The 140245-nt window shown below is 35.7% G+C and overlaps 1 protein-coding gene across 2 annotated transcripts; it reads left to right on the forward strand.

Annotated features, from left to right (window-relative positions):
* The first annotated feature begins 13223 nt into the window (after window positions 1-13223).
* On the forward strand, window positions 13224-62090 carry Itgb1 (integrin subunit beta 1). 2 transcript variants are annotated; one of them, XM_047520592.1, is made up of 17 exons: window positions 13224-13381; window positions 33468-33534; window positions 35851-35936; window positions 37445-37667; window positions 39835-40005; window positions 41343-41581; window positions 43726-43881; window positions 44846-44941; window positions 45345-45434; window positions 47241-47381; window positions 47543-47742; window positions 48819-49057; window positions 49266-49488; window positions 51181-51413; window positions 54977-55143; window positions 56240-56320; window positions 60787-62090. In XM_047520592.1, exons 2-16 carry the CDS (start codon window positions 33468-33470, stop codon window positions 56312-56314), a joined length of 2406 nt encoding a protein of 801 aa, XP_047376548.1. In that variant the 5' UTR covers window positions 13224-13381; the 3' UTR covers window positions 56315-56320; window positions 60787-62090. The 2 variants fall into 2 exon arrangements, with proteins under 2 accessions (XP_047376548.1, XP_047376549.1); XM_047520593.1 differs by lacking the exon at window positions 56240-56320 and having other exon boundaries at window positions 13226-13381; window positions 60787-62088.
* Window positions 62091-140245: the final 78155 nt, after the last annotated feature.

The raw sequence follows: 140245 nt of genomic DNA on the forward strand, positions 1-140245 counted from the left end.
GTCAGAAAATCTCTTGAAGAAAAAAAATTAAAACCTAGACTAATAGTTGATGATTGTATTTTCCAAGTGAACACACATTACATCCACAAATTAAGAATAAAATTTAAAACTTAACAATTTTTCTTAACTAAAAATGCTATGCACTAATAAACTGAAAGTTTAAAATTCCACAGGAATGTTTAGTAGGAAAATACTACCCCACAATAAAGGATTTTATAAGAGAATTTGAGTTGAAATTTCTCTTAATATAAGAGTTGAGGGTATACTCAGTGGCCCTAGATTCTGTCTCCCCATTCCAAAAAAATGAATTTCTTTTTCTTGTAATTCTACACTAGAATGTAGTAAGCTCAAAACCAAACTACAGATATATTTGAAATAGTGGCAATGTTGTCCTGTTTTGTAAGTAACATTAAGATATAGATTTACAGAAAATAAAAGAGATGTGAATTTATTTTCAATGTATTACAAAAATTTCAAAACATAAGAGCAGGTATTCAATCAAACACTGCTGATGTCAAAATCTAATCAAAATGGAATAGCTGTAAAAGCTATTTCCTTCCCACCTATTTTTGCATAACATCCTGATTGACCAGCTGCAAGACTTTTAATATGCTTGAGATGGTAACACTAATTTACATGGCAGGCCTGTTTTGGATTCGTCATTCTATTAAAAAAAAAAAAAAGTGATCTCAAATGTAGGTAATCTTTTGTGCCAACAATTTCATCAAGTATTTTTTGTAATATCTGACACAAACTGACTTCTGCTTTTCCATCCTAGGGCCGGCCAAAATATTCCTCTTTAATAAACCAAGGAAAAGAGCATTCTGCAAATCAAAAGGTCTAAGAAGGGATAAGAAATCACTTTTGTTCTCCCACCCTAAAGTTTGAAATACCAAAGAATTTATTTGTAAATAAAAATAGAACCTGTTCACAAAAACCTCCAGAGATGAGTGCTCTGCAACTTCAGTGACTAATTCCTACTTAACAGTTATTTTCTTCAACCTGAATCCAAGGGATGAGTTTATTCTAATTTCTGTCACTGCGAAGCAGAAGAGCTGGACCCCACCTTTGCCATCACTGTGGTTGACTTGACACTCACAGGGCATACCTCCTGAGTTGATCTGGATGCTCCAATGCTGCTAAAGCATTTTATTCTTCTAGAATGTCAGGTACCTTCTTTGTATAGACACAAAATCATCACCTCTTCAATCATCCCTACAGCTGTAGCTCTTGCCTGCACCCTCACCTGTCTTGCTTCCCTGAAGAACTCCCTCCCCTCATGCACTCTAACAGTTTTACATTCTGATATTTAATATATAGAGAACTTTCATTTTATATCTCAGAGCTATCACCTTTGAGATCTCTTCATTCTCATTACAGGCAAAATTCCCTAGAGGTAGGAGATTTTTCACATGAAATACCACTGTTGTTGTGATTGTTGTTGTTGTTTTCTTTTTTCCTTTTATTCCAGTTACTGTTTTCAAGGGAAAAAGGGAGAACACTCAGGCCCTGCTGATCTGTGGTTGCTGACAGTAACTCAGTCCTGAACACTGTAGGAAACCCACTCATGCCTTAGCCAAGGGTACCAATTACTTGGTGTTCACTCCAGTTGCTTAATGTTGAGAATGGTACATGTTCACCTGTGAATACCAGCCAGTGGCTTTGAGCTCTTCTGAAATCAAATTCCCCTCACAACTTAGGCTGGCTCCAAACAGCAGAGATTACTCTTAGCACCTTGATTTAATGTGCTCTTCTTTTTCTCTCCTTTCTCCTATTTTAAGCCTCTTGGTTCATTGTAGTATAATTTCTTTTAAAGTCCTGCCCCTCCCATGCCAATTTTGGTCAGTAGGGTGTGGGTCCCCAGGTGCACCAGGGCATATTTAACATTTGTCAGAGTTCCAGAGAGAAAACACTTGGTTGGTTGAGTGGCTCTGCTTTACATAATAGCAGCATTTGGAGGCTGTGATCAGTAACCAGCCCTGGTTCCTCCTGGCTCAGCAATCACTTTTACTCTGCTGTCCTTTGATCTCTGAAGGTCTTTGAATCCCCACCAAGTTAAACCCTCCCACAGCTTTGAAGAGATTAGCACTATATGCAGCATTCTTAAAAGGCTCTAACCAGTCGACTCACATAATCACATAACAGAGAAAAATAAAAACCTCTTGAGTGTGAAGGGTACTGGGCAAGACCCCAGGGGAGTTGTCACTGCCCTGCTGGGCCATTGAAACTGGTCGAGCTTGTGGCATGATGTTCAGTTCTATCATTTTTATTATACGTAGCGTTTCAGTAAATTCTTATATCACACATATTGTCTCATTCAATTCACTATCCATAAGAACCCTGAGAAAGAGGTCAATACTATCTCCCTTTAACAAATGAAAAAGATAAGGTTCACAGAGGGGGCGTGAAGAAGCAGAATAAGGAGCTGCCACTGCCAGGCATGCTGGAGGCCCTGGGTCTGATCCCTAGCACGGAAGACAAAAAAAAAAAAAAAAAAAAAAAAGAAGAAAGAAAGAAAGAAAGAGGGAGAGAGAAAATCAATCAGAAGAGTATTCCAGGATTCCAGGTTGATCTGACTTCAGAGTATGAATTTTTACACTAAATCAAACTGTTTTGCAAAATATGGGAAACAAAAAGAAGCAACCCATAGCAGGCTTTGGGGCTTTGGGGTCCTAGGCAAGTGATCAAAATGGCATATTAAGCCTTAAAATTTTGAAGAAACCAGCAAAACCAGCAACTTCTTCTTCTTTTTTTTTTTTTTAACCTCTCTTCTCAGTTTAATACTGCTTGGGAAGGTGAGAGGGGTGGATGAAAATGTAAAAAAAAGTGGAGTGGAAATTGATATGTTATCAATATAATGTAGAATTGTTTTCTAAAATCAACTTTGGGATGCATGAATGAGATTTCTTGGTGAAAGCTGAATTGATTGTAATTTACTTGTGTGTTTTAGGATTTAAGAACATTCTATTATAGAAAGCTGGGCTGCAATTTCTACATTAATGGAGTCTACAGGCATTCCTTTTTCAGACTGAACACTTGTCAGTGGCTCTATGCTGTCTTTGTTCACCCATCTCTGTGAAAGCTACAGACAAAAGGTTGGTCTTAGGCCTGCCTAAGTCATCCTAGGTTAATACCATCACTTGTTGTTTCTGGGATTTTCGTTCATTTTTTTAAAGTTTTCCTGACCCACTTCCAATCCTCTGACATGGTTTTGATAATTCTGTTTTCCACAATATTATCTATCCACACAGATTACCTGTAAATTACAGGTTTTTCAGTACTGCATAGAACTGACTCTTGTAATACATTTATATCTTTCTGTTGACTCAGTACCACTCACTCATTAAAGAAAGAAATTCAACATTTATGCATAATAATTTTCTAGTAAGTTGCAAAAATGAATCAAAAGTCTATATACACACTCTTCTTTTTTTGAAAAGATATATTTTATAAAGATGTAATTATAATTTGCACTCTATTTAATGTCCATAAGAGTGCATTGGTACTGCTCTAGATTTGCCTTCTACCAAAAGTCAAAGAATTTGAGAGAAGAAATCTTTTCCCTTAAAACTCAGAAATCACTACATAGGAGAATAATAAATTGGCATTTAAACTCCTAATAATAATGTTGGGGTTTACTTACTTGAAAGGGTAGGTTTAATTTGAAGTAGGTGCTTTTTTCAGATATAACTTCCAATTTTTTTCCAGTGTTCATGTTTTGGGCAAAAAAAGTTAAAGTGATAAATTTATATGTCTTTTTTAAAAATATTTTTTAGTTGCAGATGGACACAATATCTTTATTTATTTATTTTTATGTGGTACTGAGGATGGAACCCGGTGCCTCACACGTACTAGGCAAGTGCTCTACCACTGAGCCACCACCCCAGGTCAATGAATTTATATTTCAAAAATATGTAATTTTAACAACTAAATATAAAACAAAGTTAGAGTGAGATTAGAAAGAAAGCCAGGAATATGGAGGTATATTTTTATTGAAATAGTGACATTGTGCAGTATGTTTTGATTCTATGCATTTTATAATGCAGTATGCCAATACATAATAACTGTAACTCTATATTTAAAACATTTATACACACACACACACACACACACACACACACACACACATTGCCTCATACAATGAACCATGACGTACCCATCATCCAGGTTTAACAATTATTCCTCCAACTCTTCTATTTCCTATTAACTTAAAGGAAGATCTAAATGCTTGATTTGATTTTGTGTTAGATAGCTTTTGGTTCCTGTGAAAAAAATACCTAGTAAGAACAACTTAGAGGAGGAAAGTTTATATTATTTTGGTTCCTGTTTTCAGAGGTTTAGTCCGCATTGGACCGACTCCATTGCTCTGGGCCCACGATAAGGTAGGACATCAAAGCAGAGGGCCTGGTAAAGAAAGGAGCACTACTCCATTCATGGCAGCAGGAAGCAGAGAGGGTGGGAGAATGGACTATTCAGGAGGTAAACTTTTCCAAGGCAGCTCCACCTCCTCCAGTCATGCCCCACTTGACTATGGCTAACACCCAATTAATCCATTCGTATTAGGATGGACTGGTTAAGTTATAACTCTCACAATCCAGTCATTTCACCTCTGAATATTCCTGCACTAACACAGGACCTTTTGGGGGACACTTCATGATTGAACCATTACAGATTTTAATTCAATTTCTTTTTGCATAAATATTTCACAGGAGTGGTTTGAATATCATAATGCATCACATTAAGGAGCACAGCTTTGCTGATAGACTTCTAGTGATGCTAAGATTGATCTTTGAGTGCAGGTGGAAGGAGCCCAAGACTTCTATTGTGAACTTCCAGTAAATTCTACCCTGATGATTTTTAGAAGAGCCAATTATGTCAATAGCAATTTTGCACTTTTATCATTTTTTCTACATTTGTTAGTGGTTTTTTTTGTTTGTTTTTTTTTTTGTTTGTTTGTTTGTTTTTTGGGTTTTTTTTTTTTTTTTTGGTACCAGGGATTAAACCCAAGGGCACTTTACCACTGAGTCACATCCCCAGCCTTTTTTATTTTTTATTTTGAGATGGGTCTGGCTAAGTTGCTTAGGACCTTACTATAGATGAGGCTGGCCTGGAACTTGTGATCCTGCCTCAGCCTCCAGAGCCACTGACATTGCTGGGACCACCAAGCCAGGTTTATTAGTTTAATTCTTATGTAAAGAAGAGTTTTGCTTAGTCAAATACTGTTACTTGAATATTTGCTAAACAATTTGTACAGAGGATGAAGAATAAATATTTTAATTGCATAATTCTTTCCCTCTAATTGCCAGGTTCCAGAGCATGAAGTTAGTCTTCTGGTTGCTTTCATAGTGACGAAGGTTTTCGTTTTTAATTGTTTCTTCATTTGGGTTTTTTTTTTATCTCTTCTATATATTTTTTCCTTTAAAAAAAAACTCAATTTTTAAAAATTCAATATGTTTGAATAAATTGTGGTCATTTTTCCTTTATGATGTGCAAATTGTCCCAGCACAGACAGTGGAAGTTTTTTCAAGTGACTCCTATGTCCTTTATATGTAAACAAATTAATCTAGTTTCCCTTGTTTTCTGGTGTGTGTGCAACACACACACACACACACACACACACACACCAATCTGTCAATCCTATATCAGGTTGGAATCAGTCATTTTTCAATCATCTTATTGATGGAGGTTGATATTTCCAATGGACCACAATTTCAACACTGCCAGTCATTGCTTTGGGGTTTTCAGTATTTCTGATTCTCTTCAGTATTCTAAACCCAGGAAATGTGTAATTTTTAAAAATGTGATTAAATATACATAATATTTATCATCTTAACCAATCTCTGGAATGCTTTTCATCTTGTAAAACTGAAGCTTTGTATCCCAGTAAATAACTATTCCTTCCCTGAGGCCCTCAGCCCATGACAACCATACTTATTATTTTCTGTTTCTATGAGTTTTCCTCTCCAGGTAACTCACAAAGGGAATTGTATAGTATTTGTCTTTAGGGGGACTATTTCACTTAGGATAATATCCTCGGATTCATCCATGTTATAGTATGAATCATAATTTTATTCTCTTTTAAGATTGAATACTATTCCAATTCTATTTTGTTTATCCATTCATCCATCGGTGCTTTCACTATGTGGTGTTGCATGTAATGCTGCTATGAACATGAGTGAAAAAATATCTCTTGGAGATCTTGCTTCAAATTCTTTTAGGCATGTACTTAAAGTGAAAATGCTGGATCATATATTAGTTCTATTTTCTATTTTCAGCTATTTGAGGAAACTCCACATTGTTTTCTGTAGCAGGTTACAACTAGGGAAGTAATACCTTTATAGGAAAATATGAATATTCCTTAGATTGTTTGTTGAAAATTTGTACGAAAACACATATACACATACATATAATAACACATGGCAACATATAATGAAATTAATGAGAATGATCATTTTTGCATGTTTATGAAAGAACATACAATGTATTTTACACCCCTACCAAGTGCACAAGAGTTCCAATTTCTCTGCATCCTCGTCAATACTTGTTATATTATAGGGGGTTCTGTTATAAAAGCAGGCATCTTACTGGGTAGTAGTTTAAGATAGGATCAAAAAGGAAGCGAGGTGGTGATTTTACTTTTAACGTAAAGAGAAGCAGTATCACCATATATATATAATATTGTGTCAGTTATTAAAAACACCTAAGATATGGTCAATTTGATTGAAGAATTTTAGTTATGCCCACATACCTGGTATATAACAATTATAATCCGATGTCATCCTTTGTATGTATATAGATGTATAAGATTGTTTAGGGTAAAGAGGTAGTACTCTCATGTCCACCCACCCAATTGTGTCAATTAAGAAGACAAAGAGTAACATACAGATGAAAATGTCAATTACTTTCATAAATGCTGGAAAACATGATTTACAGATTACTTCTTTTTCTTGAACACCAGAGTTAGACTGGTCTGCCATAGTGGAGCTCAATCAGAGCAGACACTGTCTTTGCCAGCTGCCCTCGATTCATGCAGCCTTGGTTTCAATCTGTGTTCTGTGACTTAATGCAGCATGCAGTTACTATTGCATATAGTTATCCAGGTTAGCGGCTCCTGTCCTAGTTTTCTTTCCTACAAAATGTGGATAATACTGTACTACTTCACATCAGGGATTATAGCCCAACATGTTCTGCATCTTGTTCAACTCATCTAAATTATTTTTATGTAAATTTTTTTATTTGAATCCATGGATATATTCAAATTTATTCAACCAATTACAGACAAATTTCTTAAATGTAAGAATTCAGTACCCTATATTCCATGTACTAGGTATTGCACATTAGCAACATTTATGCATTTATATGTAAAAGAAAAAAATATATATATATATCTTTTCCCCATGCTGGGGATTGAACACAGGGCCTTGCACATGCTAGGCAATCACTTTACCACTGAACTACATCCTCCAGTCCTCTTTTATCTTGAGATAGGGTCTCTTTAAATTTCCCAGGCTGTCCTTGACTTTCTATCTTCCTATGTCAGCCTCCCAACTAACTAGGATTATAGGCATGTTCCACCATACCCACTACTGATGAAATTTTGATTGAAGTGTTTCATTTCCAAGGTCAATATTCTGATGTCAGAAAAACAAACAAACAAACAAACATATAGTTGACATTTTAGGCATATGGAAGCTATTGGAAAATTTATGACTAAGCAGGATTTATTTTATAATAAAAAGGAAATGGTAGTTTAGGACTCTGGTATAAACTTAGATAAATGAAGGAGAGTCAGGCTAACAAATATATTAAAGAGATAACCATCAAAATCTTTCAGACTAAGATTATTTCATTCTAATTACAATAGAATAACACAATAAGCAAAATTCTTTCAGTTTAAAACATTACCCAGCTGGCAGCCACAAGCAATTCTAAATAGGGAATTCTTGTCATCCTAGAGGGAAAAACCTATGACATCAGCCAACAACCATGCAGAAATCTTAAAGCAGTGTCATTAGGCTTGTTCTTCCAAATGCTACAAGAATATTGTTAGAATATATAATTAAAGTTTATTTGGAATTCTCAATTTAATTAAATATTTACAACTTACAGCTTAAATTTACAATTTACAGCTTTAAATAAAGGTGATTTTTAGATATAATTTGAAGATATTTAAGTCTCAGTGTATAAATTAGAAATTAATTTATGTTAATTTTTTGGGGGGGATTGAACCCAGGGCCTTGAAAATGTTAAGCATGCACTCTACCACTGAGCTAAATCCCCAGACCCTAAATTGGAAATTGGAAATGAAAAAAAAATTCTAGTTTCTTTTTGAAATTTACTTTATTTTGTAAAGTAAACAAAAACAACAATCTGTAGTTGTATGGTTTGGTTACTTTTCCTGTTCTACCTCCTGCAGGTTCAATAACATGCTGTGAAAATCTTGTTGTAACAAAATATTTGGAAGTACTAACTGATGTTTTGAAAGTTGTTTTGAGTAAGACTAGTCAATATATGACTCAAAATTTCAGGATAGCAACAAAGACAAATTTGTTTAGGCATTTAGTCTAAAAAATGACTGATCATGTATGTGCTTAAAACAATGATTCTTAATGTTCTGGGGTTAAAATTCCATTAAAACTATCTATCTATCTATCTATCTATCTATCTATCTATCTATCTATCTTTCTATCTATCTATCGATAAATGAAATTTTGTTTACAAATTTTGTTTACATTTATAAGCATGAAATGAGATCTCTGTGGGGCAAGAACTCTGCCTTGGATAATATACTATGAGGATTAAATTGAATTGGGGGGTGAGTGCAAAGAAGATATTCTTACTTACCTATGCTTCCTACTCTCTAATGAATCTGTCCTTAATCAAGCTGTTCCCAATTCAAAATGCCACTGCTAATTTTTCTCCAGATACTAAAAAGTAGTTAAATGAGAAAAGAAACATTTCATAGTCACTAGCCATAACCCGTTGGTACTCATTTCCTGTACTGAATGACCCTGGTTCCCAAAAATAACTGCAGTGCTATTCAACTGCTTATATTTGGCATATTCTTTATTCTTATTTGGGAAGGCACATTCCCTTCTACAGCTGAAGAAACCCAGTGTTTGAAAAGAGCTGCACCAAAACACTGTTCCCTCCAGGCTCTTAAAAATGTTCAGCATCTGAATGCTGGCAAGGAATGCTCACACCCAGTGGAGCTGTGTGGACTGAGCAAGAGAAAAAATGGGACACTATATATGGGAAACAGGAAGCTGAGCCAGTGGAAGCAGCCTTACTCCTTAGTGACCCACATTCAAAGCCATAATCCAGCCACTGTTAACTATCTAGAAAAGGAAAAGACTTTATAGCTAGCCTAAACTATAACGGACGCATTACGAATCTGGTCAGAATGTTCTGCCATTTTCCACCTTACTTTTAAATAAGTTGAGAAATGAAGCACTAGTTAAGCCCTGTACTTCACAGGCTAGTCAAGTTCACTGACATACTATACATACTCAGTTGGTGGCTGCCTTGTGGCAAACATAACTTTCCATGGTTTCTCTGGCAGAGTACTGAGGGGTGGCACTGAAGGGAAGCCCTGAAACACAAAAGAAAAAGTTGCAAAATAAATAAGCTTCCAGTTTCTCTGTATATGACTTTTTGAACATTATCTCTGCATTTGGACACAGAAAAAGGAGGAACTTCAAGGACTGTCAACCTTTCTTGGTATTTTAAAAGGTCAATAATTTCCAGGGCTGTTTGTTTACCAAGGTTTTACACATTTATGTTTTAAAAGCAGAGTTTTAGTGTCTTAGGCAATGGAATGGAGATATGATTCTGAAGAACTTTTACATTAGTATTATAGGATGTTATCAGAACCATCTATCCCTGCCCCTTTATCTCCTCCTCCTCCTTTTTTTTTTTTTTTTTTTTGTGGTGCTGGGGATCGAACCCAGGGCCTTGTACATGCAAGGCAAGCACTCTACCAACTGAGCTATATCCCCAGCCGTCCTTCTTTTTTAATGTTTAAAAAGTTATATTCTTAAGAAGCTGAAGCGACCCATGAGAAAATGTATCTAGGTCACTGCAGAAATGGTTCTTGGAAGACTCACCTAGTCACCATCAGTCAATTTGCTCCAACCACCATCATATTCGTTTATAATGGTATTTAAAATCCAAGTCTTTTTTGTTTAACTAAGCTACTTTCAAGATTTTTTCCCCTTAATTAAATCCACTAGCAGGGCCTCTTCATCCATAGGAATTGCCAAATTCTGCACACTCACCCCCACGCACTTTTTACTTTTACTATTATCATTGTTGTAATTGGTCTTTATCTATAAACCTAGAACCTAATTTGTAATGTGTCTGTGTGAATTATCCTGAATTTCTAGTTACTCCTTACTCTTCATAGTCTGGATATCCTTATTTATAGGGTGACCATATATTTTATCATTCATACTAGGACATAACTTTGAGAATGAAAAGAGGAACTATTAATAATTATGCTTCAGTAACAAACTGGTACTATCTTGGGATACCATAGCACAAAGTTACTCTGATTATTTAAAAATGATCTTGTGTTATGCCAGTCAATGGAAAAATTTGTTCTTGAGTATGCATCTATTCTCTCCAGGTAGGTATTCATACTTTGTTCTAACCTTGGTGGGCGGAGTTCTCACCTTCTGAATGTTATTGTGCTTGAAAAATGATTTATAAATGAATGTGCACTAAACTTTTGGTCAATAAATGTTTATACTGTTTTAGTTTCCATTTTCAAAGATGGAAAAGTTTTCAGGCTACCATGGGATGATTTGTGGCATACTGGAAGGACTAATATTTGAGAATCTAAATCCCAAGAGTGCTCAACCCGCAAGAGACAGATAGCTATCCATTCCTGAAGACAACATTGACACACTCACACTTTGAATCTAGCGCTGCATAATCATGTGACTAAATTCAACTTACAAGATTTAAAGTTCAGTAATCAACTGTGATCCCACTGTTGCAAGTAGCAAATCAGGTTTCCAGAGAAGCCTTTAGCCTCTTTTGTGTCTTAATATTAAAGGTTCTTTTCATTTATGGAAGTCTTTTTATAATTTTGTGTAGAAATAGGAATAAAAGGCTAATTGAAACAAACCTGGGCATCACAATATTTTTGTTGGTGAACAATTTTGAAACAATTTTGGAAAATAGTAGGCTTGAAGAACCTTTTATATTTTGAAGAGCAAGAAGTATGATGCCAAAACTAAAGGAAAGGACAATTCTAATTATTTGACATAATGATGACACATGAGATGGCAGAAAACAATCATGACAATTGGGAAATTTTGTGAGTAAGGTATGAATTTATCTTGAATTTCATGGTCTATCATGATACTTAGCAATGTGATCAGCACAATACCTACTTATAGGATTTCCCCTTGAGCATGATAAGGCTGACCAACTCTTGCTTGGAGTCTTCATAAATTCTACAGTTAACTATAAACCTATCAATATTTGTATGAGATCACAAGTAGTCATACTCCTGACCAACTACTGTTTTTCTTAAATAACAAGTTTCTTTAATTTCATGTTTCCTCATAACTCATGAATTCTGCATGAAAATTGCTACTCACAATTCACTTTATGCAAGTGCTCTAGACTGATCCCTGGAGAGCAAGAGAATCTATTTGTTCATTTATCAAATATTAGCTGAACCCCTATTGTGTGTCTTGGAACAGTGCTTGGTACTTTGTGGAACTTATTTAGAGTTGTGTAAACATGAACCTCATTAAGGTTTTTGTAGCAAAAATTGTTAGTAACTCTCCAAATCACATATAGGGAAGAAAGTTCTGGGAAATGTAGATCCTTGCAAGTCAAATACAGATAAACTGTGCTTTACCTTTTAAACTATACAATTTCCTGTGCTAAGACTGGGCCGACTTTTTGATTAATTTTGAACAGTAGTAAAACCAGTATCTTTAAATTCAAGAATGTTGAATTCTAAAGGGGTTATTAATATACAAACATCATTTAACCTCTTAAGCTTGCCAAACATTAGGCAGGAGAAATAATGCTCATTTCTTAGAGGTTTTCAGAGACTGGCTAAACAACAGATTTGATTTTGCTGGTAAGCAATGTGCAGATTTTCCAAGGATGGGATCACTTCATCTTCTCTTGTATTTAAGATTGGCAGCCAAATGAGCATCCGTCTCTAATCTCTAACAACAGAAACATGACTTCGTAGGGTCATAAATCTGGTAATTTGAGCTCTCTTCCCAACTGGGTACTGCAGTTCCCCAGGTGGCAACCCACATTTTCTGCTAACCTGATGGCAGCTTGCCATATTCTGCATTACCGGGTTTCAGTATGATGTTGGTTGGTATAGATTTCTATCCTCTATAATCAAAATGTGCTCAATCTCATAATGAGTGTTTTCCTTTTCTTTTAAATGTTCTTTTCCAGCCCCCACGCCACCTGATTAAAAAAAAAAAAAAAAAAAGAGGAGAAAGAGAAGATGAACTCCTAAGGATGAAAGATGAGAATTTTCCTCCACACATGGACTTCCAGATAAATCTATCAAAAGCAGCTTCTCAACTCATCCGTTTTTCTCTAAAAGTTCCTCCTCCCCCCACCTTCCCCTTCTCAGTTCTTTTCTAAGTCAAGTTTCTCATAGACAAGTCAGGCACAGTATCACGCCAGAAGGTTGCTTTTAGTTAATTCCCTTCTGAGAGGGCAGCGTCGTTTTTGGTCCCCAAGAGGCCCCGCAGGGTGGGTGACTAGCACTCTCCTTTTCCCCGGGGGACTCCCGGGACGCAAGACCTTCAGGGATCAAAACCGGGAGGTGCGGCTTTGAGGAAGCAGAACTCTATACGGGCCTAACAGAAGAGTGAGTCCTGACTCAAGGAGCCCGCTACAGCTCTCCAAGCCCCGCGGGGCGCCGGAGCACAGCTCCCTCCCTTGGCAGAAGAGGAAACTGAGGCACGGCCAAGGTCTCAGCCGGGTCCCTCCCCCGCCCCCGCCGCCTCCCCAGGCCCACTCCCGTCCAGGCCGGCTTCTTGGTTTTGGCCCGGATTTTCCTGCCTCCTTCTCCTCCTCCTCCTCCTCCTCGCCTCAGGCTCGGCTGACGCGGACCAGGAGGAATGCGTTTCCGGAGGGAGAGGGCGGCGGCGGCCGACTCAGGAGCGGGAGCCGCTGCGCGGAGGAGGCGGTGCCGTAGGGGTCGCTTCCTGCCGGGAGGCGGCCCGGGACGCTGAGTCTCCTCCTCCCGCCCCTGAGAAGGAGGAGCTGCCGCCGCCCGCCGCGCCCGAGACCAGGAGGCCGTGCCAGCCCGCGGAGAGGCCGAGCGCGAGCGGCGGAGCAGCAGGCCCGAGCCGAGCGTGCCGGGGCCCGACGCCGCCCGGAGAAGGTAAGGGCCGCGGCCTACGGGAGGGCACGCGACCTCCCGGCTGCCGGCCGGGTCGGGCCGGGCGAGGTCCCGACCTCCGTGCGGGGCCCGGCAGGGCCGGGCAGGGCAGGGCCGCGGGGCGGAGGGGGTAGGGCGGAATTCCAGCCTTCGGGCACCAGAGGAAGTCGGAGCTGGCGCCCGCCGCCCGCCTCACTCCCGGCCCTTCCTGCCTTTCCTGGCCCAGTTCCGCCGCCTCTTCCTTACTCAGGCGGACTCTGGGCTCGGAGCGGGCCCCAGCCCGGGTCCGAGTGGGAGGGTCGCGGACTTGAACGCTGTCACGTCGTGGGGCGGTGGTAGCGGAGGACCGGGTCTCTCCATTGGCGATTCTCACACCTGCCCTTTCTAGCGACCCTTGCGGGGGTCTTGTGGCCTTGAGCCCCACGGTTAACGTGTTCGAAACCCCGCACCACACGGGGACTGGAATCGCCAGCTTTGGTGACAGCGGGTCGAGGCTTCCGAGGACTCGTCTCGGAATGGTTCTTGACGCTTTGTACCCCTTTGTCTCTGTTTCTATCGCTGGCTGCTTTTCCTCCGAGCTACGTGGAGCGGGTATCCCACTTGCCTCTAGGATCAGAATTGCTCCCGCTTCCAACTTGCAGAAGTGGAGCGGCCGCTTGGAGCGCCCGCGGCGTGGGAGGGTGTGGGCTAGGCCCGGGCCGAAGTTGGCATCCGCAGCCGCTAGGGAAGGAAGGCGCAGTGCCGGCATATGTTCTTCTCCTCAGCGTTTATAAGTACAAAGGACCCAAGCCCCACCGCGGGGCGGACCAGGACCAGACCAGGACACCGGGCCGAGGCCGACCCGCCTGGCAGGCGTCCACTTCTCCGCGAGACCTAAAACCCGACCTGTTCCTCCTATGGGTTCACTGCGTGTCCTTTCTTATGCTTCAGAACAAGTTGGATTTCTGAGAATTCTAATATTTAACACCTAAAGTCTTTAGTTCATCAGCTTTGTACTTTGGATTGGAAAACTAGCACCAATTACATTGTTTCCGTTTCCTCATCTGTTAAATAGAAACAAGAACTATAATTATTGTAATGACATTGAGGACCATGCTTAGCCCTAGGCATTTTGCACGTATTATTTCATTGCATTGTAGAACTGATTTGTTGAGACTTAGGTACTGTTCTTATCCCTGTTTTACAAATGAAGAAACCGAGATATGGAAAATATAAGCAAATTACCTGTGGTCATTCAGGAGACCCTGGAGAACCCATGGGATCAAGCTCCAGAGCCCATGTTTGAACCCATGGGATCTAACTCCAGGGCCGAAGTTTGAATCATATGTAACCTTAACTGCCATATGGTTGTGAAAATCAAATATAAAATACCTAGCTAAAAGTAGATGCTCAATAAATATTGACTCCTCTTCATTCCTTCTTGTTTGTAAAAATATCTCAGAATTGTTATTGATGTAATGGTTACTAATGTTTCCATTAGTGAGGTTTCTTTGGGTCTGCATTCCACATGTTTAGGTGAGTAGAATTACTAGGTAGTTATTTTTTTATTGTCGTTTTGGTGGTACAAAAGTAAATACTAGATGAATTTTTACTAGACTTTTTTCTTATATGACACACACCCTTTACAGTAGGTCATACATTAGATCACTTTAATAAAATGTTCAGAAATATTAGTTGAAAGTTATCTGTTCCACATTTGTGGACATCAGAGACTTAAGAGTCATCAAGGACTAAGGAGACATCAACACCTTAAGATTCTCATGGTGATGGTGATGTTTTTAGATTATTTTGGTTTATTGAACAATATTAAATAAACAACTGAAGATGATGAAGTGAGAAATAGAAAGCAGATCAGTATTTTGCAGAGAGTAGATGATGTTACTAGAAAGACTTATGTAACCAGAAAGCATATAAATTCCAGTTTAACTCATTCGTGTTGACTTCCCAGACCAATAATTATAATTAATAATTATAAGTATTTGGTATATTTTCTTTTTTAAAGACTGAAATTCTACACTAAGAATATTTAATCCTCTCAATATTCAGTGTGTGATGAGGATGAAATCAACAATTTTGAAAAATCATTGTATTTAGTAATTTCAGTATTCAGGCAGCTTTCTTCTTAATTTTCTGGTAGTATACTTTAAATTTGTCCCCAGTTATCATCACTGAATGAAAATGTAGTTCTCCCTTGATACTTCTAAATGCCTAACTCCAGGAGGGATGCTGGGGACCTCTCTTCACTTTATCATAATGAAAATGAATCATTTTTGATCATTGCTATTTTTCTTGAGAATGCTTGTAAGATCTTTATCATTTGACTTCTGGATAAATAAATTGTGACTAGTGGGCATGGGAGTGGGGTGTGTAGTATTCAATCTGAAGAAAGAATTTTTGTCACTAATATTCTGTAAGTGCACTAGTTCCTAACTATTCTGCAAGTCTGATGAGATAAACAGCTTGTAATTGGTAAAAGTTTCAGAGAACTTTTGAGTTCTGAGATTTTATATTTAAAATTCTGGGTGTGTAACAAGCTGAATTAATCTAAGTGGATTTGAATGGACTGTTATTAATTTTCGATTTCCCCACTTCCCACGGAAGTTAGACTCTGCAAAGTTGTGGATGGAATCCTAGAGAATTAAATTGTATAAATATGCAAAAATTTGTATTATAATATTAGCAGTGTTTATTCTGATCCTGATTATATGTTTCACTTGAGATTTTCATTTGTCCTTTTATATTGTTACTGCAGAGGTGGAAATCACAGGGAAGGGGGAGGGTAAGAGTAGGAAAGAAGGAGTATCTTAGTCTTCTGGATTCTGAAATAGTAGCAGTATCTATAGCTGTAACATGCATAATGTACTGAAGTTAAAGAAGGTACAAGGCATAAAACTCATAATATTGGCAGCCTTAGCATATTTCAAAAGAGGTGGAAAATGTACTCTTTTCAGGAGCTACATGCAAAAGGAGCCAAGCTGTGCTTTGTAAATTTCTTATTGTTTCAAAAATGGTTATAAGATTTTTTAGGGACTGATGTTTTGCTTATAGAATAATGTGGGTTTTAAAGGTTTAAAGCTTTAAACTTTAATTTTGGTTTGTGACTTTAAAAGATAATGCTGACTCTGTTTAACAGTATATAAGCATGTGTATATCCATGAAATGTGTGAGAGAGAAAAGAAACTGCTTCAAATATACGTACATTCATATATAAACACATGCACACACATATATTTCCTTACACAACCAGTCTCATTATACAAGTCTCCGAAGTACAGTTTTCTGATCTCCAGGGATGTATAAAATGACTCACAATAGTGTTAGGAAGAAAATTGTGGGCTTATTATTATGTATGTTTTAAAATTTTATCATTTTGAAACTCAGAAATTCATTATGATTTATAATATCTTACAGTGTGGCTATAAATATGTATTTTATATGCATATTGCAAATTTTTTTAGTGATGAAGGTGAGTTATCAAAAGATTTGGCCATCCTGTGGGAGCACAAGAACTACTATGTTTAGGAGGCAGAATTGATAAGATTTGGTGTTTGAGGTTAGAGAAGTGATGCAGCCTGGTGTGACACAGGGTTCTGGTTCTGTGGTGCCATTCACCAAGGTAGGATTTGTGACCACGAGCTGGTAGTCCTGGTTGACTGGAGGAGGGGAAATGATGATGAATTTATAATGTTGAGGTTTTTGGTTTTTTTTTTGTTTGTTTGTTTGTTTGTTTTAAGGTGACCACAGGTTATAGGTAGAGATGTTTAGAGTATAGTTGAACACACAGATCAGAAAACAAAAAAGAAGTCTGGTTGGGAGATTTAGATTTGTGAATTCTTAGCCTGTTAGTGCTAATAGCTGTAGGCTAGGGTGAAAATACCAAAGGAGTGAAAAGGGCCAGAGAGAACCTGCGCAACATTTATCAGTGGAGGAATCTAGAAAAGTATTTCCCCTCCCCACTTTCTTCCCTGAACTTCTGGTTCCTTTAAGTGACATTTTAGTGACTGGGATTTGTGGGGTTTTCCTAGTGATTAACGTGTTTAATGTAAAGACAAAGAAACGTAATAGTTTTTGTCCCTCTGTGGCAGTTTATTTTTAGATACATTATAGAAGCAGTTGACTAACTGAACAGAGGGTAGGAAACCCGGGTTTCAGTGCAGACTGTGCCACTGAATTTCTTTGTGACCTTTGTCAGAATAGTCCACCTTCTGGGTTTTTGTTTCTTGCTATGTTTCGCATTCTGTCATTCTGTGAGTTGAATAGTAACTGCCTGACCTGAGTACTGTAGAGTGCAGTTTTGTTTCTTTCCATGAGCAACCATTTTCTTGTATCATCAGAGAGCATAGGTGTTGTGCCAAATTACCACTCTAATATGTGCCAGTGCTGACAGATCAAATTGTTGCTATCAGCTCTTTGTTGGGGTTTAGCTCAGTTGTACATTATGTTAGAGTGTATCAGTATATTATCACCTAGAAACAAAAATGTTGTGCCCAGTGAGTATAGATCAAGAAGTTGGTGTGTTTTTTTTTTTTTTTTTTTTTTTATTGTAAACAAATGGGATACATTTTGATTCTCTGTACATGGAGTGAAGCATACCATTTGTGTAATCATAAATTTACACAGGGCAATGTTGTTTTATTCATTCTGCCATTTTTCCCCCTTCCCCCTTCTCCCCTTCTCACCCACCCCTCTTTCCTTCCTTCCTCCATTCTTGCCCACCTCCCTAAACCTAACCCTAACCCTAATGCTAACCCCTCCCACCCCCCATTATATGTCATCATCCGCTTATCAGCGAGATCATTCGTCCTTTGGTTTTTTGAGATTGGCTTATCTCACTTAGCATGATATTCTCCAATTTCAACCATGTGCCTGCAAATGCCATAATTTTATCATTCTTTATGGTGGAGTAATATTCCATTGTATATATATATGCCACAGTTTCATTATCCATTCATCAATTGAAGGACATCTAGGTTGGTTCCACAATCTGGCTATGGTGAATTGAGCAGCAATGAACATTGATGTGGCTGTATCTCTGTAGTATGCTGATTTTAAGTCCTTTGGGTATAGGCCAAGGAGTGGGATAGCTGGGTCAAATGGTGGTTCCATTCCAGTCTTTCTTAGGAATCTCCATACTGCTTTCCAGAGTGGCTGCACTAATTTGCAACCCCACCGGCAATGTATCAGTGTACCTTTTTCCCCACATCCTCGCCAACACCTATTGTTTCTTGTGTTCTTGATAATCGCCATTCTAATTGGGGTGAGATGGAATCTTAGGGTAGTTTTGATTTGCATTTCTCTTATTACTAGAGATGTTGAACATTTTTTCATATATGTGTTGATTGCTTGTACATCTTCTTCTATGAAGTGTCTGTTCATTTCCTTAGCCCATTTGTTGATTGGATTGTTTGTATTCTTGCTGTAGAATTTTTTGAGTTCTTTATAGATTCTGGAAATTAGTGCTCTATCTGTAGTATGAGTGGCAAAGATTTTCTCCCACTCTGTAGGCTCTCTCTTCACATTACTGATAGTTTCCTTTGCTGAGAGAAAGCTTTTTAGTTTGAATCTATCCCAGTTGTTGATTCTTGGTTTTATTTCTTGTGCTATGGGAGTCCTGTTAAGGAAGTCTGATCCTAAGCCAACAAGTTGAAGATTTGGACCTACTTTTTCTTCTATAATCTCTGGTCTGATTCTGAGGTCCTTGATCCATTTTGAGTTGATTTTTGTGCAGGGTGAGAGAGATAGGGGTTTAATTTCATTCTGTTGCATATGGTTTTCCAGTTTTCCCAGCACCATTTGTTGAAGAGACTATCTTTTCTCTATTGCATATTTTTGGCCCCTTTGTCTAGTATGAGAAAATTGTATTTATTTGGGTTTATGTCCATGTCCTCTATTCTGTATCATTGATCTACCTGTCTGTCTGGTGTGGTCTTTGATCTTGAGTGAATTATCTAGTTGAGACAAGTTTTGTTCAACTGAGGAAAACACAGGACAAATACTGAAGAATATTTTATACAATGTACTGAATCAGATAATATTTGCAAATAATATTTGAGAAAAATATCACTTGGCTTATGTGGTTTTGGAAGACTTGCTGGAGGATAAGTGACCTGAGTTTGGAATGGTATGAGCAAAGAGTATATATATTTTTTGGTACCAGGGATTGAACCATGCCTGGAAGAGCAAAGATATGGATGACAGCTGTTTGGCGTTTTCAAAGGACAGTACATTTAGAAGACAGAATCCTGACTGTTTTAGCAAATATTACTTGGCTACTTTGTTACCCATGGAAAAAAAGTTGTGTGTGTGTGTGTGTGTGTATACACATATGTACATAATTACATTCTGAAATATATAAAATGAAGACTTCAATTTTTATTCTAGACTGACAAGGGCACATGCATGAATTCAATTAGTTATGATTTTGAATAAAAATAGCACTATATCACAGTAAAATAACACTATATTATTGAACATCATTGAAAGATTGTCATTTACTAGGCAGCATCAGGAATATGTTTTGGGACCTTAACAAAAGGAGTATTAATTCTGTTTTTGTGGTTGTTGAAGAGTCAAAGAGCTAATGAAGACCCAAAAATGTCAGAAAGGTAGAAGAAAAATTAGCATTCTGTTTTGCTTAGGGGATATATTTTTAGTCTACTAGAAATGAGATTAGGAAAATACATGCATAACCAGAAATGTACCATTTGAAGTATGGAAGTTACTTTTCAGTGTATAATAACTGTTTTTTGAATGAATATGTAAATAAGTTTTTGTGCTCTTTATTAAGTTAATGATTTATTAGTTTTCCCCCTACATCTAATATTTTATGATTTATATCATATTATTTCATTGCTTCTTAATGAGGAAGTGGTAAGATCCTGTTTTATTGGGGGAGGAGACTGTAGTTTAAAAAAACGAAGTTTATTATTTTTGTTATAATGTTATGTCAGGAAAATGTAACAAAAATGCAATAGTGTAGAGTTTTTTTTTTTTTTTTAATTAAAGAAGTATGGGTTAAAAAGCGTTGCATGTGTTGGGGTATAACTCTGGTAGAGTGTGTGCTTACCATGTACAAGGCCCTCACTTCAGTCTACAAGCACCACTCCAAATTTGACAGTTATTAAATAGTTACTTAGATTCTTATTTTAGAAGCTCATGACTACAGTGAATGACTGTGAGCAACAAAAATTCAGTAATCTAGTAAATTATGATCACTATAAAAATATTTGTTGATAAGTGTTTATATTTATAATCATATTTTATTCTTCCAACAATTCTGAACTAGATATTATCCCCAGTTAATAAAATGAGAAATTGATTTTCCCCTATGTTTAGTTTGGTCTTAAGCCATTTATATGTTTAATATATTCACAGTGCCCTGCTTGTTCGATGCCACTGTAGGGCAGAGGGAGATAAGACAAAAGATGTAGTTGAAATTCATTTGATCAAGGAAGAATTTTGGAATGATCTATTTAAAAACTGAATAAAATTATGCATTTTGGGAACATAGTTTTAAGATTCTGCTTAACTGAAATTCTGTAGCGCAAAAGTGCTTTTGATGTCAATAATTAGAATGGTTAGCTTTTGCTAGCTGTATTCACAGTTATCTTTATAAATTTCCCCAAAGTAAGCTTTCTTACCCTTAAGTCGCTGACTCAGAAGAATTAAATTCAGGCAATTTTTCATGGTTATTAGTTTGGATTAGCCTTCCTATTATGGCTTAACAGCTTTGCTTAGTGTTTATTTTTCTGCTTTGGACTTCTAAGTCTGTCCATCTGCAGTCATTGAATTTATCTTGTATCTGACTCCCTTTTTGGAATTTTTTTTTTTTTTTTTTTTTTTGATATTGGGGATTGAACCCTGAACCATGGGGTGCTTAACCACTGAACCACATCTCCAACCCTTTTTTATATTTTCTTTAGAGACAGGGTTCTTTTTAAGTTTCTTAGCGCCTTGCTAAATTGCTGAGGCTAACTTCAACCTTGTGTTCCTCCTTGTCTCAGCCTCTTGAACTGCTGGGATTCCATGTGTGCATCTCTGTACCCAGCCCCTTTTTGAATTTAATGCTTAACCTGCTGCTCCCATTTCCACATGAGGCCATCCTTTTTTGGGGGGTAGGAGTAGTGATAGTGGAGGACCAGTTGTCTGTTGGTTTACCATATGTTTCATCTCTATATTTGTTTGTTTCTTTTTTATTTTTTTCGTACAGGGGCGCTTTACCATTGAGCTACATCCCCATCCCTTTTTGTTTTTTATTTTGAGACAGGGTCTCACTAAGTTGCTGAGGCTGGCTTTGAACTTGTGATCCTCCTGCTTCAGCCTTCCAAGTCCATCTGTTTTCTGATTGGTTTGAGTTATTAATTTGAATTCTGTGTGATTTTTCTCAAGTCTGATCTTGTTATGTTAATTCTGTTTCTCATGTTTGTCAATTCAGAAGAGAAGTCCATTGTAAATTTCCTTCTTTAGCTCTGCATACTTTTAGTTTCATGGTCTTACTGTTTTGTTGATTCTGGGGCTTGAACCCAGGACCTCCAGCATGCTAAGCAAGAGCTCCATCGCCGAACTATATTCCCCAGCAGGTCTTACTGTTTTTTGATCACTGTAAGATCTTCTTGAGATTTTCTAAATTCCTTGATGAATATAATGAGTTCACCTACATTTTTTTTTCTATTTTCTTTTTCTTTTTTGGGGGGAGGGAAGTAGTATACTGGAGTTTGAACTGAGGAGCACACAACCTCTGAGCCATATCCTCAGACCTATTTTGTATTTTTATTTAGGGACAGGGTCTCACTGAGTTACTTAGTGCCTCACCATTGCTGAGGCAGGCTTTGAATTTGCAATCCTCCTGCCTCAGCCTCCTGAGCGACTGGGATTACCGGCATGTGCCACCACACCCGGCAACATTTTATTCTATTTTTAAAGAAAATTCTTCACTTACTTTGACTTTTTGAAGTTTTTCTTAGGTGGTATTGTCAGCCTTTACTTCTCCCTTCCTCAAGATATTTATCTTTTAGGATTTTTTATTCCCCCTAACCTGGAGTATATCCATTCTGCAGTTTCTTTGTTCTTTTATTCTGTGTAGTGATGATGATTGATCTGTATCCTTATATTCCTGGAGATGGTGGGTAGAGTACTCATTAGTGATGAATTTTATCTTTATTCTTTTACGGTGTACTTTCCTTCAAGTATCTAGCTACGTTGTAGAAAGTTTTCAGATTTCATATTGTTTTCTAAACCTGTTCTTTGAAGCAACCAAACCTTTGTTTTCTGAAGTTAGTAGCCTCATTATCATTAGGGAAGAAGAGGTTCAGGTTCCTTAAAAAGCCATTTTTCTGCTGCATGGGAGTAGTGAAATTTAGGAGGTTTTCTAGATCAGACTACTTTCACATTTATCTTTAGGGAATGAGGAGCACACTTCAAATTAAGTGTTACTTACATTTTTGCCTTAGATTACTTATCCTTTTTTCTAACTTCTTCTATTTATTTTCTTCTGCATTCTTTCTACTAAATTTTGTTAGTCATTAATTCTTGAATATTATTTGGTCCATAAACACCTTTGTAGTCCCCATCATACCTCTTCCTGCCAGACAAAAGAGAGATTTAAGATATACCTTAATAGAGATCAGATCTTCACCACCATTGAGGTGAAAAGATTTTAAAATGCTGTGATGAAAAAAAGGAAGTATTTGAATGATAAGACTATTTAGCTGTTTGCATTACACCTAATTACATCAAAAGCTTGGGCTTTCAAATAAGGCCTGGGTTCATATCACAGTTCTGTCACTTACATGTCTGGCATGTGTTAGATATGCAATAAATATCAGTTGACTTGGATGTAATTATTGTAGCAAATACAAACGTACCCTTGTACAAAGATTTTATAGGAAGAAATCTGGTGTATACTTTTTTTTTTTTGGGTGCTGGGGATCGAACCCAGGGCCTTGTGCTTGCAAGGCAAGCACTCTACCGACTGAACTATCTCCCCAGCCCTGGTGTATACTTTTTTATATGAGTTTGCTTTTATGAGAGTTGGCTTATTTTAAAACTGAAATAAACACAACTCACTACTCTTTTTAAAAAAGTAATTTTTCTCTAAAGTGTAATGTTTCTTCAAAGATAGTATAGGTTGGGCATCCCTAATCTAAAAATCTGAAATGCTCCAAAATTTGAAACTTTTTGAGCAGCGGGATGGCACAAGTGGAAGAACTCATGTCACAGATGACAGTCATTTGCAGACACACTAAGAATATTCTATTAAATTATGTGTATAAGGGTCTGGGGAGATAGCTCAGTCGGTAGAGTGCTTGCCTTGCAAGCACAAGGCCCTGGGTTCGATTCCCAGCACCACAAAAAAAAAAAAAAATACCATATTCAAATTATGTGTATAAGGTGTGTATGAACAAGCAAACCACAGAGGTGAGATTATCTGTACAATGTTCTTAAGAACATTTACTGCTCAAGGAATGAGTTATGACTCCTTAGATAAAATTTAATGTGGTTAAAAATGATCTTAGCATGAAATGCTTTTTTAAGAGCAAGACACAAGTCCTGTGTCTATACTTATGAAATATGAAAATTAAAATAACTTGTTGGCCTCCATTCACTTTGAATGTCCAGCAAATAAACTCATAGAACATTATGAGCCTGTTCCATTTCTGAGCTCTGAGTCAGTTCTAACATTCAGTGTTCTTTCTTTTAAAATAGTGATGAAGTAGGCCTTCAAAAAAATTATACTTTAGTGAAACACAAAGTCAGCGTTGAGTTACAGCTTCTGAGTTCAGGTGTCAAGTTTCAATTCTTGAAACTTCTGATTCTGCCTGTGCCATTTTTTAACTTTTCTGCTTTGTTTTCCTCATCTGTAAAATGTAAAACAAAGATGAATATCATTCCCTATATCACATAGTTCTTTGGAGGAGATAGTTAGATGCTGTTATTTTCATCATTATTGTCATTGATATAGTCATTCTGTGTTGAAAAATAAGTTTAATTTTTAAAACTAAATGAAATATCTTTTGTTATAAATTACCCTCTCTTCCTTTTTTCAGTAGTTCACAGTGGGCAGCAGTCCCTGAATGAAATCAGGCTAGTAATTTTTTTTTACCTGCTAGGAGTTGAACCCAGGAGGTCTCTCCCACTGAGCTATGTACCCTGACCTTTTTTAATCTTTAATTTTGAGATAGGTTCTCACTAAGTTGCAGAGACTGGAATTGAACTTGTGATCCTTCTGCCTTAGCCTCCTGAGTCACTGGGATTACAGGCATGCTGCAGTGTGCCCAGCCCAGGCTCATTGTTTTGTCTGAGTAATATGCCACAGTATTCTGATTCAGGCTTCTACTAGTAAGGTGTCTTTTTTTTTTTTTTTTTTTTAAACCAAAATAAGATTTTATTTTGAAAGTCATTTGAGAGATGCTGAGGAAGGAAGGAGACCTAAGACTCAAGGATGTACATTCCAAATTTATCTTCTTTCCAAACCCCACCAATGGTCTTTGTCATGCCAAAAAGCAGCTTTCTTTGGTAATTCCTACATTTGGCTTCCAGGAGGAGAGATGTTTTCTCATAAGCCATCTTCGTTTTTCTTGTAAAGGAGAGCTTTATTTCCAGGAAACAGCGTATTTGTTGGAAAGGGGTATTTCTTTAAAAGCATCAAGGTAGATCTGATATGTTGAACAAAGCGGGGGGGCTCAGCCAAAGGTGAAGTGGAAACATTCTCTAGTATTTGCTTATCATCTTGCTGCAACCAGAAATCCACATGTGGAAATGGCATCCAGGAATACGGGCCTATCTGAAGTTGCTAGGTCTTTGCATCATAAATGCTAATCATCGTCTTTTTCAAAGGTGGTTTCCTTCTTTCTTTTAGGCTCTGCTAGGTTTGCTTCCCCATGATCTAATAATTCTCAGTATTCTTCCTTATTTCTGTTTGTATTAACTATGTTATCCCACCCTGATCTTCTTTTAAAAATGGTCTGTGATATTAGCTTTCAGAAATAACTTTTAATATGAAAAACTTATTTGATTGCTTTTATTGTTTTACATACAAATGGTTAGGAAACTATTTGTGAGAAACACATTGAACAGACTAATCCCACTGAAGATGTGGTACCTAAGAACAGTATAAAAATTAGGTTTTGATACTTAAGTTGTCAGGTTCAAAATGAGTAACTGAATGGTTATAATTGACATCAATCTATTTTTTGTAGTGGCGTTATTTCTAACCCTTACAGGGTCCTTGTTTCTGTATCTTGTGTCTTCTCTAAAGTGGATCCATCTAAAGTTTTCTACAATTTCAATTGAAAAAAGCAAAATGTTCAAACATAGTTTCTTTATTCAATCTAGTTGTTATCGAGCTCTTGCTGTAATGTTTCTTAATAATTGTAACAAGTAACACCTAGTACTTACAATATGCCAGATGTTGTTTTATATGTATCAACTTATTTATACTTCATAACCCCTATAGGGTAAATACTACTGTCTCTATTTTAAAGATGAGGAAACTGAGATACAGATAAGACAATGTGCTAGTAGCAATCTCACCTGTGTTTGAGTCTAGGCATCCAAGTTTCAGAGTCCACACTCTGTGCTATGCATCCTTGTGCAATGGTGGGCACAACACAGTGCCTACTCTTCTGAAATTTCCTGTTTTGTTTTTTGATACCTCAGGAAATCTTTGTCTTTATTATTAGTTTCTTCGACTTGTTAACTATTAAGACATTGTGTTACAGAGGGCATAAAATGACTTTTGGGTGATGACAGTTCCTCAGGCAGGTCAACAGTACACATCCACAGAAGATAAGGATGAGTTCCTTATGTCTTTAAATATTTGTTTTAATGTATGTATCTGTGGCTACATTTGAATCACCTGGCTTATTCATTCTTTCCTTCCCAATGCTTGCCGTTTAGGCATTCTCAAGAATTCATGCCGATACTTCTCACACTGGTCTTTTTTGTTGTTGTTGTTTTTTTCTTAAACTTCATTCACTATACTAGGAACCTCTCCTGTTCTCACATCTTCTTGCCTCTCCTCTGGTTCCAGCCTCTGCTTCTGGGAATAGTTCTGTGATTCATTTCTGAATTATTTCATCTTACTTCAAGTGTTCCAGTCTTGCTTTTTCCCCTTGGCATTTTGTCTGTCCCTGTGAGAAGTGGATGGCAACCCTCTGGGCACGTGAGCTGCAGTTCTGGGAAATGTGGGGAGTATAGACAACCTTTTCACCTGTGGGGACTGGAGGTGATGAATTTACTTCTTTCTGTTGACCCTCCCTGGGTCTTTATGCTTCTCAGAAATTCTCAGCATGATCAAGTTCCCAGGTACCCACTATGACTTTAGTTGGCCTTTTCTTTTTCTTGGTTCATTCTCTTCAAAATACCTATTTCCTAGGAGTCACCTTCCAGATTGAACAGCCTGTACACAGTTCTTGTCTCCAGCCCTGCTGAAATAATCACCATTTCTGTATTTTCAGTTAAGATTTTTCACTTAAGATTGCCTATCTCTGAAATGTTAAACCATTTTGTCCACTTGTTCCAGATGTGGAAAACCTATAAAAAATTGAACAACAAATATGCCACTTAGGATAACTTCACAGTACTACCTGAATATTTATTATGTTTGCAGATTTGAAAACTTTGGACTTAAACTCTGAGTTGGCTCACTTTCCAGCTCTTCTTTCACTTCCTTTTTTTTTTTTTTTTTTTTAGTGATTTCCTCGCCTCTTACCTTCCCATTGTCATCTCTAGTCCTCTAACTTTTCTTCTTCTTTGTTGTTAACTTCTTGTCAGCACCACTATTTCTTTTTCTAAAATTCTTTTTATTTGTTGTTTTTAGATATACATGATAGTAGAGCATGTTTTGAAATATTAAACATACATGGAGTATAACTTATTCTAATTAGAATCCCATTCTATGATTGTGCATGATGTGGAGTTTCACTGGTGGTGTGTTCATACATGAACATTAGAGAGTTATGTCCAAATCTTTCTACTATCTTTCCTATTCTCATCCTCCCTCCCTTCCCTTCATTCCCCATTTGTCTAATCCAATGAACTTCTGTTCTTCCCCTCCCCTCCTCTTGTTGTGTGTTAGCATCCAAACATTAGAGAGAACATTCAACCTTTTGGTAGCACCACTATTTCTTTGTTCCTCTTTCCTCCTTCTGTGCCTGCCCTGCAAATCAGTGAGGTAATTCAGTGATTTCAGATTTAGTGTCTGAGGATCCATGAGAGGTGTTCTCAGAGATTTGAACATTTCTACAGAATTTTTAAAAATTTATGCTTTTGTTTTGGTAAATAATAATAATAAACATCTGGATTATCTGGGTGGCTCCTTAGAACTAATTATTGTATTAGTGTTCATTTTTATTAATCAGTTTTGGCTTTATAATGTCTAAGAACCATGAGCATGAGACATTTTTACAGCTAGCTTTAATATGGCTTAAAAATTAGAAAATTATTATCATCAGGGTATCTACAGTAACTTTTCTATTTGGAGAGGGTTGGCACATTAACTAATTCTGAGGAATTATTCTTTCCTGAGTTCCTGAGTGATGCTAGAAAAAATATATAATTTGATATAGTTCAGCAAAAAATTTTGAGCCTTGACTTTATGCCAAGTGGTTTTAAGTGCTAGAGCTGTAAATAAGGCACACTGAGGCCATGTTTTCTTGGAGCTGAGAATCTGTCAGGGAAGACAGATAATAAAGGTAGGTACAAGTGAGATGAGTTTTACAAATGTACTTTTATGAATTAGGGTGTCCAGTTCCTGCCAGGCTCTCAGCATTGCTCTACAGCCCTATTGTGTCTTCCTAATTTTCTTCCATAGCTTCTTTTCAGCTTCAGCCCTACCTCCTTTTCTTCCAGCAGTTGTCCTGAATGAACTCTTGAAGTCTTTTCTATTTCCCCTCTGCTTTGGGAAAAAAAACTCCTGTATTTGGGTAAAACACTTCCTTGGGTCTGGATACCTGGCTCCTTTTCTTCCCTTGTTCCCATGTTTTCACCCTCAAGTCTGCCACCAGCTCTCTATTCTTCCTGAATATTCTTCACAAATTTCCCTCATTTTCCTAATTTCACTTACTACCTCCATAATGATACCTCTCATGTCTCTATTTCTAACCCTGACCTCAGTAGTGACACCTTTCATGTCTTATCTCCAACCCTGACCTTATCTATCTCCATAGATCCTGATCCATGTATCTTTACCTCTCAGGAGGTGTCTTCACCTCCTTGGGTGTATCTTCCCTAGACTTCATGCAGACATTTCATATTCCACATTTCTCAAGCAAAATGCATCATTTTCTTCCCTAGTTCCATTCCCTTTCCTGTAATCTTTATTTAAAACACAAGTTTTTAACTATTACAGAGAGAAACAGAACACCATAAATTAGACTGTTGTTTATTCTAGATTCCTTTCTTTCTCTCTGTTCCTTATTCATGCAAAATTAGAGTCCATGTAGCTACCTCTAATCACTCCCTTGTCATTTCATTTACTGCTGTTGTCCAAGTTCACCTCTTACATGAACCTTTGAAGTAACTGCTCTATCTTCTAGCACCTATCTTCCACCTGTCCTTTTTTACACTAATTTCCTGCCATGTATATGCAGTCATGTTGCTATCCTTTCCCTTTTTTTTTTTAAGTTTCCCTACTATTTATATAATAGAATCTAAACTCTTCAATGTAGATAGCATTTAAAGCTCTTAATCACATTGCTCCATCTGCCTGCCTGCTCTCCATTTCTGCTATTTCTAACTCATGTTTTAAAGTCTTAGAGTGACTTAAACCCTTCAAGATCCTTTTTGTCCTTTTTAATGCTTTAAAATAATATAATTTGTACTTATGGCAGAAATTGATAAGTATAAAGTAATAACTCATCAAGATATAACTTCAAAAACACACAATTTTTTTTTCTGGTCTTTTTTTTTCTGTAAAGAATGAGACAAAAAAAAAAAAAAATTTCTAACTTGGGGGTGGAAGAGATACCCAAACTTGTACTTTTAGCAATCAGATTAGAAAAGAGTTGCTATAATTTCTTCAGGACCCACACTCTGCCTGCACAGACTTTGGTCTGGAGTATCTTCTCTCCCTTTCTCTTCTACTTGTCTCCTATGTGCCTTCAATTCTGTTTGAAATCTAGCTCTTTCTGTGAAGCCTTCACACCTGTTCAGATTTCAGTGTCTCAATGTGCTGTGTCCTATCTTCACTACAGAAATCATCACAGTTTTACTGTAATTATTTGTATTTTATCTTTGAACTGAACTGAAAGTTCCTTGAGGCAGCGGTGTTTGTATTTCCAGATATAGCACAAAACCTGAGGAAGGACCTCTAGTGATACAGAGTGGAATAACCAGTAGAATCCAAGAAAATTGATTGAGGGTGTCTAGAGGACATGTTGTAGCCAGTTAAGAAATTTATGAATGAAGGTATTCAGGTAGATGAGGCCTGGAAAGAGTTCTTTTAGATGATGAGTTTCATATGCATGGTAGGGAATGAACATCAATTGTAGTAGGTTGAGGAGAGGGGAAGTGACTAGGAAATGGGGACCAGTGTAGACAAGTAGTTTAGATCTTTGACTATGAAAAAGAGACACAAATAGAATTAGGACAAAGTCTCAATGGCATTTTTTCCTGTTGTCTCCTAACAGGCTGTCTTTTGTGGAATGCTATTAGTAGGAAAAATTATAATACCTTTTCTGAACATAAGAATTACCTGGCCAACAGGTCCTGCTACATGAAGGTTGTGTGGTTGGTGAGTCTTAAGGGGTTGTTCCTCAAGCTACTCAGAGAAGTACTCCCTTTGAAGGTTTTAAAATGTAAGACTCTCGGTGTATCTTCTTCCCATTTCCCCCCACACATGCAGGATTCCCCAGTACCTTCCAAAGACTGTTAGGATTGATGGGGGGGTGCTGTGGAGTCTTCTATGCTCTCCTGCTTGCTTCCCCCTTGACCACTCCTAATTGTGGGCCCTTCTAAGCATTGTTTTCCTCATAGCACTTACTTTGTGTGTATGTGTGTGGGGGGGTTTGGGTACTGGGGATGGAAGCAAGGGGCACTTTACTACTGAGCTATATCCCCAGCCCTTTTTAGTTTTTATTTTGAGACAGGATCTCACTAAATTGCTTAGGCCTTGCTAAGTTGCTGAGACTGGCCTCGAATTTTGTGATCTTCCTGCTTCGGCCTCCCAAGTCCCTGAGATTACAGGTGTGCCCCACTGCACCCTAGCCACTTTCTTATTCACTGTCCTCTCCTTTGTTCTCATAGATCTTTATTTTTAATTGCTGTCATCTTCTGTCGCTTCTTCATTTCCCTGAAAACTGACCTCACCTATAGACACCAACAGCTAATGTCAGCTCCTCTCTGTTCCTGCTAGTGTGCTGAATAGTCACAGGAAAGTTGACATCTGTCCTGAAGCTGTTTCCAGCCATCATCCTTGTTCTCTCAGCTGTTTTTTTTTTTTTTTTTAAACCACTGGAGCCTCGAGCCTCATTTTGCCCTTTGGCACTTTTCCAGTAGTGCCAGGATTTTGAAGAGTTGTTTGATTTGTCAAAGTTCATGGAAGGAAAGGGACTTTGGCAGATAAAGTAATATTCTAAAGGGATGTAGCCTCAGAATATTAGGAAACATTTTATGTTACCTAATAGTTTTAACTGAGTGTTATTCTCTGAATTATATAATATTTTATTTATTTATTTTTGTGGTGCTGGGGTTCAAACCCAGGGACTTGTGCTTGTGAGGTGAGCACTCTACCAACTGAGCTATCTCCCCAGCTCCTATATAATATTTTAAAAGATTTCTCAAAGCAGTCCAATGTTCTTTAAAGTAGCCTGAAGAAATATATATCCATCCTTACATGGGACAAATGTTTTTTCAACACTTTGTGTAGAAATTGCCCAGGTACTCCATTTACCACAGTGATGCAATTCCTCAGAAATCTTCATGTTCCACATCAGTTTCATCATGGCTTCAGAATAGATTGCATTATTTGAATTGCTTAGCATCATAGACTGTTTGGATTTAGTACACATTAAGCTTTTTAGGCAGGTCTTAAAAGGTGAATTGTTCTGTGATGCTCAGCTTTTGTCAGTCACTTGGATGCAGTTGCATGTAAGCAGAACTTTCTGGTCTGAGCCCAATTGTAAAGTACATGACTACACAAGTTGTTCTTTTTTTTTTTTTTTTTTTTTTTTTTTTTTTTGGGTGCTAGGGATGTGAACCCAGGGCCTTGTGCTTGCAAGGCAACCACTCTACCGACTGAGCTATCTCCCCAGCCCCCACAAGTTGTTCTTATCTGGAATACCATCTTTGGGTTCAAGTATCCTAGGGGTACTCTGACCAGAACTTAGAGCCCTCTGTCTGAGCTATGGAACTAACATCATGAAATGTAGGCCATTGAAGATGGAGGTCTTTAAAACTTCTCTTCAGTGAACTTTTTTCTTATCCAAGGAAATTTACCATGAAAAAAATCTCACACGGTTAATCTGTGATATAATTGTTTTCATTAAGAAAGCAAAAAAGAAGGAAACACTGTAAGAGTTTAGAAAAACAAAACCTCCATTGCCTTAAATTATGCATATAATTCTTTGTCAACTCCGGATCTCTTTGGTTACCCCTTATTTTATAAACCTTCTAATATTGCTGCATTTTATTATTTTTATGAGTGTCTAATAGTCCACAAAGTTGATGGAATTAGAGTCCACCTTTATCCTATTATATGTTTCCATTTTACCTAGTGTAAATATACTAGAATACTATACTGAACATATATGCATCTGCATCATCTTTAATATCTTATAGTGATTCCTCTTTATATTTTAAATTATTTATTTACTATAGGGTAAACTTCTAGTAGCTGATTTGCTAAGTTGGGAGAAATATTTTTTATGCATTTTTTTTTTTTTTAACAGTTTGTGACACTCTTTTTTCCCAAAAGTACACCAGTCTACAGAGCTTCTAGTTAGTTTCTTACAGCTACCTGCAGTAGGTTTTTTGGGGTAAAAAAAATCTTTCTGACTAGGTTTTATTATATTGCGTGTGTGTCTGTGTGTGTGTGTGTGTGTGTGTGTGTGTGTGTGTGTTGACAACTAGTAAAAGCTAAACTTTTTTGAGGGGTGTATACATTTGCTTTTTTCATATTCTTGTGGGAGGAGCAGATACTTATTCATAACTATTAGACTGGCTGCACTAAGTAGTTAAGGGGTAGAAAGGTTTAATAACCTGTGGCTATAGTCATCTTTGAGCAAAGCTGTTTAGGTATAGATTGTGAAACTGAAAACTCTGCTTCAGAGAAAACAATTATACACCTATTGATTGGATGTTGGGATAGTCTGTTTAATATACAAATGTTACCTGATTTTTTCTGTAGAAATTCTAAAAGACACTCAAGATTCTTGTTCTTTCTACACTCCTTTTGTTTGATTGTTGGTGTTTTGATCTAGTTTGTAAATCTAGAAAATGTAGGGAATTAAACTGAATATTTTACTGATTCCATGCAATTATTTTTCTTAAAAAAAGAGAAAAAGTAACAGCTCAAAGTGAACAATTGAGTTAGGCCTTTTCAGGATATTGGTTTTCACCTAAGGAGAAATGAAGACTATTGAAGAGTTCTAAGTAGAGGGATGATTAGAACAGGTTTTGAAAAGTTCACTGAAACTGTTGTACAGTATTCAGGTAACTGAAGCATCTGGATGTGCCTGTTTTTGCTTCTACGAGCCACAGACGATGGAGATGATGGAAATTCCATGGGACAAAGAAAGACTGTTCAAGCTTTCTGGTGTTGGGGAATACTTGATATTGTTATTCTTTTCTTTTCTATTATTTATTTATTTTTTTTAGCACTGTTAGTTCATTGTTAAACATTTATGTAGAGAAGGCAAGAATGAGTTCTGGGGATCTGATGTGTACGTTATTTGAGTAGTGTAGATAAAAGGTGAGGTCGATAGTGGAGAGAGGCAGTTAATGGGGATGTGGAGAGGATTGGAGAGGAATGTTTTGAGAGGTATTTTGTTTATAAAATCAACCAAAGATAAGGAGGATGGTACCTGTTATTTAATACATTTATTTTTTTATTGTTTTCTTAATATAACATTACACATTTTTTATATTTCAGATGAATTTACAACTGGTTTTCTGGATTGGACTGATCAGTTCAGTTTGCTACGTGTTTGGTCAAACAGGTAAAAAAAAAAAAAAAAAGTTTCCTAATTATCTTTTTTTCTCAGTAACTTATGTCAGTCTTTGATCAGTTAGATCCTGGAAAACCTCATTCAGATCCCACTGCTCCTTCTAAAAGGCCTGCAGTGGCTCATCTCATCATGAGTGAAGATCAGGGTCCTTCCAAGGGCCTGCAGTTCCTTCACAGTCAGGCTAACCCTAACGCTGCCACCTGATAGGCAGGTTGATTAGTGAAATGCTGAAATGATAGGAATAGGATAGATGACACAAAGATCTGTTGAAAGTATAAAGTGTATAAGTGAGCAGAGAGAAGTCAAAAGCATGTAATATATTCAGAAGGAAATAAAGTAAATGTGTAGAATAGTGGATTATGAATTGCCCATTATCACCTAAAAAATGTTAACTTTCTGAATGTTCTTACCCTTGGATCAAAAATTTTTCTAAAATGTTGGCATCATCTAGAAGAGCAGTGAAAATAAAGTTTAAGATACATTTAATCCTGTGAACCATGGTGTGTCCTCATCTGGAATAATGGATACCCAAATCTATTCTTCAAATCTCAAACAAGTACACTCAATAGAACAATTAGAATTATTTGATCTCAGAATGGGAAAGATTTACTACATGTAAAAGTGAAGGAAAACTCCTTTATAAAGGAAACTTGATAAATTTGAATTATAAAAACTTATCAGTCCAACATCCGTATGTCAGAATACCATAAATGAAAAACTAAAGTTTAGCTTCTTTAATATGTATAGAAATCCACTAAGAAATTACAAACATGATACTAGAAAAACTTGCAAAAAGATGAACAGAAAATTTATGAAAAGAAATGATCATTAAATGCAAACAACAAATGTGAACCATTAAATAACTGACAATTGAATTAATACTCTAGTGTATACCTGTTAAATGAGTAAAAGTTTTTAATATTAAAGTACTTGGTATAAATGGAGTTGTGGTAAAATAATATATTCTGCTTAGTGGAATATAAATTAGTATATTACTTCTGTATAGAAATTAGTGTTTATTAAGGATTTCAGAGACATTAATTTGCTCTTCAACTTGCTAGTCTTTTTTGTGAATAGTTCTAAGGAAGTCATCATTAGATCTGTACTAAGATTTATATTTAAGAATGGTCATCAAAGTGCATGTGTTTGTGCATTTGGAGTATTTGTGTGTGTGAGCAAGCTAGTGTGAGCTGTGCACATGTACTCAGAAACTGTCTCCTTTTGCTCAGTAGTACCTAAAGTGTATTCATATGGTAAAACGTTATACAGTCATTGAAAGCCACATTTTTGAAGCATTTGTAACAACATGAATGAAACACTAAGAATAATGTGTAAGAAGCAGTATGTAAAACTGTATGTATAAAGTGTATTGTCAATTTCATTAAAACAGTGTCTATATGTGCTTGTTTCCTTGCTATTTCTTGATCTGTCACTGCAGAAAAAAAAGACTACAAAGAAATATACAAAAAAATTAACACTGATTATCTCTCAGTTGAGTACATTGTGAATGATTTGTTTTGTTATGCTTTCATGTGTTTTCCAAATTTTCTATATAGAACATTAGGTTTATAATCAAAAAAATTACAGTGAATGCAGTCCTTATTTGTGTTTACCATATCAAAGGCATGCTAGTTCTTAGGTGGATTCAAAAATATTTAAGATTTTGAATACAGAGCCTAAAAACCATGGGATTTTGGGTTGGATAAGGGTGGATGTGTGAAAATGAAGGGAAAGCCCCTAGGATATCTGTGGGAATGTGGGTGTGATATCCTGAGTCACATAAAAAGAAGTAATATTTACCCATTTGTAAGAAGACTCATGACTATCAGAAATAATAGATCCTGAAATTATGCCTCCAAAAAAAAATGATAAATGTATAGTTAGATTTATAGTACCTGGTCTTTGGAGTAAATTCAAGGAAAATAACTGTTCCTTTTTCGTTTTGTTTATTGGTACCAGGGATTGAACTCAGTGGTGCTTAACCACTGAGCCACATGCCCAGCTCTTTTTATTTTCAGTCAGGGTCTTGCAAAATTGCTGAAGCTGGCTTTGAACTTGCGATCCTCTTGCCTGACCCTCCTGAACTGCTGCGGTTACAGGAGTAGTCTGTAATAATATGGTTTTTATTGCCAAGGTGATCCAAAATCGTGGTCTCTTGAGGGTAGTTCTCTTTTAGTTTGGTAACTAGTTTAGAGTATTCATATTTGATATTTGTATTAATTGCATCATTTGTCATTATAATCTGATTTTTCATTTTTTTCCCTCTGAAACTTCAAGTAAATTGGCTTTCTTTCTTTTTCCTGACAGATAAAAATAGATGTTTGAAAGCAAATGCCAAATCATGTGGAGAATGTATACAAGCTGGGCCGAATTGTGGGTGGTGTACAAATTCAGTAAGTAAGATTTAACGTGTCCTTTCCCTTTATTCTCTGATCATTTGAGTGTTGCCCAATGCTGTGTCTTAGTGAAGTACTAGATAGGAATTTTCACTTAAGTCAGTGTTTATTGAATAATGAGTGATGGTCTAGAACTATGCTGTTAAGCACAGTAGACACTTGGTACTTGTTGCTATTGAACACTTGTGATGTGGGTGGTACAAATTAATTGCTCTAAGTCTCAAGTGCAGATTTTGAAGACAGTATAAAAAAATCAATGTTGAAATAATTATTTTCTGTAAACATGTGTTATCAGTGTTAAAGTTAATTTCCCATTTCTTTTTTTTTAGTGTGGCTACTAGACAGTTTTGGTAGCTCATGTTTGTGGCATATGTTTCTACTGGATAACTTTCCAGAAAAAAGCCTAGCTATTTTATTTGACTATTGTAGATTTTTCCTCTGTTTTGGTGGTTGAGGTAGAGATTAATCTTAACAATCCCTATACCTTGCTTAACATGGTGCCTTCCACAAACCTTACTAAATTTTCATTGAGTAAATAAATGAATATGTCAGAACAGGAAGTAAGGAGAGGTTATTTTGAGGTTATATAATTTATTCAAATAATGGATAAATAATATGAGAGTCAAAGGTTTATTGATTATGTCTTCACCTAGGTATTTGGACCCAAATTGCAAGTGCCTAATTGTAATCCAACTGGTCAAATGTCAGGTGTGTCAGATGGTTTGACTATATGAAAGATAAAATGAGAGATTTTTATTTTATATCAAACTATCTCTAATGGCTCTTTTCTGTTGTCCTTTTTAAAATGGTAAGCCAGTTTTAACTTGAAAACAGTGGAATAAGGAGTACTGTGAGTTTATCTTAGCAAGGCTTACTTAACTGAACCTCTTTGCTTTCTACTCTGGAAAATGAGGATATCACCCTTTTTATCTGTAGCTTCAATTAGATTGATGACCTTTAGTAGCTTTTCTTTGATGGTTTTAAATAAGTAGTGGCTGCTATTATCATCAGCATCCATTTTATAGGGACCATAGTTTATTTGTAGTTGAGGATTATTCTAGCCAAACTATTCTTTTTTTTTTTTTTTAATTTATTTATTTTTTATTGTGAACAAATGGGATACATGTTCAAACTATTCTTTAAGTAATTTAGATTTTGAGCTCTGGACATAACTACTGTTTGATATTTGGATTTATACATGATTAATACTTGTTACCATACTGAATAAGTGATTTCACTGAAAAAATGTAGTTTGATTTGATTCTTTGAAGTTTAATATTTAAAATAATACACTGAGATAAGTCCTGGGAGAATTATTACTTTCTTAGAATTGATTTTATTGTTTTTAAACAAGAACACTTATGATTTGGACAAAGGGAACTTTTGTTTAAAAGCCATAAATGAAATGCTTTGGGTGTCATTTATTTTTTGTAATTTGTGCGTTTGCAATTGCAATTATGCAAAAAGGTTTGTTTATTTATACCAATATTTTATGTATTATTTAGACATTTTTACAAGAAGGAATGCCTACTTCTGCACGATGTGATGATTTAGAAGCCTTAAAAAAGAAGGGTTGCCATCCAGATGACATAGAAAACCCCAGAGGCTCCAAAAATATAAAGAAAAATAAAAATGTAACCAACCGGAGCAAAGGAACAGCAGAGAAGCTCCAGCCAGAAGACATTACTCAAATCCAGCCACAGCAGTTGGTTTTGCAATTGCGATCAGGTATAGAATCTAACTCTATGAGTACCTTCCTTTTTACTTGAGTTTTTTGTTTGTTTGTTTTTATGGTGCTGGTAAAAGAACCCAAGGCTACTGAGCTATGCCTTCAAACCCTCTGCTTGAGTTTTTGACATCCTCATTATGCAAGCCTATTATTTAGTTCTGTGGGGCACTCCTTTTCACGTGAACTGGCACTCCAAGATGTGGAGTCAGCTAAATTTTAGAATTTAGAATTTTAGAATTTTAGAATTTTTTTTTTGCAGGTATAACAATTTGTAAAAAAAAAAAAAAAAAAAAAAAAAAAAAAAAAACATATATATATATATATATATATAAATAACTCAAAGTGTAAATAATATGTTGTCTAATGTCAGTAGCAAATTTTGTTAAATATTCAGACTAAATGAATTTTAAAAGTAATTATGTCCATCCTTTGCTATAATTTCATAAAATCAAAATTTAAGTCATTTGTTTCCTTTGTATTTATTTAGCATTGCTAAAATATTAAAGTTCTTGTAAGTACCTGTCACAGTCCCACAATTTAAAATAAAGAAACAACTCATTCTCTCTGTCCTATCTCATTTCTTGTCCTATCCGCTCTCTAACCTATGTCGTCACGCTTCTATACCTGGTCTGCAAAGAGCAACTGCCATCTTGAACCTTCAGGGATCCTTGTCAGAATCATTCATTTATATATTTATCTAATTTATTATTATTGTTTTAAACTTTTTGCACTAAGTGATGTTTTGAACTTCTTGGTGCTCATCCCTTGGATCTTGTGATAAAATTCCTAGTTGTTCTCATCTCACCATTGCTTTCTAGTTTCCTTTCTGTGTCTTGTTTTTTTCTTCCTCCCTTTCTGCAGTTCACTTAAAATTTGATTTTCCTCCATGGCTTTAAAACTATTCATATGCTGTAACAACCCAGAATTTTCTCTTGAGCTCTGTACCCATGTCATACAGAAAAATCAACATAATACAAGTCATTAAGTTTTCATTCATTTTCTCCTTCATTTTCTCCTGTAGTTTCTGAGTGAGAGAGTGTGTGTATGTGTGATTTTAGGTGCTGAGGATCAAACCCATGTTATGGCAAGTGCTAGACAAGTGCACTATCACTGACCTACATTTCCAGCCCCTATATTTTCTATGTGAATTACATTTAGCATGTCTTGTATTTCTCTTCTCTTCTCCTTCCTCATTGTTCAGAGCTTCATTTCTCTTTTGGAGTTTTCTATAGTTTCTTAGCTAGAATCTTTGTATACTTTCTTTTTAAAACTCTTTTTTGCCAGGTTTTCCAAAGTAAAAATCATGTTATTCTCTCACATATAGTGACATCCTGTATTACACGGAGAACAGATTTGTCACTTACAACTTCAGTCTCTAAATGTCAGTTGTACCCTGCCTTGCCCTCCCCAGTCTAATATATGGTAGTCTGTTTGTTTTTTCTCTCTTAGTTAAAAATTTGTGTTAGTTGGCTTTTTATTGTTATAACAACTACTGGGGATAATTAACTTAAAAATAGAAAAGATTTATTTGGGTTCTCAGTTTTGGAGACTTTAGTCTGTGATTGAGTGGTCCTGTTGCTCTGAGCCTGTGGCAGGGTGGACCAGGTTTCCACCAACCCTTTAAGGGTACACCCCCAAAGACCTAACACATAGACCATTGGGGGGGTGTTCCAAATCCAAACTATAGAAAAATTGATTGTCTTTTTCAGTTTTTGCCTCCCTAAGTGAATGTTGCCTTTTTCATTTTTGCTTCCCTAAGGCCTGGTGTTTTAAGTATTTGTTGAATGAAATTTAGTATTGTACACATTGAGTTACTTATAGAAATCTCAGGCTTGTAAAAATTATATACTTAATACATTTCACTTTATAGTATTTACCATGTAATTCAGATTTATTAGTTTTTTTCTTTTTTTTGGTACCAGGGATTTAACCCGGGGACACACTGAAGTCACATCCCTAGCCCTTTTTTTTAATATTTTATTTTGAGACCAGGGTCTCAGTAAGTTTCTCAGGGCATCACTAAGTTGCTGAGACTGGCTTTGAACTTGTGATCCTCCTACCTCAGTCTCCGAGCCACTGGGATTATAGGAGTGTGCCACAGCACCCAGTTTATTTGCTTTTGATTGTTGATGAGCTGATTTCATTTTCTAATCTCTATTTAATCAGGAGAGCCACAGATGTTTACATTAAAATTCAAAAGAGCTGAAGACTATCCCATTGATCTCTACTACCTTATGGACCTCTCTTACTCAATGAAAGATGATTTGGAGAATGTAAAAAGTCTTGGAACAGATCTGATGAATGAAATGAGGAGGATTACTTCAGACTTCCGAATTGGTAGGAATATTGGGAAAATTAGTAATTTTCATATGTATAAATAAGTCTTGGCACCTGTCAAAGTCCTTTTGTTTTCCTCCTTTATCCTTTACAATATTCTTGTGAAATAATTTTGCCAGTTTGTAGCTTTTTCTTCTGAGAGGAAACTGATATTCTTTTACACACACACACACACACACACACACACACACATTTTTTAGTTGTAGGTGAACACAATACCTTTATTTTATTTTTATGTGGTGCTGAGGGTTGAACCCAGGACCTCACGCATGCTAGGCGAGTGCTGTACCAGAGTCACAACCTTAGCCCCATTAAACTGATATTCTTGACATACATCTAATACTCTTTCTGCTTCCTCATTCCTCTGTTATTTTATGATACTATCTAATTTGACACAGATTATGCCTCATAGGTAATGAAATCTGTTTATTTTCACACCATTCATCTGTTGATTTATTTTATAGACATGTGTTTAGTACCTCAGGTTCTGTTTCATTGCTAACTAGTATGGCCACACTTCTTGTATGTCCTAATTTCATTTCATACGTGGATTTCATATTATAATGATCTCAGTGTATCCCCAAGTGAACCTCCTTGTCCCTGCCACTTTTCACCACTGGTCTAGCAGAGGTTTAGAAACAGAATAGCGGAAAGACTTGACAGTCTTCTTGAGGCTAAAAATGCCTTTCAAAAATTAACTGTTTGGAAATATTTAGAAAAATAGCACTTGGTTAAAATATATTTTCATTCAGTAAGCATAATTGACGATGGAGATTGGAAGCTTTTACCAAGTTAGTCTTTTGTGAAGTGGTCAGCAATCTAGAGTATTCCTACCTTCATCATGCCATTATTGAGAGCTGGTACACTCAGAAAATGAATCTGAGTTATTTTTAAAGTGGGTAGACTTATATCTTAGTCTCTCTGGGCTGCTGTAACAAAATGTCATAACTGAGTAACTTATAAACAACAGAATTTTTGTTCTCTCAGTTGCAAAGGGTGAGAATTCAACATTTAGGCAGATTCTGTGTCTGGTGAGGATCCACCTGTTGCTTCCCAGATGATTTCTCTAGCTGTGTCCTCTCTCTGGGACCTCTTTTTACGAGACCACTAATCCTAGTCATGCTAGCTCCACCTTCATAATTTAATCACTTCCCAAAGGCTTCATTTTCTATTACCATCACATTGGGGATTAGGTTTCAATGTGAATTTTGGGGGTGGGGTTCACGTATTCATTGCGTAGAAACCAATATGTGATAACATATTTGACTTTTGGAAAAAATACAGGTTTATCTGTCTATCTCTGCATCTATCTGCACATGTGTATTTTTTCTTCCCAGGATTTGGCTCATTTGTGGAGAAAACTGTGATGCCTTACATTAGTACAACACCAGCAAAACTCAGGAACCCTTGCACAAGTGAACAGAACTGTACTAGCCCATTTAGCTACATAAATGTACTCAGTCTTACTGATAAAGGGGAAATATTTAACGAACTTGTGGGTAAGCAGCGTATATCTGGAAATTTGGATTCTCCAGAAGGTGGTTTTGATGCAATCATGCAAGTTGCAGTTTGTGGAGTAAGTGCATTTATTTTCTACAAGGGGATATCATTTGTATTATTTGTGAGCATTTTAAGGGTAACATCAAAACATGACCTTAATTGCTCCAGAGAAGTACTGGTAGTAATCCCTTAAATTCTCTCCGACTGCAAGTACTTCATAAAATCATACTTAATTATTATGTCTCTATTTGAAACCAGACACACAGTTTTAAAAGCTAGAATACTGACCATTTGAAACAGTGGGGGAACTTAGCTGTACTTTAAATATTGTTCTGCATTTTTGGAAAAGAGGCTCAGTTGTCTCAACTTTCAGGCTTTCTACTAAAGTTGGAATTAATGTTATCTGAGGCTTCACCAGGAATCTTGAACATGCTCAGAGGGAATGTTGTTTCATATAATTTTCCAGAGAAAATCAGTTGTTTTCCACTTGTTGTCTTTGAAAGACAAATCTTTCTTCTGTTAGTAATTCAAAAGGCAAGAACTTTTAAAGCTTCACATCGTAAACTACATGATAGTATATATTTTGAGAAGTAATATAGTGTTTGTGGTTTTAAAGGCAAGTTATAAGTAATGGTAAGTTAATATCTGATTGGTCAGTGGTTAGCATTTTGTGACCAATGTCCTAGCCTAGTATTTTGCAATAAACTTTTAATGATAGAGTTTGAGGCTGAAAGTAGAAAACATTGTAAATACAAGTTTGTCTATTGTCTCATTTTTCCCCCTTGCTGATATACTAATCAGTATCCAAGATAATAAGTGAAACAGTATGGTAATTAGTGTAGTAGTTAAGAATTTTCCCATCTCCTCCATCCTAGGCAATTTACTTAGCCTCTCTAGGACTGTATCCTCTTCTCTCTCTCCCCCTCTTCCTTGCTCTCTTTTCGGGTCTGGGGATTGAACTTGTATTGTACATAGTAGGCAGGCACTGTAGCACTTAGCCCTTTTTTAAATTTTTATTTTGAAATAGGGTCTTGCTAAGTTGCCCAGGCTGTCTTCAAACTTGGAATCCTCCTGCATCAGCCTCCTGAATCTTTGGGATTATAGCCGCGTACCACCAAACACTGCTGATTTCTTTTCTTTTGAAAGGATAATAATAGTATACTCATGGGGCTATCAGAAATTCTAGTGCAGTAATCCATATAAAGTACCAGTAAGCTCTCAGCAAATATTAACTACTGTCTTGGTACTTTTGACTTCTCACTAGAGTGTTTGCAATGTAAGATTGGTCTCAAGCTTTTAAAGTTGAAGAAAGAGTAGTTTCCAGGTAGTATCTAACCTGCTACCTCTTTTCATTCTGGCCTTTTATTTCAATTGCTGTGGAGACAGCATTCTCTGGACTGCCTTTACCCACCTCTTAACCAGAGGGATCAAACCAATCATAGCATCCATGGACATGATGGCTATCTTTCTGTGTTTGACATGCTCTACTTCTCTGGAAGCAAAAAAGACAATAGTCTACTTTTAAAAAATTGTTAACATTAAAAACTTAATTCCTTTCTACAAGGAGTTTAGACTTGAAGGATATAAACATTTGCATTGAGTTAATTTAAATTTAAATATAATTATGAAATAGATGAGAACTTTATTACTACTTCAAATTCTTTGTTGAATAGGAGCAGAATAAAATAAATGAACAAATAAATAGTATTGATTGATGAGTTTGGATGGGTAGAATTAAACAGGGCAATTGGATAATTACTTTTTTTCTATAATAAGGAAGACCTCATATGAAGCACTGATTAAGGAAGTACAGTACTCAAGATGAGCAAAAGTGGATGGCAAGATGGATAGGAACAAGACACAGTAGTAGGGTAAAGGAAGGTGTAGACTGGACACTTATTTACTCAGTAAATATTCATCAAGCTCCTATTAAAAGGCGGGCACTGTGCATGCTGCTGTACAGTAATCCCTGCTTTCCCCCACAAAAAAATTTTTAAAAAGAGCTGAGATATATGGACATCTAGCAAGAAATAGCTATGGAGTGGAGTGGACAAGCATCATTCAATGTGCTCTCTGTGTTTATCAGCAAGATTACTAGCATTGTGGGAAGAGAAAGATACAGAAATAGGTTAAAAGTATAGTGGTAGTCCACATCAAATAAAGATTTATATCAAATTATTGTGAGTAGCATTTTAAAATTCAAATCCTTTTATTTTCAAGTCATTGATTGGCTGGAGGAATGTTACACGACTACTGGTGTTTTCCACGGATGCTGGATTTCACTTTGCTGGAGATGGGAAACTTGGTGGCATTGTTTTACCAAATGATGGACAGTGTCACCTGGAAAATGATGTATACACAATGAGCCATTATTATGTAAGTGCTCAAATTCTTACATGGTAAATGAATTTATGTTGAGTTTTAGTGTTTAAATTGTAGTGTTCAGTATTGTGGGTGACAGGCTTGTGGGTTTTTCAGTGTTTGGAGTAGTGGGGTTTTTTTTGCTAATTATTGGCCCTATCCTGCTGTCCAGGAAGCTAATGTTGCTGTTTGTGAAGATGTAGTGCTGTGTTTACTTCCTTGCACTTAGGCAAGGACCTCACTGAATAAAAGGAGATGTGAGAGATCAATTTGACTCTTTGTCTTAATCCATAGCTGTCTCCTCTCACTTGCATACATCTTTTAGTAGCAAAGTTAATATTGTTCCTAAACAATTTATCAAGTCTTATATATTTTTTTAGTACAGGGGGTTGAATCGAGGGATACTTTTATCACTGAGCTACATTCCCAGCCCTTTTTATATTTTATGTTGAGACAGGGTCTTGCTAAGTTGCCCGCCTGGCCTTAAATTTACAATTGATCTCCCTGCCTCAGCTTCCTAAGTAGCTGGGATTACAGGGGTATATCACTAGCCCAGCTAGTTTTACTCTTTTTTCCTTCCTTTACATGACTCTTTTTTTTTAAACAGATTAACTGACTTTATTGAAAATAAAGATGGTAGAATTACTCAAGATTCAGAAGAAATTTAAATGCTTGTGACTCTTGGTCTTTTTCTTAAGTGATAGGTGATAGAACCTTTAATTTCATTTGTCCTTACATTTAATGAACATATCTTACTATGACATTTTTAATATGAAAATTCTTATACAAACAAAAGTAGAATGAAGATTAGAAACCCACATTTACATATAACCCATCTCAGCAATTAATGTGCATTCGATACTCTTATTTGAAAGTACTTTTGTGTAAGCACAGTTATATATGCAAATAATTGCTATTTTTAAAAAGTATTAAAAAACTAGAACACATTGGAATATTAAATTGTTATTTAATTTCTTAGGATTATCCCTCTATTGCTCACCTTGTCCAGAAACTCAGTGAAAATAATATTCAGACGATTTTTGCAGTGACTGAAGAATTTCAGCCAGTTTACAAGGTAAATATGTGTTTGTTTAATCATTAGAGGCAAAATTACATGTCTGAATTGAAGTATAGGAAAATGCCACCTGATAGGCAGACTGACTTTTACAAAGAGATTATTAATTTTTAATCTCCTATTATGAAACAATTACCTTTTTTTAAGTTTGATTCCTAAAATTGTTTAGGACATTTGTAGGGAACTAATATTTGTTTATTTATTTATTTATTATTTGTTCTTTTTAGATATACATGACAGAGTATATTTTGGAATATTATACATACATAGAGTAACTTGTTCTAATTAGGATTCCATTCTTGTAGGGAACTGATATTTAAAGATAACTGTTACTTGCTCAGTGGATTCTAATTATTTAAATGAATAACATTTGTATTTTACCTGTTTTATCTTTTAACTGCAGGAACTGAAAAATTTGATCCCTAAGTCAGCAGTTGGCACATTATCTGCAAATTCTAGCAATGTGATACAGTTGATCATTGATGCTTACAATGTGAGTACATTAAGTATATTAATTTTGAACAAAACCCTGCTAAGAGTACTTGGCTCAAAGAAAGTAAAACTTTGTTTATATACAATTTAGTAAGCCAAGAGGTCAACAAAAAAGCTAAAATTTTATATCTGAAAGACAATTTTTATATTAGTATACTGTAACATGGCATAAGTAAAGAAAAAACATGATAAAAACATGTGGGGAAATTTTTGAATATATGTTTGTATGTCATTAAGCAGTAGATGTCTGTTGGCAAGCAAGTATAAAGGAACTTATATTTAGATTTATAGGTTGCCCCTAATCATCTTTTTCTTCCTCTGAAGTATCCTTTATAGATTCATCTATTTTGATGAACTCTGCTGGAAAGCTTTTTATTGCCATTTTTCCTCTCATCATATATTCAGAGGGTATAGCTTTCTATTTTCAATAGGTACACTCATACACACACACACACACACCTTTATATATACAGGTATATATATATGCACACATGCCATAAAATACATAAAAATATAAATATATATGTGACTTGCTTGTTTTAAAAAGATTTATAGGATTGTTCTTGGCTCACATGGGAGTTGATACTAAAGACAAATTGTTTTTCCCTTCTAGAGCTTAATTCAGAGTACCTTTAATGATATCTACTGAGCATTTGTTAATAATCATTTTAAATAATCTGAAGACTTTTGCAGTATTTTATAATATTGTACATTAATAATATAATGATATTAATAATTAATAATAATTAATAATATAATGGTAATATACCATTTTCACAAAATCCTCAATAACCCTTTGGTAGGATGAATTTTAGATATTTTTTTACATTGTGCAATGGGTATCCCTAAATGTTTTGGAAAGAACTAAAGGGCTTTTGCAGACTTTCAAAGATTCCAGTTGTTCTATGCCTTCCCTATAGTTGGTCTCTGAACAGAATGTTTTCCTAATTCCTAGTCTAGTAGGGATGTGAGCAAGTGGTAGCTTGCCACTCAACTTCCTACATTTGTCCTGAGAGCTGATATTTTAAATAAGGACTAACTTGAATTGACCTCAGGACCTCATGCATGCTATGCAAGCCCTCTGCCACTGAGTTATACCATTAGCCTCTTAGGTGTTTGTGTTTTTGTTTTTGTTTTGCTTTTTTTGGCCAGAGCTATAGTGATCCTACACAGATTTATTCTTGGACTGTATAGTAGATCATTTACTCTGGTCCCTAGTTAACTGGAAGGTATAGGGCCAGAGGAGAACCATTTACCAATGGGAAAAGTAAACATCTGTTCTATATTCCTAGGACTCCTCATAATGAGCATTGGACCTCTGTGCTATATGATCATTAATATTTTAACTGAAAAATTGAAACAAATGCCCTTTTCAATTATGTATATTATTTTGAAGATTGAACTCCTTATTAATTAAAAAAGCTGTTTCTCTAGGTTCTGTTTTTTTCTAGTTACTTAGTTGAATTTGGCTTCAAAGTACTTTATTGAAATGACATTTTTAGCCGGGCATGGTGGCGTATGCCTGTAATCCCACTGGCTCAGGAGGCTGAGGAAGGAGGATCATCAGTTCAAAGTCAACCTCAGCAACTTAGTGAGGCCCTAAAGCAACTCAGAGAGACCCCATTTCTAAAAAAAATATAAAAAAAGGGCTAGGGATGTGGCTTAGTGGTTAAGTGGTCCTGGGTTCAATCCTAATACCAAAAAAAAAAAAAATTTTTTTTTTAAACAGTTCATCTTATATATTGATTTTATGCATTGAACTAGCATTTTATTTGACTTCCCTATTTATAATTATTTTTTCTTTTAGTCCCTCTCCTCAGAAGTCATTTTGGAAAACAGCAAGTTGCCAGAAGGAGTAACAATAAATTACAAATCCTACTGCAAGAATGGGGTGAATGGAACTGGGGAAAATGGGCGAAAATGTTCCAATATATCCATTGGAGATGAGGTATTTTCTAAAAATGTTTTCTATAGAAAAGAAAAAATTGCTTGTTTACAGAAAAGCAAATTTAGTTTCTAATTTGAGAAAAATTTAAATCAGTATTTTTTTTTACTTCATTGATATTCACTGCTAAGTTGTTAACTTAATCTAATTTTTCTTCCTTCAAGGTTCAATTTGAAATTAGCATAACTTCAAATAAATGTCCAAATAAGAAATCTGAAACCATTAAAATTAAGCCTCTGGGCTTCACTGAGGAAGTAGAGATTATTCTTCAGTTCATCTGTGAATGTGAATGCCAAAGTGAAGGCATTCCTGAAAGTCCAAAGTGTCATGAAGGAAATGGAACATTTGAGTGTGGAGCTTGTAGGTAAGCTGGGAGTTGAGTGACAGAGTTATATGGGCTTAGAAAGTTATAGGCAGGCTATATTTTGGGATACCAGTAGAAAATCTCTAGAACAAATGAATTATTCTAACCACTGTTAATAACTAAAAGATCATTTTGATGACCTTTTCTGCTGTTTTTTGAAGAGTACTCATAAGTTACTGCTAAATTGAAGTATAATAATGAATACTTTCATAGCTCTGAAAGAAGTTTACTCAACACACTGTTAAGGTAGTATCTGGGTTTTTCTCTTGTAATAGAATTTACAATTTTCTAGAGCAAAAAAAAAGCCTGTGTAAAAGATGTTTTGGGAAAAACATATCAAACTGATAATGGTAATTTTGTCTGAGAAGGAAGATTCAGGGAGCATTGAAGGATGTTTACCCAGAAAATAGTATTTTTAGAATGTAGAATCTAACCAATTACTTAAACATTTTCATACTGTGGTTACCTTTTTAAATTAAAATATAAAGCTGAATGTACTGAGGACAGCTTTCTCCTTAAAAGAATAGAAGGAGAATAGGATGTTTTGATTTAAGTGTCAGCCCTCAGTGACCATGGTTATTGGCCATGAAGAAAATACATGGCTGTAATTCACCATCAGTGTTCTTTGTTTCCTTCAGTAATGGGAATTGAACACAAAGTTGCTCTACTATTGAGCTACATCCCACCCCTCTTTATTTTTTATTTTCAGACAGGGTCTTGCTAAGTTGCCCAGACTGGCCTCAAACTTTCGATTTTCCTACCTCAGCCCTCTAAATTGCTGGAATTATAGATATGCACCACTGTGCATGGCTCACCATCAATTAATTGCCTGTTCTAAATAACAGTGTGAATGTTATGGTTTTATTTTCATGTTGTACATCTCTTGCTTAAGTCATGAAGTTCTATTTTTAGTAAAATAGCATTTAACCAAAAAGCTTACCTTGAAAATACTTTGCCTAATGTATTCCCACCTAATGCATTAGTAGTTTGAAGACCTTGTTCATAGTTTTGTTTCCTCTCCCCTAACTTATTTTAAATTATTTTTATTCTGATTGCAACTTTGGACTCTTCTTCAGGTGCAACGAGGGACGTGTTGGTAGACATTGTGAATGTAGTACAGATGAAGTTAACAGTGAGGACATGGATGCTTACTGCAGGAAAGAAAACAGTTCAGAAATCTGTAGTAACAATGGCGAGTGCGTCTGTGGACAGTGTGTTTGTAGGAAGAGGGATAATACAAATGAAATTTATTCTGGCAAATTCTGCGAGTGTGATAATTTCAACTGTGATAGATCCAATGGCTTAATTTGTGGAGGTGAGAAAAACACCAGAAATGGTTATAAAATGTGATCCCCTTTAACACCGTAAAACATATTAAGAGTTTACATGTTGAATAACTAGAAAAGGCGTGGCATTCAGGGTCAGTCCATTCCTTAGATATACTTTCTTCTTTGCCTATTTTTAAATAAATCCTGTGATTTTGTTTTTACCACTATTTTAAGAAATTATATCTTTAATTGCAGGAAATGGTGTTTGCAGGTGTCGTGTGTGTGAATGCTACCCCAACTACACTGGCAGTGCGTGTGACTGTTCTTTGGATACTACACCATGCATGGCTGTAAATGGACAGATCTGCAATGGCCGGGGCATCTGTGAGTGTGGTGTCTGTAAGTGTACAGATCCAAAGTTTCAAGGGCAAACTTGTGAGACGTGTCAGACCTGCCTTGGCGTCTGTGCTGAGCATAAGTAAGTATTTCCTAATTCTTGAAATAGTTAATATTTACTTTCTGCCTACCTAAGTATGTATTGCCACATAACTAGAACAGGTGCCAGTATGTTATAAATAAAATGTCTACTGCAAAGAAACCAACTTTTTTTTCTTAAAAATTCTTTCTCAGTAGGCAGTGTGTGTTGCATGATATTGAAGTGTGTGTCACATGAGAGCTGCACTATTACTTTGATCTGAATTTGTTCTATAATTGAATCCATGTGGCTACCTTTGTTAAATTAACATTACTATCATTTCGTTGTTGCTGTTTTTGGGAGTGAAGCCATAGCTAAGCACATGCTCTATCACTAAGCTATACTCCTCAGTACAATTACTGTTTATTGACTTAGTAAAATTAAAGGTTTTTCCCTTTGCAGAATTATTATTATAATGGTAATAAATTGTTTAAATTAAGATTTATGTTTATATTCATTATGTGATAGGGCTAATTTTATTACCTATCTTTCTTTATTGGTATTAACTTGAACTCTAATGAAATTATAATTTGATTTGGGAAATTAGCAATTTTTTATTTTGACTGAGTTTTATAAAAATAACTTTAATGGAATATAACTGACATACAAAAACTCAATATATTTAAAGTATAGAATTTGATAAAACTTTTTTTTTAATTTGTATCTTTATCTGATAATCAATAGGAATCAATGACTTGTTTTAAAAAATCCAAATGCTGGCATTGTTCAGCAAAATTTGTCAGTTTATATATAATTGTTATAAAATTGAACTGCTAACATTTGTTCACTGAACATTTTGAATTGCATTAATGCTTTATATCCCTGCATTTATATTAAAAAATCCACACATGAATTAAAATGAGAAAACTTGCAATACCTGATTTCTGTCCCTTAGTTTTCCACTCACCGTCATATACTTGGGTACTTTTTGACCCCATGGGGGGGAAAAGTCTGACATTCATAACTACCAACAGCAGGAAGAAGAGAAAATATTTGGTCATTTTGATAATGAAATGCTTCTCATCATAAGTGGATTTTTAAGCACATTTTCCATATATGCCACATGGTAGCTGGATGTCTTTTGGCATAATTATTACACATTTGGCATGGATAGCACACAAGTTGATGTCTTTGTAAAAAGACCAGCCAGATAGGCCTCACTTGCCTCTTGCAAAGCCCCAGATCTGTTTTGAAGTCCTGAGCAATTTCTCTCACCAGTTACAAGAAGCAAAAAGTTTATGAATCAGTTCAGTGGGCTTCCAATGACATCTCATTTCACAGAGCATATGAGTGCCTGCCTTCTAACAGTGAGTTTTCTTCACCCCTACAGTAGAGGGTATACTCCTACAAGCAACTTTTGTAGCCAGTTGCTTCCTGGGTGCTTTGCCACTACTTGGTTTGCTGGTAGGTTTGCTAGCAGTTGGCTTTTTACAAGCCATGGAATAGCTGTTTCCTTCCCTACTCCATTCTCCTTCAACTGGAATTTGGAGAGCCTGAGGTGGTGCTGGTGTTAGCCACTGACAGCAGTGGGGTCATGGCTGCTGGAAACTAGCATTTCTTTTATTGATTTACCACTCAAATCCTCCTTCGTTAATTATGGTTGAATTTGGACACAAGTTTGGCACACAAAATAATCTTTAAGCAAAATTTATCCTGAATACTTCATTTTAAATTTAACAATTTATGTTTTAATAGAGAATGCGTTCAGTGCAGAGCATTCAATAAAGGAGAAAAGAAAGACAGATGCGCACAAGAATGTTCACATTTCAACCTGACCAAGGTGGAAAGTCGGGACAAATTACCTCAACCAATACAGGTTGACCCCTTGTCCCATTGTAAGGAGAAGGATGTTGACGACTGCTGGTTCTACTTCACGTATTCAGTGAATGGGAACAACGAAGCCATTGTTCATGTTGTAGAGACTCCAGGTAGAAATCTGATAATGTCAAAAATACTTCTCATTTTCTTTTATGCCTTACTTTTCAGGCCTGTTGTAAGGTTTTCTAAGACCCAGAAACAGCCTTTATCAACTCTTATTTCAGGTTCAGTTGGAAAATTTTCCTTTCTCAAATCTTAAAATTTAAGAAATATAGAGAAGAGAAATCAAGCTTTATGTTTTCTGAGGGAGTGTTTAAAGATTAAATGGCAATAATCAGAACTTGGAACCATGCCTGACAGGAGGTACTCAATAAGAGTGATGTCACAGGTGATATTTAAATTTGGGCTTGATTGAACCTTAGATAATGGGAAATATAATTTGTTAAAATATATCATTAAGTGTTGAATTTGTTTAACCTCTCAGAAGATGCAGCATTTTTTTCTCTTGGTTTTTTCTTGTAGTCTTTTTGGTAGATTCTTAGGAATTTTCTACATTAGTATACAGGGTTTTGTGTGAACATATTTTGGAACATATGGTAAATATATTTAACTTTATTAAACTGCCTAACTTTTTAAGTCTCAGTGCTGTTTTATATTATCAGATGGGTGTTTGGCAGATATTGTTTCCTACTCACCTCCTTGTCTTCTCATTTTCTTAGAAGTATCTTTTGAATATCTGAAGTTTTATTTATTTATTTGTATTTTGGGGGATGGAACCCAATCTTTGTGCATGTTAGGCAAGCTCTCTACTACTGAGCTATACTCCTAGCCCTGGAAGTTTTAATTTTGACAAAGTACAGTTTACCAAGTTTTCTTTTATTGACCTTGATTTTACTATTGCATCTAAGAATTCTTTTGCCTAACCCAAGATTGTAAAGAGTTTTCTCCTATGATTTCTTTTAGAAATTTTATAACTTCTGGTTTTACATTTAAGGGCTATAACCCATTTTCAGTTAATCTTAGTATATGGAGGTAGGGTCAGCTTTTTGCATGATTGTCTAATAGGTCCTGCGTCTTTTGTTGAAGATTGTCCTTTCTCCAGTTTTGTTGAAAATTTGGTGAACTTAATGTGTGTAGGTCTGTTTCTGACTGTGTGTTCTATATTCTCTTCCATTAATCTGTGTGTCTGTTCTTTGGCCATACCATACTGTCTTATAGCTTTATGACTAGTCTCTTTTTCCATTTAAATTCATTTCTTAACTGATACATAAAACATAAGAATGTCCATAAATAGGATAAACATAGAATGTTTGGGGTGCATGTATTCATTTTGAAATGTTTAAATCAGGTTCAACTTATCTACTCAAATATTTATCATTTGTTTATAGTGTAAACTTTCAATATATTTTCTTGTAACTTTTTGAAAAATACAGGTCATTGTTGTTTATAGTTGTGCTGCTGTGCAATAGCATACCAAAACTTCTTGTTCTCACTTCACTTTAAGTTAATACCCATATGTCAACCTTTCCCCAATCCTTCCCTCCTCTCTCCTCACCTTTGCCACTGGTAACCACAGTTCTACTCTCCATTTTAATGAGATCAACTTTTTTAGATTTTTTTTTTTTTTAATGTGGGTGAGATCATGTTGATAGGGGACAGACAGATACAAATGATGGGAACACAAGTTATGGGAATAATTCTATAAAATGGGCCCACTGTGCTGACCCCCACATGCTTTCTTTTTTAAGAATCAATTTTTAAAGAATCAATTTACTTACAGCACTGCCTGACTTAAGTAGACTGGATATATCACATTCCTCAGCAAACTACCTGTTTTTGCACACTGTCCCTCTCCTCTCTGAGAGGACCCATTCTCTCCCTTGAGAGTGTTGCCTTTAACTTTTCCTGTCCCTTCAATAATCTAAACCCATGGCTGTTAGTCTGAGTGACATGTTTGAAATCTTTCTGATTTGATGGCAAGAATCAGGGTTTAGAGATGGGGGCAAGGGGTATCTTTGTGCTACCTCAGTTTCCTGGAAGGAAGCCCAAACCCTATAACAGTGTGGTACTTGTATTTCTCTACATGGTTTTCATTTAATATAATGAACTTCTCTTCCATTCATACTGTTGCAAATGACAGAATTTCACTCTTTTTTATGGCTGGATAGTAATTCCATTGTGCATATGTGTCACACTTTCTTTATGCACTCATCTGTTGATAGATACTTAGGTTGTTTCCATTTCTTGACTATTGTGAACAGTGCTGCAATAAAAATGAGCATGCAGATATCTCTTTACCATACTGATTTCATTTCCTTTGAATATTTACCAAAGAAAGGGATTTTTGTTTTTAATTTTTGAGAAACCTCCATATTGTTTTCCATAATTATTGTACAAATTTAAATTCCTACCAACAGGTTCAAGGGTTGTCTTTTTTCACTTCTTTGCCAGCACTTTGTATCTTTTGTGGTTTTTGGTAATAGCTGTTCCTATTGGATTGAAGTGATAATCCCATTGTTGTTTGATTTGTATTACTGTGATGATTAGTATTGAACATTTTTTCATATACCTGTTGTGCCATTTTTATGTTTTCTTTTGAGAAATGTCTGTTTAGGTCTATTGCGCATTTTTGAATTGGTGTATTTCTTTTTTTGCTATTCAGTTTTTTTTAGTTCCTTATATGTTCTGGATATTGATTCCTCGTCTGGTATGTAATTTGCAAACATTTTCTTCCATTCTCTAGATTGTCTCTGAATGCTGAAAATTGTCTCCTTTCCTGTGCAGAAGTTTGATATAGTCCTGTTTGTCTGTAATTACTTTTGTTTCGTATGCTTTTGGAATCTTTCCCCCCAAAATCCTTGCCCATTCTAATGTCCTAGAGCATTTCCCTTCCATTTTCTTTAAGAAGTTTCACTTTTAGATCTTACATTTAAGCCTTTAATCCATTTTGAGGTGACTTTTCTCACTGTCAAATATGGGGGGTCTAGTTGCATTCTTCTGCATGTGGATATTCAGTTTTTCCCAGCACCATTTATTGAAAAGATTTTGTCAAAAATGAGTTGACTGTAGATTTACTTAGATTTAGACTGTGTGGATTTACTTTTAGGTTCTCTATCCTGTTCCATTGGTCTGTTTTGTTGTTGTTTTTTGTTTTTTATTTTTGGGGAGAGATTGAACTCAGGGGCACTCAACCACTGAGCCACATCCCCAGCCCATTTTTGGATTTTATTTAGAGACAGGGTCTCACTGAGTTGCTTAGCACCTTGCTTTTACTGAGACTGACTTTGAACTCATGATCCTCCTGCCTGAACCTTACAAACTGCTGGGATTATGGGCATGAACCACCACACCCAGCTATTTTGCAGGTTTTAATGTGCAAATCTTGCACATATTTTATTAGAGTTACATATAAGTTTTTGATGATTTTTTAAAATTTAAGTTTCTTATAGAAATAAACATATGTATTGAAAAATACATGATTGATTATTAATCATATGTCCTGTAGCTTGTAAACTTCCTGTTCTACCAGTTTTTTGTAATTTTTTGGGATAGCATGCATTCACTTACCTTGGGTTTTTATTCTTATTTATTTGATAAGATACTGCCCAGCTCATTGTGGTTATGTTTGGACTTTGTTCCTTGTATGCTCATTATTAACCTTCTGATTTTTCAGACTGTCCCACTGGTCCAGACATCATTCCAATTGTAGCTGGTGTAGTTGCTGGAATTGTTCTTATTGGCCTTGCATTACTGCTGATTTGGAAGCTTTTAATGATAATTCATGACAGAAGGGAATTTGCTAAATTCGAAAAGGAGAAAATGAATGCTAAGTGGGACACGGTAAGTTGTAGAACATCTAATAAGTAAATTAAATGTAACACTTTTTTATTAACAGTAAGACTGATTATTAAGGCCTTCTTTAAATATTTCATTTTCTCAAAAGTTCATTTCTCAGGGAAAATTTACATTTAGTGAAAAACAGAAAGCATTGTAAATATGTTCCATTGAAACAAAACATTATAATAATAAATGTTTTACAGTGGCCAGCATTTTTAATTCTTTAATAGTTTTAATCTTAAATTTGCTCTTCTACTTTGTCTAATGAAAAACAGAATCCTAAATAATACTATTTGTGCAGTAAACTATTCAGTGGAACCATTCACATACTCTCTCTCTCTTTGTATGGTACTGGGAATTGAACCCAAGGGCATCTCTGTACCATTGAACTACATCCCCAGCCCTTTTTGGTTTTTTATTTGAGATAGTTCACCACTACGTTGCTGAGGCTGGGCTCAAATTTGCAGTCTTTCTCTGCCTCAACCTCCCAAGTTACTGGGATTATCGGTGCGTGCCACTGTGCCTGCTCCCCACCACCCTCATTTTAAAGCAAAGAATATTGAGCAGAGAGCAGCCAAATTTGAAAGGCTATTGATGATATAATTCTGCTTATATGATATTCTGGAAAAGGTACAGTTATAGGGTCAGAAGTCATAATAGTGGTTGCTGGGGGCTAGAGTTGGGGGAAAGGTTAACCAGATCATCTTGGGATGATCTTGATTTTGGTTGTTTATGCATTTGAAAACTCATGGAACTCTGCCTAAAAAAGTATATTTTACTTATGCAAAGTACATCTCAAGAAACCTTGTTTTTTAAGAAAATTTGAAAACTACAGGTGACTGAAAATTTCTGTTTAACATTTAGTGCTTTTAGATATAGAATCAGAGAGTGGAGTTGGCCCTCATATATTCCTTTTTTGACACAAGAAGGCAGTGATAATCTTCAGTATTTTTAAATTGTAAATGAATTTTAGTCATTTGCATTTTACTATAATTTGCTTTTTTTAAATATGAATTTTAGAGGGGTAGAAATAGTAGAAATTCTCTTTTATCGTGTCAATTTCTGGTGAAATCATTAGAAACTATTTCTTTTACTTTAGCAAGAAAATCCGATTTACAAGAGTCCTATTAATAATTTCAAGAATCCAAACTATGGACGTAAAGCTGGTCTTTAAGTTGCCGTTCGTATTTTCTTTCTGTCTTCGCATGTGAACTTTTATCTTTTATTTAAAAAAAATTTTTTTTAACTGCACTGTGTGTCCTTTATCACTATTGCTATTCTTTTTAAGTCTGGCTTTTTTAGATGGCTATTTTCTGGCTTTTCATTTTGTGTGTTAACAGCATTTAGAAGGATTTAACATAAATTTATATAGTATAGAAGCATCAGCTATGTCGTAGTGAAAAGAAAATGTGCTTTCCAATCAGATGGAGCTAGGTTCAATTCCAGCTTTTCCACTTAGTAAGTAGAATAGCACCACATCACTTTACCTCACAGAGGTTCAATTTCTCATATTTGTAATAAGTAATGGGTAATATCTATTATATTGAGTAGGTTTCCTTGGCAAATGGACTATAGTCAGCTCTAATCTTCATGATAGTACTATGCCTTTGGTGGTGTTATCTTGAAATAACATTACTATGTGTAAGTTTTAGGGTTGAGTAGTGAAAATTGAATGTGAAGTCCAAATTATAAAATAGAAAGATAAAGGTAACATGGTACAATTTTTATGTAGTTTACATCTACAATATCATTATTGGTTCTAGAAATATTTTGAGATTCTTTAGTTTTTTAATTGTAACTTGAAATTCTATTAAAAGTCATAAGACTGTGTATTTCTCTTTAATTATTAAATGATTCAAATTTTCTTTCAATTCTAAGATTGAATTTTTTTAATAACAAATATTTTAGAGAGAAAAATCTTTTTACAGTTTTAAATAAACACTTAGTTGAAAAATTCACAGTTGGAGAATAGCTGCTTATCTGTTCTCCAGGAGAATTATTTTGGTGAATTTATGTTTTATAGATGACAAGTTTTTTTTTTAATCATTTTTTTTCTTTTTTCAACAATGGATGGAATTCTTTCTTATACAGTTTTGAACTGTTCATATCTAGATTTTTATGAGATGCTTCCAGCATTATTTAATATAACTGTATAAGCCCCTAAAACTCTCTGATAAAAAGGTTGAGTTTAGAACCAAATTCTCCTAATTGATAATGCAGAATGCTTTCTCACCAATTAAATATAATAGAGCCTGAAAGAATTTTGCTTTTCTCACTTTGTACTTTGTTGTGTGAATGATGATGGTGTTGGTAATAATTTTAGTAATAATAGATAATACATGATAATCTTCATGTCTCATACATACTTTTCAGTATTAATCTATTTTGATTTAATGTTAGTAGTGAAAACAGGAACTGTTTTTATTTGTTTCACACATGAGGAATCTTAGGCACAGAAGGGTTAGGTAACTTGACCAAGTTTACAAGTTAGTGGGAAAACTGAGATCCAAACCCAGGTAACTGGACTCAAGGGCCTAGTTCCAGTCTAGTTCAAAGTACTGGTTACCAACCACCTATCTACAGAAAACTATGTTATCTGGTTAGGAAGAGGTAGATTACTATGGAGAATTGCAGCTTTGTGATGGTTGAAAATCAGGGTAACATTATGCAATTTAATAGGGAAATTACTTTATTACATGGAATCCATACACTGTAGTTTATTTGCTCTATTGGGAAAATAGATGTATTTTTTTGGTAATGGGAATTGAACCCTGGGGCACGTTACCAATGTTTAATATTTTTAAGGTATGTAGGAGGAACTTCAGTAATACTAGGGATCATGACTTGTTGGATTATTTTTTTATAAGCAGATTTTATTTAAAGTTAAATTTGCAGAAAATTATAGCCAAATTCATTATATGGAAAAATCAGTAAATTTTTTATTAGTCTGAGACATGACACATTTTAAAAAATTTGTAGGTCAAAAAAGTCAAATATTGACAATTTCATGTGTTTTTTTTTTTTATCACATAAGAAACAGTTGCTATTTGTGTTACTAAGATGAAATTTTCAACCTTACTATAAATGTTTAATTGTACCTTGAAAGAAATTAGCAACATATAGTTTTTATACCTAATGTTTTATTGTTAACTTAATTTTTTTAGCTGAAATGTTCCTTTTTTAACCAAAATCATCATTTCATATAATTCAAGAAGTAAATGTTTGGTAAAAATTTCTGTATGAACTGGTGAAGTTCAGGCACATTCATAGCTAGAGATTATGCTGAGATGTTTCCTATAAAAAAATCAAGGTAGAAATTCATAATAGAAATTATTGAATAAGCATTGAGAAATTAAAACAAATCATAGATTGAAACACAATTTTCTAGTATGGGACAGAGGTTTGCCAGTCAACTAATTTACATCATTAGCAGGCATTGTAATTATTTCAGCATGTGACTACCATGTAGGTGCATTAGAAAAATACATTAAATTATCAAGATGTAACCATTAAAGTGGGTTGAAAAATTAGTTTATCTTACTTTACTCTTATGTGGATTTAAATGTGGATGCCAAATCCCTCACAGTAATTCACTGCATGCCTATTATATTATGGAAATGACTTTGCAGCCCCTCTGTCAGCCATTCCAGAGCACAAGGATGATTTTGTACTGAGTATAGATGGCTTTATTTTAGGATATAGTCCTGTTCTCTAGTTATAAAATAAGCTTTGGTTTTTTGCAGAGTGGGGTTGCATTCTGAATGATAGACACTAATCTGAATTACTTTAGTTTATCTCCATTTAAACTGATGCCTAAATAGTGAATTTAATTTTACCTCTAACATTGCATGTTAAAATTTTGTTTGGATGGGTTTTGAAATAATATAATAAAAATGTTTGTACATATGACAAAGTAGACTTTTCTCCAAAGGTAAGTTCTTGCATATAAATTATGCTTTGGATTCATCAATAATATTGGTCTTTCCTTTTTTAAAAATTTTTTTGTTCTTCCCTTTTAATTCCAAAATAATAAATGTTAGATATCTAATTTATTGTTTTTTTTAAACTTAAGTGAATGGTAATTTATCATCATGACTAAAAAAATAGGCAGTACCAGCCTCATATGCAAATAGAATGATGGAAATAATGTCTAACTTCTTTGTGCTCTAAAACTTTCTAAGAAGATAATTGCTAGAATCCTGTTCCCTGACCCCCATTTGAAATGTCTTCTTTGATGTCAGTATAATATTAGAGTGTAGAATTTGAGATTCTATATGATTCTAGCATACAGGTTGTTTGTCTGAGGGATCCTGATGGGGAAATAACCAGTTGGATTTTAAGGAGTAATGGGTGAGGGCTAAGGTGTATTGTCTTGTTTAATTGGCATTCACACTAAACTGCTGAGCTGAAATCACAGTGATTTATTTGATATCACAGAACCCAGCCTATGGATGCTCTTCTTTCCCTTAATGATGATTTGGCACTGCCTTTTTTCTTGTCTCCTGTTCCTTTACCACACCTCCACCTATACCACCCCACACACATATTTAAAAACTTCTAAACTATAAATATTTCTACATACATTTGCCATTCTTTTCCCTGTACCTTGACTTTGTATATATTTGTTTATCTTTCAATAATTTATTTATAGTTGATTTCACTATGAAAGTATTCCTAATCTTCTCAGATAAAATTGACTCTCTTTTTCTACAATTCCCATATTATGTAAGTAATTCTATTTTGTACCATATCAGAGTAAGTTATTTTTCTTCTCTGTCATCTCCAAAACTGGAGATACCCCCTGGAGGGCAAAAATTTGGTTGTATGCTATTTTTCGGCTTAAAACATCATTGTCAGTATGTTTTGGATCTTGAAAGGTCTCTTGTATTTATGACTTGGAGTCTCTTGCCGGCCTGCAGTACTTATTACTAAAGTATAGTATTGTAATAAAATATCACCATAATAATAATTTCATGAAAAAAGATAATTAACATTTTAAGCAAATTTGGTGATGTGACTTGGTGGAGGCACAGTACCCTCAGTGACACTGACAACGTTACAAAGAACTCTAAATCAATAACTTGTTTTTTTTTGTGTGTGTGGCTCTAGGGCTTAAACCCAGGGCTTTCTGCTTACAAGACAAACACTCTACCACTAAGCCACATCCCAAGCCCTCAGTATAACGTTTATAGAAGGAACTCATCTCACAGCAAGGAAGCCAAGGAATCCCATTTTGATCATCAAACACTTTTGGTGTATAATAAGGATATAAGAGTCAGGCAGAGTTAATTCTTCCTTAAGATGGGCATTAAAAACTTGTTCAAAGGAGAGAATCCACCATGCTAGCAACGTAGTTTCTGCTATGGAGGACATTCTTAAATCAGCCCTCCAGTGGAGGAAAGACTCAGGAATGAAATAGTGCCAGATAACAGAGAGATCATCAGATTTGCACTGCCAACTTTAATTTTTCATCTTTAGAAGTCATTATTAATGCCTCCTAAAAAATTGTGATATCTGAACAGATAAAGTGGAATTAACTTTTTAAGGTGACTTTAACTCTTAATTTTGTTTTATAAAATAATACTACCTAGTTTTAACAAAGTGATCATTTTTCTCACTTTTTTCTTCTTTTTTTTTTTTTTTTAGGGTGAAAATCCTATTTATAAGAGTGCTGTGACAACTGTGGTCAATCCAAAATACGAGGGAAAATGAGTACTACCTGTGCAAATTTCACAACACTGAATGCAAAGTAGCAATTTTCATAGTCACAGTAAGGTAGCTTTAGGGCACTATTGCCATGGTTTTATTCATGTGCAGGTTTTGAAAATGTACAATATGTATAATTTTAAAGTTTTTTATTATTTTGAAGATAATGTTATAATCCATGCCAGGGACTGACAAAAGACTTGAGACAGGATCAGTATCCTCGTCATCTAAGGTCACATTGTGCCTTTTTTGACCTTTTCTTCCTGGACTATTGAAATCAAGCTCTTATTGGATTAAGTGATATTTCTGGGGTGACTGAAAGGGCAGAAAGTAATGAGCCTGATTAGAATTTTTGTTAATCATGTATTAAAACTGATATTTAGCTTTACAGATATGTCAGTTTTCAGTTATACAGAATCCAAAGTAAATGTCCTGCTAGCTAGTTTAGGATTGTTTTTAAATATTATTTTGCTATTTGCCTATTAGACATGACTGATGACATATCTGAAAGATAAGTATGTTGAGAGTTATTGATGTGAAACAGTTTTGAATAGTTGATCTTCAAAGGCCATGGGAAAAATTCAGAGTTAGGAAGGAAAAACAAATAGCTTTAAAACCTGTGTGCCATTTTAAGACTTAATCCTGGTAACTTTTATGCCTTTATAAATTCAAGCCTTCTATAAAAGTACTGGGAAATTTTCTGCTGAAGAGGCCTTGATTAAGCACTATTTACATAAAGGCCATGATCTACATAGTATATGCTGAATGGGGACCTTTTGGATTGAGTTTATTTTATTTTTTTTTATTTTGTTTAATTCCTGGTGCTTTTTATCACCTTTTCTAATCTTTTAGTGTATTTGTTTGCAATTTTGGGGTAAGACTTTTTTTTTTTTTTTTTAATCAACATCTTATCTTTGAAGTTTTAGCTGTAAATTTGCCTTTTTCATGGTCATGTGAAGTTTACTGTGGCTTATGCAACAGCAGTCACTTTAGGCAATCTTACTTTCAGTTGGTGTCCTAACAGACCACTGTGTATTTACTTCTCACTGCTTGAGTTGCTCTTCTTGTTTCATACTAGTCACATTCTTGTTTTAAGTGCCTTTTAATTTTAACAGTTCACTTTTTACAATGCTGTTTACTGAAGTTATTTATTAAATAAAAATGCCTAAAATACTTAAATTGTATGTTTTGGTGCTATATTGATCTACTTTGTCAGTTTGTGTGCACAAAATTTTTCTCAATTAAAGAAGTTGAGGAAAAACATTACTGGTTTGTTGGTATTCCACTTAAGAAACTAAAGCAGTTCTCTGTTGGGGTGTGGGGTGAAATATGGACTTAGATCCTTGTCTCCCTGTTTTGGGAGATAAAGAATTATTTCTTTATGAATATTCTCTTAGAGATATTACTAGGAACTGGAAATTAGAGATGGGATTGTCATTATAAGATAAACAAGGGAAATTTTTATTTTTATTTGGTCTTGATTTATTTTTGTGCCAAAGTATATATCCATAAAACATACTTGTGTGAAAGCCTGGCATAGTGGTGCATGCCTCTCCTGCCAGGGACTCAGGAGGCTGAGGCATATGGATTACAAGTTTGAGGCCAACTTCAGCATTTTGGTGAGACCCTGTCTCAAAATAAAAAATAAAAGGACAGGTGACATATTTTTGCACATTGATAATATTTGTGTTGCTTAATGACTAAAACTGTTCATTTAAGAGAGATGAGTATTCAGGTCTCCTGCAACAGCCAACTGACTGGCCCCTCAACATCCATTTTAAAGGTAAATTTGATCATATTTTTAAACATCCGCCATTCTAGTCTGACTTTCAGATCCTTAAGATTTCCACACATTCTTTTTATTTGAACTTTGTTTTATCTTTAGATTTGATAGCTCTATTAGGATAGGAACCTATGTGTTTTGATTAATCATTGTGTCCTAAGTACAGTGCCTAGCACAGAGTATCTGTTGAATAGATGGATCTGCTTTACCACCATATTTACCTATCAGCATCTACAGTGATACATACACTCTGCCTTACTGCCAGCTCCTATAGATGACTCTGTCCTGCAGTTGGATCCTCGATGCTATCCCCTCGTACCTGCTTAGAGAAGCAGTTCTATTCTCTCTTGCATCATCACTTTTACCCTCTTCTGGATCATCCCTGTCAGAAACAAACATGTTATAGTTAACATTTCTCTTTTCCTCTTTCTTTTAATAATTCAAGAGTGGTCTAACCCATACATCTCTGACCATTTGCATAGAGTGCTAGATAACTGGAATTCCACCTGTTAAAAACAATTTAAAAAATGAGGTTGAATCCCTAGCTCTCACTGTAATATAACAAATAATTCAAAATGGAGCAAAACAATAAGATTAAAGAGCTAAATATAAGAGCTAAAACTAAGATTTTTGAAGAAACAGGATATATCTTCATGCTGTGAATTTGGCAGAAGGTTTGTAGACACAACAAAAACAAGAGCAACACTATAAGCTTTTGTGCATCAAAGGACATATCAAGAAAGTAGCAAGACAACCTGCAGATGAGAGAAATATTTGCCCAAAATATATATCTGATAAGGGATTAATAGCCAGAATATATAACTGGTTATTATGTAACAACAATTAAAAAGACACCATGAAGCCAGGTGCAATGTTGCATGCCTATAATTCCAGCAGTTTGGAAGGCTGAGGCAGGAGGATTACAAGTTTGAGGCTAGCCTTGGCAACTTAGTGAGGCCCTAAGCAAGTTAGCAAGATCCCGTCTCAGAAATCAAAAGGGCTAGGGATGTGACTCAGTGGTTAAGCACCCTGGGTTCAATCCCTAGTACACACACACACACACAAAAAAAAAAAGAATTAAAAATGGGCAATGCACAAATGTCCAACAAAAAAATGAAAAGATATTCATCATCATTAACCATCAGTGAAATGCAAATTGAAACCATAATGAAATACCACTTTATGCACTCTAAAATGGCTATAATAAAAAAGGGGAAGAGATATCTGTTGGCAAGGATGTGGACATATTGGAACCCTTACACATTACTGGTGGAAATGTAAAATAGTGCAACCAATGGAAAACTGATAGGTCCTCAAAGATCTAAGTGTGTAATTTCCTTATGACTCAGCAATTCTACTCCTAAATACGTATATCCAAAAGAATTGAAAGCAGGCATTCAAACATATACTTGAAACAGGCCAATATTTTTGCAGCATTATTTACAGTAACCAAAAGATGGAAACAGCCACTGTCCATTGACAATCAAATCGATTAAACCAAATCTGTTATGTCCCAACAATGGAATAGTATTTATAAGAATGAAATTCTGAGATATGCTACAACATAGATAAACTCAGAAGATGTTATGTTAAGGTAAATAAGCCAGATACAAAAGGTCAAATATTGTATGATTCTGTTTATATTAAATATCTTGAACAGGCAAATTCATAGATAGATTAGAAGTTACCAGGGGTGGGGGAAGTGTGGAATTACTGCTAATGGTTTGAGAGTTCAGTTTGGGATGATGACAAGGTTTGAGATAGTTTGAGTGGTGAAAGCACACTTAAAAATGACTAGGATGGGGCTGGGGTCGTAGCTCAGTGGTGGAGCACATGTGAAGCACTGGGGTTGATCCTCAGCACCACGTAAAAATAAATAAAAAATTGACTAAAATGGCAAAAAAAAAAAATTTGTGGTACTGGGGATTGAAACCAGAGATCCTCTACCACTGAGCTATAGCTCTAGTCCTTTTTGTTTTATTTTATTTTATTTGAGACAGGGTCTCTTAAATTGCTGAGAATTGTGAGGAACTTTTAATCCTCCTGCCTCAGCCTCCCGAGTAATTGGGATTATAGGTGTACGCCACCATGCCCACTAGATACACTTACGAAAATAAAAAGGCAAGCCACAGGGAGGGAAGATATTTGCAAAGCATATATCTGATGAAGATCTTTTAACCAAAACACATAAAGAATACTTAGAACAAAAATAAGGATGCCACCCCTCCACTAAAACAAAAAAAAATTTTTAATTGGGCAAAAGATCTGAACAGATACATCACACTCAAAGGATGAAAAAAATGGAAATGCAAAATAAAATCACAGTGAGATAACAGTATACTCTACATTAGAATGGCTGAAATTTAAATGACTGAAAAACCAAATGTTGATAGGGATGTACAGCAACTGGAACTCTGATGTATTGTTAGTGAGAATGTAAAAGAGTACAACCACTTTGGAAAACAAGTCAGTCCTTAAAAGGTCGAATATTTGTTTAAGGTAAGTCTCAGCAATTCTACTTTTAGGCATTTACCCAAGGGAAATGAACACTTCCATGAAAAGAATTGTTACACTAACGTGTTAGCAGTTCTTTTTATTAAATTTTTTAAATTTGTTTTAATTAGTTATACATGACAGTAGAATGCACTTTGATACATCCTATATAATGGAGTATAATATCTCATTCTTCTGGTTATACATGATGTAGAATACCACCAGTCATATATATGTACATAGGGTAATAATGTCTGATTCATTCTACTATCCTTCTCATCTCCATATTCCCTCCCCCTCTTCACTCTCCTCTATCTAAAGTAACTCTATTCTTCCCTAGCCCACATTGTGAATTAGCATCTGCATATCAGAGAGAATATTGGGCTTTTGGTTTTTTGGGATTGACTTATTTTGCTTAACATAATATTCTCCAGCCTCATCCATTTGCCAGCAAATGCCATAATTTCATTCTTCTTTAAGGCTGAGTAATATTCCATCATGTGTATATGGGTGTGTGTGTGTGTGTGTGTGTGTACATACCACATTTTAAAAATCCATCTGTTGAAGGGCATCTAGGTTAGCTATTGTGAATTGAGCAGCTATAAACATTGATGGGGCTGCATCACTATAATATGCTGATTTTAAGTCCTTTGGGTATAAACCAAGATGTGGGATAGCTGGGTCAAATGGTGGTTCGATTCCAAGTTTTATGAGGAAACTGCAACTGCTTTCTGTAATGGTTGCAATAATCTGCAGTCCCACCAGCACTGTATTGAGTCTACCTTTTTCCTCACATCCTCTCCAACATTTATTGTTGTTTGTATTCTTGATAGTTGCCATTCTGACTGGGGTGAGATGAAATCTTAAGAGTAGTTTTGATTTGCATTTATATAACTGCTAAAGATGTTGAACATTTTTTCTTTTATTTGTTGACCGATTGTATTTCTTCCATGAAGTGTCTGTTGAGTTCCTTGGCCCATTTATTGATAGGATTATTTGGGGGTTTTTGTGGTGTTTTTTTGAGTTCTTTATCTATCCTAGAAATCAATGCTCTATCTGAGGTTCATGTGGTAAAGCTCTCCCATTCTGTAGGCTCTCTCTTCATGTTATTGATTGTTTCCTTTGTTGAGAAGAAAGCTTTTTAGTTTAAATCCATCCCATTTATTGATTCTCAATTTTACTTATTGTTTTAACAATTCTGTTCTTAATACCCAATAATTAGAAACATCCCAAATGCCTATCAACAATTGAATAAGTAAACAAATTGTTGTATATTCAAACAATGGATTTTGACTTAGCAGAAGGGAATAAACTATATATACATGCAACAGTTTGAATTAATCTCAAAAACTATGTGAAGTTACAGAAGCCAGGCACTAAAGAGATGTGTTCTGTTAGCACAAAGTGACTGAGCCAGGTACAAACTTCACAGGTCAGCAAAGCCTTTGTTCAGCAGTGGAGTCACACATCTAGTGGACCCACTTTCCTGATGGAAAATGAGCCACTGACCAAAGGAGGAATCTGTGCTTATGTGTGTTGAGAGGCGACTTAATTACTGACAGAGCGTGTCAGTTTGGGCACTCAGGAAACAGGTGTGTGAGAATTTGAAATTTGTTTTTACTAGGCAATGCTTTCACTTGGGGAAGCATGGAGGATCTGGAGTCCGCCTTCAGTGCTTATCCTTTTCCCTTCAGGGTCCAATGGCAGTGTCACTGGGGAAGGATTTATTTGGTGAAGGATCAATAATTTGACTTCCTCCCAGAGACTGCCATTTTAGGCTTGATGAATGTCTCCTTCCCAGGGATTGTCTTGTCACTGGGTGATGTTTGCTTCCTTCCCAGGGACTGTTCTGTCACTGGGAAAGGATCAGTGTTATCAAGGTGTTGCCTTCTTCCTCATTCCCTCTTCCAGGCCACACTATTTGGGGTTTGTCATTTTTCCATATCTTACATGTTCTCTTATGATTTCAAGACACTCTAGAAAGGATAAACTTATCTATAATGACTAAACCTGGTTCTAGGGTTTAGAAGATGGGACACAAGGGAACTCTGGGATGATGAATGTGTTCTGTATGTTAATTGCCATAGTCATTCCATTTATCTATTTGTCAAGACTTACTAAAATGTACATTTAATGCTTATTTTTTTGTAAATCAACATCAATGAAATTGAGCCCAAGAGAAAGTTGTCTGTATGTCTTTATCTTTCCTATTCACTCTTGAAGCTACTTGATATCTCCAACACTCCACTAAAGTTGTTCTTGTCAAGATAGTTACTTTTCGATGTTAAATCCAGTGGAAAAATATGCCTTTATTCTTTCTGGCCTTTCATCAGTATTTAATATATTTGATGACTTTGCCCTTCTTGAAATACTTTGACTTGGATTTCAAGATAACATACTGTCCTGATTGATTTTCTCTTACCTCACGTACTTTTCCTTGTAAGTCTCCTATTGGTTCATTTTTGTACCTCCAGTCTCAAGGTGGCAGGTACAGTGAGATCAATCTTTGGATCACTTTTCTTAACTAACTCGCTTAGCAATTGAATCCACTTTTGTGACTTACCATACTTTTCTCTATGCTGACAATTCCCAAATTGATAATATTCCACCTGAGATCTTCCAAAAGCTAGACTCACTCAACAGCCTGTTATATAGCAGGAGATGCAGAAACTGGGACATTACTAAGGGGACCTACAGATGCATTTAAGTAAATATGATTTCAGTATGAGGTGGTCTGACAGCATGCCTTAACTTTAAAATTGAGGTAAGAAAATACACCTGACTCAAAAAAGAATTAAACAATTTGTGCATTTGCTTAGTAGAAACACTGATAGCATAAAAGCAAATTGCAGAGAAAATGTTATTTTGCTTCTTTCTACTGTGGTATTTTGATTAAATTTCCCATAATTCTGAAATGATATGCTACCTTATATTTTCATTAATCTGTATAAAACACAATCGAATGGTTTTATATTAAATTCAGACCTTCAAGAGAGGCAGTATGGAGTATGGTAAGGTCTTAGGCTCTAGACCCCTCTCAGCGTCCTCTTCAACACAGTACTCTCTTGGAGACTTAAAACAATTTTCTCCTTTTGAGCTAATGTCACCCTTTCATGTTAGCAGGTAAGATGGATCTGTTCAAGACCATGTAACTAGTCAGTGGCAGAGCCACCACTATACTCAACTCCCAGAATAGTACCTCCCTCTGAACTTAAATCTTTTCTCATAGTCAGATTGAGACCATGAAAGAGATAAAGGAAAGTTAACAGAAAAGAAGGACAGTTTCTGAGAGGAGGGCCAGACTTCTCTCCTTCTGTCTACAAACATAATAATTAAAAGAGATTTTTCTTGCTTATATTCTGCAGAAGAGAAATGAGGGCCTGAGAGTAAACGTTAACTGTCTAAAGTCTTAGATTGGATCTGGTCTGCTCCATCTGGGCTGCATGTCTAACCACCAAACAAGAGGGAGGTCAGGACAGGAGGTGTGAACCCTCTGTTCTCACCCACCTTCCCACCCCATCTTTCTGCAGGCTGGAGAAGGAATGGAGAGAGGAAGTGAACTACTGAATACCACCTTTGTTCCAGGCATTTTATACCTTATCTGATCCACTGACAAACCTGCCAGACCTTTATTATTTCCCTTTTACAGACAAAAAGCCTGACAACTTCATAGTGGTTAAATAGTTCCATTTGCACAATTATTCAGGCAGTATGAGGTTCAGGTTTCTCCAGATTTCAGCTACACCTATGCAATTTATAATATCCAAGGTTCAGCCAACAAGTCTGACTTTTTGCTCCTATTTGTTCGTTTGAAAAATAAAAGATCTACTTAATCTCTAAGTTCCCTTCCTTTTCTAAAATGTTAACGTTCAACTCAGATTCTGAAACTCATTCTGTTGCTAGTTGAGTTTCATTTGACTCCTCTCCTTTCATTGTTATCTAGATTCCTGTCTTGGCCACTTGTAGCCAGTCCTGCCTTATTGAAGACCTTACCATAGAGAAATAATGAGCATCTTTAAAAATCAATTCTGAGAAGTTGATCTAAGTACATATAATTAACATGAAACAACCATTTTTCTGGCAAGATTATGATAATGGAGCTATATAGGACAGTTTGTAAGAGATACAAACTCAGAAATAAAACATGGTAATTCATGTGATTAATTATGTAAACTAGTGGCAACATGTAGCACTTTTATCAGCTATATTTGAAATGTCTATTTGTAAATAATATAGATTCCTGTTTGTATTTCTCAAAAAGTTGAAAGTTCTTAAGATTTTCAAAAGGCATGGCAACCTAATACCTGGCACACTTTCTTATCTAGTAGCAAAAAAAATTCTAAAATTAAGCTAGAAATTCTTAGCAAGTTAGCATCTGAACTTAAAAAATGACAAAAACATGACCTCAAAGACAGAATCTGTCTTTTAACATAATCTTCTAAAAAATGGGAATTTTTTTTTTATCTTCATTGCTAGGGGTCAAACCCAGGGCTCCATATATGTTAGGCAACTATCCTACTGCTGAGCCACATTCCCAGTCCTGACATGAAAATTTTAGTGGGGTACTGCAATTCCAAAATGGTTGGGAAAACATGTAACGGAATATAATAACCTTTGGAGAGTTTTATTATACCCCAAATGTATTTTTAACAGTGTGTTTTAAAGAACTACATTAAAGTAGATTTTTGATTAATCTGTGTTATGGTTTGGATATGAGATAGCCCCCAAAAGTTCCTGTGTTAATATTTAGAGGTGAAATGACTGGATTGTGAGAGATGTAACCTAATTGGTCCATCCTAGTTTGAATGAGCTGGGGGTATCTATTCACAGGTGGGGTGTAGCTGGAGGAGGAAGGTCACTGGGGACGTGCCCTGGAAGGGTTCATCTACTGGCCCCTTCTGCTATATTTCTCTGCTTCTTGGCTGCCCTAAACAATAGAGCAGCATTCTTCCATCATGAACTTCTGCCATATGTTCTGCCTTACTTGGGCTCAGAGCAATGGACTGAACCCTCTGAAATCATGAACCAAAATAAATTTTCCTCCTCTAAGTTACTCTTGTCAGATCTTTTGATCGCAGTGACAAAAAATTGGCTAACATCAGTCTTTAACAATTTAAATGTGCCGATTGCATAATTTTATGTTCCTATGTAGTTGTATGAAAAATGAGTGGTAAAATATGTCACTTTAAGTAAATAGACATAGTGCTATAAAAGTGTATGCTTTAATCATTTGCAGTTTCTTTTATTCAAGTTTTCCAAATACACTTAAAAGTAAAAAAATTTAAAGGTCACCTACACAAGGCAAGAGGCTGTTGAACCCCAGGCAATTCTGTACCTATTGATTATATATCTTATTCTTACATTCATTCTCTGCCTACATTAAAATTATAACCATCGTATGATATAACAGTTCTACTTCTGGGTTATATCCAAGGGAAATGAAATTAGTATGAAAATTTAAACAGATCAGTTTCAAGCAATGCATTTGAAGGTGACATCAAAAACCTACCAATCTAGAATAAAACAGGACCAGATGGATTTTCAGCCGAGTTCTACGAGACCTTCAAAGGAGAATTAACACTAATACTCCTCAAATTATTCCATGAAATAGAAAAGGAGGGAACCCTTCCAAACTCATTCTGTGAGGCTAGTATCACCCTGCCAAAACCAGATGAAGACACATCAAGGAAAGAAAACTTGAGAACAATATCCCTGATGAGCATAGATGCAAAAATTCTTAAAGTTCTCGCAAATCATATACAAAAACATATTGAGAAGATAGTGCACCACCATCAAGTGAGGTTCATCCCAGGAATGCAAGGTTGGTTCAACATACTGAAATCAATAAATATAATTCATTGCATCAACAGAATTAAAGACAAGAATCAGTATCATCTCATAAAGGCTGTATGTGCTAAACCCAAGACCATCATCATTCTAAACAGAGAAAAACTGAAAGCCTTCCCTCTAAAAACTGGAACAAGACAAGGATGCCCTCTTTCACCACTTCTATTCAACGTTATCCTTGAAACTCTAACCAGAGCAATTAGACAAAAGAAAGAAATTAAAGGGATATAAATAGGAAATGAAGAACTCAAACTATCACTATCTCCCCATGACATGATTCTATATTTAGACGATCCAAAAATTCCACCAGAAAACTTCAAGAACTAATAAACGAATTTGGCAAAGTAGGATATAAAATCAACACCCATAAATCAAATGCATTCCTATATATCAGTGATGAATCTACTGAAAGAGAAATTAGGAAAATTACCCCATAGACCTTAAATACACTACAGAGAAATAGTAACAAAAACAGCATGGTCTTGGCATCAAAACAGGTGTTAGACTAATGGTACAGAATAGAAGACACAGAGACAGACCCACATAATTACAGTTATCTCATACTAGACAAAGGCACCAAAAACATACACTGGAGAAAAGATAGCCTCTTTGACAAATGGTGCTGGGAAAACTGGAAATCCATATGGAGCAAAATGAAATTAAAGTCCTCACCCTGCACGAATGTCAAAGTGGATCAAAGACTTTGACACTAGAACAGAAATCCTGCACCTAATAGAAGTAAAAGGCCCAAATCTTCACCATGTTGGCTTAGGAACTGGCTTCCTTAACAAGAATCCTAAATGCAATAAGTAAAATCAAGAATCAAATGGGATGAACCCAAACTAAAAAGCAGCTTCTTAGCAAAGGAAACAATAGTGTAAAGAGAGAGCCTACAGAATGGGAGAAAATCTTTACCACATGCTCCTCAGATAAAGCATTAATCTCCAGGATATATAAAGAACTCAAAAAACTTAACACCAAAAAAACAAACAACCCTGTCAATAAACGGGCTAAGGAACTGAGCAGATACTTCACAGAGGAAGAAATACAATCAATAACTAATTCATGAAAAAATGTTCATCATCTCTCTCAATTAGAGAAATGCAAATCAAAACTATTCTATGATTTACTGATGCTTTCTGCTATTTACATATAATTTTTTTAAAAATTAGGTCCTGGATATACATAAATGTGAGATTCACTGTGGTATATTCATATATGTACATTGGAAAGTTAGGTCGATTCATTCCTCTGTGCTTCCCTTTTCCCCTCCTTCTTTCTTACTCCTCAAACCTCTCCCTCTACTCCACTGATCTCTCTTCTATTTTGCTTATCAGTATTACTTAAAATGTCAGTGGATTAAACTTCTCAATAAAAGGCAAAGATTGCCAGAATGAATAAAAGCAAAACAAAAATATAATTTATACAAACTTTGCTGTATACAAGAGAATCACTTTAGATTCAGGTGAGAGTTAAAGGACAGAACAATATTCCACACACATAGCAACCAAAGGAGAGCAGGATGACTCTATTAATATTGAACAAATATGACTCTATTAATATTGTGTAAAACACTGTTACACAAGGCAAAGTATGTCATCATGCATTGAACAATTCATCAAGAAGATGTAATAATTGTAAATATATATACAACAAACAATAAAGCCCCAGAATGTGTGAAGCAACCATTGACAAAATTGAAAGGAGAAAAGAAAATTCTATGATAATGGCTGGGGAATTCAATACCCCACTTTCAATAATAAATAGAACATTTAAACAGAAGATCATGAGGAAATGGAGAAGGTAAGCAATACCATATACAAAATAGTTAATAAATATGTAGAAGACTCCACTCAATAATAGCAGAATATAGATGGTTATGCATGTATTAATGCAGGAATGTTCAGAGCTGAAATGATTGAGAGCTGTAACCTCATCAGAGGATTAATCCATTTGATGGGTTAATAATTTGGGTGGTAACTGTAGGCAGGTTGGGCATGGCTGAAATAAGCAGTGCCCTTGGGATTTATATTTTGTCTTTGGCTCCTCGCCCTCCCCTGCCCCACTTTCTTGCTGGCTCCTGTAACCTGGGCAGCTCTCCTCTGCCATGCCCTTCTGCGATGATATCCTGCCTTATCTTGTGCCCAGAGGAGTGTAACTGGTTGAACATGAACTGAACCTCTGAAACTAAGAGGTCCAAATAAACTTTTCTTCCTCTAAGTTGTTCTGTCAGGTATTTCGGTCACAGTGATGAAAAGCTGACTAATAACACATTCTTTTCAAGTACGCATGGAACATCCAGATAACATGAGATCACAAAGCAAAACTCCATAATTTAAAGAATGAAATCAGGCAAAGCTTATTCTTCAACTGCAATAGAATGAAGCTACAGGTCAATAACAAAGGAAAACTGTAAAATTCATACATATCTGGAGATTGAACAGCATACTTCTAAACAACCAATGGGCCAAAGAAGAAATCACAAAGGAAATTAGAAAGTACTTGAAGACTAATGATAATGAAAAAAATAACATTCTAAAACTTATGGGATGCAGCAAAGGCAGTGCTCAGAGGGAAGTTTATAGGTATCAACACCTGTATCAAGTAGGAACTACCTCAAACCAATCACCTAGCTACACTTTGAGAAACTAGAAAAGAAAGAATAAACTAAACCAAAATCTAGCAGGAGAGGAATAATAAAAATTGGAACAAAAATAGAGAATTGAAAAACAATAGAGACTCAACAGAACCAAAGTTTGTTCTTCAAAAAGGTCAACAAAACATTAGCTCTATAGAATGACAAGAAAAGAAGAGAAAAAACACATGATGGGGCATTATAACTAAAGTTACCAAAATAAAAAAGATTTTTAAAAGGATACTATGAATAATTTTATGATAAAAATTGGAAAACTTAGATGAAATGGACAAATTCTTAAGGACACACCTATTACATTAGATGATTCAAAACTAAATATTAAATCTGAACACACCTATAATAAGTTAAGAGATTGAATCATTCATTAAAACCTCCCAAAGACGAAAAATACAGGACCAGAATGACTTCACTCGTGTGTTCTTTCAGATATTTGTAGAAGTGATCCTAATACTTCTCAAACTCTTCCAAAACAATAGAAATGGGAGGAGAACTTAGTAACTCATTCTTAGAGGCCAGCTTTATCCTGATGCCAAAACTCTAAAAGCTGGGTGCATTGGCTCATGCCTGTAAACCCAGCAACTCCGGATGCTGAGCAGGAGGATTGTGAGTTAAAAACCAGCCTCAGCAACTTAGCAAGGCCTAAGTAATTCAGTGATATCCTAAGTAAATATATATCTATATAAAGGGCTGGGCGTGTGTCTTGGAGGTTAAGCACCCCCAAAGCAAAAACCAAAAAACCCACAACAAAAACACAATAACAACAAAACACAATTCTATAAAACATCAACACAAGAAAATTATAGCCCAATATCTTTTGAATATAAAGTTTCTTAACACTTAAACTCTAAAGATACATGTGGACTAAAAGTGAAGGCATTGAATAATACATTCCATGTAAATGGAATCCAAAATAAAACATTAGTAGCCATGTTTTTATTAGATAAATTAGACTTAAAAGCAGTAAAAAGCAATGAGGAATGTAACTATATAATGAAAAGGAGTCATTTAAATAAAACGAAATAACAGTTACAAGCATACATGCACCCAATATCAGAGCACCCAAATACTAATAGTACAAAAAGGGGAGATAGAAACCAATACAGAAACAGTAGATGACTTTAACACTACGTTTTTATCAATGGATTGGTCATCCAGACAGAAAATCAACAAGGAAAAGCAGAATTAAATTGTACCCTAGACCAAATGGACCTAACAGACATCTACTGAGCATCTGTCCAACAACTAAAGAACACCACACGATATTACACAGTAGGTATTGTATATATGCAAATCAAAACATCACATTGTACACCTTAAATATAGTCTTCATTTGTCAACCATACCTTATAAAATAAAGAGTATACTATGATATCCTTTACTTTACTATGAAATCCTTTATTTTAGAAGTCCATCTTCCATAGACATAAAGATAAGATCTATTTGATAGAAAAAAAAATTAGACTGATTTGATTTACATTTGGGAGCAAGCCAAATCACTTCTTTAATCACTAATGCTTTTATGAAATGGAGAACTTACGAGACAATATAGACAAAAGACTTGTAAGAGAAATGACATGCTGATATCTACATAGAAAAACTATTAAAAGCAGTAAGAGATTTCAAAAAATATTACCAGATAAATCTCTACTAATAATATCAAACAAATTTCACTGCCAGCAATAACTCGCTAAGAAAAAATACAAGATAGTGAGACAGGGGTGAAGGTCAAGTACTCAGTATAGGTGATGAATGATTGGGGTTGAGAGAATGAGGACTGGTTATCAAAGAAAGGACAGTGAGTTGCTAATGACTAATAAACTCTGTGCTCCTGCTCCTTCCTTCCCTAAGACACGTACATGGAGAAGAACGAGAAGACAATAATTAAAAGGGGAGTCTGGGATCTATAAGAGACAAGACCACCCCCACCCATGGATATCCAGCTATCTGGGGCCACTTCTTTCTGGAGAAGTCTCTCTCTGTTCCTTTCTTAAATAAAAGTTTATTTCTGTGCTTGCCTCAACATTTCTTGAGTGTTTAATCTTCAACACTGGGGAATAAGGACCTGTTCCTGATCAGTATCAGCTGGGGGCTCACCCAGGATTGTCAACGAGGTAAGCTCCTCCACACCTTACATCTTCCTGAGGTTCTCCTTTCTGTCTCTTTCTCTTTCTTTCTGGATGACAGTTTTGTGCACCCATCATTTGAACATGGTCAGTGCAGGCTGCCAATCTTAAATCTCGGGTGAAAAGTATCATGACTTCTTATGGTTCCTAATCACCTGTCCTGAAGGTCAGGCAGGTTGGGCTCTGCAAAGGTCATTTCCTACTTTCCTATCCTGACTTGGAGCATGTCTGGCACTAGTAGACAGTGGCCCCTGATCCTGATCTGCCTTTGGATGTGAGGATTTGGGCAAAGGGAACAATCATGAGGTCCTGTCTGAAGCTACTCCTCAGGGTACCTCTGGATATCCTGTGATGACCAGACAATTAAGCAGTGCTGAATGAACATCCCAGTAACACATACACCTCTGTATGAGCTGAACATACTCTCCCACACTTGCTCATGAACACTCTCCTTCTCTCACCAATCATACTCTAGAAGTTGAGAGAGGGACATTTTACACAGAATTGTTCATAAGAAAAGTCCTGGGTCCCCTTTGTTCTCACATTGATCCCTTACAAGCCTGTAGGGATTCTCCCCATTGTTGTTTCTGTGCTCCTGTGTGAGACTTATACACACCTATACCTTCCTATTTTTCAGAGATCTTGGAAGGCATATTTTAACCCATCACCCTCTAGATGATGAAGCCTCCCAATTACAATCTCTGTCTTGACACTCAAAGATAAGAGGGCCCATACCTTCAATTCACCTTTTTCTTAGATGTCTCCAACAACCACTAGATGTCCTCCTTGCCCTCTGGAGATTCCTTTGGCCCACAGTGATTCAAGCATAATCTCTTTATTCCAGCCCTTACCCTTGGAGACTCCAGCTCTCCAGTCTCCTTAAAGCCTGTATGATTGAGTGACATTTTTTTTTTTAATAGACCAGACTACATCATCATATAGATGCACAGAGCAGAGGAATATATCCTATCATAGATCATTTCTTTATCATGGGTCATCACATCTGGAAGTTTTCATAGTGGCCAGGGGAACCAGCCACTGAGTCTGGATTCTCAGGGTGTTTGGCATGTGGCCAAAAAAGACCCTCACACACTCATTGGCAATAAATCCATCAGGACATAAAATTGAGAAATGGGTTTGCTGGCCATCAAAAGCACCTAAAGGAGATGTCCCTCGCAGTGTGGGCAGTTTCTCTGGTGCAAGCAACTGAATTCTGTTTTACATAACAGTTATGCCAGGTTCACCACTAGCCTATCCATAAGGTGAAACCCTCTGCCCCAAACCATACTGAAAATTGGAATAAATTTGACCCACAATGTTTTCTTAAGAAACAGCATCTCATTTTGTTCTGTCAGGCCTGGCCTCAACACAAATTCCGATGGAGAATCTTGGCTGCCAGATGGAAGTATAAACTTTAATATTATTTTATAGCCTAGTGTGTTTTGCAAAAGGGAAGGAAATGGTCTGAAATTCCCTATTTTCATGCTTTCTTTCCTTTTAGGGAAAACCCCAAATTATGCCAACACTGCCATGACAGAAGAAGGCCTTGAGGAATCATTTACTGGGGGAAAGAAGCTAGAAAGTTCCCAGGAATTTCCACCTTGTACTGCCACCCACTGGCAACCCTTCTGTCAGGAGAATTCAGACAAATTAAAGTACATACTCTTTTCTTCCTCCAAGACTTAAGACAAATAAAGATAGATTTAAGAAGGTTTTCACAGGATCTAAATAAATATTTTGAAGTGTTTCAGAACTTATGTCAGATGTTCAATCTCACCTGGGAAGATATTATGCTGTTGCTTAATTAGACTTTAACCTCCAATGAGAAGGAGACTGTCCTAAAATCAGCAGAACATTTTGGGAATGACCTACATCTCAGTCAAGACCCAGGAGTACAAACTATAAGCAAACCTAATTATCCATCTGAAGTACAAGTGGTTCCTAGAACTGATCCAAATGGTGAACAGGATGACAGGAAAATTTGACATTTCCAGTTGTTGATCCTTGAGGGCCTCAGAAAATCCAGACGAGACCTATTAATTATTCCAAGCTTTCTGAGACACAATAAGGCCCTCAGGAAAACCCCACTGTCTTTCTGGAGATATTCAGGGAGGCATTGAGAAAATGCCCCACCATGGGTGCTGAGTCCACAGAGGGCCATGCAATTTTAAAATTTATCACTCAGTTGGCCCTAGACATTTGAAGGAAGTTACAAAAATTGGCATATGGCCCCGATCAGTCCTTAGATGACATCCTCCAGCTTATAATTTTTGTCTTTTATAACAGAGATCAGGAGGAAAGGAAGGAAAGTGAACATAGAGACAGAAGGAAGGTTGAAACACTGGTTATGACCCTGCTTCCCAGGTAAGAAAGAAAAATGCAGTGGACCTCAAGCTACAAAAAGGACTTGCTTCTGTTATGGAAATGAGAAACATTACTCACAGGAATGCCAACAGGCCAAATGGCAACTTCCAGGGCCCTGTCCTATATGTTGAGGTAATCACTAAAGGAATGAATGTCCTCAGGGGCATAGGCTCTCAGGGTCAGATTTCCCCACACAGACCTGACAGGGCTCCAGATTGCCTCTACTGGCTCCTATAACTCCTGTAACCACACATGAACTCCAGGTATGCTTCTCTCTAGGGAGCCAAGAGGTCAGTTTTCTCCTGGACACTGGTGCTAGCTTTTCCGTATTCATATTTAACCCTGGACCCCCTCCCTCTAATACTATGATGGTGCAAGTGGTGACTGGATGATCTATTCAGGAATTTATTCCCCCACTGAGTTGTGAGTGGGATAGAATGATGTTTTCTCATGCGTTCCTGATAGTCCCAGGGTGCCCTACCTCTTTACTGGGGAGGGACTTACTTTCAAAGCTTCAGACTTCCCTCACAATGAATCTAGAACCCCTGGGACCACTATGTGTTTGTCACTAAAAGAGGAGGAATAACCATGGGAATGGTCACACAAAAGAATGGACCAGCTGAGTGACCAATAGCATGTCTCAGCAAGGAGCTTTACATGGTGTCTCAAGTATGGCCCCAATGCTCTCAAGTGGTGGCTGCAGTTGCTTTAGTAGTCCCCGAGGCCATCGAAACCACCCTGGGAAGAGATCTTATTGTCTGTCCCTCTCATGATCTCTCAGGGATTTTAAATACCTGGGATTGTATCTTTCAGAGAGCTGTCTTCTAAAATACTAGACTTTAGTTGTAGAAGGACCAGTGGCTCAAATAAGGACTTCCTCTAACTTAAACCCAACCACTATCCTTTCAGAATCAGAGGGAAATTCTGAATTGACTTCCAACAAGTCTTAGCTATAGACTACCAGCCTGAGGAGACCTTCAAAGCCTCCCCCTGCCTAATCCAGACTTCACATATACACAGATGGGAGTTTTTTCATGGAGCAGGGAGAGTGTAAAGCTGGTTATGCCATGGTGACTTTACATGACACCTCAGAATCACAATCCTTGCCCCCAGGCACAAGTGCACAGTTTGCAAAATTGGTAGTCCTAACAAGAGCACTCAGTCTGGGAAAGCAGCAGAGAGTCAATATTTACACTGACTCTAAATATGCCTGCCTAATTCTGTATGCACATGCAGCAATTTGAAGAGAGAGAGGATTTCAAACAGCTGGGGGAACTTCTATAAAGAACTATGAACAGATCCTAACCTGTTAGATCTATTCATTTACCTAAAGAGGTGGCAGTAATCTACTGCCAAGGACCTCAAAAAGGAATAGATAGGTCTCAGAGGCAATAAATGAGCAGAAAAGTAGGCCAGAGAGGCTGCTAAAGGAATGTTGTGTCACCCGATGACTTTAGCCCCTGTGCTATGGACAGGACCTCCCCCAGAAAAAACAGGCTAGAATAAGTTAGAAAAAGGGGAGGCACTCTCTTGCCTTCTGGGTGGATTTGGATGGAAGATAATAAACTTATCTGCTAATTCTTAGTGGAAGATTTTACACACCCTACACCAATCTTTCCATTTGGGAGAGGAAAATACTAATTAACTCTAGAGATATTGAAGGGGAAAATATGCCACAAATGATTCATTAAATAGTCAAAGTCTGAGACATGCCAGAGAATCAACACACTTGACTCCACCAAAAGGCCTCCAGGACTACAAAGGACAGGACAATTCCCTGGGGAGGACTGACCACTTAATTTTACCCACATGCCTCAGAGCGGTGGGTTCCAATACTGTCGATTATGGTAGACATCTTTACCGGATGGACTGAGCCTTACTCCTCCAAACTGAACAGGCAGGAAAATTGGCAAAGGCCTTGTTACAGGAAATAGTTCCCCAATTTGGCTGCCTTGCAGCCTCCAGAGTGACAACATGGCAACTTTAAAGGCAGCTGTTATCCTCGGGGAAGGTAGAGAAGGCTAATGATATTTTTAAGAGACATCTGAGAAAATTCACTTAAGAAACCCTTGGCCCAAAATGCTCCTTTTGGCGCTACTCAGAATTATAAACACCCCAGGAACACTTAACTTAGTCCATCCTTAGAAATGATAATCCCAAAGATCAGAAAACTGCAGATATGGTGACTCATATCACAAATCTGGCTAAATTTCAAGCTGAAATCTATAGATAACCCACTTATGAGTGACTCACTTCTCCACCTTTGTATGAGCCTGGGGATCTAATTATGGTCAAGACCATACCTTCAAATTCCCTAAATTTAGACCCTATCTGGAAGGCACACTTCCTTGTGATTTTTACCTACCCGCTTTGCAGTACAAGTGCTTGGACAAGAGAACTGAATTCACCACTCTCAGGTAAAATTTTGATCCTAGATCAACTCCCAGAGAAATTTCTCCTTCTCAAGAAACTGAGGAATGATACTCCTGTATTCCACTAGAAGACCTAAAATATCTCTTCTGCAGTGACAAAGGTGATGTGTAAACTTTCCTTTATCTCTTTATTATTTTAGACGAGTCCACTGAATTCAACTCTTTTCTAGACTGGGCTCAGCAGTATGCCACTAGATTACAGAAAGATATGCTGGATATGCAGGCCATTGCCCCTTTCCAGCACTTTTGGGCTGCCTTGGTGGGTATCTCCCTTACAAAGGAGTGAATGAATAAAATTAAAATCTTTAATGTTAGAAGACAGTGATACTCTTTATAAACCACTATTCATGCAGATGTTAAATTATGGCTTATAAATAAGACTTTGCAACAGTCAGGTCATGAGAAGAATTTGACTCTACAGCAAACCAATCTTCAAAATTTTGCAGCTGTTAAACCACATTTAAGCCCAGATACTCCTTTCTTTCCATTATCAATGCAAGAATGTCAAAGAAAAAAGATGAGATTTGGGACAAATATATGACTCAATCCACCATGAGACATCTACATCAAAAAACCCCAGTCTGTTGGGAACAATGTAACCACACATATGACAGAGGGCTTAATGCCTCTTGGGAATTAGGATAGATCCCAGAATCACTATGCCAACACATCATGATTTTACAGGCCAATGATTGGCTTGGGACTAATGGTTTTTTTAGACCTGGAATTAGATGACCAGCATCCAAAGGGACCCAGTGGATATGTGGGACTAACTAATGGTCCTGGCTTCCCCTAGGCTGGATGGGAAGATGTATTATTGGGGTTTGCCTGGATGCAAGGGAGATGGACACAAAATATAGGCCAACAAGCAAATCTCCCCAATCTCAAACATAGATGGGAATGATGTTTTTCATTGGTATGATCATTTAGCTTCATTTTTTTTTTATCCCATAAATTGGCCTAGAGGATGTAATATGGCACGTGGAGGCTCTAACTAATTATACTCAAAATGCTCTCCATGAAGCTGAGGAAGGTATTTCTCTCCTTAACACAGAGCATTCATGAGAAAGGCTGTTTTACAAACCCAATGGCCTTGGATGTCCTCACTGCAGCTCAAGGTGGTGCTTGGGCCATTATCCAAACTGAATGTTGTATTTACATTTCTGACAACTCTGACAATATGACTAAAATCCTTAAAGATTTACATTCCCAAATAAATATCCTGTCCTCACTGGCCTTGTCATCGAAACAACTTTTTAGCTCTTGGTTCTCTGGCACCTAGTGTTGGAAAAATTGCTGGTCTCTATCATTGCCATCATATTCACTGGTATATGTGGATGTTGTGGCATTCATTGTTGTAGTAATCTCATTCCAGTATTCATGTATTCTTGCTTTTCTCATAGGGCACCTACCTCCCAGATCACTTTGTAACCAGTTTTTACTAAACTAGACTTTTACTGTGAACCCCAGAACTAACCTGAAATATTCCTAGAAGGGAAACCCAAACTGCTTGCCCCCTGTTGCCCCCTCTCAGCTTGAAGCAGCCAGAGTGGTCATCACACATTTCCCTCTTACAGCAGTGAGGGTTCCCTTAATCAGAGGGGGGAGTGAAACAGGCAACGAAGGCCAGGAAGTTAGTATAGGTAATGAATGATCAGGGCTGAGAGGATGAGGACAGGTTATCAAAGAAAGAGCAATGGGTTGCTAAAGTTAACCTCTGTGCTCCTGCTCCTTCCTGCCCTCAGACATGTATATGGAGAATAAAGAGAAGAAAATAATTAAATGAGGAATTCTGGGATCTATAAGAGAGACAAGACCACCCCTTCCCATGGACATCCAGCTCGGGGTCCCTTCTGTCCCGATAAGTCTATCTCTGTCCCTTTCTTAAATAAAACTTGCTTTCTACATTTGCTTCAGCAATTCTTGGGTGTTTAATCTTCAACACCACAGAACAAGGACCCATCATTCCTGATCTCCAACAGACAGGTATCAATAGCAACAAAAATCAAGTAGCTAGATTTGAACCTAACAAGGAATACAGAAAACTTTAACAGAGGTATTTTTAAAATTTTATAAGACTGAAAAGAAGAATCGAATGAATTAAAACATATCTTAACGTTTATAGATGCAATGACTAACATGGTAAAGATGTCACTCTTTCCAAATTAATCTAGGAATTTAATGCAATTCCTATAAGAATAGAAGAATAATGAATAGCTAAATGAATGAATAGCTAAATTAGGCAAATTTTTTTAAAAAGAAGCAAAGTAGCAAGATCTTGCTAGATATGAGGCATAAAACAAACTATACTTTAAAATGTTGAGCAGAACACCACGCATGAGTTAATCAATTCTAGGGCAGGACATTTCTGTGCATTGCATCTTGATATTACATTGGTGTTGCCAAGGAGAACACAAAGCAGTTTGGATGAAACAACCTTTACTCACATAGAGAAGGGACAGAGAATAGGATTGGTTTCAATAGCATAAAAGGTACCCCAGGGCCAGCAGACCTCTCCCAGCAACCAATGCAGAGCAATTTGCCTAAGTGCACCCCACTTGTGCTTTAAAGGAATGACCCCACACCTCCTCTGTGGAGTCTGAAATTCTGAAAGCTGTAGCTATGCTTGAGGGCTCTTGACATACATGCTTAAGCCAAACAAACATACATTGAGTCTTAAATGGTGAAAAATATTTTTGCACACAGTGGTAAATCTGGTTGAGGCTTTATGAACTCTTTATCTCCTTAAAAAGGAATGATTTCAGATTCAAAGCCCAATACTATGTGTGGCTGTGGTGGGTGGGTGGGGGTAGTTGGAAAGACCACCTTTTGCAAAACGACCACAAAAAATAATAATAACATGATACAAACTAACATGACTTAAGGAGAAAATCAGACACTTTAAAATCAGCATATAATAGATGTGGCTGTGTGAATGTGGAAAAGAATAGTTCCTTTAGTAGAAGGAGTTGGAAAAGAATGGCTTATGGTATGGAGAAAAATAAATTGGATACATACAGCATATCATATAAAACACCCCTATGTATTAAAGATCTAAATGTAAAACACAAGGTATAAAATTAATAGTAAATAATGTAAATTATATCTCTGGGCTTTTTATTGAGGAACCTCAAATCTCAAATCCTAAATAGAAAAATCAATGTGCTTCATTATGTCAAAAATAAAGATTTGTTTAAATAGACAAGACAGACACAGTTAGAAAGTAGGAGAAAATATATGCAAACTGCAAAGCCAACCAGGAACAAGTATCTAGAATATAAAATGAACCTCTGAAAATTGATACAAAAAAAAAAACAAGCCAAACCCTTCCTTAGTGGAAGGAAATGCCTAAGTAGCCAAAAAGGAATAAAACATATGAAGGGAAATTCTCACTTAAATATGGTGATCACAATTAGAAAAATAAAATTTGAAACAACAAGTTATACTTTATTCACATCCAATAGGAAATATACTTTATTCACATCCAGTAGGAAATATCAGAAAGCCAGATAATATTAAGTGTTAATGAATGCTTGACTGACAAGAGTCTTCATGTACTGCCATACAAGTTAAAACTAATAAAGATAAGTGGGATTATCAGTAGACTAACACATAAAGAAAAATGGAAGAATGCCATTGATGAATATGATAATGAAAAAATTAAATAAAGAGAAGTCTAAAATAAACTAATAATAATATGTCATGTATTAATAGTATGATTCATTCAATTAAGGGTTCCTGCAGTTAAACAGACACAAGGTCAAGGGTAAATACATTCAGAATCCATTTGAGAAAGAGTCACTTAATATTGAATTTTATCTTTTTATTTAAGGTAGAAAGATAAAAAGCATTGAGAAGGAGAAGGAAAATTTGTATAGAACCACATATCTCAAACGATCAACATGTCTTCATACGCTTTTAGTTGGAAAGTACATTGGTGCAGTTATTCTGAGAAAATGGTATGAAATTTCCTCAAAAAACTAAAATTAGGACTGGGGGTATAGTTCAGTGGTAGAGCACTTGACAAACGTATGTGAGGCCTTGGGTTTGATCCTCAGCTCTGAAAAAATCAAACCAAGAAAAAAAATTAGAACTACCATATGATCAGCGATCTCACTTCTGGGTACATATGTTATGCTTTGGATCTGGAATGTACCCCAATGTCCATCCAATGTGCTCAGAAGTGATGTTTTGGGGAAGCAATTAGATCATGAGGCTCTGACCTCATGGGTAAATTAATCCTCTGAAAGCTGAATGAATTACTGGGAGGTGGGACCTAGCTAAAAAAGTAGGTCACTAGAGGCATACCCTGGAAGGGTTTATTTTCTCTCTGCTCCCCACCCCTTCTGCTTCCCATATGGCAGGAGCTGAGTAATTTTCCTCCACCATATCGTTCTGCCATCTTGTCCCCCCTCTGCAAAATGGAGCCAGATGACTTAAATCCCTGAAACTGTGGACCCAAATCAGTCTTACCTCTTTTAAGTCATTCTCATCAGTGACAAAAAGCTAACACGACATCTATAGGAAATAAAATCATTATATTAAAAACATATCCTCACTTCTATTTTAATGGTAGCATTCTTCACAATAGTCAAGATAAGGAATCAAGTGAGTATCAATAGATGAATGGAAAAAGAAAAATGTGGTAAATACACACATTGGAATACTATTGTATATAATGAATACTATTCAGTCTCAAAAAAAAATTATGTCATTTGAAACAACGTGGATGAACCAGGAGGAGGTTATTATGCTAAGTGAAGTAAATCGGGCACAGAAACAAAAATGCCTTATGATCTCACTTACATGTGGATTCTAAGTAGTTGAAATCATAGAATTAGAGAGTTGAATAGTGGTTACCAGAGGCTGGGGGATGGCAGGGAGAGTAGGGAGAGGAAATAAGGGTACAAAATTTCAGTTGGATGGGAGAAATAAGTTTTGAGATCTATTGCATAGCAGGGTGACTATAGTTAATAATAATGTATATTTGTAAATAGCTAAGAGAGTAAATTTCAAATGTCCCACCAAAAAAAATGATGAATTTTTGAGGTGATGTGTATATTGATTAGTTTGATCTAATCATTCCACATTATATACATATACCAAAACACCTATTCTATAAATAGATAAACTTATATCAAGCAAAAATTATAATAAATGGAAAAAATTAACTGTTTTAGAGAAGAGTTAATCTCAGGAAAAATGTTATGTATACAGTATGTACATAGTAAATTTTTCTACACAGATGTAAAAGGGAGATAGAATGACAAAGAACTGGAGACTATCAGCACTGAATTGGATCATTATTGCATCAGAATATTTATCATACATCATGAGAAGCAGTGGCTTAGAAGCACCTGCAATGACAGAATAGTGATTTAAAAGCATATAGTTGTTGAAAATTAAAAAAAAAAAATCTGTATAGAACCAAACTTGATGCAAATGTGTAAGAATCACAAAAAACAAAAAATTTCAAAGATCATACTTACATAAGTGGCACATTAAATATAATTAGAGCAAATGAATACCTGTATGTGGGTGGAGGAGAAGTGGGAGAAGGATATTGATGAATATAACATAAAATCAAAATAAAATAAGACAGAGGTCTTGAATAAACCAGTAATGATAATATGACATAATATTAGTAGTCATATTAAATGTCCCCAGAGTTACAAAAAATTACAAGATCTAGAGTATACATGTTCACAATTTAAGGAAAAGTCATTCATTATTTAATTCTATTTGTTTGACAATATAAAAATAATGGTCATTCAAATTTACTAACCTTTGTGACATTTGAATATTAAAATAAAAATATAGGTAGAAAATTTAGTGATGTATTGGAATTTGCATTAACAGTTTATTGATGCTAATGTGTACAAATAAAATTCAAGAAAATAAATTGCTAAATTAAGCAACCCAAATATTAAATTATGTTATACTCTTACCATGAACGTGACCTTGCTCTCTTTAGCTATTATGGTTTAGATATGAGGTGTCCCCAAAAAGCTCGTGTGTGAGACTATTCAAACTGAATTTAGAAGTGAAATGATTGGGTTATGACAGCCTTAACCTAATCAGTGCATTAATCTCCTGATAGGGATCAACTGAGTGGTGACTGTAGGCAGGTAGGGTGTGGTTGGAGAAGGTGGGTCATTGGGGGCATGCCTTTGGGGTATATATTTTGTCCCTGATGAGGAGAGCTCTTCCCCTCTCTGCTTCCTGGTGCAATGTCCTGAGCCACTTTCCTGTACCACACTCTTCTCCATGATGTTCTGCTTCACCGCAGGTCCCAGGAAATGAAGTGGACCATCTATGGACTGAGACCTCTGAAACCAGGAGCCCCCAAATAAACTTTTCTCCTCTATTTGTTTTTGTCAGGTCTTTTGGTAACAGCAGCAAAAATAGCTGAGAAAAACAATAGTCTTAAGGAAAGTTGTAAACTCTCCAAACTTAAGAGTATTTGCTTCTTAAAATATTTCAAAGCTTATCCTTGTTGGATTTTTTTCATGTCTCTCAACAAATGAAATATTAAATATTCTTGAAAAGTATTAAAACATACATAAAATTTACTTCAAGCAGTTTAAGTATATAGTTCAGTGGCACTAAATACATTCACAATTCTTTGTATCATGACTATCTCCAGAACTTTTTTCATCTTCTTGGACTGAAATTCTACCCACTAAACAATAACTCATTATTGCCTTCTTCCGTTAGGCCCTGACAACCTGACATTTTTACTTTCCATATGTATCAATCTGATGACTTTAGGTACTTCCTATATGTGGAGTCAGAGTATTTATCCCTTTGAGACTTTATTTCATTTGACATGTCTTCATGTTACAACATATGTCAGAATTTCCTTCCTTTTTAAGATTAAATAATTTGCCAATGTATGTCTGTACCAAATTTTATTGATCGTTCATCTGTCAGTGAACACTTGGGTTGCTTTCACCTTTTTGCTACTGTGAATATGTTAGAAATGTGTTGCAGGCCCTCTTTTGAATTTTTTCGATATACATCTGGAAGTAGAATTGGTGAATCAAGTGTTTGTTAATTCTAGATTTCACTTTTTGAGGAATCACAGCATACCACAGTATTATGACCTTGGCATTGTCCACATGGTGTTGGTTTTGCAGGAATGAAAAATTCTGGAGTCAGGGGGTCATGGAGGCTTCCATCAAGATTTCAAAAGATGCTGGGTACAGTGGTGCATGCCTGTAACCCCAGCAGCTCTGGAGGCTGAGGCAGGAGGATCTCAAGTTCAAAGTTAGCCTCAGCAAAAGAGAGGTGCTAAGAAACTCAGTGAGACCCTGTCTCTAAATAAAATACAAAAAAGTGTTCGGATGTGGCTCAGTGTTTGCCCCTGAGTTTAATCCCTGGTACCCACCTCCAAAAAAAAAGAAAAAGATTTCAAAAGATGATGTTAGAGTTCAAGCCATTTGTCCCAGTGTAAGAATCTGTGGAAAGCTCCTTAGAAGGCAATGTGTGATGCTGAGAGAGTGAGTCACTCACATAATGCAATGGAGATCCCAGGAAGTAGATACGCCAGGAAAGTGGAATACATGTTAAGTGAGCAGAGCCAGCCTAATAGAGACCATGTGGGCTGAAGTTAGCAAGGACATAATGGCAGGGCTGCCTCAGCCTCTTGACGCTCACATCTTACCACCATGTATATCAGATTATAGACATGCAGCTGTAAGACTCAATGTCTGCCCTGCTGGGTCTTGGTCTAGCACTGGTCCCATTCCTTCTTTCTATGGCCCTGTTCCTCCTTTCTTGGATTGGGAATGCATAATTTGTGCCATTATATTTTGGAATTATATAGCTTGCTTTTTGATTGTCTTGGGGCTAACAGCTCAGAGTTTGCCTGGAGTCTCAAAGGAGATTAGAATTTGACTTTCGAGCAATGTTGAAACTGTTAAGATTATGGGGAATCTTGGAGATGGACTAAATGCTTTTGGTACACAATACGGACATGAGCCTTTGTAGGTCAGGTGATTTTGATATGTAATGTCTCCCAAAGTCTCATGTGTACAGAGGTTGGCCTGTTGGACAATGATTGGATCATGAGGGTATTTGCCTCATCAGTGGATTAATCCATGGAGAGCTGAATGGATGGGAACAAGTTGTATGAAGTAGGTTACTTGGGGATATGCCTTGGAAGGGTTGATCTTCTCTCCAGTCCCTCCTCACTTTCTCTCTGCTTCCCAGTGTCCTAAGTTAAGCAACTTTTCTCCACCATACAATTCCCCCATATGTATGTCCTCACTTTAGGCTTAAAGCAGTGGAACCAGTCAACCATGGACCGAATTATCTGAAACATGAGCCACAATAAATCATTGCTAAATTGTTCTTGTCAGATATTTTGGTCACAATGACTAACACACATAGTGACTATACTGTTGTATGTTCACAGTAGCAATGCACAAGAGTTTCAGTTTCCCCACTTCCTAGTCAACATTATTTTCTTTAAAAAAAAAATAACAATCATCCTAATGGGTGTGAGGTGCATATCATTGTAGTTTTGATTAAATGCATCTCATTGTAGTTTTTATATGAGTTTCCTTAATGTTTAGTGTTGAGCATCATTTCACATGCTTATTGAATGTTTGCATATTTTCTTTGGAGAAATGTCTATTCAAGTCCTTTATCCACTTCTTAATCAGGTTGTTTATTTTGTTGTTAAGTTTTAGGATATCTTTATAAATTCTGAATATTAATGCACCATGCAGATTTGTGATTTGCAAATATTTTCTCATTCTGTGGGTTGTTTATACTCACTCTGTTGCTAGTTTCCTTTGATGCACAAAAGTCTTACATTTCGTTGAAGCCAATTTACCTATTTTGCACATTTAGTGTTACATTCAGGAAGTCATTGACAGATCTAATAAAATGAAGGATTTCACAGAAGTTTCAGAATTTTAGCTCTCATGTTTATATCTTTGGTACATTTTGAGTTCATTTTTATATACAGTGAAAGAGAAATGTCCAATTTCATTGTTTTGCACATGGATATCTTACTTTCTTTGTTGAAAAGACTATCTTTCCCCATTGAGTGATCTTAGAACCCTTGTTGACAACCATTTGTATATATTATGGGTTTATTTCTGAGCTTTTCACTCTAGTCCATTGGCCTATGTCTATCTGTATACTGGTACTACAATGGTTTGATTACTGTGAACTTATAGCAAGTTTTGATAAATATATATAATATAAAATATATTTATGTTTTATAAATAAAATATATAAAATATATTTACTTATATTTATGTATATATGAAATAAATATTTATATAATACCTATGTGATAATGAAGATATAAAATTGTTATATATTTGTATGTTATAAATTTATATTTATCATATATAATATATACATAATTTAAAGTGATTACTGTTAAGCAGACTTATTTCTGCTATTTTGCTATTTGCTTTCTATATGTCTTACAGCTTTTTATCCCTGACTTACTATTACTTTTTGTTTCCTGACTTACTATCTTTTTTATGTTTATTTGATATTTCTCATTTCCTTTTGTTTGTATTCTAAAGCTATGTTCTTTGTCATTACCATGGAAATTGCATTAACATACTAATTTTATACATTTTAATTTGAATTTATATCAGCTTAACTTCAATAACATACTAAAATTCTGCTCTTATGTCTCCGTCCTCATCCTTTTTGAGTTATCAGTATCAGAAATTATATCTTTGTACGTTGTCCTTTTTGAGTTATCAGTATCAGAAATTACATCTGTGTACGTTGTGTCCAAAAATATATAACAACAAATTTTTGTCTATCAGTCTCTTAAATCATGTAGAAAGCAAAAAATAGAATTAAAAACTAAGGTTACAATAATGCTCACTTTCATAAATTTCTTGTGTATTTACTTTTTCTGAAATCTTTATTTCTTCAAACAGCTCTGGGTTATAGTTTACTGTCATTTAATTTCAGTTTGAAGGATTCAGTTCAGCATTTCTTTTTTTAAAAAATATTTTTTAGTTTTACACGTACACAATATCTTTATTTTTATGTGGTGCTGAGGATCAAACCCAGTACTTCACATGTGTGAGGCAAGCACTCTACCACTGAGCCTGCAGCTTAGCATTTCTTGCAGATATGTTTAGTGTTAATGCATTCTCACATCTTTTCTTTGAGAAGATCTCAATTTCTCTTCACTTTTGAAAGACACTTTACCAGATACAAGATTTTTGCTTGACATTCTTCTTCTTCTAACCCTTTGAAAATATCAACACATTGCATCTGACCTATAAGGTTTCTGAAAGAAGTCTGAAAATCTTATTGAAGATAACTTGTTTATTATAATTTATGTCTGTCTTGATTCTTTCAAGTTTTTCTTTTTGGTTTTTGACAGTTTGATTATAATGTGTCTCAAATGTCGATTTCTTTGGCTTTATTGTGCTTGGAGTTCACTGAGTTTATATTTTATATTCATGTTTTCCATAAAATTTGTGTTTTTCAAATGATCTCTTGGCTGTTCTCTTTTGGGAACTTCTACAATGCAGATTTTCCTATCCATGCCAGTGTTTCTGAGATCCTTAAGGTCTTCTCACTTTTATTCAATCTCCTTTTCTGATTGTTCCTCAGACTAATTTCAATTGTCTTTCTTTCAAGTTTACTGATACATTTTTTCTGCCTGTTTAAATCTGCTTTTGGATCCCTCTAGTGAATTTTTTCATTTCAGTGATTGTCTTTTTCAGCTCTAGAATTTCTTTTGCTCCATTTAAATATTTTCTTTCTTTCTATTGGTATTCCCATTGTTCACATTTGTTTTCTTGACTTTATTCATGTTTTTCTTTAGATCTTTGAATATCTTTAAGATAACGTTTTTTTTAATTTTTGTCTAGCAAGTTGGCCATCTGGTTTTTCCTCAAGGATGGATTTTTGGGCTGGGGAGATAGCTCAGTTGGTAGAGTGCTTGCCTTGCAAGCACAAGGCCCTGGGTTCGATCCCCAGCACCACAAAAAGAAGAAAAAAAAAGGATGGATTTTTGTGATCTATGTTTTTTCTTTGAAAGGGTCATATTTTTCTGTTTCTTTATTATGCCTTGTGATTTTTTTTTTATGGCAAACTACATTCAAATCTTAAAATGTCTTAACTTTAGAGATCCAATTTTCCTGCTTCCCCAGATCTTTCTGGTTTGGGTTATGTTTTGTGTTTTAATTGTAGGCTATCACTGTGCTGGTCTCAGTCCATAGAAAGTTGACTCCATTACTCTGCACTCAAGGTGAGGCAGAACATCATGGCAGAAGGGTATGGATGAGGAAAGCAGTTGAGGACATGGCAACCAGGAAGCAGAGAACTCTGCTCACCATGGACAAAATATAAAACTCAAAGGCATGCCCCTAGTGATCTACCTCCTCCAGATATACTCTACCTGCCTACAGTTACTGCCCCTTTAATCCATATCAGGGATTAATCTAGTGATTAGATTGAGGCTCTTGACCCAATCATTTCGTCTCTGAGTTGTCTAATACATGAGCTTTTGGGGGACATCTTATATCTAAATTATAACATGCTTTATTTAGTAAGTTCAATTCCTGTGTTTCTTCGGAATATAGTCAATCTTGGAATGGACCATGTTTTCCTGTTTTTTCTTTTCTTTTACCTCTTCCTACTCCTTCTTGTCTTCCTCCATTTATATGCCTTGTAGAGTGTTCATCTGAAAATTGGGCATATAAAAAATAGACAACTCTCAGACTTTGCAAACTGGTATGAAACACCTTCATTAATTAGCAGGTCCCTGAGTTTTGGCTTAAGGTGTTCTCAGGTCTTTTGTGGAAATGTGTCCTTTTTACATCTTGGTGTATGCCCCTGGCCCCCAATTTTTCATATATATGGTTGCTTATTCATCAATTTCCTGAAGTCTTGCCTCGGTTTCATTTTACGCCTTAGATGTCCTGTTATATCCTTCTGCTCAGTTGTCCACAGGTCTGCTTTCCCCTGCAGTTTCCATGTGTGATGATACTGCCCCTGTCTTCCTCTGATTTCACCAGGTTGTAATGGTACCGCCCCTGTATTCCACTGATTTCACCAGGCTGAGATCAAAATGGTGAACACTGAGGGCCCACAAACGAGTTAGAAAGTTACAAATATTTTCTGCTCAGCTCCTTCTAGCCTGAAAAAGGAAACTGGTAATTGGCTACTTACTCCTAATCATCCTGTGCCTTAGTGGTGGGTAGCAGGTGGAAGGGAAAATAAAAATGCCATGAAATTTCCTAACATGAATGTGGCTTATTCTTGATTGCACATTTGCCTGTTTTCTGTAGATCTCTGAATTTTCCAGAGTTTATGCAAAGTTATTTTAGTCAGTCTATGTCTGTTTTTTAAAATGTCCATTAGGGAACAAGGGCCTGATCTTCCCAGTTGGCCAACTTTCTGATATCACTCCTTGAAAACAATGTCTTATAAATTTGTATCAAGTATTTATTCACAATTTGTACCATTTCCCTTAAATCTTAGCAATAAAAGTTTCATTCTTAGGTTGTTTTCCTTCTAAGTACTTAGACTTTAAACAATAAGGACATTTTTTGAGCAAGCATAAACAAGCATGACCCTAGGCTCTCTGAAAAATATTCTCTCTTCATTTCGGACTTATATGAAACCAGGTTTCTCTATATTGGTGATGCAAGGTAACCAATCACAAAGAAAAATTTACAACCTAGTTCATTCGTCAAATCCACAAGTTGAACACAGCATCTTGCCCTTTTTGGTGTCGCTCCCTCTATCTTTTTGCCCTGTATCTGACTCAATTTTTGCTTTAGACAACTCTCTAAATTCACACCTATGTGATGCAGACTCCCTTCCAGGTAAGCAATAAATTCAATTTTGTTTTAAAACTGCTATTTTGCCATCCTTATTTATTTGCTTCTGCATACCTGGTATCTTTATAGCAGTTTTCACAGCTACTATCCTATTGGGTTCTTGTAGTTGGTTGTTCTATGTCTATGATCTTTAAAGTCAATCACTCTAGCCTTCCTCTATGAGGCAAATATAATGTGTACCACATACTTTGGAAATAGCTAATTTTGCAGTACAATGGTTAATTATGAAAGCCAATAAATATTACCCAAACAGAAGCTGTTCTTCAATCTACAACTAAAATTTAGGGTTTCCTGTTCATTTTCTCACATATGTCTACAAATGCTCTCTGGATGATTGTTTTAAAATTTTTCATCTTAGAAGAATCATAAACTTAGGGAACTTATGGACAAATTAATACAAACACTTCCCATATACAATACAGGACCCTTTCCAGGATTTCCTTCTTGGTTATTATTGGTTATTGGACTCTGGTCCAACAGTGAGACACTGAGCTCACAATTGGTAATCCTTTTACCAATTTTTTCAATCTGAGTATACCATACATGTAAAGTATTGTCACAGGTGTTAATCTATACTACTGCAAGAAAAAAATTCATTGACCAGAGTTCAGTGTTTTTTATTGCCTAGAGTGCTATATTTTCTACAGCAATTGATTAATATTAATATTGATTATTAATATTATTTATTTACTAATATTGGTTATTCTTAATTTAGCAAAGAGTATTGATGTAAGGGATATATTAAATTCTGTTTTGAGTAGAAATTTCCTTAATAATTCCACTGAGTAATTCCCCTTTCAAGTATATATTTAATATACTTAATATTATAATAATATAATATATTTAATAATAATAATATAATAATATAATATATTTAATATATTATATTATTTAATCTTCATGGCCATGGGAGACCATTCCCCCATAAATCATTTTCAACATTTTTAATGATGAGAAGCAGCAATGCTTTTGGTTTCAGTTGCTGATCCAAGGACTCTCCTTTTATTATCTCATTTAAAATGTTCTTCTTGGTTTCATTCTAGTTTCAACAGTAAGTATAACTTATTTGATAGCAGAATTCAACTCAGGGTTAGGAACTACTTCTGATAGTAAGAGCATTCTTACAATCAAGTATGTGAGATCTCTGTAGCTAGATATACCTAAGTAGAGGCCAGATGATTCTCTTTCACATGGGGAGGAAATCCTACGTGGAGTAAAAAAATGCATGGTATATGAGTTGACATACTTCATCCTCTGAATGCTAGAGTTGTTTAAAGACGTAAAGAAGGAAGGTAAATAAAGTGTGAGATAATTTCATCCTTTACTCAGGTCTCACATATATGTCTCAAATTTTTCAAAACTAAATTACTGATGAAGCATATATATTTGTTGCTTTAAAATTTGTGTGTGTTTCCCTGAAAGATACTAAAGATGTGACAAAGAAATAATTTTTAATCCATTTCTAGGATCTTTAATGACTATTGTATAGTGAGGTCCTATAAAAAGGTGAAAAGTTAAATGTAGAAATTTAAATGCCTATTGATATTTTCTTTGCTAAAGCAATAACCTATCGATATAAGCAAGTTTTAAAACTGTGTAGTAATTTTTAGATTCTGAAAAAGTAAAATTCAATATAAAATAGTATTAATTCATTTGGGTTATCAAGAAGCTAGGGAAACAAAATATTAGTTAATAATATTTGGACATACTAGAAGCTGATAAAAATTCTTAAAATAAATGAAACAAATTTTCATAATAAAAGAGGCACAGAAGAAGAAGAAGAAGAAGAGGAGGAGGAGGGGGAGGAGGAAGAGCAGGATGAAGAGGAGTAAGATGAGAAGGAGGAGGAGGAGGAGGAGGGAGATAATGATGATGGTGGTAATAATGTAATCCATCAATCTCAGGACCAAAAAAGAAAAGCAAAAGAACACAATGACCCTGGATTACTAAGTCATTTTCCCCATTATTCCTTTCACTGTCCTTCTAAACAGTATCCTTCTCATCGGTTAGAAAAGTGTCATCTTAGTATCAGTTAAACTACATATTAATTAGCAGCATTCTCACACAAGTAAGTTATGCTTATAAATAATATCTCATTTTTCAGCCAAGCTGGTAGTATGCTTTGTCGTCTCACTAGTTTTAATAATGTCACATAAATCAAGCCTTGGTTCTGTTCAATGTACCTTTAGTTTTAATAAGAAAAATGTTAAACAACTTATTTTCTTTCCTAAGTTAAATTCTTCTATGTGAAAATGTAAGAAATATATGGAGATAATTTTCTATATTATAGGATCATACAGAATAGTTTTGCAAATAAAATGACACTTAAAGAACCATACATTTTGAAAACATCAAGAGCACAAATTTCATTTAATTGATCTTACACCACTCTAGAAGGTACTGTGGGACAACAGTGAATAGAAGCAAGCTGGAATTTCAACACAAAGCTCCTTTCTTACCATCAGTGACAAGAAGGCTATGGTCTTAGTGGTTCAAGTTCATTCCATACAGTAAAGAAAAGTTCTGAAAATTAAATAATAATTGCAATTTTTATTTCAAATTCTAATGTACATACATACAAGCATTTCTGAAGCTTTCAGTTTTGTGTATGTCTTGGTATTGAAGCATATTTTTCAGTAAGTGCATTTTGAAAATGCATAACATTTTTCAAAATATCTAGAGGCTTTAGATTTAAAAATCAATAATTTTTCTCTCAATGGTACAATAGACTTCAACATGTCAGGAAGCTTTATTGATCAGAACTATCGATGAAGCTATCAATACACTGCATTCTAGTAATCAATGTTCTTTATTCATTGGCCCAACAACTCAACCATTTCTATTAAAAATTAAGATCCATAGTTACAATTACTGCCCATACCCTATTAAAAATTCCAGTGTATTGACCACCCCAGTGCTCACTGACTGAAACAAGAATACAACATACAACATTCTGAGATTTGCTTTCTAAATTATTGTTGCTCCTGCAACTATGTAATCAACTGGTTGGCTATTGATTTTTTTTTTTTTTTTTTTTTGTACCAGGGATTGAACCCAGAGGCACTTAACCACTGAGCCATATCCTTAGCCCTTTCATTATTTTATTTAGAAACAATGTCTCACTGAGTTTCTTAGGGTCTTGCTAAGTTGCTTTGAACTGGTTTTTGAACTCAGAATTCTCCTGCCTCAGCCTCCTGAGCCACTGGGATTCAAGGCATGTGCCATTGTGCCTGGCTAAGGCTATTGATAATTCTTGAGCTGTGTTCTTCAACATGAAACCCACAAGCCAATGTTATTATTAAACTTATGTAAAGTTAAAAAATCTAGATTTTCAGTCACGCTAGCCCATAACAAGAGGGCTTCTATACACACAGATGGCATTCTTATCTGGGTAGTCCATGGAACAAACTGGAGAGGTGGACTGGATCTAGTTTAGATAACTCAGAAATCAGCAACCCTGAGGAAAGTTTGCTATTCTAAGTGAATACTTACACTGGAAAAATAATTCTAAAAAGATGTATAAGCCCACCTGTTCAGCTCAATTTTTGGCAACTTGTAATTACAATTCTATTAATTTCTGTGTGCATTCTTTCTAAAACCCTCACCAGAATTAATATAAACCATCATTATGTTATCTCTTTTACAGTTTCAGAGAATGATGAGTCATTAGAGAAGACTGATTTATTATCTCTTGACTGATAGTTGAATTATGTTCAAATGTTAAGTTTTTCTTTTCATATAAGTAGATCATTTTCACTCTCTCTACATTATAATTTACAATGAGAAATTATAGAGAATAGGAACTATTTCAAACATTTTATTTCAATTTATATTGTTTTAGTAAAAATCTAATTTTCCTCATTAAGTATTGACACAAAATATAACTGCAGGGCTGGGGTTGTGGCTCAGTGGTAGAGCACTTGCCTAGTATGTGTGAGGCACTGGGTTCGATCCTCAGCACTACATAAAAATAAATAAATAAAATAGAGGTACTGTGTCCATTTACAACTAAAAAATATTTTTAACAATCCTCCAAAATATTTAGATGAGTATTCTTGCTCATTGCTTTAATTCTTTCTGGGGAGAAACAAAAACACTCAAGGCAAAAAAAAAATTGCATATATATATATATATGCACGCAAGTCGAGATACCAATGTCAGTGATATCCCAGATTGGATTTAGGATAATCTCATTCAATAATATTTAGACTGTACAGGATGGTGAAAATATGATTAAAAATATTTTAATGTTACACAACATTTGGTTGGCAAAAATTCTATCTTTAACATTCTTGGAAGTTGTATTTTATGCCATTACAATGTCCACATAACATGCTTTAACACTTATCAGTAAGGTTACTATTAGTGTATTTTTCTTCCATTCCCTTTTGAAATAAATTGGTTGTACATCAGTGTTTTAACATTAGCATTTTCTTTCTTTCTTTCTTTCTTTTTGGTACCGGGTTGAACCAAGGGACACTTTACCAGTGAGCTACATCCTCAGCCCTTTTTGTTTTTATTATTATTTTGACAGGGTCTCACTAAGTTGTCAAAGGTGGCCTGGGACTTGTGATCCTCCTTCCTCAGCCTCCCAGGTCACTGGGATTATAGGAGTGCACTACCACACTGTGCTTAAACATTAGCATTTTCATTATCTGTGATTTAAAAAATACTTGTAACTTTTTAAAAATTAAAATAAAAGGGATAGAGGAGCAACCTGAAACATTTGAACTCACCGGCTGCCTTAGAAGTTCTTCTGTGGAGCTAGGTCAATCCTAGGGTATTTTCCACTATTGTTCAATAAGCACCATTCACTCATGTTAGTATTATTGTCAAAAAACTTTCCCACTTGAAATTTTCATTGCTGTGTCCATGAATCTGTTCATGTTGCTTATCTTGCTCACTAGTACTTTCTTTTTCTCAAATATGATCTAGATTTCTGTGTAGCAGTATTTAACACTTAAAAAAAAGATATTGAATGAATCAAAAAACATGGTTTTATTTAATTTTATTATACTTGATATAATTTTTATTATGTTCAATATCATGGAAAACAGGATATATGAATAATATACCCTATAGCCAGTAACAGAAGCATACAGAGGGCTTGTTAAAATAGATTGTGGGACCTTAGCCCCAGAACTCCTGATTCAGTAGGCATGGGGTGGGGCCCAAGAATTTGCATTTCTAACAAGTTCCTAAAAGATGTCAATGATACTAGCTTATTTAATCACACTTTGAGAAGCATTGTTAGAATAATGTTTAAAAGTTCAACTAAAAATTCACAGAAATTCTATCTTTTGTCTAACATAAAATATATAAGCTTGATATGCATGTAGTTCTTCAAAAGATCAGTTGGTTTTAAATGAAAGGCTAACAGCAAAAGAAAACCACAAAGAGAAATTAGTATCAGGAAGGAATTAAAAGGAAAGTTCATTTTGGAGGGGTCTCATCTTCAAGTGATGGAAACCAAGACTGAGTCATAAAATATCAGTTACCATAATGCTTACTGAAACTTTTTTTGGTATTAGAGAAAAACTGAAATTATCAAAGTGCCCATTTAATAGAGTTGTAGTCAAATAGACTATAGTAGGTCCAAATACAGAGGACATAAAAAGAATTAGATTTGGATATGCTGATATGGAGATTTTCAAGATGCATTAATATACCGTAAAAATGAAAATGAGGACTAGAGTCAAAAAGAGGAAAAAGAAGAGAAGTGAAAATACAGAAAAGAACTATTTCTTTGAATGATATATAAATATGCATTTTATATTTAGCTATAGTTAAATACATATTTACATAAATATACTTATAGATCCTTATAATTAAATATGTAATTATATGTTTATATAAATCTACTTATATATGACATTCACTACAGCGAGCACATTTCTATAAGTGTATGTTCTTTTAAAATTATGCAATGAACTACTAAGACTAATTTATTTTTGGGAAAAGAATTTGGTGAAGGGAATATATGATTTCAAATGTTATACACTTTTCTAAATCACTTTGCATTTTTTTAAATTCATTTTTATTGTAAACAAATGGGATACATCTTGTTTCTCTGTTTGTATATGAAGTAGAGGCATACCGTTTTTGTAATCATACATTTACCTAGGGTAATAGTTTTTGATTCATTCTGTTATTTTTTTTTCTTTCCCTCCACCCCTCCTACCCCTCCTATCCAGCTAAACAGTCCCTCCTTCCTCCATTCTTCCCCCTTCCCACCCCCATAATGTGTCATCATCCGCTTATTAGTGAGATCATTTGTCATTTAGTTTTTTGAGATTGGCTTATCTCACTTAGCATGATATTCTCCAATTCCACCCATTTTCCTGCAAATGCCATAATTTTATTATTTTTTATGGCTGAGTAATATTCCACTCTGTATATATACCACAGTTTCTTTATCCATTCATCAATTGAAGGACATCTAGGTTGGTTCCACAATCTGGCTATTGTGAATTGAGGAGCTATGAACATTGTTGTGGCTGTATCTCTGTAGTATGCTGATTTTAAGTCCTTTGGGTGTAGGCCAAGGAGTGGGATAGCTGGGTCAAATGGTGGTTCCATTCCAAGTTTTCTAAGGAATCTCCACACTGCTTTCCAGAGTGGCTGCACTAATTTGCAACCCCACCAGCAATGTATGAGTGTACCTTTTCTCCCACATCCTTGCCAACACCTATTGTTGCTACTATTCTTGATAATTGCCATTCTAATTGGGGTGAGATGGAATCTTAGGGTAGTTTGATTTGCATTTCTCTTATTACTAAAGATGTTGAACATTTTTTCATATATCTGTTGATTGCTTGTAGATCTTCTTCTGTGAAGTGTCTGTTCATTTCCTTAGCCCATTTATTGATTGGGTTTTTGTATTCTTGGTGTAGAGTTTTTTGAGTTCTTTATAATATTCTGGAAATTATTGCTCTATCTGAAGTACGAGTGGCAGAGATTTTCTCCCACTCTGTAGGTTCTCTTTTCACATAGTTTCCTTGCTGAGAGAAAGCTTTTTAGTTTGAATCTATCCCAGTTATTGATTCTTGCTTTTATTTCTTATGCTATGGGAGTCCTGTTAAGGAAGTCTGATCCTAAGTCGACATGTTGAAGATTTGGACCTACTTTTTCTTCTATGAGATGCAGGGTCTCTGGTCTGATTTCGAGGTCCTTGATCCATTGTGAGTGATTTTTGTACATGGTGAGAGATAGGGGTTTAGTTTCATTCTGTTGCACATGGATTTCCAGTTTTCCCAGTACCATTTGTTGATGAGGCTATCTTGTCTCCATTGCATATTTTTGGCACCTTTGTCTTGTATGAGAAAATTGTATTTATTTGGGTTTGTGTCCATGTCCTCTATACTGTACCATTGATCTACCTGTCTATTTTGGTGCCAATATCATGCCATTTTTGTTACTATTGCTTTGTAGTATAGTTGAAGATCTGGTATTGCGATAACCCCTGCTTTGCTCTTCCTGCTAAGGATTGCTTTGGCTATTCTTCCAGATGAATTTCATGATAGCTTGCTCTATTTCTGTAAGGTACATCCTTGGGATTTTAATTGGAATTGCATTGAATCTGTATGGCACTTTTGGTAGTATGGCCATTTTGACTATATTAGTTCTGCCTATCCAAGAACATGGGAGATCTTTCCATCTTCTAAGGTTTTCTTTAATTTCTTTCTTTAGTGTTCTGTAGTTCTCACTGTAGAGGTTTCACCTCTTTTTTTAGATTGATTCCCAAGTGTTTTATTTTTTTTTTGAGGCTATTGTGAATGGGGTGGTTTTCCTAACTTCTCTTTCTGAAGATTCATCACTAATGTATAAAAATGCATTGGATTTATGAGCATTGATCTTATATCCTGCTACTTTACTGAATTCACTTATGAGTTCTAAAAGTTTTCTGGTGGAATTTCCTGGTTCCTCTAAATATATCATCATGTCATCAGCAAATAGGGATAGTTTGAGTTCTTCTTTTCCTATTCGTATCCCTTTAATTTCCTTGGTCTGTCTAATTGCTATGGCTAGATTTTGAGGACAATGTTGAATAGAAGTGGTGAAAGAGGGCATCCCTGCCTTGTTCCAGTTTTTTTGGGGGAATGCTTTCAGGTTTTCACCATTTAGAATGATATTGGCCATGGGCTTAGCATAGATGGCCTTTACAATGTTAAGGAATGTTCCCACTATCCCTAATTTTTCTAGTGTTTTGAGCATGAAGGGATGCTGTATTTTATCAAATGCTTTTTCTGCATCTATCAAAATAATCATGTGATTCTTGACTTTAAGTCTGTTGATATGGTGAATGACATTTATTGATTTCCGAATGTTGAACCAACCTTGCATCCTGGGATAAAACCCACTTTATCGTGGTGCACTATCTTTTAATATGTTTTTGTATGCAATTTGCTAAGATTTTGTTCAGAATTTTTGCATCAATGTTCATGAAGGATATTGGTCTGAAATTTTCTTTCCTTGATGTGTCTCTGTCTGGTTTAGGTATCAGGGTGATATTGGCTTCATAGAATGAGTTTGGGAGGGTTCCCTCCTCTTCTATTCCATGAAATACTTTGAGGAGTATTGCAATGAGCTCTTCTTTAAAGGTTTTATAGGACTCGGCTGAGAACCCATCTGGTCCTGGACTTTTCTTTGTTGGTAGACTTTTGATGACTTCTTCTATTTCATTACTTGAAATTGATCTATTTAAATTGTGTATGTCCTTCTGGTTCAGATTATGTAATTCATATGTCTCTAGAAAGCTGTTGATGTCTTCAAGATTTTCTATTTTGTTGGAGTATAGATTTTCAAATAGCTTCTAATTATGTTTGTAGTTCACTCGTGTCTGCCATGATATTTCCTTGTTCATTTGAATTTTAGTAATTTGAGTTTTCTCTCTCCTTTTTGTTAGTGTGGTTAAGGGTTTATCAATTTTGTTTATTTTTTCAAAAAACCAACTATTTATTTTGTCAAATTTTCTGATTGTTTCTTTTGTTTCAATTTCGTTGATTTCAGCTCTGATTTTAACTATTTCCTGTCTTCTACTACTTTTGGTGTTGCTCTGTTCTTCTTTTTCTAGGGCTTTGAGCTGTAGCATTAAGTCATTTATTTGTTGATTTTTTCTTCTTTTATTGAATGCATTCCATGAAGTAAATTTTCCTTTAAGTACTGCTTTCATAGTGTCCCAGGGATTTTGATATGTTGCTTCTTTGTTCTCATTTACCTCTAAGAATTTTTTAATTTCCTTCCTGATGTCTTCTGTTATCTATTCATCATACAATAGTGTATTATTTAATCTCTAGGTGTTGGAGTAGTTTCTGTTTTTAACTCTGTCATTTATTTCTAATTTCAATCCATTATGATCTGATAGAATACAAGGTAGTGTCTCTATCTTCTTATACTTGCTAACATTAGCTTTGTGCCATAAAATATGGTTTATTTTAGAGAAGGATCCATGTGCTGCTGAGAAGGAAGTGTATTCGCTCTTTATTGGATGGTATATTCTATAAATGTCTGTTAAGTCTAAAATATTGATTGTGTTATTGAGATCTATGGTTTCTTTGTTCAATTTTGTTTGGAAGATCTATCCAGTGGTGAGAGAGGTGTGTTAAAATCACCTAGTATTATTGTGTTGTGGTCTATTTGATTCCTGGAATTGAGAAGGATTTGTTTGATGTACATGGATGAGCCACTGTTTGGGGCATAGATATTTATGATCGTTATGTCTTGCTGATTTATGCTTCCTTTAAGCAGTATGAAATGTCCTTCTTTATCCCTTCTGACTAACTTTGGCTTGAAGTCCACATTATCTGATATGAGGATGGTTACTCTGGCTTTTTTGCTGTGTCCATGTGCATGGTATGTTTTTTCCCATCCTTTCACCTTTAGTCTTTGGGTATCTCTTTCTATAAGGTGAGTCTCTTACAGGCAGCATATTGTTGAATCTTTCTTTTTATCCAATCTGCCAGTCTATGTCTTTTGATTGATGAGTTCAGGCCATTAACATTCAGGGTTATTATTGAGATAGGATAGGATTTGTATTCCCAGTCATTTGGCTCATTTTTTTTTTTTTTTGACATGACTTGGTTTCTCTTTTATTTGACTGTTCCTTTAGGGTACTTCCTCCCTTTGCTGATTTTCATCATTTTTTTCATCTCTTCCTCATGGAATATTTTGCTGAGAATGTTCTGTAGTGCCAGCCTTCTTTTTGTAAATTCTTTAACTTTGTTTATCATGGAAAGATTTTATTTCATCGTCAAATCTGAAGGTAAGTTTTGCTGGGTATAAGATTCTTGATTGGCATCCATTTTCTTTCAGGGTTTGAAAAATGTTGTTCCCGCCCTCTTAGCTTTTAGGGTCTGGATTGAAAAATCTGCTGATATCCATTTTGGTTTCCCCCTGAATGTAATTTGATTCTTTTCTCTCACAGCCTTTAAAATTCTGTCTTTATTTTGTATGTTAGGTATTTTCATTATAATGTGCCTTGGTGTGGGTCTGTTGTAATTTTGTATGTTTGGAGTTCTATAAGCCTCTTGTACTTGGTTTTCCATTTCGTTCTTCAGATTTGGGAAATTTTCTGATATTATTTCATTGAATAGATTGTTCATTCCTTTGGTTTTTTTCTCTAAGCCTTCCTCAATCCCATTAATTCTCAGATTTGGCCTTTTCGTGATACTCCATAATTCTTGTAGATTCTGTTCATGATTTCTTACCATCTTCTCTGTTTGGTCAACTTTGTTTTCAAGATTAAATATTTTGTCTTCAATGTCTGAGGTTCTGTCTTCCAGGTATTCTATCCTATTGGTTATGCTTTCTATGGAGTTTTTAATTTGGTTTATTGTTGCCTACATTTCAAGGATTTTTTTTTTCAATATCTCTAACTCTTTTCTGAAATGATCTCTTGCTTCCTGTATTTGCTCTTTTAACTGTTGATTGGTGCAATCATTCAATGCCTGCATTTGCTCTTTCATCTCCTCCTTCAATGCCTGCATTTGCTCTTTCATCTCCTCATTTGCTTCCCCGATCATTTTGATTATGTACATTCTGAACTCCCTTTCTGTCATTTCTTCTGCCATGCTGTCATTGGATTTTATTGCTATACCATCTAGGTTTGTTTGGGACATTTTCTTCCCTTGTTTTCTCATATTGTTCAGGTATCTACCCTTCTAGTAGTGAAACTCTGGGATATTGCAAATTTCCTCTATTGACTAATATTGTCTCTGTAGATTTCCAATAACTCACCTCCTAGCCTTCAGTAGCCTGAAGTCTTGGAGGAACTTGATAATGCGGTGCTCCACTAGGAAGCTGCCCCTCTAGGGGTGGTGGCCTTCAGGTAGGGTATATTCTCTGTCAGTGGGCAGAGGCACCTCCACTTCTTGACTGATGGTCAGCCAAAGGGGGACTAGACTGCAGGCTGGTACACGTCTGATCTGGGCCTGTGTCTCTGGTTCTACTGCCCTGGTGGGAAAGCCTTGCCCAGTGAGGAAGACTCACCCAGTGGGGAAGTTTCGCTGGGCAGCTCTCCTCTGAGAAGTTCCCTTCAGTCCCAAACTACCAACTGGACTGGGAAGCCCTCCTCTGCAATGTTCCCAGGGGTCCCGACCTCCTACCTGGGCTGGGGAGCCTGGCCCTGTGAGGAATTCCCTCCCTGAGTGGCTCTCCTCTGCTACATTCCCTCTGGACCGGAGCTACAGCCTGGGCCTCAGACCCTCACTCTGCGTTGAAGCCTCTTGCTGTGCAGCCCTCCTCTGCAGTACTCCTGATTGACTGAGTTCTCGGCTCCAGCAGGGGATTTCACTGGGCCACTCTACTCCACGAAGTTCCCTGCCTTTCAGGACTACTGCCCCATGCAGGGAGCCTGACCAGTGGGAGAGACCACCAGGTGGCTCTGAGTTGGTCCCGAGTCTCTCAATACCTCCTCAACTCCTGGGTCTTGTCAAAGATCCTCCAGCCGCCTGTAGGTGTCACAGGAAGGGAGCTGCCCTTCCAATGATGATGGCCACGCCCTCAGGAATAATTCAAAATGCCTGCACCAGCCTATAAAGAAGCCTCTGGCTAGCTCCGCGATGCAGGCAGGCTGGCTGGTCTGCCGGCTTGCTCCGTGATGGCAGCAGACTTCAGTGTGGTGGTCAGGCGGGGTCACTCGGTGATGGCGTCTGCCTTTGGCCTGGTGTCTGGGCGGGTTGGCTGCCTGCTGCCTAGCTCCACAAAGCAGGCGAGTTGGGTGCCCACCTGCTACCTCCAAGATGCAGGCGGCCTGACTCACCCGCCAGCTCGTTCTGCAACTGTGACCAACCAGTGATGGGGCAGTCCTTGGTGCCTCATTTTGCATTTTTAACTGCATGTATTCATTATTTCTAGTTTAAAAATATCAATAATTCACACATACTACATTGAATATCATAAAAAGGGACAATAACAAATATTGTCAAGGATATTGATAAATAACAACCTTTGCATAGGGATGGTAGGATGATAAAAATGTTATAGCCACTTTGGAAAATAGTGTGTCTGCTTCTTGAACATGAAGCATAGATTCCCTATACAATTAGCAATTCTATTAACAGGTGTACATACAAGTAAAATGAAAACATATGTACATAAAAAGACCTACATACGAATGTTCACAGTGACATTATTAAAAGTAGCCTCAATGTGGAAACAATCCAAATGTCCATCAACTGGTGAGCAGATAAACAAAATGTGGCAAATCTTATTTCATTAGTAGAAAAGAATGAAGTACTGATATGTGCTAACATGTAAAAAAAACCTTAAAATCTTTATGCTAAGGCTTCTGGTTTCTGGTCTGGCAAGTAAAGAACTTGGAAGTAATCTCTCCTATTCATACAACAAGAAAAAGGCTAACCAAAGTGCAAATCAACAACCCTTTTTAGATTTATCTGAGAATTGTGGTCATAGGGCAAACCAGTGTTGCTAAAATTGAAGACACAGGCAGATGCAAAGAATCACAACTTATCCAAAGTAGATGCCCAGGAGCAGAAAACTCCATGGAAACCAGCTCCATGGCCAGAAAACCTCGTTTATAATTGTGTAATTGCTAAAGACTCATGTAAACAAATTTGTTTAAAAACTCCAGGGTGACAGTCTTAAAGGGATGCAACACTTTTATAAGTTTTACCTCAAGGAATTCTGATCAAATTTTCATAGTAAATATCAGAGAAACCTTTTTCATATTTTTTAGCATGAGGAAAAGCAAGCATTTAAAAATAGTTTAAGAATAATCTAATAATCTGTTCTTAACAAGGCCTATATTTTAGTCACCATTTTTGCTACTGTGACTAGTAAATGATCTGACCAGCACAAATATAGAGGAGGAAAGGTTTCTTTGAGGGCTCATGGTTTCAGAGGTCTTAGTTCACAGAAGGTCAGCTCCATTCCTTGGGGCTACAGGTGAGGCTGAACAGCTTGGCAGGAGGGTATGGCAGAGGTAAACAGCTCACATTGTGATCAGAAAGCAGAGAAAGAGTCTCCATGCTTCACATACAAAACATGTACAAAGCCATGCCCCAATTTCAATCTCCTCAGCCACACCTTACCACTTCAGTTACCACTCAGTCCCTATCAGGTAATTAATCACTGATTGGGTTAAGACTCTTACAACCCTTTGAACCTTCTTGTATTTTCTCACAGGTGAGATTTTGGGGGATACCACACATCCAAACCATAACAGTCTGCCCTCACAAAAAAGAAAAAAAAAAAAAAAAAAAAAAAAAAAAAAAAGAAAGAAAAGGAAAACACTAAAACCACCCAAACAAAAATAAACTATTTTCCAAGACTTTAACCCATTAGAATTTTACCAGAACCCTTTTGACCTGGGGAAAGAGAATACCTAACTCCAGCACTCTAGTTTTACTGTGTCTCCTAAGGGGGAGTTAGTGGTTACAGAGAAGTACTTTTGAGGGTCACAATCCAGGGGCACAGGCTCACTAACAGACAGATCTAATAAAACAAACAAACAAACAAAAAACTATAGAATGCTTTTCCCACCCATTCCCATCACCACTGTCAATAGGACCACTGTATAATAATATGGACTACAACTATAAGAATCACGTGACTTGGACAATACTTAAGAAGTTCAAAGACTATAGGAGAGAAAAAATTACGACAACTGAGAAAGTTTAGCCTTTGACAGTGACCGTGTAGCAATAGTAAACACAGACAAACCACTAGCCAGATGAATAGTAACCTAACAGTATAGCTCATTACCTTAAAAAAAAAAAAAAAAACAGCGTATTATGTCTGACTGGCAATCAAAATTGCAAGGCTTAAAAAAAAAATTACAGTTTGAAGAAACAGAGGAAACATCAGAACCAGATTTAGGTATGGCAGGAATGTTAGAATTACCAGATTGGGAATTTAAAACTATGATAATATGCTGAAGACTCTAATGGATAAACATCATACAAGAACAGAGAGGCAATATAAGCAGAGAGATATGAATTCTAAGAAAGAATAGAAAATATATACTAGATATCAAAAGCAATGAAACTATAATAAAGAATTCAAAAATTGGCTCATTAGTAGACTAGGCACAGTTGAGAAAAGAATCTCTAAGCTTAAATGTGAGTAGAAATTTCCAAAGTAGAGGAGCTAAAAAACAAATGACTGAAAACATGAAACAAAAACAGAATATTCAGAGCTATGAGACAACTACAAAAGGTATAAATATGAATCATGAGAATACAAGAAAAAGAGAAAGCAACAGAAGCACTTAAAACAATAATGACTAAGAATTTCCCAAAATTAATATAAGAAATCAAACCATGGATCCTGGATCCTGTAAGCTCAGAAAACACCAGGAATAACAAAGGCTATGAAACTCCTACAACTAGCACTCTCATATTCAAACTGTAGAAAATAAAAGATAAAATTTAGAAAGACTCTGAGGGAAAAAATACAGTTAAGTAGTGCAGCAAAGATGAAAGTGCAGCAGACTTCTCCTTGGAAACCATATAAATAAGAGACTAGGATAAAATCATAAGGCATACAAAAAGAAATAGCAGGCCAAATATGGCTTATAAATCATAGATGGCTGATTCCTCATCTAGTACTACTACTATTGCTACTACTACTAATAATGACAAACATGTTAAAATTCCATTCTTCAGATGAGTAAAAGAGGCAAAAAGAAACTAGGTAACTTACCCTAGGGAAAAACTAAGTGGTAAACTAAGGAAGGATATGAAGGTAGCAATAGGATAACTAGGTAGCATATGAAAGAAGAAAGGCAAATGGCTAATAGACAAATGAAAAGAGGCTCAGCATTGTTATTAAAGCAACAATGACATACCTTTTCTCTCCATCAGATTGGTAAACATTTTATATGTATTATATAAATAATACATGGTGCTATCTTTTATATTTTCAAATATTATGTATGTAGTTGTATTTATTATATATGCACATTATTCCCACAATTTAATTTTCTTGAGCAACAGTTTTGAAGCTTAATAAAGATGATACATGTAAAAAAAAGTACAAATGCCCAATTATATGAAAAAATGACAACATCTCTAATCATCAGGGAAATGCAAATCAAAACCACACTGAGGTTTTATCTTACTCCAGTTAAAATGGCAATCATCAAGAACAAAATAATAAACGGTTTTTGGGGAAAAAGAAACTTATACAATGTTGGTGGAAATGTAAATTACTATAGTCACTAAGAAAATCAGTATGGAGTTTTCTCAAAATAACATGCTATTTAAATAAACACAAAACTGAGTTCTATTTAATACAGTTACAGGAAACTTATATATCCTTTCCTTGTACCCTAGAGCATTTGTAAAAATAGCTTCTACCTTAATAAATTTTAAAATTAAAAAAATTTACAGATGACATGCTCACATTAGAAACTAATAAAATTATAAATGGCACAAAAGACCTTAATTTAACTACCTAAATTTAGTAAGTATATCAATAACACCTATTTCAGATGGGAAATCAAAACTGAAGCAACAAATTACCTGAATAATTTTGAAAATAAATTTTCAAATGAAAAAGAAATGGAGTACAAAGTAATATTAAGAAAACACTTTAGGATCCAAGATGGCGGCCTAGAGGGAGACTGCACCCCCAGTCGCTCCAGAACCCAGGAGTAAAGAAGGGGAGGCATTGAGAGACTCGGACTGAAGTGGAGCCACGGGTGAGTCTGCCCACTGGGTAAAGCTCGGCCCGGGTGGCAGGCCCAGATAGAGGTGGCTTATCGGAGCCGGGCAGGGCAGCTAGAGTCATCCACAGGCAGTCCTGCGCACTCCGGCGGTGGGCCCCGCCCACACAGCCAGCTTCTCCAGGTTCTCGGAACGGAACTGGCCCGCTAGTGAGAGCCTGTCTGAACAGAGCAGGCTCCGAGTCCCGGAGCCGCTGCAGTGCAGTGTACTCCTGCAAAGAACCAGCGGAGAGCCTCGATCTGCAATCAGCCTCAGGGATAAGGGCAGGGCAGCCGGAGACCTCTTCAGGCGGCTCTGCCCACTCCGGCTGCGGGCTCTCTTCAGGGGGCGATCCAAGATGGCAGCCTAGAGGGAGACTGCACCCCCGGTCGCTCCACAACCCAGGAGTTAAGAAGGGGAGGCATTGAGAGACTCGGACTGAAGTGGAGCCATGGGTGAGTCTGCCCACTGGGTAAAGCTCAGCCCGGGTGGCAGGCCCAGATAGAGGTGGCTTAGCAGAGCCGGGCAGGGCAGCTTGAGTCTTCCCAAGGTAGTCTTCCACACTCCGGCAGTGGGCTCTTCCCACACGGCCAGCTGCACGGTGCAGGCCCACAGTGAGAGCATTTCCGCACAGAGCCAGTTCCAAAACGTGGAACCAGTAGGGGGCTAGGGGCAGTATTCTTCGAATGAGCTGCTTTATCAGATTCCTCCAAGACATCAGGCTACTGAAGGCTGGGAGGTGATACACTGGAAATCTACTGGGACACTATAAGCCAATAGTGGAAAACTGCAATATCTCAGGGTCCCACTGACAACTGACCATTATGAGAAAACAAGGGAAGAAAATGTCCCAAACAAACCTAGATACTACATCAATAAAACCCAATGACAGCACAGCAGAAGAAATGTCAGAAAGGGAGTTCAGAATGTACGTAATTAAAACGATCAGGGAAGCTAATGAGGAGATGAAAGAGCAAATGCAGGCATTGAAGGAGGAGATGAAAGAGCAAATGCAGGCATTAAATGATCGCACCAATCAACAGTTAAAAGACCAAATACGGGAAGCAAGAGATCATTTCAATAAAGAGTTAGAGATACTGAAAAAAAACCAAACTGAAATCCTTGAAATGAAGGAAACAATAAACCAAGTTAAAAACTCCATAGAAAGCATAACCAATAGGATAGAACACCTGGAAGACAGAACCTCAGACATTGAAGACAAAATATTTAACCTTGAAAACAAAGTTGAACAAACAGAGAAGATGGTAAGAAATCATGAACAGAATCTCCAAGAACTATGGGATATCATGAAAAGGCCAAATTTGAGAATTATTGGGATTGAGGAAGGCTTAGAGAAACAAACCAAAGGAATGAACAATCTATTCAATGAAATAATAACAGAAAATTTCCCAAATCTGAAGAACGAAATGGAAAACCAAGTACAAGAGGCTTATAGAACTCCAAACATACAAAATTACAACAGACCCACACCAAGGCACATTATTATGAAAATACCTAACATACAAATAAAGACAGAATTTTAAAGGCCGCGAGAGAAAAGAATCAAATTACATTCAGAGGGAAACCAATAAGAATATCAGCAGATTTTTCAATCCAGACCCTAAAAGCTAGAAGGGCCTGGAACAACATATACCAAGCCCTGAAAAAAAATGGATGCCAACCAAGAATCTTATACCCAGCAAAACTTACCTTCAAATTTGATGATGAAATAAGATCCTTCCATGATAAACAAAAGCTAAAGGAATTTACAAAAAAGAAAGCCAGCATTACAGAACATTCTCAGCAAAATATTCCATGAGGAAGAGATGAAAAACAACGATGCAAATCAGCAACAGGAGGCGCTAGCCTAAAGGAATAGCCAAATAAAGGAGAAACCAAATCATGTCAAAAAGAAATATGAGTCAATTGACTGGGAATACAAATCATATCACAATAATAACCCTGAATGTTAATGGCCTGAATTCATCAATCAAAAGACACAGACTGGCAGATTGGATTAAAAAGAAAAATCCAACAATATGCTGCCTGCAAGAGACTCATCTCATAGAAAGAGACACCATAGACTAAAGGTGAAAGGATGGGGACAAACATACCATGCACACGGACACAGCAAAAAAAACTGGAGTATCCATCCTCATCTCAGATAATGTGGACTTCAAACCAAAACTAGTCAGAAGGGATAAAGAAGGACATTACATGCTGCTTAAGGGAAGCATAAATCAGCAAGACATAACAATCATAAATATCTATGCCCGAACATTGGCTCATCCACGTACGTCAAACAAATCCTTCTCAATTCCAGAAATCAAATAGACCACAACACAATAATACTAGGCGATTTTAACACACCTCTCTCACCACTGGATAGATCGTCCAAACAAAAATTGAATAAAGAAACTATAGATCTCAACAACACAATCAGCAATTTAGACTTAACGGACATATATAGAATATACCATCCAACAAAGAATGAATACACTTTCTTCTCAGCAGCACATGGATCCTTCTCTAAAATAGACCATATTTTATGCCACAAAGCTACTGTTAGTAAATACAAGAAGATAGAGATACTACCTTGTACTCTATCAGATCATAATGGATTGAAATTAGAAATAAATGACAGAATAAAAAACAGAAACTTCTCCAATACCTGGAGACTAAATAATACACTATTATATGATGAATGGATAACAGAAGACATCAGGAGGGAAATAAAAAAATTCTTAGAAGTAAACGAGAACAAAGACACATCATATCAAAATCTCTGGGACACTATGAAAGCAGTACTTAGAGGAAGATTTATTTCATGGGGTGCATTCAAAAAAAGAAGTAGAAATCAACAAATAAACGAGTTAACACTACAGCTCAAAGCACTAGAAAAAGAAGAGCAGACCAATACCAAAAGTAGTAGAAGACAGGAAATAGTTAAAATCAGAGCCGAAATCAACGAAATCGAAACAAAAGAAACAATCGGAAAAATTAATAAAATAAATAGTTGGTTCTTTGAAAAAAATAAATAAAATTGATAAACCCTTAGCCACACTAACAAAGAGAAAGAGGGAGAAAACTCAAATTACTAAAATTCGGAATGAACAAGGAAACATCACAACAGACACGAGTGAAATACAAAACATAATTAGAAGCTATTTCGAAAATCTATACTCCAACAAAACAGAAAACCTTGAAAACATCAACAAATTTCTAGAGACATATGAACTACCTAAACTGAATGAGGAGGACATACACAACTTAAATAAACCAATTTCAAGCAATGAAATAGAAGAGGTCATCAAAAGCCTACCAACAAAGAAAAGTCCAGGACCAGATGGGTTCTCAGCCGAGTTCTACAAAACCTTTAAAGAAGAGCTCATTCCAATACTCCTCAAACTATTCCATGAAATAGAAGAGGAGGGAACCCTACCAAACTCGTTCTATGAAGCCAATATCACCCTGATACCTAAACCAGACAGAGACACATCAAGGAAAGAAAATTTCAGACCAATATCCTTAATGAACATCGATGCAAAAATTCTCAACAAAATTTTAGCAAATCCCATACAAATATATATTAAAAAGATAGTGCACCACGATCAAGTGGGTTTTATCCCAGGGATGCAAGGTTGGTTCAACATTCGGAAATCAATAAATGTCATTCACCATATCAACAGACTTAAAGTTAAAAATCACATGATTATTTCAATAGATGCAGAAAAAGCATTTGATAAAATACAGCATCCCTTCATGCTCAAAACACTAGAAAAAATTGGGGTAATGGGAACATTCCTAAACATTATAAAGGCCATCTACGCTAAGCCCATGGCTAATATCATTCTAAATGGTGAAAAAACTGAAAGCGTTCCCCCTAAAAACTGGAACAAGGCAGGGATGCCCTCTTTCACCGCTTCTATTCAACATCGTCCTTGAGACTCTAGCCAGAGCAATCAGACAAACCAAAGAAATTAAAGGGATACGAATAGGAAAAGAAGAACTCAAACTATCCCTGTTCGCTGATGACATGATTATATATTTAGAGGAACCTGGAAATTCCACCAGAAAACTTTTAGAACTCATAAGTGAATTCAGTAAAGTAGCAGGTTACAAGATCAATGCTCATAAATCCAATGCATTTTTATACATAAGTGATGAATCTTCAGAAAGAGAAATTAGGAAAACTACCCCATTCACAATAGCATCGAAAAAAATAAAATACTTGGGAATCAATCTCACAAAAGAGGTGAAAGACCTCTACAATGAGAACTACAGAACACTAAAGAAAGAAATTCAAGAAAACCTTAGAAGATGGAAAGATCTCCCATGTTCCTGGATAGGCAGAATTAATATCGTCAAAATGGCTATACTACCTAAAGTTCTATACAGATTCAATGCAATTCCAATTAAAATCCCAATGATGTACCTCGCAGAAATAGAGCAAGCAATTATGAAATTCATCTGGAAGAATAAAAACCTAGAATAGCTAAAGCAATCCTCAGTAGCAAGAGCGAAGCAGGGGGTATTGCAATACCAGATCTTCAACTCTACTACAAAGCAATAGTAACAAAAACGGCATGGTATTGGTACCAAAATAGACAGGTAGATCAATGGTACAGAATAGAGGACATGGACACAAACCCAAATAAATACAATTTTCTCATACTAGACAAAGGTTCCAACAATATGCAATGGAGAAAAGATAGCCTCTTCAACAAATGGTGCTGGGAAAACTGGAAAACTATATGCAATAGAATGAAACTAAACCCCTATCTCTCACCCTACACAAAACTCAACTCAAAATGGATCAAGGACCTCGGAATCAGACCAGAGACCCTGCATCTTATAGAAGAAAAAGTAGGTCCAATCTTCAACTTGTTGGCTCAGGATCAGATTTCCTTAACAGGACTCCCATAGCACAAGAAATAAAAGCAAGAATAAACAACTGGGATAGATTCAAACTAAAAAGCTTTCTCTCAGCAAAGGAAACTATCAGAAATGTGAAGAGAGAGCCTACAGAGTGGGAGAATATCTTTGCCAACCATACCTCAGATAGAGCGCTAATTTCCAGAATCTATAAAGAACTCAAAAAACTCTACACGAAGAATACAAATAATCCAATCAACAAATGGGCTAAGGAAATGAACAGACACTTCAACAGAAGAAGATTGTACAAGTAATCACCAGATATATGAAAAAATGTTCAACATCCCTAGTAATAAGGGAAATGCAAATCAAAACTACCCTAAGATTTCATCTCACCCCAATTAGAATGGCGATTATCAAGAATACAAGCAACAATAGGTGTTGGCGAGGATGTGGTGAAAAAGGAACACTCATACATTGCTGGTGGGGTTGCAAATTAGTGCAACCACTCTGGAAAGCAGTGTGGAGATTCCTCAGAAAGCTTGGAATGGAAACACCATTTGACCCAGCTATCCCACTCCTTGGCCTATACCCAAAGGACTTAAAATCAGCATACTACAGAGATACAGCCACATCAATGTTCATTGCTGCTCAATTCACCATAGCCAGATTGTTGGAACCAACCTAGATGCCCTTCAGTTGATGAATGGATAAAGAAACTGTGGCATATTTATACAATGGAATATTACTCCGCAATGAAGAATGATAAAATTATGGCATTTGTAGGCAAATGGTCGAAATTGGAGAATATCATGCTAAGTGAGATAAGCCAATCTCAAAAAACTAAAGGACGAATGATCTCGCTGATAAGCGGATGAGGACATATAATGGGGGGTGGGACGGGCTAGCATTAGGTTAGGGTTAGGTTTAGAGTTAGGCTAAGGAGAGCAGTAAGAATGAAGGAAAGAAGTACTGTGTAGAGGGAAAAGAGGGGTGGGAGGGGTGGGAGGGGTGGGGGGGAGGGGAAAAATATAATAAACATCATTACCCTATGTAAACGTAAAAAAAAAATAAATAAATAAAAAAAAATGAAAAAAAAAACACTTTAAAATCTTAAATTATTTTACTGTACTGAAAAGAAAAATTTACATAAAGAATTTTAAAAAAAGATATTCTAGTGAATTCTGTACTGAAAAATATGTTCCTTAGAGGTAAAGGATCATTTATTTCAAAAAAGTAAACCAAAATTAAAATTAGTAATTATTCAATTTTAAAAATTAACCAAATGACAAAAAAAGGGAAAGAATGTAAAAGAAGAGAAATAATAAAAATAATTCCGGTAGGTAAAAAATTAGGATAAATGAAAAAAAAAGGAAATTCTGGGCTTAAAAGAGTAATGGAACAAATAAAAATCACACCAAGCCTGGCAGAAGAAAAGAGAAAGGGCTAAAAATTTACAATACTATAAATGAGACACCAACATAATTACAATTAGAGAAGACACTATAAAGTCTTTTAAAGATTATGTGCACTTTTTAGTACTAAATTAAATCTAAAAAATGGAACATTTTAAAAAACAAAAAATAAATCACCAACAATGATAAAAAATTTAAACAAATTTCAAATAAGCTAATTACTATGGAAGAGAGTGGAAAAATGATGAAGATATTCAACAGAAAGGGCATGAAGACTGGATGATTTTATGACTGAATTCTGTCTAGACTTATAAAAAGAGAATGTTAATTCCATTTGAACTTTTCCTGAAAATAAAAAATAAATAAATAAGTAAAATAGGGAGGTTTTGCTTCAAAATATTATATGAATTTATTATAATTTTAATATTAAAACCTTGAAGTATAATTTATAATTAATTAAAGAAATTCCAGACCAATAAACTTATGAATATTGATATTTGCTAATTAAAATAGTAATAAGTATATAATTAATCCAAGAGCAAATATATAATCATTAAGAGTTTATTCCTGTATTGCAAAGATTTGAACATAAGGAGATCTATCCAAATAATCAATTATACAGACTACTTTAAAAAGGAAAATATTTTGATTATGTAACAAGATTCTGAAAAGGCATATAACTCAACCTAACAGCAATTTTTAAATTTTTATTTTTTAATTGACATACAGTATTTGTGCTTACTTACAGGGCACACTACTATGATTTAATACATGTAAATGTTAATGTTCAAATCAAATCAGGGTAATTAATATTTTCATATCCTCAGATATTATCATTTTCAAGTGTTAAAAATCTTGCAACTCTTCTCTAGTTATTTTGAAATGTGTAACTGATTATTGTTGACTATCACTACTGTATTGTGTTACATAACATTAGAACTACTTCCTATCTGTGTTTTGGTATCCATTATCCACCCTTTCACCATTGAAACCTCCACTTCCTAACCTTTAGTGATCTCTGTTCTATTCTCTACTTCAGTGTGATGAACTTTTTTAAGCTTCTCCATGATGATTGATGATATTGAACATTTTTCATATACATGTTATTCTTTTGAGAATTGTCTCTTCAGATCAGTTATCCATTTTAAAATTGACCTTATTATGACACATGAAATCTGAATATAAATTATGGTTTAGATAATAGGTCACACCAATTTAGGATTCCTACTTTTGATATTTATGCAATAACAATATGTTTTTAGGAAATACATACTAAGGTATATTTGTGAGAGAAGGAGCATATTTCTCCAAGTTATTTCTCTATAATTCAGAAACAAATAACACTTGTGGTATACACATTGACTTATGAACATAGAGAAAATTAAAAGTAAAAAGAACAGGATTAAACAATTAGTGACTCTGGTGGAAGTTACACAGGGATTCCCTATATAATTCCTTTGTCTCTAAATTCCCATTGATAGAAAAATTAAAATATTTTAAAAACCATAATGCATAAAATTCTTTCTACTATGACAAAAGGCAACTGATGGCAAAATGGGTAAAGAATATAAATAGGCAATTAACAGAAAAATTAAAAGTCAATGATAGTATAATATAATATGCTTAGTTTTCATTAAAATATAAATAATTATCTAAAGTGAAATTTTTAATTGTATACTTTTATTTCAAATGATTTATTTATAAATTGTGGTAAATGATACGTGTCATAAAACTTGCCATTTTAACCATTTCTAAGTGTACAGTTTAGTGGCATTAAGTACATTCATCCTGTAGTGTGCCCATAACCACAATCTAACTCCAGAACATTTTTTATCTTGGCAAAACTGAAACTCTGTGTCCAATAAACAATAATTTACCCCCACCACATACCCAGGCCCTGGAAACCACATTCTACTTTATCTATCTATCAATTGGCTACTCTAAATACCTCATATAATGAAATCATATATATTTCGCTAAGTGACTAACATTTCACTTAGCATAAAGTCTTTCAGATTCATCCATGTTGAGACGTGTTAGAATTTCTTTCCTTTTTAAGAATGAGTAACTATCCCTTGTATGTACATATTTTGTTTAACTATTCAACCATCAATTTACTTGTGCTTTTTAAAAATTTTACCTTTTAATTATTGTCAATAAAGTTACTACAAACATGTCTATAACAAATCTCTGTTCATGTCTCTATTTTCAATTCTTTTGAGTATATATTCAGAAGCAAAATTGATGGATAATATGGTGATTATATTTTTAATATTTTGAAGAATCATCATATCAGCTGTACCATTCTCATTCTATCAGCAGTAAACAAATGTAATTTCTCCATATCTTTCCCAAAATTTATTTTCTCTTTACTTTCTTTCTTTCCTTCCTGTCATCCCTCCCTCCCTTCCCTCTTCCTTCCTTCCTATCAATAGCCATCATAATGATTAGTGCATCCTTTTATTTGCATTTCCCTAATGATTAGTGAGACTGACCATCTTTTCATATACCTGTTGGCTATTCATACATTTTCTTAGGAGAAATGTGTTTTAGGAGCACTTTGTTCAGATTTAATTGAGTTTTATTGTTGAGTTTTAGGAGATCTCTATTATATATATCTGAATATTAATTTAATATTAATACTTAATTTAATAATTAAATTAATATTAATTTTAATACTAATTTTCACATATATGATATGCAAATATTTCCTCCAATTCTGTGGGTTGTCTTTTTACTCTGTTGATGTTATCCTTTGATGAGAAAAGTTTTCAATTTTGATAAACTTTGTTTATACTTTTCTTTTTGATTGTCTTTTGTATCAATCCAAAATAACATTGCCAAATCTAATGTTATGAAGACTCTCTACTAAGTGTTTTATAGGATTTTTATAGTTTAGTTCTTACTTGTAGGTCTTTGATTTATTTTGAGTTAATTTTTATGGATGCTGTATGGTAAGGATCTGCTTCATTCTTCTGTAGGCTATCGAGTTTCTCCAGAACCTTATGTGTAAGGACTGTCTTTTCCACATGGAGTGGTGTTGGCACACTTGTCAAAATTATTCAAGTATATTATGTGAGGATTTACTTCTAGAACCTATATGATATTCTGTTTGTCTATGTGTCTTTATGCAACTTATAGTAAGTTTTGAAATTATAAAGTGTAAACTCTTCATCCTTCCTTTTTAAGATTATTTTGTCTATTGCAGTCCTTTAAGATTCCATATGAATTTTAGAATGGACTTTTCTATTTCTGTAAAAAACAGTCTTTGAGACACGTGGCTGCCGCCATTTTGAGACAACAGCCAGGCCCCGTAGGACCCCTGGACGGACTGACTGAGCCCTGTCTCCAGGATTCCTCAGCCCGACAGATCACTCCCTGCCTCTGGGGCCCTCACATCTACTGACTGCTTCCTGCCGCCAGGATCCCCAGACCAACTGACTGCGCCCTATTACAGGGACCCCAGACCAACTGATTGCACCCGGCCTCCAGGATTCCACAACCACACCAACACACACCCAACCTCCAGGACCCCTGCCTGACCAACCGCACTCCGCCTCCAGGACATCCAGCTGACCACGTCCACACCCTGAGCTGCAGCTTCCCATTTGCAAACACAGTATGGATAGCAGCAGACTTCTCAACCCAGACTCTAAAGCTAGAAGAGCCTGGAACAACGTATTTCAAGCTCTGAAAGAACATGGTGCCAACCAAGAATCCTATACCCAGCAAAATTTACCTTCAGATTTGAAGATGAAATAAATCCTTCCATGATAAACAAAAGTTAAAAGAATTTACAAATAGAAGGCCTGCGCTACAGAATGTTCTCAACAAAATATTCCATGAGGAGGAAATAAAAAACAATGTAGGTCAGCAAAAGGAGGAACTACCTTAGAGAAAAACCACTCAAAGGAGAAACCAAGCCAACTTAAAAACCAAAAATAAGCCAAATGACTGGGAATACAAATCATATCTCAATAATAACCCTGAACATTAATGACCTAAACTCATCAATCAAAGACATAGACTGGCAGAATGGATTAAAAAGAAGACCCAACAAAATGCTGCCTGCAAGAGAGTCATCTCATAGAAAAGACATCCACAGACTAAAGGTGAAAGGATGGGAAAAAACCTACCACGCACATGGACTCAGTAAAAAAGCAGGGTTTCCATCCTTATATCAGATAAAGTGGACTTCAAGCCAAAGTTAGTCAGAAGGGATAAAGAAGGACATTTCATACTGCTTAAGGGAAACATAAATCAGGAAGATATAACTATAGTAAATATTTATGCCCCAAACAATGGTGTATCCCTGTACATCAAACAAATCCTTCTCAATTTCAGGAATCACATAGACCACAAAACAATAATTCTGGGTGACTTTAACACACCACTGTCACCACTAGATAGATCTCCCAAACAAAAACCAACCAAAGAAACCATAGAACTCAATAACACAATCAATAACCTAGACTTAATAGACATATATAGAATATTCCATCCATCAATGAGCGGATTCACTTTCTTCTCAGCAGCACATGGAACCTTTTCAAAAATAGACATATGTTATGCCACAAAAGCAACCCTTAGGTAATGTGAAAAAATGGAGATACTGCCTTGTGTTCTATCAGATCATAATGGACTGAGAGTAGAAATCAATGACAAAATAAAAAACAGAAATTACTCCAACACCTGGAGACTAAATAACATGCTAATGAATGAAACATGGATAACAGAAAACATCAGAGAGGAGATAAAAAATTCTTAGAAGTCAATGAGAACAATGATACAACATATCAAAATCTCTTGGATGCTATGAAAGTGGTACTAAGAGGAAAATTCATTGAATGGAGCATATTCCAGAAAAGAATGAAAGTCAACAACTAAATGACCTAACATTACAGCTCAAGACCTAGAAAAAGAAGAACAGAATAACAGCAAAAGTAGTAGAAGACAGGAAATAATTAAAATCAGAGCTGAAATCAATGAAATTGAAACAAAAGAAACAATTCAAAAAATTGACACTTTGGTTAGTAATGTCATCTTAACAATATTGCTTAATATTGTTAATATTTTCAATCCATGGAAAGTCTAGGTTGGTTAAGATGCTAGAAATAGGTCTTTTGTTGCATTTTTACTAGCAGAATTATTAACTATAATCATTTTGGAAAGTATTTGGTAATATCTTATTAATGAAATAATCCTACTTATAGGCTCATTTATAGAAATACAAGCACCATAATATTAAATGTGTGTGTATAATATTTGTTACCTACCAATTATAGTAGAAAAAGCTCTAAAGTATAAATATCAAGGAACTGTTGAATAAGAATGGCATATTAACAGTTTAGAACATCATGCAGGCAAATCAAAGACATATGAAATGAAAGAAATGTGGCAATTTACTTGGTTGAGGCAAGGAGAATTCATGCATGTGAACTTATTTTTATACAGACCCACAAATTTTCTATATATCATTTTTAAAGGAAAAATATTGGAAAACATGGTTGACTTACAATATTGGTTGGTTGGTGAAAGGACTATGCAGGTTTGAGTTTACCAGTAAATACAGACAATGGGAATATAATATAAACTTTCATTTCATATATCTATATTGCAGTGATTCTTTTACCTTTATGGCTAATGTATTTAGGAGCAGAGGTCACAAAAGGAAGAGCACTTGGAAATTCAACAGATTTTTTGCTTAAGAGCCTAGTTTTAGATTTTCCTGAAAAATAAGAACATTTATTAAGTTATACTAGAAATTAAGTAATCACAAAGTTTTTAAAAGTTAAAATGAATCTTTATTCACTTCTAAAAACAGTTTCTTTGTATTTTTTCAGTAATTTAGATAAAATAGCCTGACACTAACATTTTCCTTGCTCAGTAGTTAATAGTTTTAAGAGTGTATTGTTGAGTTGACATTTGTAAAAATGTAAGAGTGCAAAGAAGAATAGAAATACCATATAGGAATATATCAAAGAAATTTTTTAAAACAATAGGATCATAAACAAATAAAAACTGAGTATTAAATTATAAATTCTCAGATACCAGTTTTTGTCTCTATATGAAACATCTTTGAAAAATTTCCAAAAAAAAAAAACAAAAAATAAAAACAAAGAATAAAGAAGTTATTTTCAACAATAAAAATTTCAATGAAAGAATGGAGGGAGATTCTAATACATAAAGATACATATTTGAACACTGTTAATACAAACTATAGGCAACTGAAATCATTTCAATATCTTATTTGGAGAAAATGTACTGAAATATAAAGCAGAATGTGGGTCATTTAGACAATACTTTCTCAAAGTAAAGTGGGAAAAAATTAACATAAATGTGTTGAATTACCACAATGTATTTCTTGCACAAAAATAAAACATGAAATTCTTCTATTCATTAAGTCAATATTTGTTTGGAAAGTATATATCTGCCATTCTGTTTTAGATCCAAAGTCTTCATGTTTTAATTGAAAATAAAAACTTTATGCTATCATCATTTCCCTTCAACCTGCAAAAGACCATTATTATTTCTAATAATGGAGTAAAAGTATAGATAATGGATTATTAAATTATTTATTGTTAGATTTCAGACCATTTGTTAGTTCTCTTTCCCCTCCTCTTTGCTGTTCTTTAGGCAATAGTTATGCTCATATTAATACTTCTAAAAAAGGATTTGGCCTCAAAACAATTATATTTGCCCAAAATATACTGAAAGATCACTGATTGCCTGCTTGAGAAGCTGTGGAATACATGGAATTTCAACCTACAAAATTCCTTTCTTAGTCCTAGCCTATCTTGTCTATATATTTTTTCTATCTATTGAAACTGAAGATTTCGTTGGTTGTTTTAAAATATTCTCTGCCATCACACATAATTTCTGACCACTTTTTTCTTCTGAGTCAGAAGTGGATTTTTTCTTTTTGATGCATTTATTTCTCCTTTCTCAGAAGCAGACACAAATACCTTCTATTGTGTTAAGAACTCTCCCACTCCTTTTATATTGCCAGTAGTTAAATGAAATTAAATAAAAATAATATCTCAGTCAACCTTCTCCATTTTCTCTTGATTTTTTCTTTTACTTATAATCCTTACGAATGGAGCATATTTATTCATTTATTTACTTATTTATTATTGGTATGGAACACATGTGTATAGAGGAAGAGATAACATTTTTAAAAAGGTCAAATTTAATATCTGTAGGAAATGTACCAGAGTGATAATTGTATATGATGCCTCATGAGCAGCTAAGAGTGGGATCTGCAAATTAGTTCTCATGTATTAGTAGAATTAGACAGTTTAGAAGATGGCAATAAAGGGAGAACTCTTATCTTCCTTCCTACCTATCCTCATGTTGAGTTTTTCTATAGTAAACCCTTCTGGTACTGGACAAGATAGGTATATATAAATGTAAGGAATTTATTTTAGTCATCCACCAGAAACTACAATAATGAGCAAGAAAGAAAAGTTGAGAAAAGAAGTGGAATTCTGATTTAGTTATTAAGGGAAAGGAAGAGAAATGACAGGGATAATACTTATCTACTAACAATGAGTGTCTATTAAATTAACTTAATTTAGAGGACTTTTTGTTTTGCCAAACTGTTATGTACAACTTGATTATTTCTACATAATAAAGCTTTTTTTTAAAGAAAGATCACATTGACACAAAAAATATTAAAAATTACCTGAAGGTTTTTGATGCAGAGAAGGAAATGGAATGGATTTAGTAATGTGGCGTATCAGTCCTAGATGTTCTGCTAATTATTTTTAGAGGTTCAATCACATAGGATAAAAAGTCCTTATTGTTTCCCCTACAAAATTTAGGAAATAAGTTATGTGTAAAATTGATCACATCTGTAACTGTTTTAAATACATAGTAAGTTAGTTGTCAATAAAAATAAACTTAAAATAAAGATATATTTTGATTTATTAATTCCATTAAGATAATAAAGACATACATTAGGAAGGATAGTTTTTGAGATCAGAACTAAGTAAAAGAGCCAGTAACAAAGGTCACATATTGTAAGATCCCATTTATGTGATGTCTAACATAGGCAAACATTATAAAAAACAAAACATAGATTAGTGGTTGCCTGGGGCCCAGCATATAAGGAAATTGAAGAATAACAGCTAAGGAGTTCAGAGGTTTCTTCCTTCAGGTAATGAAGATGTTCTAAAACTGACAGTGGTAATGGATGCATAATTTTGTGAGTACTCTAAACACTATAGGATTTAAATTTTTTTAAAACATTTTTTTAGGGGGAGATCCAAGATGGCAGACTAGAGGGAAGCTGCATTCCTTGTCACTCCATAACTCAGGTTTCAAGCGGAGGAAAATCTTTGCTGCTCATTGATACCCTGCTGTTTACCCCATTTGTCCACTGCAATCACCTGCAGTCTGCCAGCATATTAACTACTTTTTGAGAGCAGATCACTTACTGACTGTTGCCTATTATCCACCATTTTCCAGTTTGCCTGCCTCTTGCCTGCCCATTGCCTGCCTTTCACCTACCCATCACCTACTGCCTGTGGTCCACCTGCCAATTGTCCACCAGTAGCTTGCAGGCCTCCCCCAGACCGAGAGCTGATCACCAGCTGCCTGCTGTTGCCTGGAAGTCCACTGTCACAGTACCTGCAGGCTTGGTTACATGTGGCTGGCTCCATTTTGGGACAACAGCCAGGACCTGCAGGACCCCCAGTCCAACTGACCGCACCTTACCTTCAGACAACCCCAGCCCAACCAGCCACACCCCACACTGACTCGGCACCCATGCCCTGCACTGCAGTTCCTCATTTGCCAACACATTTGGAAGCCAGTGCAGCCATCTTGGATTATCCTGGAAGTAGAAACTGCCATCTTTAGGTGGGGCCAATCCCATCCTGAGATGCCTGCTGGAGACTAGAAGCTCATTGTCAGGTACCTCTCATGCATCAGGCTTCTGAAGACTGGGGATTTGAACACTATGTGACTGTTATAGTGTAGATTTTTCCCTCCTTTTTGAAAATGTTTAAGTTTTTATTTCTGTATTTTTCTCTATTTCCTTTTGCTTACCTGTTTCCTCAGAATCTCTTCTCCCTTTTCTCATGCTAACAACCAATTCTTTTGATTCTAATTCTATATACTCTTTTCTTTATCCCATAAACAGTTACATCCTACACACCTCCCCATCCTCTTTATCCACCATGAGAAACTGTAGACCTCACTGCAAATCTATTTGTTATACTGTAGATAATAATGGAACTCATCCTCTCTGTTTATTATGACAATATTGTTACCATCTTCATAGGGGCTATTTGGTTTAGGGCTGCATATTGTCTGTATTGGGTGCTGCTAATATTGATCTCCCCCTTAAAGAAGAGGTTTTGGAAACCTGTAGGTTCACCATAAGCCTATGGGGGAAACTACAGTACCCCAGATCTGCACTGTTAGAGGGGAGGATACATGAACAACATGAAGAAACAAGGGAAGAAAGTGTTCCAAACAACTAAGATTCTATATTAATAGAATCCAAGGACATCATGGTAGGAGAAATGTCAGAAAAAGAGGTCAGATATATTTAATTAAAATGATTCACGAAGCAAACAATGAGATAAGAGAACAAATGCAGGCCATGAACGATCACTACAATAAACAGTTGAAAGAGCAACTGCAGGAAGCAAAAGATCATTTCACCAAAGAGACAGAGATTCTGAAAACAAAACCCAGAAATCCTTGAAATGAAGAAAATAATAAACCAAATAAAAACTTAATGGAAGGCATCACCAACAGACTAGATCACTTGGAAGACAGAACCTCAGACAATGAAGACCAAAATATTTAATCCTGAAAATAAAGTTTACCAAACAGAGAAGATGGTGAGAAATCATGAACAGAACCTCCAAGAACTGGGGACATCATGAAAAGACCAAATTTAAGAATTATTGGGATTGAGGACAGCACAGAGATACAAACCAAAGGAATGAACAACCTAGTCAATGAAATAATATCAGAGAATTTCACACACCTGAAGAATGAAATGGAAAATCAACTACAAGAGGCTTACAGAACACAAAATGCAAACAATTATAACAAATCTATACCAAGGTACATTATAATGAAAATGACTAACATCAAAATAAAGATAGAATTTTAAAAGGCTGTGAGAGAAAAGGCATAAAATTACTATGGGGGGGAAACCTAATATGTATATCAGATTTCTCAGCCCAGACACTAAAAGCTAGAAGGGGTCTGAAACAACATATTTCAAGCTCTGAAAGAACATGGGGTTGCCAATCAAGAATCTTATACCCAGGCTGCTTATCGATCCCCTGCTGTTTACCCCATTTGTCTGCTGTGATCATCTGTAGTCTGCCAGCATATGGACGACTTTTTGAGTGCAGATTGCTCACTGTCAAGGCGCCTATCATTCGCCATTTTGCCTGCCTCTCGCCTGTCCATCACCCAACGCACGAGTTTCACCTCCCGATCGCCAACAACAGTCAGCAAACTGATCGCCGACTGCCATTGGAGCTCCAGCTGCCTGCTGTTGTCTGGAAGTTCACTGTTACAGTACCTGCAGGTTTGATTACAGGTGCCTGCCGCATTTGAGACAACAGCCAGGCCCTGTAGAGATGCCTGGCCGGACTGACTGACCCCATCTCCAGGATCCCTCAGCCCGAACGATCATTCCCTGTCTCTGGGCCTCACATCAACTGCTTCCTGCCACCAGGACCCCCAGACCAACTGACTGCACCCTATCACTGGACCCCAGACTGACTGATTGCACCTGGCCTCCAGGATCCTGCAACCACACCAAACACACCCGACCTCCAGGACTCCTGCCTGACCAACCGCATCCTGCCTCCAGGACCTCCAGCTGACTACATCCACACCCTGAGCCGCAGCTCCCCATTTGCCAACACATTTGGAAGCCAGAGTGACCATCTTCGATAATCCTGGAAGCCGTAGCTCTAATCTTTAGGTGGGGCAAATCACATCCTGAAATGCCTGCTGGAGGTTTGAAGCTCCACTCATGCATCAGGCTGTTGAAGACTGGGAGGTTTCAGTTACTATATGACTGTTATACTGTAGATTTTCTTTTTTCTCCTTATTGACAAAATTTAAGTTTTTATTTCTTTACTTTTCTTGCTCTCTTTTCCTTTTGTTTACCTGTTCCCTCAGAGTCTCTTTCTCCCTTTTTTGCATGCTAACATCCAATTTCTTTTGATTACACTCTAACCCTTTCTATTATATAGAACTTCTGTATATTCTTTTCTTATCCCATTAACAGCCACATTCTACATCCCTCTGCATTCTCTTGTCCTCCATTAGAAACTGCAGACCTTATTTCAAACCTGTTTGTTTACCAAAGATAATATTTTAACTCATTCTGTTCATTATGACAATTTTGTTATTGTCCTCATAAGGGCTATTTGGCCTAGGATTGCATAGTGTCTGAATTGGGCACTGCTAATATTGATCTCCCCTTAAAGAAAGGGTTTGGAAACCTATAGGGCCACTATTAGACTATAGGGGGAAATCTGCAATACACCAGATCTGCACTGCTAGAGGGGAAGATACATGAACAACATGAAAAAACAAGGGAAGAAAATGATCCAACACATCTAGATTCTATATTAATAGAAGTCCAATGACAGTATGTTTGAAGAAATGTCAGAAAAGGACTTCAGATTATACATGATTAAGATGATTCACAAAGCAAAGGATGAGATAAGAGAGCAAATGCAAGCAATGAATGATAATACCAATAAGCCAAAAGAGCAAGTGCAGGAAGGAAAAGATCATTTCAACAAAGAGACAGAGATTCTCAAAAAAAAAACAAACAAACGAAAATCCTTGAAATGAAGGAAACAATAAACCAAATAAAAAACTCAATGGAAAGCATCACCAAAAGACTAGACCACTTGGAAGACAGAACCTCAGACAATGAAGACAAAATATTTAATCTTGAAAGCAAGTTGCCCAAACAGAGAAGATGGTAAGAAATCATGAACAGAATTTCCAAGAACTATGGGACATCATGAAAAGACGAAATTTAAGAATTATTGGGATTGAGGAAAGCACACAGATACAAACCAAAGGAATGAACAACCTAGTCAATGAAATAATATCAGAGAATTTCACACACCTGAAGATGAAATGGAAAATCAACTACAAGAGGCTTACAGAACACAAATGCACAAAATCACAACAGATCCACACCAAGGCACATTATAATGAAAATGCCTAACATTCAAAATAAAGATAGGATTTTGAAGGCCGCAAGAGAAAAGCATCAGATTGCATATAGGGGGAGACCAATATGGATAGCAGCTGACTTCTCAACCCAGACTCTAAAAGCTAGAAGAGCCTGGAACAACGTATTTCAAGCTCTGAAAGAACATGGCTGCCAACCAAGAATCCTATACCCAGCAAAACTAACCTTCAGATTTAAAGATGAAATAAAATCCTTCCATGATAAACAAAAGTTAAAGAATTTAAAAATAGAAAGCCTGTGCTACAGAATGTTCTCAACAAAATATTCCATGAGGAGGAAATAAAAAACAACAATTGTAGGTCAGCAAGGGGAGGAACTATCTTAGAGAAAAACCACTCAAAGGAGAAACCAAGCCAACTTAAAAACCAAAAATAAGCCAAATGACTGGGAATACCAAATCATATCTCAATAACCCTGAACGTTAATGGTCTAAACTCATCAATCAAAAGACATAGACTGGCAGAATGGATTAAAAGAAAGACCCAACAAAATGCTGCCTGCAAGAGAGTCATCTCATAGAAAAAAGACCTCCACAGACTAAAGTTGAAAGGATGGGAAAAAACCTACCACACACACAGACTCAGTATAGAAACAAGGGTTTCCATCCTTGTATCTGGTAAAGTGGACTTCAAACCAAAGTTAGTCAGAAGGGATAAAGAAGGACATTTCATACTGCTTAAGGGAACCATAAAACAGGAAGACATAACGATAGTAAATATTTATGCCCCAAACAATGATGCATCCATGTACATCAAACAAATCCTTCTCAATTCCAGAAATCAAATAGACCACAACACAATAATTCTGGGTGACTTTAACACACTGCTGTCAAAAGGCATGAGAAAATGCTTCCCCTTCCGAGTCCTATCAATAGAGTAAGTTAGCTAACTGGATTTTTGCTAATGGAGAGAGAGAAAACAGTCTTTCATATGCAGTTTTCATTTACCTTTCTCTTTTTTAATGAGTGAAGTTAACTATCTTGTTTATTAATAGAAAAATTTATTTCCTTTTTCTATGTTCAAAAGGGGTTATGGTTTTATCAGTTTACATGTTAGGAAGGATAGCTCTTTGTGAAATGAGCTATAAATATCTCCCTTAGTTGTCTGTTTTAAAAGTTTACTTATGATGCTTTTTTCCATAAAAAACTTGATTTTATGTAACAAAAAGTATCAATGAAATAATTTATGACTTGGGGATTCTGAGTCATGAAAGGTTAGATAATTCTTGCTAACACCAGATTTGTAAAGAAAAAAATTTTCAAATTTTCTTCTTATTACTTAATGGTTGTATTATTTAAAAATGTCCTTGGTACATATAGAATTTCTCATGATATATGAGGTAAGGCAGGAATATTACTTTACTTATCTCTATAACATTTATTGACTACTTCTTTTTCCCATGGACTTGAGATGATGTCCTTTTATACATTCAATTTCTATATGTATCTGAGTGTACTTACTTCTGGGCATTCTGTTTTGCTAATAGACCAGTAAGATACTCTTAATTATTTAGGCTTTTAAAAATACCTTAATGTGTTTTAGTGGTGGTCCCATTTTTGTTTTTTTTTTTTTTTTTCACTAAATTTAGCATCAGGTGATATAGTTTAAAACTATTCCAGTGGATAATAATAATTCTCCAACAATTAAAATATATGTATTTGAAATGTTGCATGGGCATTCCAAAACAGAATTCTTTTTTTTTTTTCTCAATTTAGTTAGCATGGATTATGATTCCTTTAAAAGTTAAATAAAGACATATGACATAGAAAAACAAAAAACAAACAAAAAAAAACCTTTCTTTTTAGTTGTTAATGAACCTTTATGTTACTTATTTATATGTGGTGCTGAGAATCCCACATGCTAGGCAACTGCTCTACCACTGAACTACAACCCCAGTCTGTGAGTTTAAATTTTAAATGGATGAAATGTGAGGTGTGTGAATTGTTACAGTTTAGATATGTGGTATCCACCAATAGTTTATGTGTGAGATAATGCAAGAATCTTCAGAGGTGAAACTATTAGATATGGAGTGGTATAAACTAATCAGTGGATTAATCCACTGCTAGGATTACTGAGCAGTAATTGTATGACGTAGAGTGTAGTTTGAGGAAGACTTTGTGGTTTATATTTTGTCCCTGATGAGCAGAGCTTCCTCTTTGATTTCTGATTGCCAAGTCCTAAGCTGCTTCCTTCTGTTAGGCCATTCCACCATGATGTACTGCATTACTTTAGGCCCAGAGGCCATGTAGTCTATTGACTGTGTACTAAATCTCTGAAACTGTGAGCCAAAATAAACTTTTCCTCCTCTAAATTGTTCTTGTCAGGTCTTTTGGCCATAGCAATGAAAAACTGATTAAAATTATATCTTGATAGGATAATTAAAAAGATTAACATCTCAATTCTCATCAAAACAATGGGAGCTAGGTGCAGTGGTGCAAGCCTATGATTCCAGTGGCTAGGGAGACTGAGCCAGGAGGATCACAAGTTGGAAACCAGCCTCAGCAATTTATTGAGGTCTTAAGCAACTCAGTGAGACCCTGTCTCTAAATAAATGTAAAAAAAGACTGGAGATGTGGCTCAGTAGTTAAGAACCTCTAGGTTCAATTCTCGGTACCAAAAAAACAAAAAACAAAAAATAATGGGGATTTAGCTCAGTAGCAGAACATTTGCTTTGCTAGTGAGGACCTGGGTTTGATCCCCAGCATTACAGAAACAAACAAAACAAAAATGAATCCCAAAAGACAGTGATATGACATTCAAAGTTTTGAAAGCAAAGAGTGACAACCAAGATTTATATTTAGCAAAACTATCCTTCAAAAAATACACATATAAAAAAAAAAAATCCTAGGTGGACCACTGAGAAATTTCATTCTTACATAAGCACTTCTATCATACACAAAATAGTGAAGACTTGTGTTGAAATAAAATAATACCAGATGGTAACTCAAATATACATTAGAAGTAAAAAGCACCTTTACATTGGTAAATATAAAGAACAATAAACAGTTTTTACTCTTTTTCTTCCATTAACTGATTCAAAAGAAGACTTCATACAACTGTATTGCTGAACATATAAAACAATACAAAAGTTAAATTAATTTTTAAATTTGCAATAACATTAAAAAGAGTAAAATAGAAAGAAATCTACCAAAAGGGGCAACACTTAAACACTGAAGCTTATAAAACATTGCTGAGGGAAATTAAATACCTAAATAAATTCAGTGTTCATGGAGTATAACACTTTTTTTTAAGATGGCAATTCTTCTCAAATTGATATATAAATTCAATATAACCTCATCAGTATTTTGCAGAGGGCTTTTATGAGGAGGCAAAAATTAATAATCTAAAATAAAAGTTGCATGGAAATGCAAAAGACTTAGAAGAGCTAAAACCATGTTAAAAGGTGAATAAAACTGCATGGAATTCACTTTCCAATTTCAAATTTTCCTATGAATTTGCAGTTATTAAAGTGATGTAGTAATACCATAATAATAGGCAATAGCTCTAAGGAACAGAATTGAAAAGACCAATAGCACACCCTTATATTTATGACTAATTGATATTAACTAGATTGACAAGACAATTATTAGAAATAGCATTCTGTTCAGGAATGGTGTATACATATATATATAAAAAAAAAGAAACTGAACTGTACACAAAAATTAACTCAAAATTAATCACAGGCCAAATAATAATAGCTACCCTATAAGATTCTTGCAAAAAAATAGGAGAAATTCTTGAAACCTAGGATTTGGCGAAGATTTATTACATTCAACCTTGAAAGCATGATCTATAAAAGACAAATTAATAAATTAAACTTTATCAAAATTCAAAACTTTTGATTAACACTAAGAAAGTTACGGCAAACCAGACACTGGAAGAAAATATTTGTAGACCATTTATCCAAATAAAGAAATTGTATCCAGAATATATAAAGAACTCTAACAATATTAAGGAATTATAAAAACACAATTTAAAATGGGCAAAAAATTTTATAGATATTTCAGCTAAAAAATACATAAAGGCTAAAAAACACATAAGATGTTCAAACATCATTTGTCATCAGGGAAATGCAAATTAAAACAACAGTAAAATGCGTTTCACACTCAAAACCTATAATCAAAAGCGCAGATGAGGAGCGCAGATGAGGGCTTGGGATATAGCTCAGTTGGTACAGTGCTTGCTTTGCAAGCACAAATCCCTGGGTTCAATTCCCAGCATTGCAAAAAAAAAAAAAAAGCACAGATAAGGGTTGGTGTTTAGCCCAGTGATTGCCTAGTGTGCACAAAGCCCTGGAGTCCATCCTAAATACACACACACAGGGTAAGAACATACACACAGATACTAGCAAATGTTGCTGGCAAAGATATGGAGAAATAGAAAACATCATAACTTTGCTGGTGGAAATGTAAAATAGTAAAGCCACTTTGAACAGTTCGTCATTTTAAAAAATAGTTAACATAAGTTTACCATAAAATAATACCAAAGTGGATGGAGTTGGAGGATATGCTCAGTGAATAAGCCAATCCCCCCAAACAAAGGCAGAATGTTTCTCTGATATGCAGATACTAATTCACAATAAGTTGGGAAGAGAGGCACTAGGGAAGAATAGAGGTACTTTGGTTAAGCAAAGGGAAGTGAAGGGAGGGGAGTGGGTATGGGGGATAGGAAGGATAGTAGAATGAATCGGACATTAATACCTTATGTGCATGTATGACTACATGACCAGTGTAATTCTACAGCATGTGCAAACAGAAGAATGAGAAGATTATACTTCATTTATGTATGATGTGTCAAAATGCAAAATTTCGTGCATAACTGATTAGAATAACAACAACAATAAAAAACAAAACTCACAAAATACATTGTATATTATATTTATATGGAATGTCCACAGAAAGCAAAACTAGAGATATAAAAAGTTGATTAGTGATTATCTGGGGCCAAGAGTGGGAACTAACAATTGTGAATGAGCATGAGGGATTTACTGAAATAATCAAAATGTTCTAAAACTGAATTAAGGTGATGATCGCAGACCTAGGTAAATTACTAAAACCCTAGACACATACACTTGAAATGGGTGAATTTTGTCACATGCAAGTAAGTTATAATAAAGTTTTTATAAAATTGCTAATCTGTACCTCTATGAGGAACACATTTACCAACTTAGAGTACAATGTTTTTACATGGTTCTTTCTATCTTTAGCTATAGTCTTCCCTTAAAAAAACTGTTTTCCAGTTATTTAGAAGAGCTCATTTTTACTTTGTATTTATAATACAATCAGTTATATTTGTCCAAGTCTGTAATTTATTCTGGTGTCCTCCAACATCCTAATTCATTTATTTTTGGATGTATGCTTTCTTTATTGAGAAAATTATAATGCTATTCAATGATCAAAAAGACAAAGGTCACCGTCTGTTATTCGCCTTTGATTTTTCCTGCTTTTCTTATGAGGGTGCATACTCAAGAGCCTATCCTCAACTCACTGTTACCATTGAACGTGTATGTGTTTATGTGCTTTGTGGGAGGCAAGTGACTAAAAACTTCTATGAATCAAGAGAAATCACATCATTGGAGCTGCCTCTCAAAATTGTTATAGGTAACAAGATTGTGGGACTTTTGCTCTGTTGCCAGAATTGGGTGAGAATTTGTGGGGTCCAAGGAATAGCTGGTTGTATTTTGCTGGTGGGAAGGTTGTGAATATTTGCAACTAGAGAAAACACTCTGGTGGATGCTTTCTAATGACGTCAGTGTGTTCTTTTCTACTTGTATTGAGATCCTCCTCATCAACTGGTATTGGCTCCAGCCTTTGGTGAATGGAAGAAGCAATAATTAAAAGCAGATAATTTTAAATTGCTTCTATACTGAGGCTTGCCCACATGCGAGGACTTGCAGTTATCACGTGAAGACACCTCAGCTAGTTGGTTGGATGAAGCCAAGTCACCTTCTGTACCAGATGTTAAATCTATATTCTTTTCTCTCTAAAACCATCATGCTATACCATTCTATATTTTTTTCTGATAATAGACCTGGGAATCTACAAACCATATATTTTTTTTTTATTTGCCAAGTAGCTTCCAGTTAGGCTGAGTGAAGTAACCGACAAGTTGGTCAAAAAATGCACAAGTTAGCTCAGTGAAGACCAGCACAAATCGATACCTCCTTAACCATGAAGTGCACAAATGGTTGCAGTTTAATTTTTTAAGTTTTGGGGGTACACTTCCAGCACATGCATCCACAAAGAACCAAAACAATAGACAGATACTTATTTTTTGAGGTGACTGACTATGGGAGAATGCTAAAACTCAGAAAGGGAGAGACCTTTGTAAGACTGAGAAACTCTAGAGAGCAGTATACAAGGAGGAACAAAACATGCTGGCAACTGAAACATCAGATCCCCAGCCAGGGTTAGACTCTTCTTTGCAGGGGAAAGAGTGGAGTAAGCTCCATCGGTGTACATGCTAACAATCCTACCTACTGCCAAGTTTCACAATTGTTGCAAGTTTGCAGCCCAGGTAGCGGCTTTAACAACAAAAGGTGGCTCTGAATGGATGATGGTTTCTTCAGGCACTCCTGAAGCAAGCTTTGCTGCTGGCAAGGGACTCTGGCACTGACAGCCCCAGCATCCCCTCCCAAGGCTACCACCTCTATTGCCAGAGTAGCTATACAGTGGACATCCCAAGCCCACTGCTATATGTACATGTGCCTGGGCTGCTGTAACCTCTGTGGTCCCCAGAAACAGTGAGTCTCTTTCACCTTATCATGGTATCATGGTACACACAGTGTTCAAAGGGAAGAAATTAATTAAGGCAAAGAAGTTACAAGGAGATTACACTATGGTACACAAAATCACCAGTGCATACCCAATTACACTCTAAGACACATCTTTATGAGAAAGCATTATACTACAAAAATCACCTTATACAAGAGGTAGAGATAACTAATCAAAAAAAAATTCACAATCTCTACATAATATCATAAGAAATATGAAAAAAACAAGGTAACATGATACTTTCAAAGAAGCACAGTAGTAACAGATCACAACAAAAATGATAAAATGCCTTGAAAATACATAAAAGAATGATTATAAAAACCTCAATGAGATTCAAGAGAATACAAATAGTTGAATGATATCTGGAAAATAATGTATGATGTGAATGAGAAATTCAGCAGACAGAGAGAGAAATAGAGAGGGGGAGATTAATCTTGATAAAGAACCAAACACAAATCTTGGAAATGGAGAACTTAGTAAGTCAAATTAAAATAAAGTTGAGCTGGGTATACTGGACTATAATTTCAGTGATTAGAGAGTCTGAGGCAGGATCCCAAGTTAGAGGCCAGTTTCATCAATTTAGCAAGAACCTTTCTCAAAATTAATATACATATATTTGAAAGTCTCAACTATATTTTCTAACACCCCACTTTCATCAATAGTCAGATCATCCATACAAAAATATCAACAAAGAGCCAGGTATGGTAACACACACCTGTAAGCCCAGCAGCTCTGCAGGCTGAGGTAGGAGGATCACAAGTTCAAGACCAGACTTAGCAACTTAGCAAGGCCCTAAGAAACTTAGTGAAACTCTGTCTCAGAATAAAATATCAAAAAAGAGCTGGAGAATGGGACTCAGAGATAAAGCACCTCTGGGTTCAATCTCCAGTACAACAACACAACAAAAAAAAAATCAACAAAGAAATATCAGAGTTAAACTAAACTTAAAATGAAATGGATTTAGTTATTTACAGGACACTGTATTCAATGGCTACAGAGTATGCATTCTTTCATCAGTACATGGAACATTCTCTAGAATAGACCACATATTAGGCCATGAAAAAAGTCTCAACAAATTTTTAAAAATTGAAACCATATCATATATCTTTTCTGACTAAAAAGGAATAAACTAGAAATAAATAACAAAATAAACTTCAGAAACTCTACAAATATATGCATATTTAACAAAATACATTTGGAGAACAATGGTTTATTAAAAAAACAAAAGGGAAACTAAAATTTCATGAAACATAAAAGTGGAAATACAACAAACTAAAACTTATGGCAACAAACTAAAACTTATAGCACAAGTAATATTAAAAGGTAAATTTATAGCAATAATAGCTTAGATAAAAATAGATTTCAAACACAGCCTACTGATACATATCAAGTACCTATAAAAGCAAGAACAAATTAACTCAAAATTAGTGGGAGGAAATACTAAGATCAGAGCAGAAACAGATGAATAGAGGCAAGAAGAAAATACAAAAGACCAATAAACAAAGAATTTTTTTTTTGTACCAGAGATCGAAACTAGCAGCACTTAACCACTGAGCCTCATCCCCAACCCTTTTTTATATTTTATTCAGAGACAGGGTTGTTGTAGGCAGTTGATGAACCAATGCCTTAAACTATGTGAAACACTGCTTTTGGGAAACCCATGGTGCGAAGATGCCCAGGGAACGCCCATTTGCAAGATGATTCCTGTTGATAGGGGAAATTCTGTTTGTCATGGAACTCACTGGTTCAAAAGGTCTTGATTTCAAATTCTAGCTGCCCAGAGGTAGAAGAGGTGGGAGTAAACTGCTAAGCCCCAAACAATTTGTTTTTGCCATCTTCATCCTGTTTTCCTTAAGAAGTTCTTCACACTGAATCCCTTTTGGGTACCTACTTTGTGGACTCATTTTCTTGTCAGTTTCTACCAGAGCTGGTCCCCACTGTGCCCTATTTTCTGCTAATAAATGAGTGTTTGTCTTAGTTCTATAATTTCTAATTAATTTTCCCAATCCAGCTCATTGCCTGTGCCAGTTAACCATCCATTCACTGTGCTGGCCACAGCAGACTATACATTTCTTGCTAGATTGCTTAGGGCCTCACTAAGTTGCTGAGTCTGACTTTGAACTGGCGATCCTCCTACCTTGGCCTCCCCAGCACTCCTGGGATTACAGGCATGGCCCAACACATCCAGCAATAATTGGTTTTTTGAAAAGGTAAACAAAATCAACAAACATTTATCTAGACTAAGGAAAAAGGAGAAGGCTCAAATAAATAAAATTAGAGATGAAAAATGAGACACTATAAAAAAATACCACAGAAATACAAAAGATCATTAAAAATTATTACAAATAACTGTATACCAAAATATTGGAAGATTTAGAAGAAATGAAGACATAGAACACTGAACAGACGAATAACAAATAGTAAGATGATTTCACTGCTAAATTCTATCAAATTTATAAGGAAGAACTAATACTAATACTAATTCTTCTTAAACTATTAAAAACATGAAAGGGAAGGAATTCTTGGAAACCCACTCTATAAAGTCAGCATTACCATGACATGAAAACAAGACACACAACAACAACAAAAAACTATAAAGTAATATCTTTAATGAACATAGATTTAAAAAACCCAGATGCATAAAATATTAGCAAATCAAATCCAACAGCATATCAAAAAGATCGTTTATTATAATCAGATGAGAATGCAAAGATGGTTCAACAGATGCAAATCTATGAATATATCACATCACATCACAAAATGAAGGGTAAGTCATATGCACATCTAAATAGAGAAAAAAAAAACTTTCAATAAAATTCAATATCCTATGATATTGACAAAACAATAAAACTTCTGGAAAAATTATGTATAGAAGGAACATACTTCCATATAATAAAAGTTTTATCAATAAAGCTGCAGCTAACACTATACTGAATGGGGAAAAGGTGAAACTTTTCCTCTAAAATCTGAAACAAGGATGCTTACTCTCACCACTCTTATTCAATGTAATTGCAGACATCTTAGCCAGTACAATTAGGCAAGAAAAAAATAAATAAATGGTATACAAATAGAAAGGAAGGAAGTCAAATTATTCCTGTTTGCAGAAGATGATTCTCTATGTGGGAAAATCTAAAGTCTTCACTAAAAGACTATTAGAATTGGTAAGTGAACTCAGCAAATCTGCAGGACACAAAAATCAACATACAAAACTCAATAGCATTTTATTATTTTATTTTATTTTAGCTGCACAGCTTGAACACTTTTATATTGATCAAATTGCTTTTCAGTAGAGTAGTCACTGACACTACAGGTCAGTGTGAAAAACATTCCAAACTTACAGGAAAAAATATTGATGATCAACTAAGAGCTTTTCAAAACAACATGGCTTAACACAATTATTTGGTTGCTCTGAACAGAACATGAGCCACCAAGATGGCAGGATAGCTGGGCATCTGGCTCCACTGGTTTGGTTCCTGAGGCTGAGGCCACAGACACTTTGCCAGATAAGCCGAGGCTGCTCTTAGCCTAGAATGACAGGCAAGAACCAGAGAACCGCAAACCCTGTCTTCACATCCGACAGTGTCAAGGTCTGAGGGACAACCCCATGGGGACAAGTCACAGAAGTGGTATACACACATCTCAGCATTGATGCTATTGCTCCTGTGTTGCTGGTTGGGCTTTTTTTTTTTTTTTTGTCTTCCTCAGAAATTATCATCTGGGGAAAACAATGGGCCTCTTGGTCCTACAGAGGCAGCAGCCATGGGGAAGGATTGGGAGATGCAGGGTTCTGTCCAGACCTGCAGTGGCCCTCAGTTTCCTCTGAGTTAGAAGGGGACAGTTGGGCTGGAGTGGGTGGGCTCAAGATTTGACATCCTGAGAGTCTGATATTCCAGAGAAGCGAAATTGATCCTTAACCAAATCTGTATAGCTATCAGAGATGTGTGTATCCCATTTCTGAGTAGCATTTAAATAACAAGATTGCTGAGGAAAAAAATCATGAAAGAAACCTCATTCTCAATAGCTGCAAAAAATTAAAATTCATAGAAATAAACCTAAACAAGGAAGTGAAAGATCTCTAGAATGAAAATTACAAAACTCTGATGAAAGAAACTGATAGGACATTAAAAAAAGGGAAAGACCTCCCATATTCATGGATGGGAAGAATTAATATTGTTAAAATGTATATATTATTCAAAGCAATCTATAGATTCAATGCAATTTCCATAAAAATACTAATGACATTCTTAACAGGATTAGAAAAGACAATCCTAAAATTTATATGGAAGCACAAAAGACCCTGAATAGACAAAGCAAGCTTGAGCAAAAAGAATCAAGTTAGTGTTTTCACACAACTTGACTTCAGAATGGACTACAAAACATCATGGTATTATCTCAAAACTACACAGATCAATGGAACTGAATTGAGTGCCTGGAATTAACCATGCATATCTATAGTCAACTGATTTTTTGACAAAAGTGGTAAGAATACAAATTAGAGATTCAACAGTCTTTCCAATAAATGGTGCTGGGAAAATTGGATAACCATATACAAAAGAATGAAATTAGATTTGTATCTTTCACTGATTACAAAATTCAATGCCAAATGGATTAAAACTTAAATGTAAGAAGCCAGACTGGAGAGTTTAGTTGCACTGGTTGTGGCAGTTCAGCACCTTTTGATCAACCATTCATCATAGGATACCCATTGGGCTGTCAGGAGAGAAGGTGGGGGAGAAGCCTTTGGGATCAATCCCTAGAACTGCAATGAATCAATCAATCAATCAATAAAAATAAGAAATAGAACTTCTATATGATCTAGCAAGGGTATATAACCAAAAAAACCCACAATGATTCAGTATGTTAAAGAGACATACTCCAATGTTTACCTATAGCACTATTCATCACAGCCAAGAAATGGAAATAGCTGAAGGCTCCATTATCGTATGAGTTGATAAAACAAATGTGGTCCTTATACACAATGGAATGCTATTTAGTCATAAAAAAATGAAATCCTGTAATTTGCAACAATGTGGATGAAAGTAGAGATTATTATATTAAGTGAGATAAGACAGGCACAGGAAAAACAAGGGTTACATGATCTTACTCATATGTGGAATCTGAAAACATTTCTTGTAGAGAAACCAGAGGCTGGGGCTACTGTTTTTTGATTACCAGAGTAGAGATCAGGGTAAATGTGATGGGAACAGGTTGATCAGAGGAGACTGATTAGTTAGATAGGAGTAAGAAGTTCTGGTGTACTATGGCACAGTAGGATAACTACAAATTACAACTGTATATTGTATATTTCAAAAAAGTAAAAGAAAAAATTTAAATACGTTCACCACAAAAAAATGACAAATGTTTGAGGAGTA

This window comes from Sciurus carolinensis, chromosome 12 (assembly GCF_902686445.1).
Source record: "Sciurus carolinensis chromosome 12, mSciCar1.2, whole genome shotgun sequence".
NCBI classification, from domain to species: domain Eukaryota; kingdom Metazoa; phylum Chordata; class Mammalia; order Rodentia; family Sciuridae; genus Sciurus; species Sciurus carolinensis.

Excerpts from the sequence above, each read along its gene's own strand:
- Itgb1 (XM_047520592.1), top strand. The coding sequence starts at position 33,468 with ATGAATTTACAACTGGTTTTCTGGATTGGACTGATCAGTTCAGTTTGC. Across the intron at positions 47,743-48,818 it reads TTTGAGTGTGGAGCTTGTAG|GTGCAACGAGGGACGTGTTG; the intron begins GTAAGCTGGGAG and ends ACTCTTCTTCAG. Across the intron at positions 49,058-49,265 it reads CAATGGCTTAATTTGTGGAG|GAAATGGTGTTTGCAGGTGT; the intron begins GTGAGAAAAACA and ends CTTTAATTGCAG.